This window comes from Toxorhynchites rutilus, chromosome 1, assembly GCF_029784135.1.
Source record: "Toxorhynchites rutilus septentrionalis strain SRP chromosome 1, ASM2978413v1, whole genome shotgun sequence".
Lineage (NCBI taxonomy): Eukaryota > Metazoa > Arthropoda > Insecta > Diptera > Culicidae > Toxorhynchites > Toxorhynchites rutilus.
Genome location: NC_073744.1, coordinates 103,202,397 through 103,346,575, shown reverse-complemented (window position 1 = coordinate 103,346,575; position 144,179 = coordinate 103,202,397). Strand labels below are relative to the sequence as shown.

The following is a 144,179-nucleotide window of genomic DNA, read 5'->3' as shown; positions in this document are numbered from 1 at the left end:
AAGCCACTAGCCGTAGCTGTACAAAACGTACGGATTTCAAACGCATCCGGAAGCAAGCTACTGATAAAATGCAGAATAGGAAGAAGGTTCCAGAACTCACTGACAAAGAGTTCCCTCCAATGGTTTCTCGTACGATTCCTGTTCTTCCTCCTCTTCCACTTCCTACAGGTCGCCACCAAACGGCCTCTGCTAGCGAAAAGCCAAAAAAGGAGCAACCGAGCTATAGTAAGGTTGCAGCTATTCGTTTACCACCTACGCCAACATCTTCACCTCACTCTTCTTCTAGTGAGGATCTTTATAGCATGCAAGAACTTGCAACCCTGTTTCTTGAACTAAATCGACATACTAGAAGTTGTCGCAACCAACAGGAACAAGTGCAAGTCATGGTACATTTTTATTATAACCATGGATCGGTCATCTCTCAGGCTAATTAATTGGAATGCCTGCTCTCTCAAGAGTAAGGTCATCGAATTCACTGACTTCTTAGTGACAAACAGCATCGACGTAGCTATCGTTACCGAGACGCATCTTAAACCGAATATTAACCTTCGAGTTCCGAATTATCGTCTGTTAAGAATGGATCGTACTGGTTATGGTGGAGGAGGTGTTGCCCTAACCATCAGAAATAACATCAGATATCGACTTTTGCCGTGCTTCAAACTTAACATCATCGAAGCTATAGGGGCGGAAATCACAACATCGATTGGGCCTATTATCGTGATTGCGGTCTATTATCCCAAACAGACGTCAATCAGAGACGGCTCGACGTTGCTTCTTAAAAACGATATCATCAAGCTAACACGACGGCAGTCGAAATACGTCATCGGCGGGGACATTAATGCTCGACATCAGTCCTGGGGAAACCAAAGGAGGAATCAAAATGGAGTGACTCTAAATGATGATCTACAGTGTGGGCACTACAGGATTCTTAGCCCAGCAACCCCCACTCGCATTTCTCGTTCTGGAGTACATTCCATAATTGATTTCTTCATTACCAACATGGATCGCCACATCGGTGATCCTATTGCCCTTAACGAGCTGAGTTCGGATCACTTCCCAGTGATGGTTAAATTGGGAGTGAATGTCGTAGTCAGGAGGCCACAATGTAGACGAGACTATCATCGTGCGAATTGGGTGGAATTTCAGCAGCTTATCGACAACAATATTGATCTCGATCAGCCTCTTGAATCTCCCGAAGATATCGAAACAACAGTCAGCTATATTCAATATGCAGTTATTGAGGCTCGCCAAAACCACATCCCAGAAACGATTCAGGTGAGTGACTCTGTTCAAATTGATCCAATTACTAAACATTTGATTAGACTTCGGAACCTCTATCGAAGACAGTACCAACGTACTGGTATTCGAGAGAGGAAACGACAGTATAATCAGTTAACCAAGGTTATCCAGACCAGAATGATTGATCTCCGTAACAAAAAATTCGCAAAAGATATTAGTAAATTTCCGAATAACTCCAAGCCATTTTGGAGGCTCGCTAAAATTCTCAAGACCAAGTCTAATCCTATTCCTCCTCTTCTCCAACCTGACAATTCAGAACGATTGATAACACCTGCCGAAAAGGCTAATGCAATTGGCAACCATTTCGCTAGTTCACACAATCTTGGCCAGAACATTACAAGTCCATTTGAAGCTTCGGCGAATGATACTGTAAGGGCTATTGACAATATTCATTCTGTACCTCAAGAGAATGAAATCATCTCGACTGCAGAGGTTATCTCGGTTATACGTTCGTTGAAGAATATGAAGGCCCCCGGCTTCGATAGTATATTTAACATTGAGTTGAAACATCTTAGTAACAACTTATATGAAATTATGACTTCTGTCTTCAACAGATGTCTATCACTTAGCTACTACCCCTCGAGTTGGAAGTTGGCAAAAGTGATCCCGATACTAAAACCCGGAAAAGATCCTTCTTCTTCAAAGAGCTATCGACCAATTAGCCTTCTCCCAGCATTTTCGAAAGTATTCGAAAAAAAAAAGACGGGTGGGTAATGTCGGGGACATAACCGGAGTGACGTAGGACTATACAAAGGGGACAGCTTTTGTTAAATATATATTTTAAATATATTGTTTTATTTTCTTCACCTACGTGAATACCTACCTATCTACCTGAAAAATGGATTAGTTTACTGTTTACTCTTTATGAATATGTTGATGGTTCTGAAAAGAACCTTTGGTGTTGTGTTTTTGTTATCACTCGATATTCCCATCTTGTTCGGCTAAACCTTCCTGTTTAGCGATTTGTTATCACTCGCCACAGCTTTCACAGTTGGAAAATTTCTTCCCATCCAGCTTGTGACATATTTTACAGTAAATTACATTCAATGGCACGTCGCATTACCACCACTCAGTGCCGGATTGGAGGTAATTTTAACCTGTAATTGAACATTTGCGATGACAGTGGTACAGTGTCGACTTTCAATGTGGGGTTATAATTTGGATCTCTATGTTTACAAAAATGTCCAACTAAATAAGTCGCATTACATGTCCGTCCAATTAGCTAAATGTCGAACTAATTGTAGATTACTGTACTTTAAATCTGGAAACAATTTAAGAATTGGTGAAAATTGAATAATCAGGAAAGTCCCCAACTATCAATAAGCTCAGAACAACTGCCAAATTCACATACTCATCAAATCCTGGCAAACAAATTATGAAAACATCAATTTGTGTTTTATTATTATTTTGGATAATGTTTTAGAAAGCATTGAACTTTATTTCCTAAACTCTTTTTTGGAAGGTTTAATGGCCCTGAAAAGCGCCTTGTTTTATGGAATGGTTCCAATTTAGAAAACTTTGTACTCGTGGTTTTGAAAAAAACCATTTCGAACGCCCTCGATGCCGCCTTGTTCTGGATTTGCCACCAAAGCAGTTTGTATAAAGAACAAACTTTTTTCTTCTGCTACCTGATGCCGTTTTGCGATTGCGTTTGCCACTCGCCATTCGCTGCAACTGCCCGTTGTCTTGATGTCCGCCGAACCGAATGTGTTATGTTCCGAATGCAGGTTTTCTTATCGTCGCGAGCAGCTTTGCCAGCTAACTCCATCACTCCGGCGGCCGAAACTATATAACGCCGGCTAGGTGGACTGGTACACTAGTACTAACCCGCTCGGCCTAGCTACCCTTGCGGAGAACTCCAGATCAACACGAGCGGGAACTCCAGATCAAGGTTCGAGCGGGATTTTGCCTTTCCCTTCACTTTTCCTCCTTTGCCATGTCCAACCATGGCTGCTTGTGTTGGTTTGTTGATCTGATGTGATGCGAAACGATGTGGTGTACGGTTTCGATGAGAATGATCGTTACGGCAGCGGAGCGGGGATTTTTAAGCTGACTGGCTGGCTCGAGAATTACGCATGTGTGAGACTGCGACCAATTTTTTTTTTTTTTTTTTTTTTGCATTAAAATTTGTTTTATTCAGAAATCTTAGAGCTAAGCTATAATTTACAGTAGAAGTGATACAGAAAAAAACATTCTTTTCAGCTTCGTTTCAAAATTAAGATTTTCGTTTTGTTTGATTTTTGTTTTTCTGTTATGGATAACTATTCTACATTAACCGCAGTCGCAGTTATTTTTTTTTTTTTTGAGAAGAAGAGAAATAATAAAATTTGTTACCCTAACTATTTACATAAATGAGAAACCCTACCTAAACTAATCACCTATACAGGTTGTTTATAATGGTTTGTTCCGAGTGTAAGCAGTCCTCTCGAAATTTATTTGATTTGGTGGCGAATCTGGTTTCCAGTGTTTCAATCTCAGCCAGATCATGGACCTCTGTTATTCTTGTCCAGCGGGGAAGATTGAGGATCATTCTGAGGATTTTATTTTGTATTCGCTGGAGTTTGAGCCGATGCGTCTGGGCACAGTTACTCCAAATAGGCAAGCCATACTCAATCACCGGAAAGATGATTTGTTTGTAGACAGCAAGTTTGTTACTCAGACACAGAGAAGACTTTCTATTTATGAGTGGGTACAATGATCTGATCATTATACCACACTTAGTCACTATTTTATCAATGTGTTGTCTAAATAACAGCTTGCTGTCTAAGGTGAGCCCAAGGTATGTTACCTCATTGGACCAGTTTAAGGTATTATTTCCCAAGCTGATCCTGAGGTTTTCAGGCGGAACAAGTCGCGGGGATTTCGAATATGGAAAAAGGATGGTCTGGGTTTTCGTCGCATTCACGCGAATCTTCCAGTTGTTATAATATTCAGACAGGACATCAAGACCCCGCTGAAGCTTCTCCGTCAGAGCACGTGTTATTCGTCCCTTATAGATAATGGCCGTATCATCTGCGAACAGAGATAACTTACCATCATCTGGTAAGGGAGGAATATCCGACGTGTATATATTGAATAACAAGGGTCCCAGGATGCTGCCTTGGGGCACCCCTGCAATGATGTTCAGTTCCTCTGAGCAGATATTATTCAGTGAGACCCTGAATGTTCTGTCTGAAAGATAATTTCTGATTATTTTAATCAGAAACACTGGAAAATGACGCTGATGCAACTTATACACCAGACCATCATGCCAGACATTATCGAATGCCTTTTCGACATCCAATAATGCCATTGCAGTTGATTTGGCGACAGTTTTATTCCGCCTGATGGTGTTCGTTACCCTGACGAGCTGATGGATTGTTGATCGACCTCTCCTGAATCCAAACTGCTCGTCAGGGAGAACATTATTATCTATGGCGAAAACTGTGAGCCTGGAGCTGATCAGTTTCTCAAAAACCTTGGAGAGAGCAGACAATAAGCTGATTGGGCGATAGTTTCCGGCTAAGGATGCTTCTTTCCCCGGCTTTAGGACGGGTACAACTTTAGCTAACTTCCACCTCGAGGGGAAGTAACCAAGTTGTAAGCATCGATTGAAGATCGATGCTAAATGTCCGTATAACCTGGAGCTTAGGTGTTTCAGCTCCAGGTTGAAGATATTATCAAAGCCGGGGGCCTTCATATTTTTCGAGGCATTAATTTTAGCCTCAACCTCTTCAGCGGTTATTCTCTGCTCATCATCCAAAGTTGGCTGGGTCCGATCAACCTCAGCCACAGCTTCCGCAACATCAGCCTCCCGGGGACTGAGCATGGCTTGCCCAATACTGTGTGAATTACAAAAGTGATGGCCCAACGCATCAGCTTTCTCAGCAGGAGTTATTAAAAGATCAGGACCAGGAGCATCGGGAATTAAAGGAGGGATAGGTTTGGGTTTGGTTTTTAGAATTTTTGACAGTTTCCAGAAGGGACGGGAATGGGATGGGAGCTGGTTCAATTTTTGAGAAAAAAATTTGTTTTTGAGATCCAAGATTCTGGCTTGGACCACTCTGGAAAGCTGATTCGCCGCCAACTTCTTTTCTAGAAGGCAAGTTCGTTGAAACTGCCTTCGATAGATGTTTCGCAATCTGATAAGTTGTTTGGTTAGATCATCAATTTCGAGAAAGCTACTTACACACGGAACTTGTTGGACATGCTGCTCGCGAGCTACACACAGTGCCTCTTCTACGCCACTCAGCACACTATCGATGTCTTCCTTGGTATGCAGCGAATGGTCAAAAATCACGCCAGCGTCGACCAGTTGCTGGAAAGCTGGCCAGTTGACTCGATGGTAATTCCTACGCTGCAACCTCCTGGTCTCCACCTGTTCACCAAGAACTATCATTACCGGGTAGTGGTCACTACTTAGCTCGTGCACCACCGTTGGCTGCTGGATGTTGGTCATATTTGTGACAAAAATGTCAAGAGTTGATGGAACTCCAGCCGGAGAAAAGTATGTTGCCTCCTCGGAGCACAGGATGTTGTAGTGCCCGCAAGGAAGATCACTAAAGAGAACTCTGCCATTCATGTTTCGTCGAAGATTCCCCCAGGCTTCATGTTTGGCATTCAAATCTTCAGCTAGGATAAATTTGCCACGATTCCGGGTAAGTGCGATGAGGTCTCTGCGTAGCAGCAGACTGGAGCCGTCTCCTTCCTTCACTTGGTAGGGGCAGTACGCTGCAATGATGTTGATTGACCCTGTTGTTGTTATAAGTTCGATGCCGATAGCCTCAATAATTTTGAGGTTGAAGCTTCTTAATGAAAGGAACTTCAGACCTCGCCTTACTGCTACAGCGACACCACCCCCTCGTGTTGTGGAGCGATCCAGTCGAACAATAGTATGGTCAGGTAGGTGGAAGTTGATGTTGGGTTTAAGGTGAGACTCGGTGATAGTTGCGATGTCGATCTTATAGTTTCTAAGGAACTCTGCGAGCTCCATCTGTTTTGCTGCAAGCGAGCAGGCATTCCACGTGATGATTTTAAGATTGGTTGGATGGTTGGCCATACTGGTACAGGAAATTCATCATCGTGGTGATTTGGTCCTGTTTGGTTTTACAGGCACGAAACTGACGCGAAAATTCGAGAAAAAGGGCGCTCATTTGCTCGCCGGTATACAGATCCTCTGAATCTGCTGCTGTTGATTGAGTAGCGCCAGCTACTACCTGAGCAAAGCTCATTATTCCAGGAGGAGGGGCGCGCGATGTCGACAGATCCGGCGTATTTGGAATTCGATTTGATAGAGTGACCTTTTTGTTTTTCTCCGCGGCGGAGAGCGGAAGAGGCTCAAGAACAGGAATGGGTCTCCGTGTATTAGTTTGCTGTGGAACCGTATGGTGGATGTGTGAACTTCTCCGAATAGAGTTATTATTCATCGATATATTTTTCCGTTTCTCTATGAACTCTGCCCGCTTAGGGCAAACACGGCTAGTAGATGAGTGTTCTTCGCCACAGTGTATGCATTTCGTGGTTGCATCCTCCTTCATACATGCACTCGTGTGATGATTACCGCTGCATAAGTTGCATCTACTTTTAATGAAGCAGTTCTTGGCACCATGCCCGAAGTTCAGACAGTTCGTACACTGAGTAACATCGCGATGAACGGGATTGTATCGATCCCATTTAATGGTCATATGTTCTACGTATTTGATTTCTTTCAACCCAGCCATGTTGATGGATCCTCGTTCGAGATGGATAAGATACAGCTGATCGCGATATGTGATGTTTTTATTCCGTCTATTTATTTTATGTACTGCAATCACTTTCAGGTTATGTTCGGTCAAACCATCTTGCACTTCTTTGGTTTCCCAATCCGGCAGTCCACGAAGAACAACCTTGAATGGTTTGTTTGCCACTATATCATGAGTGAAATATTCCACCCCTTTTCTTTTCAGATATTCCTGAACTGCCCTGTAAGGCGGCTCGCACACCGGAGCAATAAGCAACTAGCAACTGTTAACATGCAATACGCAATATTATCGCCAATGGATTATTCCATTTAATTTTTGTTGATCTCGCACACCGACGCAATACGATATTGCTGTCGCCTTTACAGAGCAACACATGTCGCTAGCAACAAAGCGTGTCGGTTGAAGAGCAACTTATCGCCCATATTTTGACAAGTTTCGTACATTAGCCGATTGTTTGCATAATGTCAGGGGTTTTTATTGCTCTGGTATGCGAAGAACAACAAAATATGTTGCCTGTTGTATATAGCGTATTGCAGTTTGCTAGTTGCTTATTGCTGCGGTGTGCGAGCCGCCTAATGGTTCAATCCCGGAACCATTATTTTATAACCATCAGTACACAGGCTATATTTAAGTTGAAGGCCCTTAGAGATGAGCAATTTAATTTCCTCGCGGAATTTGTCCGGAAAACCTTTTGTATAAAACGGTGGCATCTTTTCTTTTTTGGTTATAATTCCGCCATCTTCCACTGGAAGCGCCGCAAATTTATTATTTGCAAGCAGCTGTTGTGCTTCTTCAGACTGTTCATCACTTAGTTCTGCCTGAGAGCGAGTCCTCTTCGCAGTGTTTGGTTGCTCTTTATTAGAGCGTTGTTTTCCCATATCGAGGGTAAATGCACTTTCCGAATGCAACGCGCCACGCACACAACAACAAAACTAACTGTATTAAAAATCACGAGCTCACTAGAAAAGCGACCGATTAACACGGGAGCGGAGCAACGAATGAATGACTGCGACCAATCTTTCGTTTTTTCTTTTTCCTTTCCAATCGTGCTTCATTCTATTTCGCTGCTACTCTGGTTGCCCGTTTTGGTCGGTACGATTTGAGGAGCACAAAATGGACCAATCAAAAATGGGCACATAGTGCATTTTGACAATGCTTGATATTTCACAATTTTTCAATCATTTATCTCAAGAAAAATGAAATGTTATTCGTTATGATAGATGCGTAGATATATTTCCTATCAATTGATGCAAAAACCTTTGCGATCTATTGAGAAATGCTCGAGTTATAAGCGTTCCAAATCTTGCATTTTTTCCTACTTGTTCAGTGCCTAGATTTCCATTTCACCCCCTATATCTTCCGGTTAGACGTAGTCCTACGTCAAAATTATATTAACGCGCATTCTTGCTTTTGCAGATGAGCACAATATATTTTTGGATGAGCAGTTTGGATTCCGAAAAGGCCACTCTACCATTCACCAGCTTCGTAGAGTATACAACATAATCAGACGAAACAAGTCAGTTTCAAAATCATCTGCCATGGCACTTCTTGATGTTGAAAAAGCATTTGATAATGTTTGGCATAATGGTCTCATTTACAAGCTTCAGAACTTTGGTTTTCCTACATACTTGATAAAAATTATCAAAAATTATCTTTCTGATAGAGCGTTCAATGTTTCTATAAACAATATTTCATCAGAGAAATTCATTGTGAATGCAGGTGTTCCTCAAGGATCCATCTTGGGACCAATTCTTTTCAATATCTACACTTCAGATATTCCCGCACTCCCATCTGATGGGAAACTGTCACTATTTGCAGATGACACTTCCATCATTTACAAGGGCAGAAGTATCACAGAACTAAGATCTAAACTTCAAAGAGGGTTAGACGCTTTGTCTGGATATTTTAATAATTGGAAAATATGCATAAATGCCGCAAAGACACAAGTTATATTGTTTCCCCACAAGAACACTCCAAAGCTTGTTCCTCCTCAAAATATGACAGTCAGTCTTAATGGCAATAGTATTGAATGGTCTTCAGAAGTAGTGTATCTGGGTCTAACTTTCGATCGAAAGCTTACCTTCAGAGCACACATTGACAAAACAGACACAAGATGCAACATTTTAATCAGGTCATTGTATCCCCTGATCAATAGATACTCTCGATTATCTCTAACGAATAAACTTACAGTATACAAACAAATAATATTTCCAGTTATCGCATATGCGATGCCCATTTGGGAGTGCTGTGCTCCAACTCACAAATTAAAACTTCAACCCATACAAAACAAAATTCTTTGTATGATTCTAAACTCTCCACCCAGAACGCGAAATTCGGAGATACATCAGCTGGCCGGGATTAAAACCTTGGATGAAATTATCAATAACAATTGTATGAAATTTGAACAGAGCTGCGCTCTCTCAACACACGGAATAATACAAAATCTGTATGATTATGCTACCTGACTTCATAGTCGTTACCTTTCAAGGTAACGGCTTTGGGTTTGGGTAGATATATTTATTTCCAGTTAGATAAGTAGTGTAAGCTGGGGTAATGTAAATAATTTGGGGAGGGTATCTTATAAGTTAGATTTAGGTAAAAAAAAATGGGTGGGTTATATCTATGATATTACCGCAAGGTTGACGTGGGACTACCTTAGCTTAGTAATCATTTGTTTGTATTGATTGAATAAAACAATTTCCGAATTCAATTGAATTCAATATATTTGAGTTGTGAGAAAAAATTTGAACAAATGCAATGTCTCTAGTGTCTGCACGATCTTACCAGGTACCTAAGTTTAAAAGACCGTGTTAGGGAAACGCATTCTAGTCTGTACAAAGGTAAGCGAGTACAAAAGTACTCGCAGTTTGCATGTGATTTCAATGCCGATTTCCCCAGACACCTTGGTTTAGAAGTCTTTATAGGTAATCAGATTTCAGTCGGAACAAAAATACTCCCGACCTGCATGAATTTGCAATCCCAATTTTCCTAGACACCTTGGTTTTGAAGCCTGTGTTCAGGAAACATATTTTAGTCGGAACAAAAATGCTCTCGACTTGCATGTATTTGCAATGCCAATTTCCCCTCGCTCCATGGAATTGAAGTCTGTGTTAAGGAAACACATTTCAATTGGAACAAAAATACCCCAGACTTGCATGTATTTGCAATGCCAACTTCCCCACGCTCCTTGGATTTGAAGTCTGTGTTAGGGAAACACATTTCGGTGGGAACAAAAGCTCCCCCTACTTTCATGTATTTGCAATGTCGGTTTCTCCAATGTTGCTTGGTTTTAAAGTCTGTGTTAGGGAACACATTTCGGAGAGAACAAAAGTCCCCCTACTTTCATGTATTTGCAATTCCGATTTCCCCAAGGCTGCTTGGTTTTAAAGTCTGTGTTGGGGAAACCGTAAAGCGGGCCAATCAAAACGAGGCAGTAAGGGCGTATAGATAACGCTTAACATTTTACAGTTATTCAATTATTTACCTAATGGAAAATAACATTTTACTAATTGCGATAGATGCGTAGAAATATTTCCTATCAATTGATGCAAACATCTTTCCGATTCAGTAGAAAATGTTCGAGTTATAAGCATTCGAAATCTTGCATTTTTTCCTGCATGTTTAGTGTTTATGTTTTCATTTTACCCCCCATATATTCCGGTTAGACGTAGTCCCACGTAACAAAAAACTAGAAAAGTTTAGGCATGATTTTACAATAGGAATATGAAACAATCGAATAATGTGTATGATACAAATCATTACAAAACTTGACATTGCAACTTAAAGATGTAGAACCCTAGGTTGATCACTTGATATGTAGTACTTTATTATAATGTAAACCAAATTAAGAAATAAAAAGAATTTAAGTGAAAAAAAAAGACGGGTGGGTAATGTCGGGGACATAACCGGAGTGACGTAGGACTATACAAAGGGGACAGCTTTTGCTAAATATATATTTTAAATATATTGTTTCATTTTCTTCTCCTACGTGAATACCTACCTATCTACCTGAAAAATGGATTAGTTTACTGTTTACTCTGTTTGTTTTTTTGCGTTTTTTACAAACTTTCTCAATTTTTTCTCACTGTCTTATAGTTGATTCTTGATTTTTTTCCGAAGGCTTTGTAAGGCATCTTTCGACGTATGCACATATCGTACAATCAAAATGATGGCTGTGACAGGGGATGCATAGGTGGTCATCAGCTCATTCACTATCATATATTTCACTATTGAGCACATTACCGTACCTTAAACTGTGGTTTCGGAGACGAATGAATTGTAAGATTTGTAGTCTCCGCAAACAAAGTAAATAAAAATGAAAAAGAACTGAGGTTTTGGAGACGAACTCTACGATCTGTCGAGAAATAAACGAACTATAAGCGTTCTGAAAAACCAACAGTAAATACAGGGACGGATGTCCTTCGGATTAGAGCCCTTTAAAATAAGAACAGAGCAGCAGGAAATACATAGCTCATCGTGTTGCTCCTTAGTTATTTCTCTATGCAATGCATATGTAACGTCAGTCAATTTTCAACATCAGTTATCAACCAAAGAAAGCAGTTCTTGCTACCGAGAAAATTTGTTAATGCCATCCTGCATACAATGTGTTGTAATCTGAAGCCACTTTTAATTTGGAAACCATGCATGGGTTTGTAAAAAGACGGGTGGGTAATGTCGGGGACATAACCGGAGTGACGTAGGACTATACAAAGGGGACAGCATTTGTTAAATATATATTTTAAAAATATTGTTTTATTTTCTTCTCCTACGTGAATACCTACCTATCTACCTGAAAAATGGATTAGTTTACCATCTTGTTCGGTTAAACCTTCCTGTTTAGCTATTGCGTTTGCCACTCGCTACAGCTTTCACAGTTGGAAAATTTCTACCCCTCCAGCTTGTGACATGTTGTTCAGTAAATTACATTTAATGCGACGTGCCGGAGAAACACTTTGCCACTCACTGAAACTAATTGTTGCCTTGATGCTCTGTTCTTGATGCGGGTTTTCTGATTGTCGTGAGCAGCTTTGCAAGCCAACTCGAGCACTCCGACGGCCGAAGCTCTATAATCGCTGTTAGGTATACTGGTGCTCCGGGACCAATCCGTTCGGCCTAGTTACCCTTGCGGAGCAATCAGTGAATGCGACCAACAGGGAACTGGAGACCTGCACGGTTCGAGTGAGACTTTGCCTTTCCCTTAACTTGTCCTCCTTTGTTACGTCCACGATGCCGATGCCGTACAACCACACGGGTTTACGATTTGAAAGAAAATAAGATATTTTTTTGGGGTCCGCGTGTTTTATACTCTAGCGGTACACACTCACAGGATAGAGACAAATCGGCAGACTCAGCCTGAGGGGCGAGTCCAACGAGACGAACGAATGAGCGTTAAAAGGGAGCGATGGCAAAAAATACATTCATTACGATTTGTTCGCTCTTTGGATTCACATGCAGGCTAAAAAGGGTCCTTTTCAGGATCACAAAATTATCTTCAATCTAAAGAGTTTATTGTTTTGTTATCACTCGATATCCCCATCTTGTTCGGCTAAACCTTTCTGTTTAGCGATTGCATTTGCCACTCGCCACAGCTTTCACAGTTGGAAAATTTCTTCCCATCCAGCTTGTGACATATTTTACAGTAAATTACATTCAATGGCACGTCGCATTACCACCACTCAGTATCGGATTGGAGGTAATTTTAACCTGTAATTGAACATTTGCGATGACAGTGGTACAGTGTCGACTTTCAATGTGGGGTCATAATTTGGACCCCGAACTCTATGTTTACAAAAATTTCCAACTAAATATGTCGCATTACAGGTCCGTCCAATTAGCTAAATGTCGAGATAAGTGTAAATTACTGTACTTTCAATCTAGAAGCAATTTAAGAATTGGGAGAAAATCAATAAGCTCAGAACAACTGCCAAATTCACATACTCAATATATCCTGGCAAACAAATTATGAAAAAATCAATTTGTGTTTTATTATTATTGTGGATATTGATTTAGAAAGCATTGAACTGTATTTCGTAAACTCTTTTTTGAAAGGTTTAATGGCCCTGATAAGCGCCGTGTTTTATGGAATGGTTCCAATTTAGAAAACTTAGTACTCGTGGTTTTGAAAAAAGCCATTTTGAACACCCTCGATGCCGCCTTGTTCTGGATTTGCCACCAAAGCAGTTTGTATAAACAACAAACTTTTTTTCTTCTGCGTCTGCCTGTTGAGGTCTTGATGTCCACCGAACCAAAGCGCGAGCAGTTTTGCCAGCTAACTCGATCACTTCGGCGGCCGAAACTATATAACGCCGGCTAGGTGGACTGGTGCACTGGTACTAACGCGCTCGGCCTAGCTACCCTTGCGGAGCAATTGGCGGATACACCTACGGGGAATTGCACACCTGCACGGTTCGAGTGGGACTTTGCCTTTCCCTTAACTTGTCCTCCTTTGTTACGTCCACGTTGCTGCTTGTTTTCTTTTTATGATGTGATGCGATGCGATGTTAAACGATGCCGTATAACCACAAGTGTTTACGGTTTGAAAGAAAATAAGATATTTTTTTGGGGTCCGCGTGTTTTATACTCTAGCTGTACACACTCACAGGATAGAGACAAATCGGCAGACTTAGCCAAAGTGGCGAATCCAACGAGACGAACGAATGAGCGTTAAAAGGCAGCGATGGCAATAAAATACATTCATTCATTCATACTGATTTTAACCTCCGACCGAGAAGGTCGTTTTTTTCAGCAGCTCGGCGTTTTGGCGTTTTGGACAGCAGACTGGGACGTCTCCCGTTGGCGATTTGAGAAGGAGAATTATTGAAATTTTTACAGCGTGGAAGCAGAAGGCGAATAGGAGAAGGCATCAGCTCGTTTCGACCGTGGAAAGCGGGCGCTCACCGGCTAGCCGGAAAAAGCGCGCGCTTTCGTGGCGTCACTGACGCTACCCTCATAGTGCCTCTTTTAGTGTTTAGAATCAAATAATACATAGCGTGAATATACGCAAACGAATTTCAACGGTGAAGTGATTGAACTGAAAGTGTATACGACTGAAAAAATTTTCGCGTTACAGTGAATCAGTTTTGGGCTATTTCGTTTTTCTCCATTGAGTGTGTTAAACGTTTTCTCGCACATATCCGAATAGTGTTTTGTTAGGTTTGTGTAAACCGAAATCATTCTGCCGGCTATACCCAGGGTGTAGCTAGGCAATATCATGGCATCCAGTAGCTCCGGGCCTCCGGGAGGCCGGGCTACAAACTTTTACCAAGGAAAGCCGACTCAACGTACCGCTCCAGAGTGGGCTGACCCTCTGAACGGTAATCTACAAATTTTACTCTTGCGTGCTACAGGAGATCATGTGTTACCATCCAATCCATTTGTTGTGAGTAAAACCATCACCAAATTCGTGAAAGATTTCAATAAAAACAACGCCCGACCATCAAAGGACGATAAGAAGAGAACGCAGTACATCTTAACGGCCAGAGACGAGGACACCATCGGTAAGCTCCTCTTAATAAATGAACTCATCGATAAAACACCTGTTGAGGTAATATATCACCCAACATTAAATCAACGCAAATGCGTTGTCACATGCCGTGAAGTGATTGAAATACCTGAATCAGTAATTCTCACTGAACTTGCCGACCAACAAGTGATCGAAGTTAAGCGGATCACTAGGAAGGAAAACGATATAGTTATCCCCACAGCTACCCTAATTCTGACCATCCGTGGGACAGTGATCCCAGAAATAATTTTATTTGGATTCCTTCGCATCGGGACTCGGAATTTTTACCCGAACCCGATGCAATGCTTCAAGTGCTTCCGCTTTGGACATACGTCGAAACGATGCCAACGCGAGAATCCACTCTGTCGAAATTGCGGCAAAGAACATGGCACAGAAATCAAAACGTGTAACGATGTCGCCCACTGCATTAATTGCCAAGGGGACCACTCCTCTTCAAGCAGGAAGTGCCCAATATGGCTAAAAGAAAATAACATAACCAAGATTAGAATAGATCAAGGCATTTCATATAAACAAGCCAAGGATCTGTACAACATTAAAAATAATGGACCTTCATATTCAAGTGTTCTACAAGACAGAATAAATAATATTCAAAAACCGACTGCTAGCTGCAACAAGTGCAAATGTAGTTGCGTTTCAGCTGAAAACAGTCCGGCAACAAGACGCGAAAGCACTCCATCCACAGTTGACACTACTATGTCCGAATCTGATACCTCGACCAGCGAATCAGAATATGATTCCGATGTTTCAATGACAATATCTGAGGCCCCAAGAAAAACCAAGAGGAAGATATCTTCCAAAAACACATCTTCAGAAGAGCTAAAAACCTCAGAAGATGAACTTCGACAAAATAAAGAGAAACAAAGGAAGAAGACACGAAACAATCAGGAATCAAAGGAAACCACACCACAAAAAAACAACACACAAAACAACGCACCACACCACAACACACAAAACAGCAACACACATAACAACACACAAAACAACAACACACAAAACAACAACACACAAAACAACAACACACAGAACAACAACACACAAAATAACAAACAAAACAACAACAAACAAAACAAAAATGACAAGAGATCCGGAAAGAACAGCACCCCTTCCAAGGGTAAATAAGATCCACCAAACCCGCCAATACATTCACTCCAACGAACAAACTAGCCATTCAATGGAACATTCGAAGTCTCCAAAGAAATTTTCCGGAATTACAAACATTAATTTATAAATATAATCCCACAATCATAGCTCTTCAAGAGACTATGACGCAGAAAAATTTTCACAAAGATTCTATCAAAGGTTACACCACTTATTTCAAAGAAGGACCCAACCCTTCATTCAACGGGGTTGCAACTTCAATAAAAATCGGCACCCCCCACAATTTTCTCCCCGTTAACACCACTCTACAAGCAGTGGCAATACGCATAAACCTTCCGTTTCCAATCACAGTAGCCAGCATATACATTTCTCCTACGTCCGATGTGGCTCCTCTACGGGGTCAACTGGAACATCTTCTCAACCAACTTCCCTCCCCAGTTCTCCTTATGGGTGATTTCAATGCTCACTCGTATGCCTGGGGATGCTCATACCTCAATCGAAGAGGGTCCATTTTAGAGGATTTTCTCTCCGATAATACTCTCACTTTTCTGAACAACGGCCAACACACCAGAATCAATTCTGCTTCTGGCTCTTCTTCGGCCATAGATCTCACCATCGTATCCCCTCAACTTTGTTCAAAGCTTTCATGGAACACTCACGATGATTGCTGCAACAGCGATCATCTCCCAATATGTATTTCCCTTGGCCAACCTTCTCCAGAAGTTTCAACAAGGCCTAGATGGAAATTTGAATATGCAAACTGGGCTGGCTATCAATGTGACATTGAAAGCTGCCTCTCAGCCAAACAAGATTGGACACCCGAGGACTTTTCCCAAGCCGTCCTTGAGGTTGCAATACGACACATTCCTAGAACCAGCGGAAATCCTGGTAGAAAATGCGTCCCATGGTGGACACCTGAAGTAAATACAGCCATCAAAGACAGAAGAAAAGCCTTACGCAAGCTAAGAAAGGCCCACCCGGATAACCCATCTAAGCACACTCTGCTAGAGAAATTCCAAAGGGCTCGCAACAATGCTAGAGCTATTATTAAAACAGCCAAGCATAACAGCTGGATTAAATTCGTCAACGGTATTAATCCTAACACGTCGTCAAAGGAATTATGGAGCAAAATTGGCAGGCTTCATGGCAAAAAAAGGAACAATGAATACAACCTTCTAATTGCCGGTCATTATACAAATGATCGGAAAACTATAGCAGAGGCTTTCGGAGATTTCTTTGCCTCCACCTCATCCAACCAAAGCTTCGATACCACCTTCCAAACCCGCAAGGCAGAATGCGAAAAAATCCCCATTGATTTTAACACCGACGCAAATTTTGACTTCAACAAAACTATTTCCCTCAAAGAACTAGAATGGGCCTTAAACAAAACAACACGCGGCTCCACTGGACCAGATGACATCAGCTACCCAATGCTGAAAAACCTACCCTATCTTGGGAAAAAAGTTCTTTTAAAACTTTACAACAACGTATGGAACAGTGGAATTTTCCCAAATTGCTGGAAAGAGGGCCTAATGGTCTCTCTGCCTAAACCAGACAAAAATAATCACCTGCTGGACAACTTCCGTCCCATTACTCTTCTGAGTTGCGTCGGTAAAATCATGGAAAAAATTATCAACCGGCGCTTAACGACCTTTTTAGAGTCAAACAAGCTGCTCGACCCTAGACAATTTGCCTTCCGCGCGGGTAAAAGTACAGAAGACTGCCTCGTAGCTCTCGAAAAAGTCCTAGACGACGCCGCTGAAAGTAATCTGCACGCAGATGTTGTATCACTCGATCTTAGCAAGGCCTTCGATCGAGCATGGAGGTACCCAGTTCTGAAAAATCTTTTCAACTGGGGGGTTCGTGGTAGATTAGGCTTCTTCATCAAAGGGTTTCTGGAAAACAGAACCTTCAAAACAATCATCAACAATCACAAGTCTTCATTGAAAATTCTTAAAAACGGGTTTCCCCAAGGTTCAGTCCTTTCTCCAACACTCTTCAATGTTGCCATGCAACCTATTTTTGAATTAATTCCCGACAGTATAAACATTTTTGTTTATGCTGATGATATCACTCTTGTTTCTGTCAGTGGCTTTGGTTTAGCACAGAGAAAGAGACTTCAGAGTACAATTGATTCCATATAAAACTGGGCCCAACACATAGGATTCCAATTTTCGCCAGAAAAATCCCGATTCATTCACATTGGCAAAACACTCAAAAAGAAATCCGTCCTAAAGCTTAATCAATCCGAAATCCCTCAGAAGAGAACACTCAGAATACTGGGTGTTACCTTCGATACCAGGCTTAACTTTTACATCATGCTCAATTGGTCAAAAAAGCCGCCAGCAGGAAAATGAATATCCTCAAATCCATTACAGGAAGTTTATCCTCTGGACACAGAGAAACACTGCTTAAAATCATCAATATCTGGTTGATCCCCCAAATCCTTTACGGAGTAGGCATCTTCAGCCGTGGTGGGGACAGAGTACTCAACGCCATTGAACCCATCTACAACAAAGCAATAAAGCTAGCAACAGGAGCCTTCACCACAAGCCCCACTCTTGCTGTTATGGCGGAAAGTGGTCATCTGCCTTTCAAACACCTTGTAACAAGAATCATCACAGGCAAAGCCATCCGACAACTTTCACTTCCTGACAATGACCCCAATGCACCATCAGTAATTCGAGCTATAAATTGGTTCAAAGACCTCACGAACCAAGACCTTCCCGATATATGTGCACTTTCAACTGCCACGGGAAGAAAATGGAACGTCATACCGCCGAACGTGAATCTTGATCTTCTCAAGACTGTCCGTGCAGGCGACCCTCCACCAAAAATTAAAGCCTGCTTCAACCATCTCACGGCTACTCACTTTCAAAACAAACACCAGGTCTACACAGACGGTTCTGTTAACTCCGATGGAGTTGGGTGTGGAATTTTCGAGAACAGATACACCGGTAGCTTTTCTCTTCCACCGCAATGCTCCATCTTCAGTGCGGAAGCTTTTGCTCTATTAATAGCTACACAAGAGTGTACCCATGATCACCTTCCTACGGTAATTTTCTCCGATTCAGCCAGCTGTCTTCAAGACCTGCTCAGTGGAAACAGTAAACACCCATGGATAATACAGACAGAAGAGGCTGCTTCAGAAAAAAACATCTCCTACTGTTGGGTTCCTGGTCATTCCGGAATCCTCGGAAACACAGCCGCAGACAAACTGGCCGGTAAGGGTAGCACAATGGAACCACCAGTTATACCCTGTCCTCGAACTGATATAGTTCGCTGGGTCAAACAGCAAATTCGCGAAAGCTGGAACATAGGCTGGCTAAATAGCCCTCCCACCCATCTCCATCAAATCAAAAATACCACACTTCCTTGGTTTGATCAAAACAACAGCAAAGAAAGACGGGTGCTAACCCGTCTTCGAATTGGACACACTTTTTTCACACACTCACACCTAATGAAGAAAACCGAAAGACCACTTTGCGCATGTAACTCAGCCCAAGTTTCAGTTAGGCATCTTCTACTAGAATGCCAACACACCAAAGATGCTCGTGTCCGACACAATATAGGTCAGAGTCTCCGAGACATTCTCAGTAGAGACGAGACACAGGAAACCAATTTGATTGCGTTTCTGAAAGAAACCGGCTTCTTTGGTAAAATCTAAAATACACTCTTATTTCAGTTAGTCACTTCACCGCCGCGTATGCATATACATGTAGATATAAGTAAATAAAATGTATATATATGTATGCATGTACATGCGCATGCATGCACAGGTTTATGTACAAAATTACAAATCTAACAAAAATGGCGTATGTATGTGTATGCATCTATAAACATATAACATACAAAAATATTAAAACAAATAAAAATATATAAACATAAACATCTTCCATATATAACTCACAAATTAACTTTTTCCAGCATATGCAGCAGTACTATATAATCAAACAGCATACCTTTTAAACATATTATTATTTTATTTACTCAATTCTAACCACACTAATTCATACTTATCCAGCATTTTACTAACACCATTAAACTAACTACATTTATAAATCACCCAACATCACATCATTCCTTCCCACTCCATCCCACCCCTTCTCCTTACCTTTCCTTTCCTTTTCACCCACCACCCCCCACTCCCTCCCTTTCCCTTTGTTCTAGAGCTTGGTTCTACGATGCTTCGTCGCCGCTTTGGTACTAATTAATAACAATACAATTACGTTACAGCTTATATTAAACATCTTATATGGCATAGGATCCTTTCCTGCCTTCGCCCGGTTTTACATCTCAGCAGACAGGTCCGCTGAATATGGTTTTTTCTTCTTTTTCCACCAGCCTCCTCAAGACTGGTGCTCAATGGCTCTTCTCAGAGCTAGAGGCGAATGAACTGAAAAGTTTAAACCCTCTTAAAGCCAAAAAGAAGAAGAAGAAATACATTCATTACGATTTGTTCGCTCGTTGGATTCACATGCAGACTAAAAAGGGTCCTTTTCAGGATCACAAAACTATGTTCAATCTAAAGAGTTTATTGTTTTGTTAACACTCGATATCCCCATCTTCTTCGGCTGAACCTTCCTGTTTAGCGATTTGATGCCACTCGCCACAGCTTTTACAGTTGGAAAATTTCTTCCCATCCAGCTTTGTGAACAGTGGTACAGTGTCGACTTTCAATGTGGGGTCATAATTTGGATCTCTATGTTTACAAAAATGTCCAACTAAATATGTCGCATTACATGTCCGTCCAATTAGCTAAATGTCGAACTAATTGTAAATTACTGTACACAATTTAAGAATTGGTGAAAATTGAATAATCAGGAAAGTCCCCAACTATCAATAAGCTCAGAACAACTGCCAAATTCACATACTCATCAGATCCTGGTCAACAAATTATGAAAAAATCAATTTGTGTTTTATTATTATTTGGGATATTATTTGAGAAAGCATTGAACTGTATTTCGTAAACTCTTTTTTGAAAGGTTTAATGGCCCTGATAAGCGCCGTGTTTTATGGAATGGTTCCAATTTAGAAAACTTAGTACTCTTGGTTTTGAAAAAAAGCCATTTCGAACACCCTCGATGCCGCCTTGTTCTGGATTTGCCACCAAAGCAGTTTGTATAATCAACAAACTTTTTTTCTTCTGCGTCTGCCTGTTGAGGTCTTGATGTCCACCGAAACAAAACGCGAGCAGTTTTGCTAGCCAACTCGATCACTTCGGCAGCCGAAACTCTATAACGGCTGCTAGGTGGACTGGTGCACTGATACTAACGCGCTCGGCCTAGCTACCCTTGCGGAGCAATTGGCGAATACACCTACGGGAAACTGCAGTCCAACACGGTTCGAGCGGGATTTTGCCTTTCCTTTCACTTTTCCTCCTTTGCCATGTCCAGACATGGCTGCTTGTGTTAGTTTGATGATGTGATGTGATGCGAAACGATGTGGTGTACGGTTTGAATGAGAATTATCGTTACGGAAGGAAGGAAGGAAGGTATTGTATTATAGAGACTTTAAACTTTTGCAGTTCATTCGTCTCTAGCCTTGAGAAAGGCCCTTTGAAAACTCTACTCTACTCCAGCGCTACCACCTCCGCCCTCTTGCCTTGAGAAAGGCACTCGATCCCTCGCCGTCCAGCTCGTCCAGCAACGATGTTGTCCAGTCGGTGTCCACACAAAGAATGATCGTTACGGCAGCGGAGCGGGGATTTTTAAGCTGACTGGCTGGCTCGAGAATTACGCATGTGTGAGACTGCGACCAATGTTTCGTTCATTTTTTTCTTTTTCCTTTCCAATCGTGCTTCATTGTATTTCGCTGCTGCTGTGGTTGCCCGTTTTGGTCGGTACGATTTGAGGAGCACAAAATGGACCAATCAAAAATGGGCACATAGTGCATTTGGACAATGCTTGATATTTCACAATAATTCAATTATTTATCTCAAGAAAAATGAAATGTTATTCGTTATGATAGATGCGTAGATATATTTCCTATCAATTGATGAAAAAACCTTTGCGATCTATTGAGAAATGCTCGAGTTATAAGCGTTACAAATCTTGCATTTTTTCCTACTTGTTCAGTGCCTAGATTTCCATTTCACCCCCTATATCTTCCGGTTAGACGTAGTCCTACGTCAATATTTTTAATTTATTGTCTTTTTATAGTAAATATTCCCTTTTAATATGATTGTCGTGTTATACCGTCATGTTCATGAAATTTTATGAATTTGCTTATAATTTCCAACAACTTTTCCAAATACATCATTATGGTAAAAATATATGTTTAGGAGTTACGTTGAAAAACATTTGAAGTTAACACAAAACGTAGCGATATTAAAAAATCTTTTTTTATCTTAATACAAACTTTTAACATATTATTCGTGTTTCACAATCAAAACACGAACAGTAGAATTGAAATCCCAACAACAAATACACCTTGTTGATTCAACCGGACGTTATGGGTACAAATATAATTAACTTGTTTACGTTATGGCTAGATTATACCTGAAGTCAGGTATCTCTTAGCTACCTCTGTATAGGTATATAAAGTCAGGTATCTTTAAGCTAGCTCTGTACAGGTATATAAAGTCAGGTACTTACTCATATTCAAACATCGTTCATCAGTCGAACAATCTTCCTTATAGAGTGAATAACAGTATACCACAATGGACTACAAAAAATTGTTTTCGTGTTGTAGATCGTTTCCGAAAAACGGTAAGAAATGTGCATCTGAAAAACGTTTCTTAAACGTGTCAATGATTGAGAAACTTAAGTCAATGGGATGCAATATCCTTTTAGATACATCTTTAAAAACTTGCGGATCATGCCGTTTATCTGTATACTCTTCCAAACCAAAGCAGTGTAATACTGAGGAGCAGATCAGTACAGCAGTAGGAAATACTTCAGAAGAAGTACCATCAATAGTTTCAGTCGTTTCAGCATCTTCGCAAGATTCCCAAAACAGCAATATACCAGAGTATTCCCGAGCGTACAACATTGAGCTATTCATCAAGGGAATCGCCGGTATTAACGTTTCACCAATAACGACGAAAAGACTTGGACAGGCTAGTTACCCCGAACAAAAATTCAAAGAAATTTCTAAAGGTATTAAAAGAAATCTATTTTCCTTTTCACATGAAGATGACGAAGAGTCGAACTTTAAACAAAAGGCAAAAGTGTTTGATGAGATTATCAATCAGCTCAAAGAGAAATTTGACCACACAGAGACAACAAAATCAGAAAAAGTTAGAATTTTAACAGTTTTGCCTATGAAGAATTTGGTGTTAATAAATATATGGCAAGTCAAGCCAAAAAACTGGCAAATGAAAAAGTTGTATTGTCGACACCACATGGGCCACTGACCCCAATACGATCATTATGATTGATTATGTATAATATTGATTTGTTGATATTTTGGATATAAAATAATAACTGTAAAGTTTTTCCAACGTTGCAGAGCTAGTTTTTTGTAATTCAAACATTCATAATTGGCGTACCAGACCAGAAACAGGACGTAGGACTACGTCTAACCTTTCAATATAGGGGCCCATTTCAATATTTTGGAGATTATGAATAAATATAGGCGGTCGCTACAACGTTAACTATATGGCTATATAAAGTGAGCGATGGTGGGGCTTGGCCACATTCTATCATCGGACGCCAAGCAGGAAAAACGCTATTATTGAGGCCTGCTACTAAGGGCTTGTTTTTCGGAGTGAGTATCGACACGCTATCCTTCGTAAAGTTAAGACAAGAATGAATCTTTATTTCTAGTTTTCTTTACACAAAAGTTCCTTACGGCTAGATTTGTACATAATCAACATAAGGTCGAGCGAGAGAGAGACAAATGTACTCTCGCTGTGCGCTGTGCCTTTGGGTTCAGTTGCTGGCACTTGGTGCGCAGATGTGTGTTACTAGTTTGCATGGAAAGCAGAAATCGAACCATCTTCTTCTTCTTCTTCAATGGCACTAACGTTCCTAGAGGAACTTCACCGTCTCAACGTAGTATTACTTGCGTCATTTTTATTAGTACTTAGTTGAGATTTCTATGCCAAATAACACGCCTTGAATGCATTCTGAGTGGCAAGCTCTAGAATACGCGTGATCACAGTGCAAGTCGGAGGAAATTACTTTGACGAAAAATTCCCCCGACCAGAACGGGAATCGAACCCGAACACCCGGCATGTTAGTTATGACGCTAACCACTCGGCCAAGGGAGCACAAAATCGAACCATAGCAAGGTCGTTAATGGTTAACATATGGAGCTTAGTGAGTCATGTCGCTTTGTGCTAGAGGCGCTCGGGACTTCTCACGTTACAAATAATGTGTATGGATTCGGGGAAGGAAAGTATGTCACATTGGGTGGTTTATGACATGGAAATGGGAGAATGGATGAATCGGTGTTTTATAGGAAACATATGGTCTAATGTGGGAATGAGGATATTACAGCAAACCCACCTCCTCTTGGAAAGAATGGTGTACGCGATTCGTTATTTATAATAATTCTGTCTGGTTTCTTTTTATTTTATTATTCTATTTTCATGCACTTTTTGCTTTTGTTTGGATATCAAATTTTCTATAATAACATTTGGGTGTTCTAAACCTACGATTTGGAATGGTCCTGAATATACAGGATCCAGTTTTCTTCTATTCTCCATTTTTAACCATATTTTATCACCTATCTTTACTTCTAACGGGTTTGATTTATCTAATTGGTTTTCTATTCTTTGCGTCTTTGATTTGTCAAGTAGATTTTTAGCTTTCAGGCATGCAGTTTGGATTTTGTATTTTAATTCTGTGATATATGAGTCTGTATTATATACCGGATCTATTTTACTTGTAATAATTGTTGGAAATTGAAATTGCCTTCCATATACTAGTTCAAATGGTGAATATTTATGTTCCGAATGTAGGGTTGTATTGTAGAAAAATGTGTAATAAGCTAGCCATGAATCCCAATCATCATGTTGCTCATTTATGAAATGTCTCAAGTATTCGTTTAGACATCTGTGATTGCGTTCTAAACTTACTATTGTTTCGGGATGATATGCCGTTGAAAAATTTTGGTTTATTTGAAGTAAACTGCACATATGCTGAAAAACTTCATTTTTGTATTCGGTTCCCAAATCTGATTTAACAATAGACGGGCAACCACTAAACATTCTACAAATGCTTTAGCAAGAGTGTTTGCTTGTTTATCGACTATTGGTGCTACTATCTGTGCGACTTACCTCGTGCTGTGTCGGTGGGAGAGTGCCGAATCATATATGGAGGAGTAGATATTCGGCTCGTGTGTATGTGTGTGTGTATGCGGTGAAGCGTTACCCGATTAACGGCTGTATACTGTTGCGCTTGCGGTGGTGTATAATGGTACTAACACGTTATAGGTCAAGCCCCAAGTTAAGTTATATTGACATTGTGTTTTATAAGCCACACACTATCCTAAGCTATGCTATGTCCTAAGCTATGTCCTAAGTAGGTTACATCTGCACAAAAAAAATACATTTTCCAGGGTTCAATTTCAAATTAAATTTTTGTAACTTTTCAAAAACTTTTTCAAGATTAGACAAATGATGATTATTCGAGCATCCAATGACAATTATATCATCTATGTATAAAAATGCGCTTTCTGTAGGCAATCCACTTAAGGCAATGGTCATCATTCTTTGAAAACTGTTCGGTGATATGTTCAAACCGAACGGTAATCTGTTAAATTCGAAATGAGAAAGAGAAAGCGGTGAATTGTTTAGAATGTTCATCAAGTTCAACTTGGTGGAAACCTGACATCAAATCTAAGGTCGTAAAATATTTAGCTCTACCTAGCTGATCTAAAATATCATCGATTCTAGGCAGAGGGAATTTGTCGGCAACAATTTTTTCATTCAGTTGCCTGAAATATACGACTAAACGCCATTTTTTGGAGTCTGTTGTTGACTTCTTTGGCACCAAAAGTATGGGAGAGTTAAGCCGGGTTCAGACGGTGCGAGTAAGCATACGAGTCGGTCTAGTCAGTTACTGCAGTGCAGCTACTCACACCGTGTGAACACATCATGCCAGTTAGTGTCATGAGTAATCCGGCGTGCGAGCTACTTCAAAGTTTTTTGATTTTACTCGCACTCGCATCCCTAAAAACGTCAAAAACAGCATTTAGCGCTCGAATCGGGGATGCCAAACGTAAAGAAATGTCTCCATTTTGAAGATATTTCAAAATATTAACAAACTCGAAAATTCTTGGAAAACAAATAAAACCCACATAGTTTCTAAATAAAATCGTTGTTATTTTGTTTTATACTCTTTCTTTTTGAGATAGTTTTCTTGAAAACAAAAACATAAGCCATCCATGAGTGAAGACATCAGATGATAATTCCATATGCCGTGCAAGGATATTTGAGAAAGATACCTGGCATCCCTAATCAAAGATAGAATATCTATATTAAATGGCGGCATCCGTGTTTGTGAGGCAAATTTCTCTATCAGATTAGTATACTTGAAGGCAGTTTTAAACCGTTAAAATTTGAATGAAAATTTCATACATACATTATTTGACCATTTAAAGCACGTGACCCTGATCCTCAATAAACTATTTTCCTATATATTTTTTTTATATTTCCACCAAAACTTATCATTATAGTATAAAGTTATCATCAGACACAATTTTCGTTCAAGATTCACTCACTACTTGCAGAAAAAGTATTGTTCTATTAAACAGAATACATATTCGATTTGAAAAAGTTCATTTTCATTCATAATTTCAATTTTTGACGCGTATTTATTCCACCTGTAAATCAACTATCATTTTCACTTCACAAATCGGCACAAGAAGCTGCTGTCAAGGCGAAATACGAAGAGATAGTAGTCCGTGTGCATTCTGTTTGTTTGCATGTTTTTTCGTGTTAGCAGCAGCAGTTAAAAGCAAAAAAATGACGCAAAGATGGAATTCGGAACAAAATGAACACTTTGTGGAATTATATAAAGAACAAACCATTTTGTGGAACTGTATGGATCCCAATTATAAAAACAGAGATTTGCGTAAAGCCTCGCTTGAATACATTCGTTCAGAAGTGGGGTTATCGGATACGAAAGAAGTTACAAAAAAAATAAAAAATTTACGTTCTACATACAACCAGGAGAAATTAAAAATTGAGAAAAGCAAACGAAGCGGATGTGGTACTGATGAGATATATAAACCTTCCGTCCAATGGTTCGATGCCATGGATTACATCATGAATATTATTCATCTGAAGGAAAAACAAACAATAAGTAATCTAGTAAGTTATTTTCTTCTATTATATAATGCACTATAACACTAAATATATATATACATTACTAAATGATTCGATATTATACTATACTGCAACTATACTACACTATATTATACTGTATTCTCTAATTAATAAATCATATTATTTTGCCAAGTAACCGCTCCCTCGCTATTAAAGTAATGTTTATATTTATCTCTCATTTTCTCTGCAATAGCCTTTGATCTATTATTCATCCGTGAGCGTTGAATGCTTCGTAAACCCTCAATCTCTGACCTCCACTGCCCTAAATTAATTTCAAAATTTATTATGTCTTCATAGTCAATTGTTCCTGGTGGAGTATACGTTTTCGATGCAGACATACGCAACCAGTTGTGTAAAGTACATGCACATAAAACTATCTTCATTGCGGTATCCTCTCTAACCTGGATTGGTTTTCCCAAAATACGAAAACGAGATGCTAAAATGCCAAATCCATTTTCAACTATTCTCCTTGCTCTGCTCAATCTGTAGTTAAAAATCTTTTCTTCTTTAGTCGGTGTATTTTTATAGGGCTTCAATAAATACGGCTTTAATGGAAACGCATCATCACCTACTAAAACGCCATTTTCAGGCAATAGAATATTGTTTTCTAGATGAGAATATAAAGAGCATTTTTGAAATATCCCACCATCTGCGTTACGACCGTATGAGCCTATATCAACATATCTAAAACAATAATCGTGATCCACGATTGCCATTAACACTATGCTATTCGTTCCCTTATAGTTGTAATATTCACTACCACAATTAGGTGGTGCTTGAATTGTGATGTGCTTCCCATCAATAGCTCCATAGCAACCTGGGAAGTTCCACCTTGAATGGAATCCTACTCCTATATCTTGCCATTCTTCCTTATTCGGCATCTGAAAAATTAAAATATAATTGTTAGTTATGATTTCAATTAGAATAGTGTCATAAAATAAAATATTTTCAATTTCAGGAACCATTTCATGCATCAACATCTGGGAGCGATTTTGCTGAAGAAATTACAATAATCGATGAGGAGTACCTCGATGCTACTGATGAAAACAACGCTGATGAAATCCTACCAAAGAAGCCATCGAACAGAAGATCGAAGAAGAAATTGTCAACTGAGCAGTCTACAATACAAGCGGCCGTGAATGAACTGAAGGAACTGAATAATAATTTAACAGTGTCTGCCTCGAGTATGGGAGAACCAGAAGATGAATGTGAGGCAATTGGAAGACATGTTATAATGCAGCTCAGACAGTTATCCCCAATTGATAGAATTGATGCGACAGATGAAATACATGCAATTCTTTCTAGATACCGTAAGAATGCCCTCTGCGTCAGTAGAATGCAATACACATATTCTGATCACGAATATACTGAAACATCACAGGCGACTGTAGGTTTTCCACCAAGATCACCCTAACGTCCTACATCTTCACAATCAAATCAACAGTCGCAAATACTATAACCAAGTCATGCAATATTGTACTATTTTTAAGGATCACTTTCCATACAATAGAACTTAGATAATAAAAAAAGCTACTTACTTTAATAAAATCTTTTAGACTGAAATTTATAGCGTCACATACTTCCGGAATTATCTTAGCTATGGATGCCTTCGAGATTCTAAAAAATATCGACAATAATCTGAACGATATTCCAGAGGAGAGGTACACCAAAGTAATTTCTAATTTCACTCTTGCAGGTATAGCACCCCTCATAAGTGTATCTTGGCGTTGTATTTTTGGAGCAATTAAATCCAATAGTGTTTCCACTTGTTCTGGTGTTACTCTCAACACTGCTCTGTACTCTCGGGGATCATTATCGTAGAGTTCGTTCAGTATTGTATTTGTTGCTCCTTTTTTTTGCATCCAATTCCTGGCCCAAATCCTTTTGCCTTTCTGCTTTTTCCGAATAGTACCTTCAGCTCGAAGTAATTCAGCACAAAGTATTTTTGTAACCGCTTTTGTCACGGTACGAACTACAGTCAGCCGTGTTTTGCTGGACAACATTGTATACGGTATAAACTACGGTTAGCGTGTATTTCGGGATCAAATTGTGTGATAATAAATGCAACTGAAAACCTGAGATAAAAACTGCCAATAGAGATGTCGATTTCGGATCAATTATCTGTCAAATTCTGATCTGATTCCTGTTTCTCATTATTTGATGTACATTTGAAAAATCACCTGGCATCCCTGGTAAACCCGTGCTGTTGTATCTAGTTACATGCCAACAACTCACACTGTGTGAACAGACAAGGCGAGTCAACCGATTGTCAAGCGAGTCCACCGGGTCAGTAGCTGCTCACTGTCAAGTCAGCTACTAGCAACGTATAAATGGGCCTTTAAGCCGGGTTCAGACGGTGCGAGTAAGCATACGAGTCGGTCTAGTCAGTTACTGCAGTGCAGCTACTCACACCGTGTGAACACATCATGCCAGTTATTGTCATGTGTGATCCGGCGTGCGAGCTACTTCAAAGTTTTTTGAATTTACTCGCACTTGCATGCTTCACAACGTCAAAAACAGAATTTAGCGTTCGAATCAGTGATGCCAAATGTAATGAAATGTCTCTATTTTTAAGATATTTGAAAATATGTGAAGATATTTATAGACTTGAAAATTATTGGAAAAACAAATAAAACCCTCATAGTTTCTAAACGAAATAATTGTTATTTCGTTTTGCACGCTGGCGGGGCACGCTTTCTTTTTGAGATAGTTTTCTTGAGAATCTCTAATATAGAATCATTATCAGATCACAACTTACAAAAAAAAGTATTGTTCTAAGAAACAGAATACATATTCGATTTAAAAAAGTACATTTTCATTCATTATTAAAATTTTTGAAGCGTATCTATTGCACCTGCAAATCGACTATCATTTTCATTTCACAAAATAAATAAAATTAAAAAAAAAATCTTTTAGACTACCATTTATAACATCACATCCTTTCGGAATTATCTGAGCTATGGATGTTTTCGAGATTCTAAAAAATATCGACAACAATCCCAACGATATTCCAAAACAAAGGCACATCAATGTCATTTCTAATTTAACTCTTGCAGGTACAGCATCCCTCATGACTGTATCTTGGCGTTGTATTCGTGGAGCAATTAAATCCAACAGTTTTTTCACTTGTTCAGGTGTTATTACCAACACTGCTCTGTAATCTCGGGGATCCTCATCGTAGAGTTCCTTCAATATTGTATTTGTTGCTCCTTTTCTTTGCATCTAATTCCTGGCCCGAATCCTTTTCTCTTTCTGCTTTTTCGGATAGTACCTTCAGTTCAAAGAAATTCAGCACAAAGTATGTATTTTTAAACACGATCAGCGTTTGTTTTGAAATAAAATTGTGTGATGATACATTCAACTGAAAACCTAAGATGAAAACTGCCAATAAAGAAGTCGATTTTGGACCAATCATTTGACAAATTCGGACCTGATTGCTGTTTCTGACTATTTGATGGACATTTGAAAAGTCGCCTGGCATCCCTGGTAAACCCGTGCCGTAGTATCTAGTTTCTCGCCAGCAGCTCACACTGTGTGAACGGACAAGGCGAGTCAACCAATTGTCAAGCGAGTCCACCGGGTCAGTAGCTGCTCATTGTCAAGTCAGCTACTAGCAACGTATAAATGGGCCTTTAGATGGTGATACGGACGGTTGAATTATATTGTCAGTCAACAGTTTGTTTACTTGTGAATTGATTTCTTGTCGGTGAACTTCGGGTGAACGGTAATTTTTAATGTATACTGGTGTGTTTTCAGACAAATTTATTTTCTGCTTATAAAAATTGTTGCTTGATAATGTGTCTCCTTCTAAAGCAAATATATCATTGAACTTCGAACATAGGTCCAATAGTTTCTGTTTGCATGTGCCGTTGCGGTCGAGTTGGTTGCTCCTGTAAAACATCCTGATATTGACCTTGACTTTGTCTTGAGTCTTGTCCAGTACTCCCAACGGTTATTTGCTGGGGGTTGGGCGCGTTTCCCGATTGTGCTACGAAAATACGTGAACCGTTGTATGGTGCTCTGTTTTGCGGGTGTCTATTGAAATTTTGATGATGCTGTTGTCTCTGATAGCCATTATTGTTGTTTGTGCTCCTGTACGTTGAAAATGGTCTAGGTTGGAATCTATCGTTCCGTCTAAAATTGTTATGGTGGTTCGAATTACCACGATTTCTGTTATTGAATGAGGGTCGATTACCTTGGTATGAGTTATTTCTGGCATTTTGCGTCCGGTAATGCAGTACATTAGCATTATCGTTGCTAATTTTTTCGATCGCTGCGGAAAGGGTATTAAATTGGCCTGCTTTGAGTAGCAGTTTGGTTTCGTTGTTCCTTACCCCAGATGCCAAAGCTTTAATTCCTGCTTTTATGGACATCCTTGATGCTGTTTCGACTGGAACGTTTTCGTCAATGTATGCGCGTTCTAGCTTTAAAGTTAATTTTTCAATTTGATCGGTAAATTTTCCGATATTGCCATTCTGTTTGATAGCGTTCAATTTTGCAACCACTGATTCGGGTGCGATTTTAACCGTACATTTATTCTTTAATTTTTCGATTATTTCATCAACATTCTGAGGATTATCCTCCTCTGCTGACCACGCTTTACTGTACGATTCCTGCATGTGAGAACTACCTTGGGAAGCCCGAAAGTAAAATATACGTGATTTGTTTTTGAGTTTTAGGTTACATTAGCATCATTTTCTTAGTTCAAAAGACGGGTGGGTAATGTCGGGGACATAACCGGAGTGACGTAGGACTATACAAAGGGGACAGCTTTTGTTAAATATATATTTTAAATATATTGTTTTATTTTCTTCTCCTACGTGAATACCTACCTATCTACCTGAAAAATGGATTAGTTTACTGTTTACTCTTTATGAATATGTTGATGGTTCTGAAAAGAACCTTTGGTGTTGTGTTTTTGTTATCACTCGATATTCCCATCATGTTCGGTTAAACCTTCCTGTTTAGCTATTGCGTTTGCCACTCGCCACAGCTTTCACAGTTGGAAAATTTCTTGCTATCCAGCTTGTGACATGTTGTTCAGTAAATTACATTTAATGCGACGTGCCGGAGAAACACTTTGCCACTCACTGAAACTAATTGTTGCCTTGATGAGCGCCGAACCGAAGCTACTCTGTTCTTTATGCGGGTTTTCTGATTGTCGTGAGCAGCTTTGCAAGCCAACTCGAGCACTCCGACGGCCGAAACTCTATAATCGCTGTTAGGTATACTGGTGCTCCGGCACCAATCCGTTCAGCCTAGTTACCCTTGCGGAGCAATCAGTGAATGCGACCAACAGGGAACTGGAGACCTGCACGGTTCGAGTGAGACTTTGCCTTTCCCTTAACTTGTCCTCCTTTGTTACGTCCACGATGCCGATGCCGTACAACCACACGGGTTTACGATTTGAAAGAAAATAAGATATTTTTTTGGGGTCCGCGTGTTTTATACTCTAGCGGTACACACTCACAGGATAGAGACAAATCGGCAGACTCAGCCAGAGGGGCGAGTCCAACGAGACGAACGAATGAGCGTTCAAAGGGAGCGATGGCAAAAAATACATTCATTACGATTTGTTCGCTCTTTGGATTCACATGCAGGCTAAAAAGGGTCCTTTTCAGGATCACAAAATTATCTTCAATCTAAAGCGTTTATTGTTTTGTTATCACTCGATATCCTCATCTTGTTCGGCTAAACCTTCCTGTTTAGAGATTTGTTGCCACTCGCCACAGCTTTCACAGTTGGAAAATTTCTTCCCATCCAGCTTTGTCACATGTTGTACAGTAAATTACATTCAATGCGACGTGCCGAAGCGCCACTCAGTATCGCATTGGAGGCGATTTTAACCTGTAATTGAACATTTGCGATGACAGTGGTACAGTGTCGACTTTCAATGTGGGGTCATAATTTGGATCTCTATGTTTACAAAAATTTCCAACTAAATAAGTCGCATTACATGTCCGTCCAATTAGCTTAATGTCGAACTAATTGTAAATTACTGTACTTTCAATCTGGAAACAATTTAAGAATTGGTGAAAATTGAATAATCAGGAAAGTCCCCAACTATCAATAAGCTCAGAACAACTGTCAAATTCACATACTCATCAGATCCTGGCAAACAAATTATGACAAAATCAATTTGTGTTTTATTATTATTTTGGATAATGTTTTAGAAAGCATTGAACTGTATTTCCTAAACTCTTTTTTGGAAGGTTTAATGGCCCTGAAAAGCGCCTTGTTTTATGGAATGGTTCCAATTTAGAAAACTTAGTACTCGTGGTATTGAAGAAAACCATTTCGAACGCCCTCGATGCCGCCTTGTTCTGGATTTGCCACCAAAGCAGTTTGTATAAAGAACAAACTTTTTTCTTCTGCTACCTGATGCCGTTTTGCGATTGCGTTTGCCATTCGCCACTCGCTGCAACTGCCTGTTGTCTTGATGTCCACAGAACCGAATGTGTTCTGTTCCGAATGCGGGTTTTCTTATCGTCGCGAGCAGCTTTGCCAGCTAACTCGATCACTTCGGCGGCCGAAACTATATAACGCCGGCTAGGTGGACTGGTGCACTGGTACTAACGCGCTCGGCCTAGCTACCCTCCAGATCAACACGGTTCGAGCGGGATTTTGCCTTTCCCTTCACTTTTCCTCCTTTACCATGTCCAGACATGGCTGTTTGGGTTGGTTTGTTGATGTGTTGTGATGCGAACCGATGTGGTGTACGGTTTGAATGAGAATGATCGTTACGGCAGCGGAGCGGGGATTTTTAAGCTGACTGGCTGGCTCGAGAGTTACCCATGTGTGAGACTGCGACCAATGTTTCGTTCATTTTTTTCTTTTTCCTTCCCAATCGTGCTTCATTCTATTTCGCTGCTGCTCTGGTTGCCCGTTTTGGTCGGTACGATTTGAGGAGCACAAAATGGACCAATCAAAAATGGGCACATAGTGCATTTTGACAATGCTTGATATTTCACAATTATTCAATTATTTATCGCAAGAAAAATGAAATGTTATTCGTTATGATAGATGCGTAGATATATTTCCTATCAATTGATGCAAAAACCTTTGCGATCTATTGAGAAATACTCGAGTTATAAGCGTTCCAAATCTTGCATTTTTTCCTACTTGTTCAGTGCCTAGATTTCCATTTCACCCCCTATATCTTCCGGTTAGACGTAGTCCTACGTCAAAAAAAACAAAACATTCTCATTTTACTCGCTGCTCCATCTGGTTGTAAATCCAACGTAAATTCGTCAATTATGTCTTCAAAACAATACCGTTGAAAATATCTATAGCGGACCTTACACGGTCAACTTTATTGACAATATGATGACATTTGAGAGCATAATGACAGCTGAACATGGCCGACGACGCAGAAATCCGGATTTTCTGATTTTCGAGCATCAATATCGTGACATTTCATATGGATGCATGATGTTGACGTTTTACCTCACGGACTTCCAGACTGAGTTGCCAGATATGCAAGCGCACATTTAATTTTTGTTAGTCTTTTTTGCGATTGCAATTAAAATTTATAAACTACTGAAATTGTAGGAATCATAAATGGAAGCTTTTGGTTTGGAAAACCGATACTTTGAATAGCAAAATACGGTACTTTTCACGATACAAATCAAAACTTCAAAGTAAACTGACAAAGTGATGGTGAGAGAGTGAATGAAACTTAACGTTTTAGGATTTTTTTAACGTTGAGCTCGGTCATTCTTTGCGCTAGTGAGCGGGTTGTGTGTTTCTTCACACTCCGCTATAAAATTTGGAGAATGAGAAGATCTGGGAAAATCACAGATGAAAAAACATTATGTGTTAATTCAAGCTACAGTAGAATCCCGATTATCCGCGGAATAGTCGGGCAAACTCACCGCGATTAACGAATATAGCGATGACCCATTAAAGGACAAAAAACAGGAAGTGGGTTATATCTATGGTATAACCGCAAGGGTGACGTAGGACTATCGTTGATATAGAGATCATTTGTTTGAAGTAGAATCTAAATCCATTCTGAATGAATGAATAAATGAATATTTGGGGGACTTCGAAAACGAGAGCGTTACGTTGGAGGCACAAGGATTTATGCATCCAATATAGGATACGAAAAACCTTGTTCTGAAGAATTATCTTCAGAAGCTTTCCTGCTAACTGTACTTGAGTGACAAATCACAAACCCAAATGTATTATATGGATATTTTATGGATAGAAAACAATAAAATAAACTCTTTCGCTTGAATGTAATTTTCAATTCCAAGGGGAACTGGCAGATTATTTTCCAGCAACGATTAGATATTTCCACATTTTTCTCGATACTGGAAGCCCACCAGTGGTTAATGCTAATTCGATAACCACCTGTTAATAGCACTTGATTGAAACATATTTGGTCACAGTGTTACATGGATAGAAAACATTCAAATAAACTCTTTCGCATGAATGTATTTTTCAATTCCCAGAGGAACTGGTCGATTATTTTCCGGATCTTTCTCGATGCCATTCATCCAAATGAAAAGAATTCCGTTCGTGTATGTGTGTGTGTAGCGGCTGCTTCGATGGTCACCTTCTCTTCTCCTGAAGGATCGGCTTCTCTGTGCTCCCTCACAGTTTCAAACAAACTGCTTGCGTTTCAGGGGAGATCTCGATCCTTCGCTGTCCAGCACTCTCAGCAACAATGTTGTCTTGTCGATGCGCTCACGAAAAATGAATGCGTCTCACCATCAGAATATCGCTTAAGTATGCTTTTTGTGCGTGATTGAATCGAGAGAAGGCGTGGTTTACGATGGCAATTTGGAAGGCAAACTAGAGGGGAATGAACTCTCTGAGCTCGGAACTTTCGACGACTGAGCAATAATCGATTGCGGGCGCATACAATATTGGATACGGAAATATCCTACTGATGGGGAAGAATAATTTTCAGAAGCTATCCTGTTAATTGCGATTGATTGGAAAATCACAAAACCAAATGTATTTGGTCACAGTGTTACATGGATAGAAAACATTCAAATAAACTCTTTCACATGAATGTATTTTAAAATTCCCAGAGGAACTGGCAGATTATTTTCAGTAACGATTAGATATTTCCACATTTTCCTCGATACTGGAAACCCACCAGTAGGCTTGATTGAAAAATATTTGGTCGCAGTGTTACATGGATAGAAAACATTCAAATAAACTCTTTCACATGAATGTATTTTTAAATTCCCAGAGGAACTGGCAGATTATTTCCCAGCAATGATTAGATCTTTCCGGAACTTTCTCGATGCTGAATGGCATCCTAACGGAAAGAGTTCTGCGCGTGTATGTGTCGATCCTTCGCCGTCCACCTCCTCCAGCACGTTAGGCAACGATGTTGTCTTCTTCTTCTTCTTCTTTGTTTTTAAGAGGCTTTAAACTTTGCAGTTCATTCGCCTCTAGCCCAGTGAAGAGCCACAATAAGACCAGCCCAGAGGGGACTGGCGAAAAGGGAAACCAAAAACAAAATAACATCCATCAGATCTGTCCGCTCGATTTTCGAGTCAAGAAGAAGGAATGAAATGAAATACAGTTTGAATAGATAATAAAATATAGTGGTTTTGAATTTAATGGTATATAGTAGAGCTGAAAAATGGAGAGGTTTATTTAGTGAATTTATCCTCCTTGGTGGGTGTGGCTGTAGGAATAGGAAGTTGATTAAAGTATAATGTAATGGATAGAAGATAGATATGGGCATGAAAGTATATATTAAATTGTTTGTTATTTATTATTATTGAATGCGTGTATATACATGTATGAATTCCTTCCTTCCGACCCGTACATACATGTGTATACACACATGAACACGCATACATGACCGTGAAGTGGCGAACTGTAATAAATAAACAATTTCAAAAGTACTTAGTATTTCGAATTAGATTTTACCAAAGAAGTCGGTTTCTTTCAGAAACTCAATTAGATTGGTTTCTTGGGTCTCGTCTCTACTGAGGATATCTCGGAGACTCTGACCTATATTGTGTCGGGCTCGAGCATCTTTTGTATGTTGGCATTCTAATGGAAGATGGCTAACGGAAACGGGTGCTTCATTGCAAGCACATTGGGGTTTTTCGGCTCTGTAGAACAAGTGTGAGTGGGTGAAGTTAGTGTGCCCGATTCGAAGACGGGTAAGGACTTGCCTTTCCCTACTATTGAGACGGTCCTCCCAAGGGAGAGTGGAATTTTTGATTTTATGAAGATGAGTGGGACGGCTGTTTATCCAGCATATGTCCCAACTTTCACGGACTTGCTGTTTTACCCAGCGGACAATGTCAGATGGAGGACAGGGCATGTCTGGGGGTTCTATTTTGCTGCCCTTGCCGGCCAGTATGTCGGCGGCTGTGTTTCCGCAGATTCCTGAGTGACCAGGAACCCAGCAGAAGGAGATGTTTTTATCTGAAGCAGCCTCTTCTGTTTGTGTTATCCATGGGTGTTTGCTGTTTCCACTTAGAAGATCATGGAGATAGCTAGCTGAGTCGGAAAATATTGTGGTAGGAAGGAAATCATGGGTGCATTCTTGGGTAGCTATTAAAAGAGCGAAAGCTTCCGCACTGAAGATGGAGCATTGCGGTGGAAGAGAAAAGCTACCTATGTATCTACTCTCAAAAATTCCACATCCAACTCCATCGGCATTGACTGAACCATCTGTGTATACCTGGTGATTAATTTGAAAATTGAATGCAACGAGGTTATTGAAGCAGGCTTTGACTTTTGGAGAAGGGTCTCCCGCCCGAACTGCCTTGAGAAGTTCAAGGTTAATGCTCGGCGGTTTGACGTTCCAATTTCTTCCCGTCGCAGATGAACGTTCACATATATCGGGAAGATCTTTGTTCGTGAGATTTTTGAACCATGTTTTAGCTCTATGTATTAATGGGACATTGTGGTCGCTTTCGGGGAGTGACAAGTGACGGATGGCTTTATTGGTGATGGCTTTTGTTACCAGGTGGGTGAAGGGAAGTTGCCCACTTTCTGCCATTACAGCAAGAGTAGGACTGGTGGGAAAAGCGCCAATTGCGAGCCTAATTGCTTTATTGTAAATTGGTTGAATGGCGTTTAACACCTTGTCCCCTCCACGGCTGAAGGTGCCTATTCCGTAAAGGATTTGTGGGACCAACCAAACATTTACAACATTTAGCAGCGTCTTTCTATGACCAGAGGCTAGGTTGCCTGCGATAGCCTTGATGATGTTCAGTTTCTTTCTGGTGGCTATTTTGGTCTTTTGAGAATGTGGTAGGAAGTTGAGTTTCTTGTCGAAAGTGACCCCTAGTATTTTCAATGTCCTCATTGTAGGGATCGAGATTTTGTTGAGCTGAAGATAGGTTCTCCTTCTGAGAGCTTTTCCGATATGTATGTGTTTGGATTTCTCCGGGGAAATTTCGAAACCTGTTTTTAGAGCCCAGTTTTGGATGGAGTCTAAGGTTTTTTGAAACCTCTTTCTCTGAATTAAGCCGAAGCAGCTCGTAGAGATAAGAGTGATGTCATCTGCATAGACTATGACCTTTATATGGTCCGGGATAATCTCGAATAGAGATTGCATGGCAATGTTGAAGAGGATTGGTGAAAGTGCTGAGCCTTGTGGGAAGCCGTTTTCTGGGATTTTTAGAGAAGATTGGTGGTTGTTAATAACGGTTTTGAAAGACCGGTTTTCTAGAAAACTTTTAATGAAGAGACCTAATCTCCCACGAATCCCCCAGTCGAAAAGGCTTTTCAGCACTGGGTACCTCCATGCCCGATCGAAGGCCTTGGATAAATCCAGGGAAACAATATCAATGTGGTGTAATTTTTCAGTTGCGTCGTCTAGGATTTTTTCGATTGCTACAAGGCAATCTTCTGTACCTTTTCCCGCACGGAATGCGAATTGTCTGGGATCAATCAGCTTATTTGACTCTAGAAAAGTCGTTAAGCGTCGATTGATCATTTTTTCCAAGACTTTCCCAACACAACTTAGGAGAGTGATGGGGCGGAAATTGTCAAGAAGATGGTTGTTCATGTCTGGTTTCGGGATACAGATCATTAAACCCTCTTTCCAGCAACTGGGGAGGGTTCCACTGTCCCAGACTTTGTTAAGGAGCTTCAGAAGTGCTTTTTTCCCGAGATGGGGTAGATTCTTAAGCATAGGGTAGCTGATGTCATCAGGTCCTGTGGATCCTTGTTTGACTTTGTTCAGTACCCAATCGAGCTCTTTGAGGGAGAGGTTTTTGTTGAAGTCAAATTCCACATCGGTATGAAAATCGATGGGAATTCTTTCGCATTCCGTTTTGTGGGTTAGAAAGGTTTGGTCGTAGTTTTGATTGGAGGAGGCGGATGCAAAGAAATCTCCAAACGCCTCGGCGATGGTTTTCCGGTCATTGGTGTATTGACCGTTAATTAGAAGATTATATTCTTTGCTCCTTTTCTTGCCATGAAGCCTGCCAATCTTACTCCATAACTCCTTTGTTGACGCGTTGGGATTAATTTCGCTGACGAATTTAACCCAACTGTTGTGCTTGGCTGTGTTGATAGCAGTCTTAGCTTCTTTGCGAGCCCTTTGGAACTCTGTAAGCAGAGTGGGTCTCAGTGGGCTGTCCGGATGGGCCTTTCTTAATTTGCGTAGGACCTTACGTCGACCTTTGATCGCTGCCTTCAGCTCAGGCGACCACCATGGGACACATATCCTGCCAGGGATGCCACTGGTTCTGGGGATATGTACCATTGCAACTTCTAGGACAACTTTGGAGAATTCCTCGGCTGTCCAATCTCGTTTAGCGGAGAGGCGGTTTTCAATGTCAAACTGATAGCCAGCCCAGTCAGCGTATTCAAATTTCCATCTTGGCCTTGTTGAAAACTCTGGAGAAGTTTGGCCGAAGAAAGTGAAGATTGGAAAATGATCGCTTCCGCAAGTATCATCGTGGGTGTTCCAAGAAAGTTTTGAAGAGAGTTTGTCTGATACTATAGTGAGATCGATGGCTGAAGTAGTACCAGAATGATGGATTCTGGTGTGTTGGCCGTTGTTAAGAAGGAGAAGAGAATGGACGGATATGAAATCCTCAATGATGGATCCTTTTCGATCGAGGTATGCACCTCCCCAGGCGTATGAGTGGGCGTTGAAATCACCCATAAGCATGATTGGGGCGGGAAGTTGGGCGAACAGATGGTCCAGTTGGCCGCGTAGAGTGTTCGGATCGGAATCATTAGTGATGTAGATGCTAACGACGGTGATTGGAAAGGGGTGTTTAATGCGCACTACCACTGCCTGAAGGTCAGTGGTAATGGGAAGAAGATCATGTGTGCCATCCTTGATTGCGATTGCAACTCCCTGTTTTGAGGGGTTGGGATCCTCTTTGAAATATGTGATGTATTTTGAGATGAAGTGTTTATTGAAGTTGTTTGGTGTCATAGTTTCTTGAAGGGCTATGACTGTGGGATTAGAGTTCGAAATAAGCATTTTCAATTCTAGAATATTTTGTCGGATACTTCTGATGTTCCATTGTATCCCGAATTTCTGTGTTGGAGTGAATGTGTTGGTGTTTTTAACTCTAATTCCTAAGTCTTAAATGTGTGTGTGTATGTCAAGGAGAATTAGTTCGATGGTCCTTTACCCTTGGAAAGGGAAGCTTTCTTTGAGGTGTTGGTGTCGTTTTTGTTTGGTGTAGAAGTCTTTGGAGTGTTTGTTGTGTGTGTGTTGTTTTTTGTTGAGTGTGCGTTGCTGTTGTTGTTATTGTTGTTTTTTGTTTGATGTGTGTTGTTGTTGTTGTTTTTTGTTTGTGTAGTTCTTTGTTCGTTTTTTGTTATTTTCTTGTCCTTGTTATTTTGGATTTCATCTTCGGATTTTTCATCTGAATCAGAAGATGATCCTTTCGCCATTTTCCGTTTATTTTTATTTTTGTTTGGAACATCAGAAGTGTCCATTGAAATGACTGATTCGGTTTCGGATTCCGTTGTTGAGCTGTCGGTTGTCGACTCTGTCATAGAAGTATCGATTGTAGTGTCAATTGGGGGAGTGCTTTCGCGGCTAGAAAAGACCGAAGCGGCCGAGGCGCAGTTGCATTTGCAGTTGCAGCTGGGTGTTGGTTTTTGCAAGTTGGAGAGTCTGTCTTGCAGAACACTTGCAAAAGTTGGTCCATTATTTTGACCGTTGTATTTTTCTTTCGCCTCTTTGTAGGAGATACCATAGTCGATTCTTATTTTTGTGATGTTGTTCTCGGTTTGCCATACGGGGCATTTCCTATTCGAAGAGGAATGGTCCCCTTGGCAATTCAAGCAAAATGCTGAAGCGTTGCAGGTTTTAATTCCATCCTTTTGTTCTGGATGTTCCTGTCCACAATTTCGGCAAAGCGGGTTCTCGCGTTTGCATCGTTTGCTAGTATGCCCAAATTTGTAGCACTTAAAGCATTGCATTGGGTTGGGATAGAAATTTCTAGTCCCAGCCCGAATAAATCCAAAATTAATGAAATCGGGAACAACAGTTCCACGAATCGAGTGGCAAAATAAGAGTGGCAGTTGGCACAACAATATTGTTCTCCTTCCTGGTGATGCGCTTGACATCGATCACACCTTGATCGGAAAGCTCTGTCACCAGTTCGGATTCTTTAATGTCAATTACATCACGGCAAGTAACAACGCATTTACGTTGATTTAGGATTGGATGATAGATCACTTCAATAGGGGTTTCGTCGATTAATTTGTTAATTAAGCTTACCAATTATATCCTCGTCCTTGGCAGTAAGGATATACTGCGCCCTTTTTTTGTCGTCCCGTTGCGGTCGCGCTGTGTAGTATTTCTTTCCTACAGCGTTGGCGATCGTCTTACTCACGACGAACGGGTTAGTCGGGATCGCGTTCTCTCCTGTGGCACGAAGTAACAGGATCTGTAGGTTGCCGTTCAGTGGGTCGGCCCACCTTGGAGCAGTACGTTGGGTAGGTTTACCCTCGTACAAATTTGTAGCCCGGCTTCCCGGAGGCCCGGAGCTACTGGAAGCCATGCTGTTGTCGGCTACCCCCTAGGTATAGCCGACAGATCGTTTTATTATTTAAAAGAGAGAACACTTATGAAGGCTTTTCACTTTGGGATATGATCTAGAAAAACACTCTGTCACTTTTTTCTTTATAGAGCTCTTACAAAAACCACCAATAATCGCGCACAATTTAGGGGAATAAACTTTTGATATTGTTTTCTTCAGTCACTTCACCGTCCGTAATGCGTGCTTTTTTTTTTAATTTTGTATATGTTAAAAATCACTACAGTACTAAAAGAAAAACTGGCACCACTGCCCAAAGGAAAAAGGGGGCGTGGCGTCGGTGACACCGCAAAAGCGCGCGCTTTTCCGGTTTGCCGGCAAGCGCCCGCTCCTAACGGTCGCAACTAGCCGTTTCTATCTGCTTCTTCTTCTGCTGCCGCGCTGAAATAATCAAAACGATGCTCCTTCAAAACTCGCCAACGAGAGACGTCCGAGTCCAATGTCCAGGAATTCCAAATGCCGAGCTGAAAAAAGAACGACCTTCTCGGTCGGAGGTTAAAATCAGTATGTTTTTTGATGTTGTCTTGTCGATGTCCTCACGAAAAATGAATGTGTCTCACATTTTTTTTTTTTTTGCATAAATTCATTTATATTTCTTATACGTTTTTGGTTAACACAAAGTTCTATACATTTTAATTGGCCAGCTAACGCTTCACATCTTTGTTCATCTTAATTTGCATAATAGAATGCTAGGTACTGTTTGTTTTTACTATATCTAATTTTTTTTTTAATGATAAACATTTGTATTTTTTTAATTGTTATAATAAAACTACCTACTTAACCTAAGACCTTAAACTACTATATACAAATTCCGTACAATTTCATGCACGGAAGAGGAGCACCTCTCTCCAAATTTTTGTATGACGTTGTCAAACTTTACTTCTAGGGTATCCAGACAGGCTCTTTCATGAACCTCCGTTGTTCTCGTCCAGGGTGACAAATTCAGTATGATTTTAAGAATCTTGTTTTGAACGCGTTGGAGTTTCAGTCTGTGTGTCCGGGCACAGCCCTTCCAAACAGGAACCGCATATTCAATGGCAGGATAGAATATCTGTTTATAGACAGCCATCTGATTCTTTAAACAAAGTTTCGAGTTCCTGCAAATTAAAGGATACAAGAACCGAAGTAAAATGTTACATTTGTTGACGGTTTTATCAACGTGAGATTTGAAAATTAGATGACTGTCTAATGTGAGTCCTAAATAGGTGACTTCTTTGGACCATTCAATAAGGGAGTCTCCGAACCGAATTCTCACGTTGTCAGTGGGAACAAGTTTAGGAGACCTTGAATGCGGGAAAGGATAGTCTGGGTCTTCCCCGCATTGATTACAATTTTCCAACTTGCGTAATATTCTGTTAAAGCATCCAGACCGCACTGTAGTTTGCGAGTCAGAGCGCTGATTATACGACCCTTAAACATAATCGCGGTGTCATCAGCAAATTGAGACAGTGTTCCATCACCGGGAAGCGGTGGAATGTCTGCAGTGTATATGTTATATAAAATGGGCCCAAGGATACTTCCTTGGGGCACACCTGCATTTATGTTGAATTGCTCTGAACACACATTATACAGGGACACCCGGAATGATCTATCAGAGAGATAATTTTTAATTATCTTTATCAAATACATCGGAAAATTGTATTGATGTAGCTTGAACACCAGACCATCATGCCATACGTTGTCGAAGGCCTTTTCAATGTCCAAGAGCGCCATTGCTGTCGTCTTGGATACCGACTTGTTCCGCTGAATGATGTTAACAACTCTAGTGAGTTGATGTATGGTGGATCTTCCCTTACGGAACCCAAACTGTTCCTCAGGAAAGATACCATGTTCATCTGCGAAAGAAAGAATTCGGGATTGAATACACTTCTCGAAAAGCTTGGAGAGGGCAGAGAGTAAACTGATGGGTCGGTAACTCTTGGGGACAGAAGGATCTTTTCCCGGTTTCAGGACTGGGATGACTTTTGCTAACTTCCACACAGAAGGGAAGTAGTTAAGCTCCCAGCATCTATTTAAAATTTTTGCTACAAAAGCAAATGAGCCGTGGCTCAAATGCTTGAGCTCGATGTTAAAAGTGTTGTCAAAACCGGGGGCCTTCATGTTCTTTGATCCTCTGATAAGACCAATCAGCTCATCAGCAGTGACTTCTGACCCCTCCGGAATAAAACTTTCTGATCGTTCGACCACAGAGACTCCCTCAATGACGTCATGCTCGTGAGGACTGATGATGTTATGCCCGAGGTTGTGAGACGACACAAACTGTTGCCCCAACGCATTCGTTTTTTCTATGGGTGTTAATAAAATGTTACCTTCATGTGGACCTCCAGATGAGAAAAGCGGAGGCACAGGCTTTGGTTTCTTTTTTAGAACTTTAGTCAAAGACCAGAAGGGTTTCGAATGAGGAGGAATTTGACGGAGTTTATCACGAAATTCTCTATTTCGAAACTCTCGAATCCTATCCTGGATTACCCTAGTCAGATTGGTATACGTTATCTTTTTGTTCCGATCGCCAGTACGCTGGTACTGACGTCGATACATATTTCGTAAACGAATGATGTGTTTGGTTGTGCTATCTATTTGGAGAGAGGTACTCACCTGATGTTGTTGAAGCGGAACCGCCCTGTCACGAGCTGTGGTAATCGCTCGTTGAAAGGATTCCAGCGCCAGGTCAATATTCTCCGGAGAATCTAAAGGCTGATTGGGAGTGATGTTGTTATCAACAACATGTTGGAACTCGCCCCAATTTGCTCGGTGATAGTTTCGTCGGGAATGATTGGCCACCGTATCAGCAGAGGCACCCAACTTAAGCACCACCGGGAAGTGGTCGGATGACAGTTCCTCGAAGACGAGTGGATCCTCGGAAATGGCCATGTTGGTCAGGAAAATGTCCAGAATAGAGTGAACTCCCGATCTAGAGATTCTTGTTGGACTGTTCGGCGCCAAGATATTGTAATAACCACTCTCCAAGTCCTCCGCAAGGATGATCCCGTTCCGGTTTTGCCTTCGGTTACCCCAAATCGCATGCCGAGCATTCAGGTCTCCTGCGATGATGTATTTCGCCCGCCGCCGTGTAAGCTTGGCCAAGTCGTTCCGTAGCAGTGCGGCTGAACCGTCCCTGATGTTGACTTGCTTAGGACAGTATGCCGCAATGATGATGATTGGCCCAATCGATGTACGAGCCTCGATACCGATGGCTTCGATGGTTTTGAGCTGAATGTTCGGCAGCAGGCGGCAGTCGATGTTTCGTCTCACAGCAACGGCCACTCCCCCTTTATCTGCGCTGGTTCTGTCGAGTCTTAGGAGCCGAAACTCCGGAAGAAAGATGTTGATTTCCGGTTTAAGGTGCGTCTCGGTGATGACAGCAACATCGATCTCCTTGTTATTGAGGAAATCTAGTAGCTCGATATGCTTGCTTCTCAGCGAGCAAGCGTTCCAATTTGCAATGCTGACAGCTTCACGGGACATATTTGCTAATCAGTGAATAAGCCGCTTGCAGCTGCTCAGGTTTAGTTTTGCAGGTACGCATTATTGTGATGACTTCTGACACGAGAGTTAGCATCTCCTGTGTGGTGAATAGCGTACTGTCCGTGGTTGCACCAGCGGCCACATCAGCGTATGACATACGAGGGGTGGAGGAGTGCCCTTGATTCGGTTGAGTGGCAGCAGCTGCGAGGCGGGGCTGTGCTGAACGACGATTGCGGACTGCTTCATCGATTTGATTAGTAGCAGGAGATGTATTGGTGTTACGCTGACTGTTGAGGGGAAGCGGGTGTAAATTTGGGACCTGATGGCGTTGCTGGAAAGCTGGATACTCCGCATCCGAGGTAATCGGTGGTGGACGAACGTTACGCTTGCGTCTACCAGGCTGGTTGGATGTTGTCGCCTTTTGTCGGATGGTGATGAATTCAGCTCGCTTAGGGCAGGATCGGTTGGATGCTTGGTGTTCACCGTCACAATTAGCACACTTCGACTTTTGGTCATCAGCCAGACCACAGGACGCCGTGGAATGATTCCCAGCACATTTACCACAGCGAGCCTGCATGTAGCAATTTTTGGTACCGTGTCCGAACCTTTGGCAGTTCGTGCACAGTGTGACATCTCGGTGCTGGGGACGATACAGCTCCCATGATACAATGACGCGGAATAAATCACTGATGTTTTTGAGCGAGCTGATGTTGGTGGTGCCCTTGGCGAAGTGTACTAGGAACAGCTGGTTCCACGTGTTGTTGTTTGGGCGACGAGTCATCGCGAAGACGTTCTCCGGTTTCAAACCAAGATTGGACAGCTCAGTTTTAATTTCCTCCGGGCCGACAGGCAGTAGTCCACGTAAAACCACCTTCAGAGGTTTCGCCGCTTGCATATCGTGTGTGTAAAACTGCACGCCTTCGGTTTTCAGGTAGGCCCCGACTTGTTGATACTCCTTTAGGCTGGAGCATACGATTTTGATGCCCACGCTACACAGCTTGAATCGCGGCTTGAGATGTTGTTGGGAAAGCTCAGACTCGAGTTTCACTAAGTCCATCCTAGATGTGAACAGCGGGGGAACGCGCTCCTTTTTGATGACGGCATCGTTGCTTCCAGTGTCCTCTGGGAGCACCGAATATTGGTTGGTCTGTAGCAGCTGATTTGTTTCTGCATCCGCTGGGGCAGCGGACTGAGTCCGGACCTTTTTCGAAGGGCCGTCTGTGGCTGAAGTACTGGAACGCTGACGCCCCATATTCCTTTTCTTGGCGATATCCACCAAGCACGCCAAAGCGTGTGACGACGATTCCACCTCCAATGCGGGTAAAAAAAAAGAATGGAAAAAAACCAAAAATTAAAAACTACCTGTCTTTAGCTATAAGCGAGAGTGGAAAAAATCACGTGTTGTCGAAACGAATGACATACACAGAACGAATGTGTCTCACCACCAGAATATCGCTTAAGTATGCTTTTTGTGTGTGATTGAATCGAGAGAAGGTGTGGTTTACGATGGCAATTTGGAAGGCAAACTAGAGGGGAATGAACTCTCTGAGCTCGGAACTTTCGGCGACTGAGCAATAATCGATTGCGGGCGCATACAATATTGGATACGGAAATATCCTACTGATGGGGAAGAATAATCTTCTGAAGCTATCCTGTTAATTGCGATTGATTGAAAAACCACAAAACCAAATGTATTTGATCACAGTGTTACATGGAAAGAATACATTCAAATAAACTCTTTAACATGAATATATTTTGAAAATTCCCAAAGGAACTGGCAGATTATTTTCAGTAACGATTAGATATCTCCACATTTTCCTCGATACTGGAAGCCCACCAGTGGTTAATGCCAACTCGATAACCACCTGTTAATAGCACTTGATTGAAACATATTTGGTCACAGTGTAACATGGATAGAAAACATTCAATTAAACTCTTTCACATGAATATATTTTGAAAATTCCCAAAGGAACTGGCAGATTATTTTCCAGCAATGATTAAATATTTCCACATTTTCCTCGATACTGGAAGCCCACCAGTGGTGAATGCCAACTCGATAACCACCTGTTAATAGCACTTGATTGAAACATATTTGGTCACAGTGTTACATGGATAGAAAACATTCAATTAAACTCTTTCACATGAATATATTTTGAAAATTCCCAAAGGAACTGGCAGATTATTTTCCAGCAATGATTAGATATTTCCACATTTTCCTCGATACTGGAAGCCCACCAGTGGTTAATGCCAACTCGATAACCACCTGTTAATAGCACTTGATTGAAATATATTTGGTCACAGTGTTTCATGGATAGAAAACATTAAAATAAACTCTTTCACATGAATGTAATTTTAAATTCCCAGAGGAACTGGCAGATTATTTTCAGTAACGATTAGATATTTCCACATTTTCCTCGATACTGGAAGCCCACCAGTGGTTAATGCTAACTCGATAACCATCTGTTAATAGCACTTGATTGAAACATATTTGGTCACAGTGTAACATGGATAGAAAACATTCAATTAAACTCTTTCACATGAATATATTTTGAAAATTCCCAAAGGAACTGGCAGATTATTTTCCAGCAATGATTAGATCTTTCCGGAACTTTCTCGATGCTGAATGGCATCCTAACGGAAAGAGTTCTGCGCGTGTATGTGTCGATCCTTCGCCGTCCACCTCCTCCAGCACGTTAGGCAACGATGTTGTCTTGACGATGTCCTCGTGAAAAATGAATGTGTCTCACCACCAGAATATCGCTTAAGTATGCTTTTTGTGTGTGATTGATTCGAGAGAAGGTGTGGTTTACGATGGCAATTTGGAAGGCAAACTAGAGGGGAATGAACTCTCTGAGCTCGGAACTTTCGGCGACTGAGCAATAATCGATTGCGGGCGCATACAATATTGGATACGGAAATATCCTACTGATGGGGAAGAATAATCTTCTGAAGCTATCCTGTCAATTGCGATTGATTGAAAAACCACAAAACCAAATGTATTTGGTCACAGTGTTACATGGATAGATAACATTCAATTAAACTCTTTCACATGAATATATTTTGAAAATTCCCAAAGGAACTGGCAGATTATTTTCCAGCAATGATTAGATCTTTCCGGAACTTTCTCGATGCTGAATGGCATCCTAACGGAAAGAGTTCTGCGCGTGTATGTGTCGATCCTTCGCCGTCCACCTCCTCCAGCACGTTAGGCAACGATGTTGTCTTGTCGATGTCCTCACGAAAAATGAATGTGTCTCACCACCAGAATATCGCTTAAGTATGCTTTTTGTGTGTGATTGAATCGAGAGAAGGTGTGGTTTACGATGGCAATTTGGAAGGCAAACTAGAGGGGAATGAACTCTCTGAGCTCGGAACTTTCGGCGACTGAGCAATAATCGATTGCGGGCGCATACAATATTGGATACGGAAATATCCTACTGATGGGGAAGAATAATCTTCTGAAGCTATCCTGTTAATTGCGATTGATTGAAAAACCACAAAACCAAATGTATTTGATCACAGTGTTACATGGAAAGAATACATTCAAATAAACTCTTTAACATGAATATATTTTGAAAATTCCCAAAGGAACTGGCAGATTATTTTCCAGCAATGATTAGATATTTCCACATTTTCCTCGATACTGGAAGCCCACCAGTGGTGAATGCCAACTCGATAACCACCTGTTAATAGCGCTTGATTGAAACATATTTGGTCACAGTGTTACATGGATAGAAAACATTCAAATAAACTCTTTCACATGAATATATTTTGAAAATTCCCAAAGGAACTGGCAGATTATTTTCAGTAACGATTAGATATTTCCACATTTTCCTCGATACTGGAAGCCCACCAGTGGTTAATACCAACTCGATAACCACCTGTTAATAGCACTTGATTGAAACATATTTGGTCACAGTGTAACATGGATAGAAAACATTCAATTAAACTCTTTCACATGAATATATTTTGAAAATTCCCAAAGGAACTGGCAGATTATTTTCCAGCAATGATTAGATATTTCCACATTTTCCTCGATACTGGAAGCCCACCAGTGGTTAATGCCAACTCGATAACCACCTGTTAATAGCACTTGATTGAAATATATTTGGTCACAGTGTTTCATGGATAGAAAACATTAAAATAAACTCTTTCACATGAATGTAATTTTAAATTCCCAGAGGAACTGGCAGATTATTTTCAGTAACGATTAGATATTTCCACATTTTCCTCGATACTGGAAGCCCACCAGTGGTTAATGCTAACTCGATAACCATCTGTTAATAGCACTTGATTGAAACATATTTGGTCACAGTGTAACATGGATAGAAAACATTCAATTAAACTCTTTCACATGAATATATTTTGAAAATTCCCAAAGGAACTGGCAGATTATTTTCCAGCAATGATTAGATCTTTCCGGAACTTTCTCGATGCTGAATGGCATCCTAACGGAAAGAGTTCTGCGCGTGTATGTGTCGATCCTTCGCCGTCCACCTCCTCCAGCACGTTAGGCAACGATGTTGTCTTGTCGATGTCCTCGTGAAAAATGAATGTGTCTCACCACCAGAATATCGCTTAAGTATGCTTTTTGTGTGTGATTGAATCGAGAGAAGGTGTGGTTTACGATGGCAATTTGGAAGGCAAACTAGAGGGGAATGAACTCTCTGAGCTCGGAACTTTCGGCGACTGAGCAATAATCGATTGCGGGCGCATACAATATTGGATACGGAAATATCCTACTGATGGGGAAGAATAATCTTCTGAAGCTATCCTGTCAATTGCGATTGATTGAAAAACCACAAAACCAAATGTATTTGGTCACAGTGTTACATGGATAGATAACATTCAATTAAACTCTTTCACATGAATATATTTTGAAAATTCCCAAAGGAACTGGCAGATTATTTTCCAGCAATGATTAGATCTTTCCGGAACTTTCTCGATGCTGAATGGCATCCTAACGGAAAGAGTTCTGCGCGTGTATGTGTCGATCCTTCGCCGTCCACCTCCTCCAGCACGTTAGGCAACGATGTTGTCTTATCGATGTCCTCACGAAAAATGAATGTGTCTCACCACCAGAATATCGCTTAAGTATGCTTTTTGTGTGTGATTGAATCGAGAGAAGGTGTGGTTTACGATGGCAATTTGGAAGGCAAACTAGAGGGGAATGAACTCTCTGAGCTCGGAACTTTCGGCGACTGAGCAATAATCGATTGCGGGCGCATACAATATTGGATACGGAAATATCCTACTGATGGGGAAGAATAATCTTCTGAAGCTATCCTGTTAATTGCGATTGATTGAAAAACCACAAAACCAAATGTATTTGGTCACAGTGTTACATGGATAGAAAACATTCAATTAAACTCTTTCACATGAATATATTTTGAAAATTCCCAAAGGAACTGGCAGATTATTTTCAGTAACGATTAGATATTTCCACATTTTCCTCGATACTGGAAGCCCACCAGTGGTGAATGCCAACTCGATAACCACCTGTTAATAGCACTTGATTGAAACATATTTGGTCACAGTGTTACATGGATAGAAAACATTCAAATAAACTCTTTCACATGAATATATTTTGAAAATTCCCAAAGGAACTGGCAGATTATTTTCAGTAACGATTAGATATTTCCACATTTTCCTCGATACTGGAAGCCAACCAGTGGTTAATGCCAACTCGATAATCACCTGTTAATAGCACTTGATTGAAACATATTTGGTCACAGTGTAACATGGATAGAAAACATTCAATTAAACTCTTTCACATGAATATATTTTGAAAATTCCCAAAGGAACTGGCAGATTATTTTCAGTAACGATTAGATATTTCCACATTTTCCTCGATACTGGAAGCCCACCAGTGGTTAATGCCAACTCGATAACCACCTGTTAATAGCACTTGATTGAAACATATTTGGTCACAGTGTAACATGGATAGAAAACATTCAATTAAACTCTTTCACATGAATATATTTTGAAAATTCCCAAAGGAACTGGCAGATTATTTTCAGTAACGATTAGATATTTCCACATTTTCCTCGATACTGGAAGCCCACCAGTGGTTAATGCCAACTCGATAACCACCTGTTAATAGCACTTGATTGAAACATATTTGGTCACAGTGTAACATGGATAGAAAACATTCAATTAAACTCTTTCACATGAATATATTTTGAAAATTCCCAAAGGAACTGGCAGATTATTTTCAGTAACGATTAGATATTTCCACATTTTCCTCGATACTGGAAGCCAACCAGTGGTTAATGCCAACTCGATAATCACCTGTTAATAGCACTTGATTGAAAAATATTTGGTCACAGTGTAACATGGATAGAAAACATTCAATTAAACTCTTTCACATGAATATATTTTGAAAATTCCCAAAGGAACTGGCAGATTATTTTCAGTAACGATTAGATATTTCCACATTTTCCTCGATACTGGAAGCCCACCAGTGGTTAATGCCAACTCGATAACCACCTGTTAATAGCACTTGATTGAAACATATTTGGTCACAGTGTAACATGGATAGAAAACATTCAATTAAACTCTTTCACATGAATATATTTTGAAAATTCCCAAAGGAACTGGCAGATTATTTTCAGTAACGATTAGATATTTCCACATTTTCCTCGATACTGGAAGCCCACCAGTGGTTAATACCAACTCGATAACCACCTGTTAATAGCACTTGATTGAAACATATTTGGTCACAGTGTAACATGGATAGAAAACATTCAATTAAACTCTTTCACATGAATATATTTTGAAAATTCCCAAAGGAACTGGCAGATTATTTTCCAGCAATGATTAGATCTTTCCGGAACTTTCTCGATGCTGAATGGCATCCTAACGGAAAGAGTTCTGCGCGTGTATGTGTCGATCCTTCGCCGTCCACCTCTTCCAGCACGTTAGGCAACGATGTTGTCTTGTCGATGTCCTCACGAAAAATGAATGTGTCTCACCACCAGAATATCGATTAAGTATGCTTTTTGTGTGTGATTGAATCGAGAGAAGGTGTGGTTTACGATGGCAATTTGGAAGGCAAACTAGAGGGGAATGAACTCTCTGAGCTCGGAACTTTCGGCGACTGAGCAATAATCGATTGCGGGCGCATACAATATTGGATACGGAAATATCCTACTGATGGGGAAGAATAATCTTCTGAAGCTATCCTGTCAATTGCGATTGATTGAAAAACCACAAAACCAAATGTATTTGGTCACAGTGTTACATGGATAGAAAACATTCAATTAAACTCTTTCACATGAATATATTTTGAAAATTCCCAAAGGAACTGGCAGATTATTTTCAGTAACGATTGAATATTTCCACATTTTCCTCGATAATGGAAGCCCACCAGTGGTTAATGCCAACTCGATAACCACCTGTTAATAGCACTTGATTGAAACATATTTGGTCACAGTGTAACATGGATAGAAAACATTCAATTAAACTCTTTCACATGAATATATTTTGAAAATTCCCAGAGGAACTGGCAGATTATTTTCAATAACGATTAGATATTTCCACATTTTCCTCGATACTGGAAGCCCACCAGTGGTTAATGCCAACTCGATAACCACCTGTTAATAGCCGCGCGTGTATGTGTGTGTAGCGATGTCTTCCCAGGGAACCGTTTGTGGTATCACTCTCCTCCTGATAGATTCTCTTCTGGCCTAGGGTGCACAAACAGGCTCTTGGTAACACCGTTCATCCGCGCTTTCATGATAAATAAAGAGCTTCACCGCAACAGCGACAACATGCTCCAATCGCTGTTCAATTAGAACTGAGTGGATTTCCGAGCGCCGCTCGCTTATATACCGATTGGTGATTTCAATAGCCTGTTTTGAAAGCAATTTTAAGACTATTGAAACAAGTTTTTGGATCAAAAAGTAACAAGTATATAACGCGTAGACATTTTATCTTTCGAATGAAGTGTTTATCATACCATTTCGTTCAGTTGTTTAGGAGCTATTAATCTCAAAATCTCGGTCTCCGGCGTAACGCTTTCGTTTTCGAAACTTTGATTTTACACCCCGGTATAGAAATGAAAGACGTAGTCCTTCGTCAAAATGAAATGTTATTCGTTATGATAGATGCGTAGATATATTTCCTATCAATTGATGAAAAAACCTTTGCGATCTATTGAGAAATGCTCGAGTTATAAGCGTTCCAAATCTTGCATTTTTTCCTACTTGTTCAGTGCCTAGATTTCCACTTCACCCCCTATATCTTCCGATTTGACGTAGTCCTACGTCAAAAAATGAACGAAACATTGGTCGCAGTCTCACACATGCGTAACTCTCGAGCCAGCCAGTCAGCTTAAAAATCCCCGCTCCGCTGCCGTAACGATCATTCTCATTCAAACCGTACACAACATCGGTTCGCATCACAACACATCAACAAACCAACCCAAGCAGCCATGTCCGGACATGGTAAAGGAGGAAAAGTGAAGGGAAAGGCAAAATCCCGCTCGAACCGTGTTGATCTGGAGGGTAGCTAGGCCGAGCGCGTTAGTACCAGTGCACCAGTCCACCTAGCCGGCGTTATATAGTTTCGGCCGCCGAAGTGATCGAGTTAGCTGGCAAAGCTGCTCGCGACGATAAGAAAACCCGCATTCGGAACAGAACACATTCGGTTCGGTGGACATCAAGACAACAGGCAGTTGCAGCGAGTGGCGAGTGGCAAACGCAATCGCAAAACGGCAGCAGGCAGAAGCAGAAGAAGAAGCAGAAGAAAAAAGTTTGTTCTTTATACAAACTGCTTTGGTGGCAAATCCAGAACAAGGCGGCATCGAGGGCGTTCGAATAGGTTTTTTTTCAAAACCACGAAATGAAATGAAATACAGTTTGAATAGATGATAAAATATAGTGGTTTTGAATTTAATGGTATATAGTAGAGCTGAAAAATGGAGAGGTTTATTTAATGAATTTGTCCTCCTTGGTGAGTTTGGCTGTAGGAATAGGAAGTTGATTAAATTATAATGTAATGGATAGAAGATAGATGTGAGTATAGAAGTATATATTATATTATTTGTTATTTATTATTATTGAATGCGTGTATATACATGTATGAATTCCTTCCTTCCGACCCGTACATACATGTGTATACACACATAAACACGCATACATGACTGTGAAGTGGCGAACTTTACTAAGCAATTTCCAAGGTATTTAGTATTTCTATTTAGATTTTACCAAAGAAGTCGGTTTCTTTCAGAAACGCAATTAAATTGGTTTCTTGGGTCTCGTCTCTACTGAGGATATCTCGGAGACTCTGACCTATGTTGTGTCGGACTCGAGCATCTTTGGTATGTTGACATTCAAGTAAAAGATGGCTAACGGAAACCGGAGCTTCGTTGCAAGCACATTGGGGTTTTTCGGCTCTGCAGAACAAGTGTGAGTGGGTGAAGTTAGTGTGCCCAATTCGAAGACGGGTAAGGACTTGCCTTTCCTTACTATTGAGACGGTCTTCCCAAGGAAGAGTGGAATTTTTAATTTGAAGAAGATGGGTGGGACGGCTGTTTATCCAACCTATGTCCCAGCTTTCACGGACTTGCTGTTTTACCCAGCGGACAATGTCAGATGGAGGACAGGGCATGTCTGGGGGTTCTATTTTGCTGCCCTTGCCGGCCAGTATGTCGGCGGCTGTGTTTCCGCGGATTCCTGAGTGACCAGGAACCCAGCAGAGAGATGTTTTTATTTGAAGCAGCCTCTTCTGTTTGCTTAATCCATGGGTGTTTGCTGTTTCCACTCAGAAGATCATGGAGACAGCTAGCTGAGTCGGAGAATATTGTGGTAGGAAGGAAATCATGGGTGCATTCTTGGGTAGCTATTAAAAGAGCGAAAGCTTCCGCACTGAAGATGGAGCATTGCGGTGGAAGAGAAAAGCTACCAGTGTATCTACTCTCAAAGATTCCACATCCAACTCCATCGGCACTGACTGAACCATCTGTGTATACCTGGTGGTTGATTTGAAAATTGGATGCAACGAGGTTATTGAAGCAGGCTTTGACTTTTGGAGAAGGGTCTCCCGCCCGAACTGCCTTGAGAAGTTCAAGGTTAATGTTCGGCGGTTTGACGTTCCAATTTCTTCCCGTCGCAGATGAACGTTCACATATATCGGGAAGATCTTTGTTCGTGAGATTTTTGAACCATGTTTTAGCCCTATGTATTAATGGGACATTGTGGTCGCTTTCGGGGAGTGACAAGTGACGGATGGCTTTATTGGTGATGGCTTTTGTTACCAGGTGGGTGAAGGGAAGTTTCCCACTTTCTGCCATTACAGCAAGAGTAGGACTGGTGGGAAAAGCGCCAATTGCGAGCCTAATTGCTTTATTGTAAATTGGTTGAATGGTGTTTAACACCTTGTCCCCTCCACGGCTGAAGGTGCCTATTCCGTAAAGGATTTGTGGGACCAACCAAACATTTACAACATTTAGCAGCGTCTTTCTATGACCAGAGGCTAGGTTGCCTGCGATAGCCTTGATGATGTTCAGTTTCTTTCTGGTGGCTATTTTGGTCTTTTGAGAATGTGATAGGAAGTTGAGTTTCTTGTCGAAAGTGACCCCTAGTATTTTCAATGTCCTCGAGATTTTGTTGAGCTGAAGATAGGTTCTCCTTCTGAGAGCTTTTCCGATATGTATGTGTTTGGATTTCTCCGGGGAAATTTTGAAACCTGTTTTTAGAGCCCAGTTTTGGATGGAGTCTAAGGTTTTTTGAAGCCTCTTTCTCTGAATTAAGCCGAAGCAGCTCGTAGAGATAAGAGTGATGTCATCTGCATAGACTATGATCTTTATATGGTCCGGGATAATCTCGAATAGAGATTGCATGGCAATGTTGAAGAGGGTTGGTGAAAGTGCTGAGCCTTGTGGGAAGCCGTTTTCTGGGATTTTTAGAGAAGATTGGTGGTTGTTAATAACGGTTTTGAAAGACCGGTTTTCTAGAAAACTTTTAATGAAGAGACCTAATCTCCCACGAATCCCCCAGTCGAAAAGGCTTTTCAGCACTGGGTACCTCCATGCCCGATCGAAGGCCTTGGATAAATCCAGGGAAACAATATCAATGTGGTGTAATTTTTCAGTTGCGTCGTCTAGGATTTTTTCGATTGCTATAAGGCAATCTTCTGTACCTTTTCCCGCACGGAAGGCGAATTGTCTGGGATCAATCAGCTTATTTGACTCTAGAAAAGTCGTTAAGCGTCGATTGATCATTTTTTCCAAGTCTTTCCCAACACAACTTAGGAGAGTGATGGGGCGGAAATTGTCAAGAAGATGGTTGTTCATGTCTGGTTTCGGGATACAGATCATTAAACCCACTTTCCAGCAACTGGGGAGGGTTCCACTGTCCCAGACTTTGTTGAGGAGCTTCAGAAGTGCTTTTTTCCCGAGATGGGGTAGATTCTTAAGCATAGGGTAGCTGATGTCATCAGGTCCTGTGGATCCTTGTTTGACTTTGTTCAGTACCCAATCGAGCTCTTTGAGGGAGAGGTTTTTGTTGAAGTCAAATTCCACATCGGTATGAAAATCGATGGGAATTCTTTCGCATTCCGTTTTGTGGGTTAGAAAGGTTTGGTCGTAGTTTTGATTGGAGGAGGCGGATGCAAAGAAATCTCCAAACGCCTCGGCGATGATTTTCCGGTCATTGGTGTATTGACCGTTAATTAGAAGATTATATTCTTTGCTCCTTTTCTTGCCATGAAGCCTGCCAATCTTACTCCATAACTCCTTTGTTGACGCGTTGGGATTAATTTCGATGACGAATTTAACCCAACTGTTGTGCTTGGCTGTGTTGATAGCAGTCTTAGCTTCTTTGCGAGCCCTTTGGAACTCTGTAAGCAGAGTGGGTCTCAGTGGGCTGTCCGGATGGGCCTTTCTTAATTTGCGTAGGGCCTTACGTCGACCTTTGATCGCTGCCTTCAGCTCAGGCGACCACCATGGGATACATTTCCTGCCAGGGATGCCACTGGTTCTGGGGATGTGCACCATTGCAACTTCTAGGACAACTTTGGAGAATTCCTCGGCTGTCCAATCTCGTTTAGCGGAGAGGCGGTTTTCAATGTCAAACTGATAGCCAACCCAGTCAGCGTATTCAAATTTCCATCTTGGCCTTGTTGAAAACTCTGGAGAAGTTTGGCCGAAGGAGGTGAAGATTGGAAAATGATCGCTTCCGCAAGTATCATCGTGGATGTTCCAAGAAAGCTTTGAAGAGAGTTTGCCTGATACTATAGTGAGATCGATGGCTGACGTAATACCAGAATAATGGATTCTGGTATGTTGGCCGTTGTTAAGAAGGAGAAGAGAATGGTCGGATATGAAATCCTCAATGATGGATCCTTTTCGATCGAGGTATGCACCTCCCCAGGCGTATGAGTGGGCGTTGAAATCACCCATAAGCATGATTGGGGCGGGAAGTTGGGCGAACAGGTGGTCCAGTTGGCCGCGTAGAGTGTTCGGATTGGAATCATTAGTGATGTAGATGCTAACGACGGTGATTGGAAAGGGGTGTTTAATGCGCACTACCACTGCCTGAAGATCAGTGGTAATGGGAAGAAGATCATGTGGAGTGCTATCTTTGATTGCGATTGCAACTCCGTTTTTTGAGGGGTTGGGACCCTCTTTGAAATATGTGATATATTTTGAGATGAAGCGTATGCCCAAATTTGTAGCATTTGTAGCATTGCATGGGATTAGGATAGAAGTTTCTAGTCCCGACTCGAATGAACCCGAAATAAATGAAATCGGGAACAACCGTTCCACGAATGGTCAAAATTAAAGTTGCCGTTGGGACAACAATGTTGTTATCCTTCCTGGTAATACGCTTGACATCGATCACACCTTGATCGGAAAGCTCAGTAACCAGTTCGGATTCTTTTATGTCGATGACATCACGGCAAGTGACAACGCATTTGCGTTGATTTAGTGTTGGGTGAAAGATAACTTCAACAGGGGTTTCATCTATTAATTTTGTTATAGAAAGGAGCTTACCAATAATATCCTTGTCCTTGGTTGTAAGAACATACTGTGTCCTCTTTTTTTCGTCTCGTTGTGGTCGCGCGCTGTTGAATTTATCCCCCGCAACGTTGGAGATAGTTTTGCTAACTATGAACGGATTGGAAGGGATCACGTTCTCTCCTGTTGCACGAAGGAGCAGAATCTGCAAATTGCCGTTGAGTGGGTCGGCCCACTTTGGAGAGGTACGTTGGGTAGGTTTCCCTTCGTACAGGTTTGTAGCCCGGCCTTGAGGAGGCCCGGAGCTACTGGAAGCCATTTTGTTGTCTGGCTACACCCTAGGTATAGCCGACAAGTAGGTTTCACTTTGCACTAAAGCACTGATTTATTCTGGTGAGGGCTTGACACTTGGGGATATGTTCCCAGAAAATACAACTTTTTATACGAAAGCACTTGAAAAACCACCAATATCGCGAAAACGCTATTGAACTTGTTTTTCACCAGTCACTTCACTGTCCGTATGCGCACGTCTTCTTTTTAAATTATATTTTAATTTAGTATCACTACTCGCTACAATTAAACTGCCAACACTGCCCAAAAGAAAAAAGGGGGCGTGGCGTTGGTGACGCCGAAAAGCGCGCGCTTTTCCGGTTTGCCGGCAAGCGCCCGCTCCTAACGGTCAACACTAGCCGTTGCTATCTGCTTCTTCTTCTGCTGCCGCGCTGCAATAATGAAAACGATGCTCCTTCAAAACTCGCCAACGAGAGACGTCCTAGTCCGATGTCCAGGAATTCCAAATGCCGAGCTGAAAAAAGAACGACCTTCTCGGTCGGAGGTTAAAATCAGTGATGTATTTTTTTTTCCATCGCTCCCTTTTAACGCTCATTCGTTCGTCTCGTTGGACTCGCCTCTTTGGCTGAGTCTGCCGATTTGTCTCTATCCTGTGAGTGTGTACCGCTAGAGTATAAAACACGCGGACCCCAAAAAAATATCTTATTTTCTTTCAAACCGTAAACCCGTGTGGTTGTACGGCATCGGCATCGTGGACGTAACAAAGGAGGACAAGTTAAGGGAAAGGCAAAGTCTCACTCGAACCGTGCAGGTCTCCAGTTCCCTGTTGGTCGCATTCACTGATTGCTCCGCAAGGGCAACTAGGCCGAACGGATTGGTGCCGGAGCACCAGTATATCTAACAGCGATTATAGAGTTTCGGCCGTCGGAGTGCTCGAGTTGGCTTGCAAAGCTGCTCACGACAATCAGAAAACCCGCATCAAGAACAGAGCAGCTTCGGTTCGGCGCTCATCAAGGCAACAATTAGTTTCAGTGAGTGGCAAAGTGTTTCTCCGGCACGTCGCATTAAATGTAATTTACTGAACAACATGTCACAAGCTGGATGGGAAGAAATTTTCCAACTGTGAAAGCTGTGGCGAGTGGCAAACGCAATAGCTAAACAGGAAGGTTTAACCGAACAAGATGGGAATATCGAGTGATAACAAAAACACAACACCAAAGGTTCTTTTCAGAACCATCAACATATTCATAAAGAGTAAACAGTAAACTAATCCATTTTTCAGGTAGATAGGTAGGTATTCACGTAGGAGAAGAAAATAAAACAATATATTTAAAATATATATTTAACAAAAGCTGTCCCCTTTGTATAGTCCTACGTCACTCCGGTTATGTCCCCGACATTACCCACCCGTCTTTTTATTCATGATAATAGTTTAGTATTTTTAATTCACCCATTCGGATTGGTTGAAAATATCGACCGATTGTGAATGCCGTCAAAGTCACTTTGCTGCTGCTGATGGCCACCGTTGTGATTGATGAACTGGTGTTTGCATGGGCAATGGGAAGTGCATACTGCTGTCTTTGCTGCGCATAAACGTTGTTTTCGTTTACGCTGTTGGCACCATTATTGTGATTCGGTGACTGCTGCAAATTATTGCTGATGGTTATATGAAAGAGCAACTACCGGCGGGCTTGTGCCATACTGCTCTTTGTCCCATTCGCTTTGATCACATTAGTCGTTGCCGAGCTGTCTATCTGTCTGTCTGTTGCTGATTCTTGTTGCCCGGAATTCGGTTGAGACCGACTTAGCGGTGCGGAGGAAACACTCTGTAGCATAAAGTCAAAGCCGTCTGTTTGTGCGGAGAAAACGCTCTGTAGCATAAAAATTAGACCTGGTTGATCGGTGTTATCTAATTGGTTTGGAATTCATATTGCTGCATCTAAATTGAGAGAAAAGAATGTGCGTTCATTTCATTAATGATATTTTCGGATGTAGGCAATGAGTGTTAGTTTAAAATGGCTTACTATTGTTTCCATACTTTATTTTACACAAAAGGGTTTCCAACGCGGAAATATCCCGATATCAATGTTCATAAACAAAAATAGTCGCTGTCATTTTTCATCCCCTCGCGCATCTTCCATGCCTTATCCTCATACTGTCGAAAACAAACCACCTGTCAATTCCAGCTCCTTGCGTAGGACTACACCAAGGGGTATCCATTATTCAAATATCATGGAGCACAGATCCCAGAATGACCAACTTTTCATGTACAAAATTACAGAAAAAAATCATAGGATAAAAAAAAACCTCAGCACTCAACAAACACATTTACGTTGGATTTACAACCAGATGGCGCAGCGAGTAAAATGAGGATGTTTTGTTTTTCTGGTATGAAATTCGTTCAAATTTTCTAGAAATCAAAATTTATCTTCAAATTTCCCGGGTTCATGTATTCTTTCCACGCTGAAAAGGTTAGAAAATCATCATTCTACAATGTGCTATGTGTATTACGAGGAATGGCTTGTTATAAGTATTGTAACTTTAATTTTTTTCAACAAAGTAAACGATGAATAGGGTGTTTTGCGCTAAAAATACTGCAAATCCTTCTCTTATCGGCCCCTACAAAACCAATGATATCAGCCAATTTGATATGATATCGATTTCATCGCAATTATCCATAGTATCAATAACCGGTATGCATTATCAAACTTAATTTTTCATTTTCGAAGATTATCTATGACTTTGGTCAAATCGCGTGTTGAAACCATCGTAAATATTCGGTGGCGAATATTCATTTTATTTCAATTTAGATTAATTTCAGCCATTGAATGTCGTCAGTATATGGTAAGAAAGTTGGAGTTTTGTATATTTACGATGGTTTCAACACGCGATTTGACCAAAGTCATAGATAATCTTCGAAAATTTTAAGTTTGATAATGCATACCGGTTATTGATACTATGGATAATTGCGATGAAATCGATATCATATCAAATTGGCTGATATCATTGATTATGTAGGGGTCGATACGAGAAGGATTTCTCGCGTAACTTTTGAAAAGGTCCAATGTAACATTTTCGTCAACTCGAGAAAAACGTAGTTGAAGACCCGAACATTATTCCGCGAATTGTCTTAAAAGTTATCGATCTTTATCGCTCCTCTCACCCCTAGCGATCAAGAATAGCTCTCCAAAACCAATCGTAGCTGTTGTTCCGTGATTTGAGTTTAAAGTTGAAGCCAAGGAGCGAAAATGTTACATTGGACTATTGACTGCCCGCGTTTGCACATTGGACATATTACGTTGCACGATGAGAACTTGAAACTAACTACTAAACAACAATTCAAAAATCAGCATTTCGTTCTAAAGACAGATTATTATTGTTATCACCCGTTGAATTGAACTGAAATCGATAACAACTACTGTAAGAAACAAAAACTCAAAACGACCGAAGTACGACTTCGTGTTGTTTTGACTGCTTTGTTACTTCGGACGTTTCGGGCATCGGAGGAAAGTGGCGTCCGAAGTAACAGCCGGGTGCTTAAAATCCGAATCCGAAGTACGTACACTTGAGAGATGCAAACTTCAGAAGCAAATGTAAAATAAAATAATCGTTTGAAAATTCTTCCGTTCACAAATTTTGTTCTAAGCACCATACCAACCGTAAAAGGACTGTCATTAAATTTACTATCACAATGCATGAATTGACCTTACATGACATTTCACAATCCTTTTATATACAAATCAAATATATTGAATTCAATTGAATTCGGGAATTGTTTCAATCCATCAAAAATTTAATCAATTGTATCAAATGATTGATAAGCTAAGGTAGTCCCACGTCAACCTTGCGGTTATATCATAGATATAACCCACCCATTTTTTTGGTATGAAATTCGTTCAAATTTTCTAGAAAAATCAGAATTTATCTTCAAATTTCCCGCTTTCATGTATTCTTTCCACGCTGGAAAGGTTAGAAAATCATCATTTTACAATGTGCTATGTATATTACGAGGAATGGCTTGTTATAAGTATTGTAACTTTATTTTTTTTTCAACTAAGTAAACGATGAATAGGGTGTTTTGCGCTAAAAATACTGAAAATTCTTCTCGTATCGGCCCCTACATAATCAATTATATCAGCCAATTTGATATGATATCGATTTCATCGCAATTATCCATAGTATCAATAACCGGTATGCATTATCAAACTTAATTTTTCATTTTTGAAGATTATCAATGACTTTGGTCCAATCGCGTGTTGAAACCATCGTAAATATACAAAGCCCTAACTTTCTTACCATATACTGACGACATCTAATGGTTGAAATGAATCTGAACAGAAATAAAATGAATAATCACCACCGAATTTTGCTTTTCAGTGCGTAAAATAAACAAACACCCTCACTTTTGTGGTTCTGAGCTCTAATGTAGATGTCGCATGAGCTGATTCAGCTTTGCGTAAATTCGTCAATTTTAGGTTACCTTGTCATCATTTTCTTAGTTCAAAAACAGAATCCAGATGTCTCACCGATCGTTTACGTTTTGCGTTAGATCGCCAATTAAAAAAGTGATAGTAAGTTTCAAACAAGGAAAATATTATTGCAAAGCATTCACAAGATACTGTTTTTAAATTCATCTCTAGTTCTTTTTCCATCTAAAGAAAATCTGAATCACTTTCCGCTTTTGTCGAATTCCTTGAAATCCATCACATGTTTTCTATGAGGATTATGCTTCTGACCGACGCTGCTGAACAGTTTCTGTTTAAATAATTAAATCAAACCTCATGTCACGTTTATCAAATTACACGAGAATGGGAAAGATAAGAGGATTAAACTTCAGAATCCCATATGGGAGTAGCTCAGATTATACTGATCGTGAGGTGGATAAATTCGGGTTTGTTCTGAGATATAGAAGATATTCATCAAAATTGTAGAAACGGTTCATAAAAAATAAAAATATTTCTCACTATTCAAACGAGTAAGACAGAGCTAAGTACAAGGATATGCGAGATTTCGTTTATTAAACATAATAGTCATGTTTTATCTCTAGTTCAACAACTACATTATTCCCGAGCAACCAAGTACTCCTTCTCATCTTTGAGCCAGCATTTGATTCAGCAAACTAATCATCGAGATATAATCGCAAACTTGTCATTTCAAAATATACGTTTAATTAAATGGAACACTATCTCATACGCTGTATTAATTTTACCTACATAACGTTCAAACGTCCAACCAACATGTCTCTTATAAACGGGAAATGAACACTTTCACTTCACGGAGTTCAATTTTACACGCAACTGTCCGTGACAATGATGATAGACACAAAAAGATTATGTGTAAGGTACGTGAAAGCATACGTGGCAGTGATGTTCGTGATCAGGCCCTATATTTCTGTAGCCAAAGATGGGAAGCGTCAACACATTCAAGAAAGGTTATTAACTACATCATTACGGGAAACTTTCAACAGATTTAAGGAACTTAATCCAAATTGCAAAATTGGGTTTAGCTCTTTTGCATCCATGCGTCCGAAGCATTGCATATTGCTGAGTAGTTCAGGAAACCATAACGTTTGTGTTTGTACATTCCATGAAAATGTAAATCTTATGCTTCATAGTCTCAAAAAAATATTCCTTTAACATTGTATGCAAAAAATATATGGAAAAAATACTATGTAACATATCTAATAGATCAAAATACTGTTACCTTGGTGAATGTAAGAAATACTTAACAATGGACGAGTTTGGAAACTTCCGGCACGCAATTTCATTGAAATCACTTATGCACAATGGATTTCTACTGATCGATGCGACATAGAAACTCTTGTAAAACCGGCGGAAGAATTTGTATCGTATTTATGCGAAAAAATAGAAAAATTACTTACTCATGATTACATCAAAACACAACAGTCCACATTTCTTAACAATATAAAAGCTAATTTGCAAGAAAATGAGGTTGTTGTGATTTGCGATTTTTCCGAAAATTATTCATTTGTGCTTCAAGATGAAGTTCAAAGTCATCACTGGAACAATGATCAAGCAACAATCCATCCATTCGTTGTTTATTATAGAGATGAAAAAGGTTCTCTGGCAAATTTAGGCTTTGTAGTTATAACTGAAGTTTTAAGTCATGACACAATAGCTGTGCAAGTATCTAAATCTAAATTGGTATCATTTTTTGAACAACAAATGCAGGTAAAAAGAATAAAATTCATGTTGGATGGTGCTGCATCCCAGTATATAAATAGGAAAAATTTTGCGAGTTTATGTCAGTTTAAATCGAAATACGGCATTTTTGCAACATCACACGGCAAAGGACCTTGTGATGCAATTGGTGGTACATTAAAACGGATGGCAACAAGAGCTAGTTTGACTAGGCAGCATGAACATCCGATTACGAGTGCAAAGACGTTATTCAACTGGGCTAGCGAGCGAACGCAAAATTGTCATTTTCACATATGTCACAAGAAGAATATGATCAGGGTGTGGAAGAGTTGAGTAGCATGTATGATAACACCAAACAAATTCCAGGTACCCAATAGTATCATTCATTTGTACCTGTATCCGAGAATGAAGTAGCAGCAAAGTTGTACTCTAACGACAATGCAGCAAGTTAACATAATGTGTATAGAAATATAAGAAAATAATGAAAAAAGACGGGTGGGTAATGTCGGGGACATAACCGGAGTGACGTAGGACTATACAAAGGGGACAGCTTTTGTTAAATATATATTTTAAATATATTGTTTTATTTTCTTCTCCTACGTGAATACCTACCTATCTACCTGAAAAATGGATTAGTTTACTGTTTACTCTTTATGGATATGTTGATGGTTCTGAAAAGAACCTTTGGTGTTGTGTTTTTGTTATCACTCGATATTCCCATCTTGTTCGGTTAAACCTTCCTGTTTAGCTATTGCATTTGCCACTCGCCACAGCTTTCACAGTTGGAAAATTTCTTCCCATCCATCCCATTGTGACATGTTGTTCAGTAAATTACATTTAATGCGACGTGCCGGAGAAACACTTTGCCACTCACTGAAACTAATTGTTGCCTTGATGAGCGCCGAACCGAAGCTGCTCTGTTCTTGATGCGGATTTTCTGATTGTCGTGAGCAGCTTTGCAAGCCAACTCGAGCACTCCGACGGCCGAAACTCTATAATCGCTGTTAGGTATACTGGTGCTCCGGCACCAATCCGTTCGGCCTAGTTGCCCTTGCGGAGCAATCAGTGAATGCGACCAACAGGGAACTGGAGACCTGCACGTTTGTATTTGTATTAAGATAAAAAACATTTTTTAATATAGCTACGTTTTATATTAACTCATACACCGCTAAGCATTCGTGTTGAGCAGACGTAAATCAAAGTGATCGGAAATTTAAAATCAAAAATTTTATATCAGTACCGTATACATTAGGGGTTTAAAGCTTGCTCATAAGACTAAGCCCCCAACCTCGAAAATGGATTCGTTGAGGAAACATAACTTCTTCATCGATATTCAAGGATTACGCAAGTTGAGAGACGAAAGTATTTTCAACTTCATCGCTAAAAACTTGAAGCTGACACCAGTAGAAGTAGCTACCAAGGCGCGTAGAAGTATATCCTAAGGTGGGCCAACTTGCTAAAACCACTCTTCAGCCATCTTGGAAATCTACTGTGTTTTGTTTGTAAACAAAACACAATACGCTAGTGCCGAAGCTCGCTCCTGATCAGTCTGTCTCTTTCACGCTTCAAGGAAATAATTCCCCTTCTGCTTTCTTCCGTACTGTTTTCATATACCGCTCCCCTAACCAACTTAGTGACGAAACGGCCTCACCTAGTACCATAGACCCGTCTTGGTAGCTACCATACAAATCGATCGGATCGAAGGAAAAGTATTCGTGGAACTTAGAACACAAGAGGCGGTTCGAGAGGTAGTGGAGGAGTACGACGATAAGTTCGTTCTCAACAACAATGGCAATCCTCACCGTATGAGACTTTACGTGGAGGATGGTGGAACCGACGTGAAATTACATCATCTGCCACCGAAGATGCCAGAAGAGTGGATTGTGGAATATCTCTCAAATTATGGAGAGACTATTAGCACAGCAGTGGAACTCCTTACAATTCACTAACTAAAAAGTGTCCACATTTTCATCGCTTGTTTACGTGAAGAATATAATTTTTTCAGGCACACTTGATTTGAGAGTGTATGGATTTCTAGCTGTCTTGACGCAAGGTCTTTAATGAAGAATGCTAAGATGGGAAGGTTTATATAAACATGTGTATAATTAAATAAGTTTATTCAAATATTAATGTTGCCGTTCTTTAACTATTCAGTGCAATTTTATCGAAATTTGAAAGAGAAATTAAAAATGAAATGTTTTTTTTTTCAATATTTTTCTGAGATGGTTATTAAAAATCCATGATTATCTTTGCATTATTATTTACCCCCCATTATTTGTTAATTTTTCCTGCTTTTTGTGCTTTGACCTATCATTTTGACAATTCAAGTGACGTTTGAAAGAACGAATTGTGGAAAATTAAGTGGCAAATTTTCTAAGCTTTATAATTAAAGTTTTTCTGTAGTATTTAATTTCTGAGTTTGTTTGAAAGACCGACTGAAGTTGATTCATAGAAGAATAAGATTTCATTTCATATGTCGATTTTTGAAATCGACTCAATGGTTAAAAAGTTATGACGTTTTGGAATGAATCTTACTTACTTAATCAGCAATAGGCCCCAGTGGTATGTGCTGTACACAAAAGTCGTCTCCATTCACATGAATTTTATATTTTTTTTCCAATTCTCAACATTCAAACTTATTTCAAGGATCAACATATCGTATCTTTCTATTAATCCGCAAACATGTCTAGTAGTAACTTAAAAAAACCAAACTCATAAACGACAAAAAGAGTCTTCGATTGTGTATTTTTCATATTTTTTTACAGTTTTACAGTACACATTCGCTTATTGGCGCTTATTGGGTTCGCTAGTTGGTCTTTGCTAGTCTTTGAATGTTAAACTCAAAAAATGAAGGCACAATATAAAAGTTTTTAGTTTTGCAGTTTGTTTGACAAACGTGTTCGTTTGAAAATATATAGAAATATATATACAAATATAAAGTGAATTACATCACATCCACTATTAAAGGAAGTTGATGATACTTATATTTTCTAGCATCAATCCAAATGCAGCAATCCTAATTATTATTATGGCCGCACTAAAAGACATGAAAAACAACAAGAAAAACGCTTACTTTGAAATTTGTGAACTATTGCAGTATTATTTCAGCCATTCCATGCCAAACTGATACAGTGGTTTTCAGATTTTCGTGAAAATTGGTAGCGTGTTTTCGATATGGTAAAACATTGAACCTGTATTTTTTTTGGGTGATTCGATTTTTTCACACTTTTCCCAAAAATGACTTTTATCAAAAACTCATAACTTCTGAACCACTAAGCCGATTCAGATGATCGACACATCAAATTGAAATTATTTAGCTAGTCTTTTTTGGGAAAATATCAAACTTGAAATTTGAATTTTGTTTTCGTAATTATTAATTGTATCTATTTTTCATAGTTTACATGGTCTCGGGACCAACGGCGCTATAATTTTCTATAATTTTTTGAAAACTGAGGATTTTTCACACATTTCCATTTTTTACTCAAAATGAGATGTGTTCTTTTTTTTTCTTTTTTGAGTTATAATTTTAACCGAGATGATCGATATATCAAATTAAAGCCAATGAGCTACAATTTTTTTTGGCAATATTTTTCCATTGCGAAAAAAATGAATTTTGTTTTCATGATTAACAATAGTAACCGTTTTTTTATAGTTTATATGGTTTCGGAACACATAAAAAAATCAGAGGTGTGTTCTTTATATAAATATATGTGTTAATTTCCCCGGCTAAAAAGCTGATTATTAGAAACTAATTGATGTTAACGTTTCATTACCTTGTGAATTCTAGATACAATACCAACAGAGGGTATTTAAAAAAATTAAAATGGCTTTTTACGGGGTTTGAAAAAAATGTAATTTATTCAGAAATCTATTTTTATGTTGTTTTTTAAGCGTACTTACATTACCTAGTCGTATAATTATTGTATCATTCAATTTATTTCGATGAGAATGCTCTAAAACATTTCAACTGATGATCTTTCCACATTTTAATTTTTTTTATTCAATGTTCAGTTTCTATGGCGAAGCTTCATTCGTAAATTACACATTTGTCATCATTGGTGGAATAAGACCATAAATGTTGTTATGAATAGCACAGCAAGTTATGATTACAATACATATGGGTTTATTTTGATAATGCAAATATTAACGACATTATACATAAACCGATAAAAATGCATATTGTTGCATATGCATGCAAATATTTGTCCACAGCACTTTCGGCGTGCTTTTTTTTATTCGATTCAATTTTTTTTATTCAATTTTCAGTTCGTAATTCTATCCCATTCGCCGTGTTTATCATGATGATGCCAACATTAATAACATTATATACGAACCTCCCACCTTATATATGACGTCTCCCACCGTTTTAGAGACATCTTAACATTATGTTCAATTTTTAGAGCGTAAACCATCTGTCAATTTTTTCACTGTTTACATTTTCTTGCCACAAATCGTTGCCACTTTTTTCTCTAATGTTCCACTTCTCTTCTCTGCTATTAGCATCAAACATGAAATGTGTCGTTCACAGTTCTTCTCTCAAACCCCGAGCGGCGTACAAATTGTACGCATACGCATGAATTCTTCAATTCCATCTTTCGTAAACTTCAAAGGTTACAGCAGCCACTGCACCTACACAAATCAAATACAAACTTGTAGACACTGTAATCAGGAGGTCCATTTCGGGACCAGCTGCGCTGAAAACCGAGTGAAACTATCGACTCAAAGCAAAAGTTCAACGCTCTACTCCAAAGTGCTTGTCGGTCCGACAAGAGAGCATGCCGATTCCGTACAAGAAAAAGCACCACACCACCACAAAAAACACATTTGTCGACCCAACAAAACATAACACAGCAATCCCAAAGTCATTACAAACGCCCCGCTCAACCCCTGGAAATCTAGGGAAAAAGCAGTTAAAACCACAGCACCACACACCGATCCAACGAATGAGCGGACTATCTACCAAACACACAAACCAATGACGAGCAGCATGGTGAGTGATCGGCCACGTATCCCTCCAACGAATCAAACTCTCTTACCCGAGCAGAGCGGAGAGACTCTCCTCCTATGGAAATTTCTGACGATGAAATTGGCGATCTAACGCAAAACGTAAACGATCGGTGAGACATCTGGATTTTGTTTTTGAACTAAGAAAATGATGCTAATGTAACCTAAAACTCAAAAACAAATCACGTATATTTTACTTCCGGGCTTTCCAAGGTAGTTCTCACATGCAGGAATCGTGTATTTTTCTACTTGTGTTTGATTGTGCTCTCGAATTTCCTTCTTTAATTCAACCATTGTCAACATTTTTATAGTTTTCACTACTGAAAGAGGTAAATAAATAACATGTTATATATAAAATTGCGCAGAATTAAATTTCTTATAAACTCATCGCAATCAAATAATCTTTTATGATTATAACATTGTAATTTATGGAAAGAACTACAAACCTTCCATAAGCTCACATGGCAAAATTTAAAACCATCATCACTTTCACCGCAGCGCCGCCTAGGTGTAGATTTGTACGTTAGATCGCCAATAGTAGACAACACGAGAGCACGACGATCAACGAGGTCGAAAAGCGACGGCAAGTAATCAATAATAATGGCTAGAGTAAATATACAAATTTTTTCATACACTTTCGCAACCATTAATCTAAACGGCATATGCAATAATAACAAAATCAACGCGCTGAGGGCATTCGTACGTTCACTAGATTTAGATATCATTGCATTCCAAGAGGTAGTTGGTGATTGCATATGTTATTATATATGGCTACAATATGATATTGACGAATTTACGCAAAGCTGAATCAGCTCATGCGACATCTACATTAGAGCTCAGAACCACAAAAGTGAGGGTGTTTATTTATTTTACGCACTGAAAAGCGCGATTCGGTCGTAATTATTAATTTTATTTTTATTTAGATTCATTTCAGCCACTAAATGTCGTCAGTATATGGTTAAAAAATTATTGTTTTGTATATTGCCGATGGTTTCGACAAGCGATTTTACCAAAGTCATAGATAATCTTCGGAAATTTTAGGTTTGATGATGCATACCGGTTATTGATACTATGGATAATTGCGATGAAATCGATATCATATCAAATTGGCTGATATCATTGATTATGTAGGGGCCGATACGAGAAGGATTTGCAGTATTTTTAGCGCAAAACACCCTATTCATCGTTTACTTAGTTGAAAAAAATTAAAGTTACAATACTTATAACAAGCCATTCCTCGTAATATACGTAGCACATTGTAAAATGATGATTTTCTAACCTTTTCAGCGTGGAAAGTATACGTGAAACCGGAAAATTTGAAGATAAATTCTGATTTTTCTAAAAAATTTGAACGAATTTCATACCAAAAAAAAGAAAACATCCTCATTTTACTTGCTGCGCCATCTGGTTGTAAATCCAAAGTAAATTCGTCAATTGAACGTAAATGAAACGCAGCGGGGTACAGCGATGGCAGTTCGAAATGGGATAAATGTTATGGGCACCTTACACGATCAACCGGATTGACAATAAGTGTCTTCAATATCGTGACAGATAGGCTTTCAATATCTGATCTAACCTCAATCAATATTTTTCCACCTTACACGGTCAATATCGCCCTCAAACCGAGACAAGAAAATATCCGCGATGGCTAGTGGCGACATTCGAGTTTGGGATCCAAACTATTCTCTATCAGATTAGAAGGCTAAAAGGCAATTTTCAATTGGTAAAATTTGAATGAAAATATCTACTTGGTATTATTTAATTAGTTGAAGCGCGTAGTCTTAACCTTAACTTAACCTACTTCCTCTGAATTTTCAGATATTCCTACTAAAATGTATTATTATAATATAACGTCAATTTCAGACATAATTTTTGTATGGGATTTTCTCACCACTTGCAGAAAAAAAGTGATTTGCATTCACATAGAATACTAATTTGATTCGTAAAAGTTAATTTTCATTCATAATTTACACTTTAGAATTCGGTTTTTCTTCTCAAAAATACATCATAATACTCGTTTCACAAATACAGACTGTTCCTTTCAGTTTCAGAGATGCCAGATTATTTTAGTTTGCGAAAATATATGCAAGTTATTTTATCTGCAAGCAAATGTTTTTATTCCATAAATGAGACTATCACAGTAGAACCCCGATTATCCGCGAGCGGGTTTCGTGGGATTATTCGTGACTGCGAGTCACGCCTTTCCAGAATTTGTTAGTGAGTGGTAGGCCCATGCTCTTTTGTTGTGGTCATGGCTTTTACATTATTTAGCCACTGGTGTACACGACCTTATAGATGGATAATTGATTGATTTCTGTATTGATAGAACATAGTTTTTATGTTGAAACATCTCTTTTCGTGTTTGCATTTTTTTGTCCTTTAATGGGTCATCCGCGATTTTCGTTAATCGCGGTGAGTTTGCCCGACTATTCCGCGGATAATCGGGATTCTACTGTAGCTTGAATTAACACATGATGTTTTTTCATCTGTGATTTTCCCAGATCTTCTCATTCTCCAAATTTTATAGCGGAGTGTGAAGAAACACACAACCCGCTCACTAGCGCAAAGAATGACCGAGTTCTACGTTAAAAAATTCCTAAAACGTTGTTAAGTTTCATCCACTCTCTCACCATCACATTGTCAGTTTACTTTGAAGTTTTGTTTTGTATCGTGAAAAGTACTGTATTTTCTATTCAAAGTATCGGTTTTCCAAACCAAAAGCTTCCATTTATGAGTCCTACAATTTCAGTAGTTTATAAATTTTAATTGCAATCGCAAAAAAGACTAACAAAAATTAAATGTGTGCTTGCATATCTGGCAACTCAGTCTGGAAGTCCGTGAGGTAAAACGTCAACATCATGCATCTATATGAAATGTCACGATATTGATGCTCGAAAATCAGAAAATCCGGATTTCTGCGTGGTCGGCCATGTTCAGCTGTCATTATGCTCTCAAATGTCATCATATTGTCAATAAAGTTGACCGTGTAAGATCCGCTTTAGGCGAGTGCAACGAAGCATGGACTCGAGGTTGGTATGTATCGAATTGGGGAACGATGACAATTTAATAAATATTGTAAATGTGTATGCGCCGTCAGGATCGAATAACAGAGCTGCTCGAGAACTATTTTTCAACCAAACAATTCCTCAATATTTATTAAATTTTTCTACACACACCATAATGTTGGGTGATTTCAATTCAGTTCAATTCAATACATTTGTAGACTGAATTGAAATCACCCAACATTATGGTGTGATCAGATAGACTACACATTTGTCCGTGGACGATCTATGTCCAGAATTGATCGAATACATGTCACGCAGGCATGTCTTCTCAATACACGATATTGCAGGCTTCATGCCAATTGCTTCAGTGATCACAAAGTAGTGATATCTCGCAGTGTTCTCCCCAAGGCGCCTAGAAGTATATCCTAAGGTGGGCCAACTTGCTTAAATTACTCTTCAGCCATCTTGGAAGTCTACTGTGTTTTGTTTGTAAACAAAACACAATACGCTAGTGCCGAAGCTGATCAGTGATCAGTCTGTCTCTTTCACGCTACAGGCAAATAATTCCCCTTCTGCTTTCTTCCGTATTGTTTTTATATACCGCTCCCCTTACCAACTTAGTGACGAAACGGCCTCACCTTAGGATATACTTCTAGCCGCCTTGGCTAAAACGACTCTTCAGCCATCTTGGAAGTCTACTGTGTTTTGTTTGTAAACAATACACAATACGCTAGTGGCGAAACTCGCTCGTGATCAGTCTGTCTCTTTCACGCTACAAGCAAATAATTCCCCTTCTGCTTTCCTCCGTACTGTTTTCATATACCGCTCCCCTAACCAACTTAGTGACGAAACGGCCTCACCTAGTACCATAGACCCGTCTTGGTTCTCCCTTTGCGACCACACACAGTTGAGCGTCCTCATTGGAAATTGAATAATCAACTGCTTACAGACGAAAATTTGAATGAATTGAGATTTAAATGGAATTACTGGATACGCCAAAAAAAAATTATGAATCATGGGTCGACTATGTGAAAGGGAAAATAAGATAATTTTTTCGTTGGAAAAAATTGATTGCAATACAAACGTTCAATAGCACAATGGGTTTTTATTATACCTGTCTGAATCGCACTTTTGAGGAACATCGGGAACATGATCGCACAATCGAAATAAATAGAATAAATGCGATAATGCTGCAAAAACAAGAACAATTTAGTTATTCGAGAAGGAGACCCAATATTTCATTACTGGGAGGCGAAGACGTGTCGATTTTTCAAATTGCGGATCAAGAGAACAGACGACGAGAAACCAACATTGTAAAATTAGAAGTGAATCAACGACAAATTACGGATAAAACAGAGATCAACCGTGTTATTTTCGAGCATTACCAAAAACGAAGAAGAAGACACCGAGAATGATGAATTATTCTATCCAAGAAGAACACTGGACGTAAACCACGGCGAAAATGAACGCCTTATGGAAGATCTGTCGGAAAATGAGATTTTCACCATTATCAAACGTTCTGCAGCTAACTAATCACCCGGGAAAGATGGTATCACTAGGGAGTTTTACATAAAAGCCTGGAGCAAAATAAAAATAGAGTTAGTGTTGGTGATGAACGAGATTAAAAATGGGAATATTAGACAAGATCTGCAAGATGGAATAATCGTGCTGGTACGTACAAAAGGAGGAGACAATAGACTGGATGGACTGAGACCCATCACACTGGTGAACGTAGACTATAAAATATTCAGCAGAGTGATGAAATATCGTCTTGAACAGATCACCTCAGATGTTTTTTATTCGCAGGGGTACAGGAGGAATTGCTATCGCATGTGATCTTAGCAGTGCCTTTGATAGAGTCAGCATTTCATATCTGTTGGAAACTATTCGTAGGATGGGATTCAGTACTCTTTTTGTAAACTTATTGATCATTTTAACGGGTCTAGCGAAATTACAAGTAGTGATAAATGGCTGCACGAGTGAAAGTTTTCCAGTTAAAAGATCTGTCAGACAAGGTGACCCACTAAGCATGCTCCTATTTGTTATATATCTTCAACCACTCCTGGACGCTTTGACGGAAATATGTTGCGGCCCAGAAGAATGTTTTATAGCATACGCAGACGATATAACAATCATTGTTCGTGCTTCAACAAAAATTCCTCGAATACTGGAGTGTTTTGAATGTTTTGCGATAGCAGCAGGAGCTAAATTAAATATGGCAAAAACGACAGCAAAGGATATTGGTCCTCCGCTTCCAAATTGGACGGGACTCGTCAAGAAAGATGTTATAAAAGTACTAGGCGTAACGTTCAGTTAACAAGAGCTAGCACCAGTTCCAGCCGCAACATCTAATTCTAGAAAATCCACCGATGCACCCAGCGATGCCAGCCAAAACATGCAGCACCAGTCCCAGAAACACCTGCCAATACCGGAGAAATTAAACACAAAACACTACCGACGAGCGACAACGCGCGCCACTTGCGTTTCGGGGAAACCAACTGGCGCATTCCAAATTGACAATATAAAACCAGGGAGCAGCGGTTCATCAGTTAGTTATAATTCTAAGTTCAAACTGTGTAGTAGGGAAAAGTGAATAATAAAAACAGGAAGTGGGTTATATCTATGGTATAACCGCAAGAGTGACGTAGGACTATCGTTGATTTAGAGATCATTTGTTTGAAGTTGAATCTGAATTCATTCTGAATGAATGAATATTTGGAGAACTTCGAAAACGAGAGCGTTACGTTGGAGCCACAAGGTTTTATGCATCCAATATTGGATACGGAAATATCCTACTGATGGGAAAGAATAATCTTCAGAAGCTATCCTGTTAATTGCGATTGATTGAAAAATCACAAAACCAAATGTATTTGGTCACAGTGTTTCTTTGATAGAAAACATTAAAATAAACTCTTTCACATGAATGTAATTTTAAATTCCCAGAGGAACTGGCAGATTATTTTCAGTAACGATTAGATATTTCCACATTTTCCTCGATACTGGAAGCCCACCAGTGGTTAATGCTAACTCGATAACCATCTGTTAATAGCACTTGATTGAAACATATTTGGTCACAGTGTTACATGGATAGAAAACATTCAATTAAACTCTTTCACATGAATATATTTTGAAAATTCCCAGAGGAACTGGCAGATTATTTTCAGTAACGATTAGTTATTTCCACATTTTCCTCGATACTGGAAGCCCACCAGTGGTTAATGCCAACTCGATAACCACCTGTTAATAGCACTTGATTGAAACATATTTGGTCACAGTGTAACATGGATAGAAAACATTCAACTAAACTCTTTCACATGAATATATTTTGAAAATTCCCAGAGGAACTGGCAGATTATTTTCCAGCAATGATTAGATCTTTCCGGAACTTTCCCGATGCTGAATGGCATCCTAACGGAAAGAGTTCTTCGCGTGTATGTGTCGATCCTTTGCCGTCCACCTCCTCCAGCACGTTAGGCAACGATGTTGTCTTGTCGATGTCCTCACGAAAAATGAATGTGTCTCACCACCAGAATATCGCTTAAGTATGCTTTTTGTGTGTGATTGAATCGAGAGAAGGTGTGGTTTACGATGGCAATTTGGAAGGCAAACTAGAGGGGAATGAACTCTCTGAGCTCGGAACTTTCGGCGACTGAGCAATAATCGCTTGCGGGCGCATACAATATTGGATACGGAAATATCCTACTGATGGGGAAGAATAATCTTCTGAAGCTATCCTGTTAATTGCGATTGATTGAAAAACCACAAAACCAAATGTATTTGGTCACAGTGTTACATGGATAGAAAACATTCAATTAAACTCTTTCACATGAATATATTTTGAAAATTCCCAAAGGAACTGGCAGATTATTTTCAGTAACGATTAGTTATTTCCACATTTTCCTCGATACTGGAAGCCCACCAGTGGTTAATGCTAACTCGATAACCACCTGTTAATAGCACTTGATTGAAACATATTTGGTCACAGTGTAACATGGATAGAAAACATTCAATTAAACTCTTTCACATGAATATATTTTGAAAATTCCCAAAGGAACTGGCAGATTATATTCAGTAACGATTAGATATTTCCACATTTTCCTCGATACTGGAAGCCCACCAGTGGTTAATGCCAACTCGATAACCACCTGTTAATAGCACTTGATTGAAACATATTTGGTCACAGTGTAACATGGATAGAAAACTTCAATTAAACTCTTTCACATGAATATATTTTGAAAATTCCCAAAGGAACTGCCAGATTATTTTCCAGCAATGATTAGATCTTTCCGGAACTTTCTCGATGCTGAATGGCATCCTAACGGAAAGAGTTCTGCGCGTGTATGTGTCGATCCTTCGCCGTCCACCTCCTCCAGCACGTTATGCAACGATGTTGTCTTGTCGATGTCCTCACGAAAAATGAATGTGTCTCACCACCAGAATATCGCTTAAGTATGCTTTTTGTGTGTGATTGAATCGAGAGAAGGTGTGGTTTACGATGGCAATTTGGAAGGCAAACTAGAGGGGAATGAACTCTCTGAGCTTGGAACTTTCGGCGACTGAGCAATAATCGATTGCGGGCGCATACAATATTGGATACGGAAATATCCTACTGATGGGGAAGAATAATCTTCTGAAGCTATCCTGTTAATTGCGATTGATTGAAAAACCACAAAACCAAATGTATTTGGTCACAGTGTTACATGGATAGAAAACATTCAATTAAACTCTTTCACATGAATATATTTTGAAAATTCCCAAAGGAACTGGCAGATTATTTTCAGTAACGATTAGATATTTCCATATTTTCCTCGATACTGGAAGCCCACCAGTGGTTAATGCCAACTCGATAACCACCTGTTAATAGCACTTGATTGAAACATATTTGGTCACAGTGTTACATGGATAGAAAACATTCAATTAAACTCTTTCACATGAATATATTTTGAAAATTCCCAAAGGAACTGGCAAATTATTTTCAGTAACGATTAGATATTTCCACATTTTCCTCGATACTGGAAGCCCACCAGTGGTTAATGCCAACTCGATAACCACCTGTTAATAGCCGCGCGTGTATGTGTGTGTAGCGATGTCTTCCCAGGGAACCGTTTGTGGCATCACTCTCCTCCTGATAGATTCCCTTCTGGCCTAGGGTGCACAAACAGGCTCTTGGTGACACCGTTCATCCGCGCTTTCATGATAAATAAAGAGCTTCACCGCAACAGCGACAACATGCTCCAATCGCTGTTCAATTAGAACTGAGTGGATTTCCGAGCGCCGCTCGCTTATATACCGATTGGTGATTTCAATAGCCTGTTTTGAAAGCAATTTTAAGACTATTGAAACAAGTTTTTGGATCAAAAAGTAACAAGTATATAACGCGTAGACATTTTATCTTTCGAATGAAGTGTTTATCATACCATTTCGTTCAGTTGTTTAGGAGCTATTAACGCTCAAAATCTCGGTCTCCGGCGTAACGCTTTCGTTTTCGAAACTTTGATTTTACACCCCGGTATAGAAATGAAAGACGTAGTCCTACGTCAAAAATACTTTTTTTTAAATAAATGTGAAGTAATTTAATTAACTGGCGCCCGAATAGGGACCGCCGTGTGTAAGTAGTGTTGAAAATAGCAAAGTGAAATCGCCACGAAAAAGTTCGCGAGTGCTAAGTTATTTGAACACGAAAAAGGGACACTTGACCGCAGTAGCAGCCGCACGATTTGTACACCAGTAACCACGACAGCCAATAACTCGCTCGTGGAGGAACGTGAAGAATACATCCGTGTCGGGAAAGTGTAACACCACGACGGATCTCCATGTATATAAGGATAATATTGTAAGTTAATATTTATTATTATTTTTTTATATAAAAGTGTATAAATAAAGTGAAGAAAAAAATAAATGAGTTAAAAAAAAGAAATAAACATTTATTATAAAGTGATAAAAAAGGTGAACTATTTTTTGAAATATATATATTTTGTATCGATTTAATTTATTCTTTGGAAATTAAATTATTTAAAAATTGAGGACCTAATATCTAATTTTCGAAATTTAAATATCGGAACAAATTCGAGAAATATTAGAAAGGATTGAAACTTTGGAAAACAGACAGACCACGGACTTGGAAATTATCGATTATAGAGATCCTATTTTAATATATCAAAATAGTGATGGATCTCCAGCAGATCCATCTGTAATTGAAAAAATTCCGGACTTAATTAAAGAAATTCCGATTTTTTCGGGAAACAATGACGAACTCACAAATTGGATAAGAGACGTTGACGCGCTAGTTAAGGCGTATCAGCCGAATTTATCAAGTACTGTAACTCAAAAAAATAAATTTAACGCAATATGCACCACAATCAGGCGAAAAATTAGGGGAGAAGCCAATAATGCTTTGGTTAACTCTAACGTCAATTTAAATTGGAATGCGATCAAAAGAACACTTATCACATACTACGGAGAAAAAAGAGATCTAACAACGCTAGATGATATTCTATCTCATACAACTCAAAAAGGAAGAAGTTTGGAAATTTTCTACGACGAAATTAATAATTTATTGTCACTCATTGCTGGACAAATAAAAAACGATTCGCAATATAAACATCCAGAGGCATCAAACGCAATGATCAATATGTTTAATAAGAAAGCGATAGATTCCTTTATAAAGGGACTTGACGGAGAAGTTGGTAAATTCCTAAAGAATCATAATCCTGATTCTTTAGCCTCAGCGTATGCATATTGTATAACTTTTCAGAATATCGAATTTAGAAAATCTTTAATTAAACCAAGACACTATGAATCAACTGGACCAAAGAATTCAATTCCTTTGCCTGCTAAACCATCAAATCAGCAAAAATTTATGCCACATTCTAATTTCACACCACGACCTTATTTTAATCCTAATTTTGCACCTCGACCAAATTTTACTCATCAACCACGATATGTTCAACCGAACTATGTACCAGGCAACAATCAGCCACATTTTATACCTCGCCAAAATTTTATACCTAAACCTAATTGGAATACACCCAGACATCCAATAATGCCACCTCCAATCCCAAGAAATCCATTTATACCAAAACAAGTTAATAATTTCGATAAACCTGTACCAATGGAAGTAGATCAATCTCTTAGATCTAAACACATAAATTATGTGAATAGACCTAATAAAAATTTCAATATACAAACAAATGACCAACCCGACATTGATACTGAACAATATTTTGAACAAGTGCCATATTTGGCCAATGAAGAATTTAATGGTACAAGTTTCGATAGATATTTAGACAATATAAATTACGAAGCCCCAGAATGTGCTACTGAAAATGCCGAACTTAATTTTTTAGTGTAAAATCTACATTGCCATATTTTTTATATTATGGCAAATGTGTTAATCCTTTGAAAATTTTAATCGATACAGGATCGAATAAAAATTATATTCATCCTAAGTATACCACAATTTCACACAATTTAGAGAAACCATTTGAAGTGTCATCTGTTGGAGGAAATATTAAAATTGAAAAATATTCTCAAGCTCGATTATTTCAACCTTATTCCGATAAAATGGTAGAATTGTTACAGCACAGGATTCAGGAAGTAAATCAGCTTATTAAAAATGAACACTTGTCGGAGATGGAAAAACGTCAAATTAATAATCTAATACTTAAATTTCAGGATCTTTTTCAACAACCGGATGGTAAGTTGTCTTTCACTACAGGAATAAAAGCAGAAATAAGAATGAATGATGACAATCCTATTTATTCAAAATCATATCCATATCCACAAGCACTTAGAGGTGAAGTGGAAAAACAAATTGAAAAATTATTAAGTGATGGAATTATAAGGCCTTCAAAATCTCCCTATAATTCACCAATATGGATTGTTCCAAAAAAATCCGATGCTTCTAATACAAAAAAATACCGTTTAGTAGTTGATTATAGAAACATTAATTCAAAAACAATTAGTGATCGGTATCCTATACCTGATACATCAACAGTTCTTGCAAATTTAGGAAGAAATAAATACTTCACCACTTTAGACCTTGCTTCAGGTTTTCATCAAATTCCCATGAGTGAAAAAGATATAGAAAAAACCGCTTTTTCAATTAATAATGGTAAATACGAGTTCGTTCGTATGCCATTTGGCTTAAAAAATGCACCTAGCATTTTTCAAAGAGTTATGGATGATGTTCTTAGGGAACATATTGGTAAAATATGTCATGTCTATATTGATGACATAATTATTTTCAGCAAAACTTTTGAGGAACATTTAAAAAATTTAGAAACCATATTTGAAACATTGAAAAAAGCAAATTTTAGCATACAACCTGATAAATCAGAATTTCTTAAAACTAAAGTAGAATTTTTAGGATTTATCGTTTCAGAAAATGGTTTAATGCCAAATCCCAAAAAAGTTGAAGCAATAAAAAAATATCCCCAACCAACAAATTTGAAAGAGTTAAGAATGTTTTTAGGATTATCTGGCTATTATAGACGTTTTGTTAAAGATTATGCAAAATTGGCAAAACCATTAACAATTCTTCTAAGAGGCGAAGATGGTCATCGAAAAATTTCGAAACATGAATCTAGAAATTTTCCTATTTCATTTAATGAAGAAGCAGTTAAAGCTTTTGAAACATTGAAAAATATCTTATCTTCAAATGATGTATTAATTTTCCCAAATTTCAAAGAACCATTTATATTAACAACTGATGCTTCAAATAAAGCAATTGGAGCAGTTTTATCCCAAAAAACAGATAATGGAGATAGACCCATTTCATTCATTTCACGAACACTATCTAAAACCGAAGAAAATTATGCAACCAATGAAAAAGAGATGTTAGCTATAGTATGGGCTTTGAACTCACTTCGAAATTTTGTATATGGCGCAAAAATTCTTATCTACACAGATCACATGCCTTTAACTTTTGCTATTTCTCTATTCAGTTAATGCCAAATTAAAAAGATGGAAAGCTTATATTGAAGAGCACGACCATGAAATTTTCTATAAAAAAGGTAAAGCAAATGTGGTTGCTGATGCTTTATCAAGGGTCAAAATTGATAACAAAATTACAGAAAACAATGTATTAATTCATTCTACACAAATAAACTCACTCACTCCAACACTACACTCATCCGATAACGATGATAATTGCTATATTCCATCTACAGAATCTCCAATTAATGTATTTAAAAATCAACTTGTATTCAAAATTGGATCCCAATCAAACTATAATTTCACAACATATTTTGGAAACCATAAAAGACATACTTTTACTGAACCACACTTTTCAAGGCAATATTTAGAAATAAAATTAAAAGAATTTCTTTTACCAAGTATAAAGGGTGTGTCACATCAAATTGCATCACGGAAAAAACGCTGTAGAAATTCGCCCAGTAGACCGATCCTTTTGAAAATTTTAGACAGTAAAATAAAAACTATTAAACAACTTTTGGCATTTTCCATTTTTCATACTTCGAGCCCAAACCCGTATGCTCGTACCTTCCTCTTTACCCCGTCCATAAGGTTCTGTACAACGTCAGGTTGTAGTTTTTTTTAACAGAAATCCATTTTCTCTTGAAGTCCGCCTCCGATTTGACAACTTTTGGGTTCTTCCGGAAGGCCTGCTTCATAATCGCCCAATATTTCTCTATTGGGCGAAGCTCCGGCGCGTTGGGCGGGTTCATTTCTTTTGGCACGAAGGTGACCCCGTTGGCTTCGTACCACTCCAACACGTCCTTTGAATAGTGGCACGAAGCGAGATCCGGCCAGAAGATGGTCGGGCCCTCATGCTGCTTCAATAGTGGTAGTAAGCGCTTCTGTAGGCACTCCTTAAGGTAAACCTGCCCGTTTACCGTGCCGGTCATCACGAAGGGGGCGCTCCGCTTTCCGCAAGAGCAGATCGCTTGCCACACCATGTACTTTTTGGCAAACTTGGATAGTTTCTGCTCGCGAATCTCCTCCGGAACGCTGAATTTGTCCTCTGCGGAGAAGAACAACAGGCCCGGCAGCTGACGAAAGTCCGCTTTTACGTAGGTTTCGTCGTCCATTACCAGGCAATGCGGCTTCGTCAGCATTTCGGTGTACAGCTTCCGGGCTCGCGTCTTGCCCACCATGTTTTGCCTTTCGTCGCGGTTGTATGTACGCAGGCCCTCCCGCTGCTTGGTCCGCTGGACGAATGAACTTGACAAATTCAGCTTATTGGCGACATCTCGGACCGAACTTCTCGGATCACGTCTAAATTGCTTAACTACGCTCTTGTGATCTTTTTCACTGACGGAGCATCCATTTTTGCCGTTCTTCACCTTCCGGTCGATGGTTAGGTTCTCGAAGTTAAGTTTTAGTACTCTGCTGACCGTGGATTGGACGATTCCCAGCATCTTACCGATGGCTCGATGTGACTACTCCGGATTCTCGAAATGAGTGCACAGGATTAATTCACGACGCTCTTTTTCGTTCGACGACATTTTTCCAAATTTACGAAAAATTGACAGTGAAGCATGGCCAACGTGATCTATACACTCTTATCTGATTTTAAATCAAAAGCTGAAGATATAATTCCTAAAATTTAAATTTCTACAGCGTTTTTTCCGTGATGCAATTTTATGTGACACACCCTTTATTAAATGGAATAATGACTACAGAACCAATAATGGGTTTAATTCAAGAAATTTATAAAGATACATATAATCCACAAAGAATGAAAATTAGATTTTCACAAAAACAGGTAGAAAATATTACTGATGAAAATGAACAAATTGTAAAAATCAAAAATATACATGAATTCGCTCATCGAAATGCTAAAGAAAATGTTGCACAATTAATTAAAATATGTTATTTCCCTAAAATGAACAAAAAAACAAAACAATTTGTCAATACATGTGAAATATGTAAGATAGAAAAATACGATAGGAAACCTCAAAGAAATTTACCAGTGAAAACACCAATTCCTTCCTATCCAGCCGAGATAGTACACATAGATATTTTTGTTTTTAATCAAAATAATATATTTTTAACATCAATAGACAAACTGTCCAAATTTGTTAAAGTTAAACCAATAAAATCACGATCAATATTAGATGTCCAAGAACCTTTAATGGATTTAATATATGACTGGGATGTTCCAGCAACTATTGTAATAGATAATGAAAAAACATTTACATCTGAAATTATAGAACAACAAATACGAAATCTAGGAATACAAATATTCAAAACTCCAGTAAATCATACAGAAACGAATGGTCAGGTCGAACGAGTTCATTCTACAATTAGAGAAATAATAAGATGTATCAGAAATACAAGTACAATTAATGAATTACCAATTAATGATTTAGTTCAAATAGCCGTTCATAAATATAATAATACAGTTCATTCATTCATTAATGATACTCCTAAAAATGTATATACAGGAGTTAATATAGAGAATTTATCAATGCAAGACTTCGCAAAACAAAAACAAAAGAATATAGATCGAATAATAAAATTATATAAAAATTAATAACAATGAATAACAATATATATATATTTTTTTTTGTTTTTTTTACAGATATGTTAGTTTATCCTTCGTATATGGAAATATTCAAATTCATGATTTAAATAATAATCCAATCGCAATTATTAGTTTAGGAAAAGTAAAATTGAAATTAGGATATGTAAGAGTAATACAACCCATTGAATTATTTCAATTCCAAGATATAATAGATAACTTTGATAAACTAGTAAACCAAAAAGTTTATAACAATCAATTGTATGCACTCCTTAGAAATAAAAACCTATTGTTACAACAAACATTTTCGAAGATCAATCCAGAAAAACAACGCACTAAACGATGGGACAAAATAGGAACGTTTTGGAAATGGATAGCAGGGAACCCTGATGCGAGCGACCTCCGAATGATTAACAAAACTATGAATGATTTGATTACAAATAATAATGATCAAATACTCATCAATCATGCTATTAATGGAAGAATACAACACATCAGTAAAATAAATAATGATCTTCTGCAATTGGACTACAAATCTCAACAACAACATGTAATAGAATTGAATCTTTTGACAATAATACTGAATATTGATATCATCCAACATCAAATTGAAATACTAGAAGATGCCATTTTGCTAGCCAAACATGGAATTCCGAGCAGTCGAATTTTATCCATCAAAGACTATTTAAAAACAAAGACATTTTTGGAACAAGCAAATATCTATGTTGATTCATATGAAGACTTATTATCAAAATCAATCGTACATATCATTATGAACAAAACACACATAATGTATATGTTGAAAATACCGCAATTATCAAATGAACAATATGATTATGAATACATAGAGCCCCTTATTCAGAACAAAAAGAGAGTATCAGTGAAAAATAACTATATTATTAAAAATGATTCTCATATATACGAGACTTCAAAGAAATGTTCTGCAGAATCCAATATGTTCATATGTGATACTGATGTATTACAATTACCTAACCAATGTATCAACAATTTGGTTCATATTCAACACGCAGACTGCAACTATGAAATAGTTCATACAACCGGAATAATCAAACGAATTAATGATGCTACTATTCTACTTAATAACGTCGATACAAAACTACAATCTAATTGCAGCAATCACACACAAAACCTTAATGGATCTTTCCTAATACAATTCAAGCACTGTGAAATACATCTGGACCATAATATCTACGCAAACTTCATCATCGAAATTGATAAGAATTCTTATCGACCAACGACTGGATTATCAGTTCAAGAAAAGAATATCATCGAAGTACCGTCACCAGAATATCTAACGAATTTAACATTAAAACACAGAAATATGTTACAACATGTATACTTACAAAATGAATCCTTCAAATGGAGATTGAATCTGTTTGGTTCCCTAAGCATTGGCATGATATGTATCATAATAATCATAGGAGCGATGTATTTAGTTACATCAACGATATTCAGATTAAAAATGCAGATCATCATACCAAATCAACAAAAACCTTCAGCACCAGAAGAAAATCCTACGAATGCAGAAAAAAAATCATATCCAGATATTCCCGACAAAAGATTGGAAGAATTAAATAACTACTTCAGTATGGTAACTTCAGAGAGAAAAATCAATCTTTGAGGACAAAGAATTTAGAAGGGGGAAGAGTTAACAAGAGCTAGCACCAGTTCCAGCCGCAACATCTAATTCTAGAAAATCCACCGATGCACACAGCGATGCCAGCCAAAACATGCAGCACCAGTTCCAGAAACACCTGCCAATACCGGAGAAATTAAACACAAAACACTACCGACGAGCTTGCGACTTGCGTTTCGGGGAAACCAACTGGCGCATTCCAAATTGACAATATAAAACCAGGGAGCAGCGGTTCATCAGTTAGTTATAATTCTAAGTTCAAACTGTATAGTAGGGAAAAGTGAATAATAAAAAATACCTTTTTTGAAGTAATTTAATTAACTGTTCAAAAATAACATAAAGGATACTATCTCCCGGAACTGGGAAACTGTCTACCGTAACGTAAACGGTTTACTATGGATGAATCGTCCACGTTTGGTTAATATTAGGCAAAAAATTATCCTTCTCAATACTTATATATGTTCTAAATTGTGGTATTTGTCTTCAATCTTACCAATGCCGAACAAGTACATCGCGCAGTTTACAAAACAATTTGGATACTTTCTGTGGAATGGAGTTCCAGGGCAACGGATCAAGATGACAGACACTTTTCGTCCACGATCGCAAGGAGGTTTGGGTTTACATTCTCCGAATCTTAAGACTAAGAGTCTGTTAGTTAACCGGTATTTGGAATGTCTGAACGGGCCTTCTTTAGCCCGATAATTCCAAATGTCACAAATTCCAACTATCAAACACAACAAACAAGTTTCCAATCTGAGTTATTAACTTAAGAGAAAGTCAATGAAAAGAACGTTTATCAAGTGATTTGATTCTGCTTGTTCATGCTACCCACCACTAACCGTCTATGGCGCTGTGCACAGTACAACTGTAGCCATGTACAGCGGTAAAACAGGTCGGTACAGGTACAGCGATTGTACCGAGTTGCTTGCATGGTTCTAGCGCTGTCATGGTGACAGACATACAATTTTCGAAGTACAACGCAAGTACAGCTGTATGTCTGTCATAAGTATGATAAACGTTCTTTTCATTGACTTTCTCTTAAGTTAATAACTCAGATTGGAAACTTGTTTGTTGTGTTTGATAGTTTAAACACTAAAAAAAAACCTTTTTCATTGAAATATGTGGTGGAAATTGGAAAAATATCTGATTGTCAGTTTGACATACGGTACAATGTACAACCAAAGTATGTCTGTCATGGTACGATGGTCCTGTACAACGCTGTACACGTACAACGCAAGTACAGCTGTATGTCTGTCCCTGGTATTACACAGAATTGGAAAACGGTGTGGAAAAAATTAATAACAGAAACCTTACGTCTGATGAGAAGTCAATATATTTTCTGCTGGTTTATGGGAAGCTGCATCATAATGAGTTACTTTATCGACAAGAGAGAAGAGATAATCCGGATTGTCAACATTGTGGGCAAATAGAAACCGCATAGTTCACAATCTTTGGCAGAACATAAACACAACAGCTCAACAAAACAATATAAATTTTGATATTTTGCACTACGCTAAAATTCATTGTAATAGAAGCATAAAAAGCAAAATTTTGAAAACATTCATTCGATATATAATGTATAATTTAGAAGTTGTAGATAATGACAAAAATAGTGAATCTCTTAGAAATTATATGACAATGTATACATAAAAATGTGAACAAAGCAATAAAGCATTTTAACAAGTAAAAAAAAACCCACATGTGTTCAAATGATTTTCAACGTAACTCCTAAACATATATTTTTACCATGATGATGTATTTGGAAAAGTTGTTGGAAATTATAAGCAAATTCATAAAATTCCATGAACATGACGGTATAACACGACAAACATATTAAAAGGGAATATTTACTATAAAAAAGACAATAAATTAGAAATATGTTTCAAAAAACAGGAAGTGGGTTATATCTATGGTATAATCGCAAGGGTGACGTAGGACTATCGTTGATTTAGAGATCATTTGTTTGAAGTTGAATCTAAATCCATTCTGAATGAATGAATGAATGAATATTTGGGAGACTTCGAAAACGAGAGCGTTACGTTGGAGGCACAAGGTTTTATGCATCCAATATAGGATACGAAAAACCTTGTTCTGAAGAATAATCTTCAGAAGCTAACATGCTAACTGTACTTGATTGACAAATCACAAACCCAAATGTATTTGAACATATTTGGTCACAGTGTTACATGGATAGAAAACATTCAATTAAACTCTTTCACATGAATATATTTTCAAAATTCCCAAAGGAACTGGCAGATTATTTTCAGTAACGATTAGTTATTTCCACATTTTCCTCGATACTGGATGCCCACCAGTGGTTAATACCAACTCGATAACCACCTGTTAATAGCACTTGATTGAAACATATTTGGTCACAGTGTTACATGGATAGAAAACATTCAATTAAACCCTTTCACATGAATATATTTTGAAAATTCCCAAAGGAACTGGCAGATTATTTTCCAGCAATGATTAGATCTTTCCGGAACTTTCTCGATGCTGAATGGCATCCTAACGGAAAGAGTTCTGCGCGTGTATGTGTCGATCCTTCGCCGTCCACCTCCTCCAGCACGTTAGGCAACGATGTTGTCTTGTCGATGTTCTCACGAAAAATGAATGTGTCTCACCACCAGAATATCGCTTAAGTATGCTTTTTGTGTGTGATTGAATCGAGAGAAGGTGTGGTTTACGATGGCAATTTGGAAGGCAAACTAGAGGGGAATGAACTCTCTGAGCTCGGAACTTTCGGCGACTGAGCAATAATCGATTGCGGGCGCATACAATATTGGATACGGAAATATCCTACTGATGGGGAAGAATAATCTTCTGAAGCTATCCTGTTAATTGCGATTGATTGAAAAACCACAAAACCAAATGTATTTGATCACAGTGTTACATGGAAAGAAAACATTCAAATAAACTCTTTCACATGAATATATTTTGAAAATGCTCAAAGGAACTGGCAGATTATTTTCAGTAACGATTAGATATTTCCACATTTTCCTCGATACTGGAAGCCCACCAGTGGTTAATGCCAACTCGATAACCACCTGTTAATAGCACTTGGTTGAAACATATTTGGTCACAGTGTTACATCGATAGAAAACATTCAATTAAACTCTTTCACTTGAATATATTTTGAAAATTCCCAGAGGAACTGGCAGATTATTTTCAGTAACGATTAGTTATTTCCACATTTTCCTCGATACTGGAAGCCCACCAGTGGTTAATGCCAACTCGATAACCACCTGTTAATAGCACTTGATTGAAACATATTTGGTCACAGTGTTACATGGATAGAAAACATTCAATTAAACTCTTTCACATGAATATATTTTGAAAATTCCCAGAGTGTGGAGTCATGCCTCTTGGCGAAATAAATGAAGTAGCACAGCTCTATTATAGTGACAGCACTGGACGGAATGGCAGCACGGCGAGAGAGAGAGAGACAGAATAGAAATACGCGACGTTGAGCGTGGAGGTGGAAAATAGGGAGAGTGAATGAACCAGTGAAAATTGATTGAGCAGTTATTATTGAATCTCGTGCAGACCCTACAAATTGGCGACGAGGACTGTGGAATCACGGTAAGGATTGGATACAATACAATTTTATCGTGAATATGAGGAAAGTATTGAAAAATATTTCGAACGATGAATTGGAAAATGGCGTTTTTTTCTTCTTCATAAAACGTCCACGGCTGCATGTCACATGCAACCCATGTAGTGCTGCGGATGGTAGTATTGGTGCAATGGTCTCAGTTGCAGTGCTCACAGATGCAGGTGACTTAAATTGTGCTGACTGTTGACATTGTTTATGTTGGAGTTGGGCGATTGGTGGCAACCGATATGGGAACGAATGTTCTGTAAAAAGAATGCTTGACTTGAGTATTATATGCTGGTAGTACGAACCGAGCATAAGATTCAGTAATTGGGATTGTTTCAAAGAGTGATGAAGGATAATATGTTGGAGTATGTACCTGTTAGAAGAACAGGAGGGGAACAAAAGAATTTGTTCCCGGGCTCAAGCATATTTATGGTTGTATCTGCCTTTCTGGCAAGAGGACAATATGTTGGAGTATGTACCTGTTAGAAGAACAGGAGGGGAACAAGAGAATTTGTTCCCGGGCTCAAGCGTATTCATGGTTGTATCTGTCTTTCTGACAAACGAATAATAAGTTGACGTATGTACCTGTTAGAAGATCAGGAGGGGAACAAGTGAATTTGTTCCCGGGATCAAGCGTATTCATGGTTGTATCTGTCTTTGACAAACGAATAATATGTTGACGTATGTACCTGTTAGAAGATCAGGAGGGGAACAAGTAAATTTGTTTCCGGGCTCAAGCGATTTATGGTTGTACCTGCCTTCCTGGCAGGAGGTGATTAATTCACGGGTGCTTCAAAAAAACTCGAAGAGCGTGCCTGTTATATGAACAGGAGGAGAACACAATCGAATTCTCGGGACGATCTATTGAACGTATAGAACGGATGTACCTGTTGTCTAACAGGAGGTGAACTTGTTTTAGTTCACGGGGCGCATATTATTGTTATACGTATATTTGTATATTGAAGATAAATCAGGGTTACAGAGCAAGTCACGCGGGAGGCTAATTCAGATTTGTAAAAGGAAGGACGGATAATTTTGTTGTTGCACTGGAAATCTAACAGATGTCGCCCACCTACCACTGGCTCTGGATTTATTTCAAACATGGGAAAAACAAAACCCTAAAATTATTTGGAACAGATAGTCTCTCGGGTAACAATAAAATATTGGTACGAAAGTTTCGTTCAAGTTATTGTTTCGTAAGTTCACCGTTTCGAAGGATTTATTTGAATTCTCAAAATCCCATGCATTTGAAAATTGTTTACTACCATCTCTGAACAGAAACTGTTCGAGGGTGGTGTGTTGGGACAAGCTAAACAAATCGGTTCATTTGCGATAATGCTGTTTAAAATTTACGTAATAAATATGTTTTGAAAGTGTTGAGAGTTTTATTGCTAGTTAAGAACTCATATAATTTGTAATAATTTATTTCTAAAGAATGTGATAGCATATGAAATACCTTACATTTATTATTACTGATTATTTCATCTTTTGCTTTCGCTGTGATGAGATCGAATAGTAAAGGCTGTACAAAGATTCGATATCTTGCAAGGGTGCAACTACAACGTGTGTTTGCCAATTTACCGGACAGAGAAAGTTCTCCTTTAATGTCGCTTGAGATAGTACGATGTCGCAATCAATGCTCTGAACGCATTTTAACTGTATAGCCAAGACTGTTTATCGAGATACAAGCTAAGATAAGTGAAACAAAAGGAAGGGGAGAGACTCGCTGATTTCGTTTTGCGGTTACGACAGCAGATATCCGATAGATGTTTCGCCAAGTATTCAGAAGACGTGAAGGCCACCTTGGTGGAGATATTCCCAGCCGATGCTATTATCGAATCACAGGAAATGTTGCGTAGAATACTGCAACAGGATTGTTCTTTCGCGTCATTAGGTGCATTGATAGGGATAGAAAATCAAGTAAAAAGTTAGACGAAAAAACAGACAATGCGGAAGTTAACCAACAGGTTCTTATAGTGAGACGAACCTGTCCCGAGTTTCAAGAGAAGTTTTCAACATGCAAATGAGGTTAAGTGTAAGTTCGAGGACAAGAGTGGATACAACTGCTACAACTGTGGACGTCGGGATCAAGTTTCAACATCTGAAATGACCAGCAAAAGTCAAGGTGTGCCATGCCTACGAACGGGTTAGATACTTCGAGTCATCGAGTCGTTCCCGAAAATTGAATTAGACAATGAAAGTACATGTAGTTATGGAATCAGAAGCTGATTCTGAAGATAGCCGGAAAGTCGCTCCTGTTGAATCAACATCGGAAACTTATACGTTTCAACCAACGTTGTTTCATGTGATATTGGAGGCGTTAAACTAAATATGCTCGTTGACTCCGTCTCTCATGTGAATTGGGAGCAGCTTGAAACAGTGAAACATAGCTGTTATCAATGCGCCAAGGGCAGCGAAAGGGTGCTTAGAATAAGGTAACGCGAATCCTATAACAATCCTCGGTATTTTTGTGACGGATGTTAAAGTTGAATTAGCTCCGGAATCCAAAGATACAACAACGTTTATTACTTGCAATGGACTTTTCCGTTTCAAACGGGTTGCTTTTGGATTAGTTATAGCTTCTGAACTGTTCCAAAAGATCATGAATAAAATATTAGTTGGGTGTGCAGGTACGTGCAGGTTTAGGAAACTACTTAAACAAATGTTTGTCTAATTTGGTCATACTAGACGAACCTTTACGGAACCTCACAAGAGAAGATTCAATCTTTCCTTGGACCAATGAACAACGAGAGTCTTTCGAGCGTATTTTAATCTGCAATGGCCAATAGCCAAAATGTGGGTTTCTTCAATGGAAAAGACCGTATCGAAGTAATGATTGACGCAAATCCAACAGATCTCAGGGCATTCCTGCTACAAATTGTTGTGCCAGGGTGCGGTTGAATTGTACACTGTGCATCCAAATCGCTAACGGACAAGGATGTTTTGTCACGACTGGGCACACTCATATTAGTTCCTTTTGACACTTCTGAGAAACTATTCAACAAGTAACGCTAGATGTTGTTACTGCTGCTGCATTCAATTGAAAAGAGATTGTCAAAGCATCCCGGGATGATTCAGAAATGCGTTATGTTGTAGAATGCCTCGATCTGAATGAAGTCTAAGCGTTGGCTCTTATTTTCCGTATAGAAACCAACAAGTTTTGTTATTGCTATGACGTTCTCCTTAAAACCGACAGAATTGTAATACCCACAGTATTACAAAAACGGGTATTGCGTGTTGTTCACCCTTCGGAATGCACATGATGAAATCACATCTGCGGAGCGCTGTATGGTGGCCAAAATTGGAAGGTGAATGGTGGAAGAATTTGTTAATAATGTCGTTCATGTACTTTGGTTGCTGCTCCTGAATCGTGTCGATGGTCCGAAAGAAAATGCCCTATGGACTCTGGGAAGAAATAGCGGAGGACTTATGGGGACCTCTACCGGACGGTCAAACGCTTCTTAACGTCGTTGACTATTACATTCGCTTCATTGAAGTATGTGAAATAACGCAAACTACTGCAAGGGAAACCATCCTGCTACTTTCGAGAATTTTGACCAGCTACGGTGTACTACTGGCATGGCAATACCTCACTGGTCACAACAAAACGATGAGGTTGTGCAACAAAACCGTTCCATACTGAACAGATTAAAGATTGCTCAGGAATTGGGACAAAAATGGACAAGGTCTTGGACTAAAACATATTGTCGTACCCCTCAACTCCTCATTCGATCACTGGTCGGTCTCCATTTGACTTGATGTGTGGAAGGAAAGTGCGCAACAGATTTCCTCAAGTTCCTCGCGAAGTTCACTGGGACGAAGAAGGTAGTGATTTCGACCAGCTTGAGAACATAAACGCCAAGGATTATCTTCCACACCAAAAATAAAAGAAAAAGGGGGATTGTGGAGTCATGCCTCTTGGCGAAATAAATGAAGTAGCACAGCTCTATCATAGTGACAGCACTGGACGGAATGGCAGCACGGCGAGAGAGAGAGAGAGAGACAGAATAGAAATACGCGACGTTGAGCGTGGAGGTGGAAAATAGGGAGAGTGAATGAACCAGTGAAAATTGATTGAGTAGTTATTATTGAATCTCGTGCAGACCCTACACAGAGGAACTGGCAGATTATTTTCAGTAACGATTAGTTATTTCCACATTTTCCTCGATACTGGAAGCCCACCAGTGGTTAATACCAACTCGATAACCACCTGTTAATAGCACTTGATTGAAACATATTTGGTCACAGTGTTACATGGATAGAAAACATTCAATTAAACTCTTTCACATGAATATATTTTGAAAATTCCCAAAGGAACTGGCAGATTATTTTCCAGCAATGATTAGATCTTTCCGGAACTTTCTCGATGCTGAATGGCATCCAAACGGAAAGAGTTCTGCGCGTGTATGTGTCGATCCTTCGCCGTCCACCTCCTCCAGCACGTTAGGCAACGATGTTGTCTTGTCGATGTCCTCACGAAAAATGAATGTGTCTCACCACCAGAATATCGCTTAAGTATGCTTTTTGTGTGTGATTGAATCGAGAGAAGGTGTGGTTTACGATGGCAATTTGGAAGGCAAACTAGAGGGGAATGAACTCTCTGAGCTCGGAACTTTTGGCGACTGAGCAATAATCGATTGCGGGCGCATACAATATTGGATACGGAAATATCCTACTGATGGGGAAGAATAATCTTCTGAAGCTATCCTGTTAATTGCGATTGATTGAAAAACCACAAAACCAAATGTATTTGATCACAGTGTTACATGGAAAGAAAACATTCAAATAAACTATTTAACATGAATATTTTTTGAAAATTCCCAAAGGAACTGGCAGATTATTTTCAGTAACGATTAGATATTTCCACATTTTCCTCGATACTGGAAGCCCATCAGTGGTTAATGCCAACTCGATAACCACCTGTTAATAGCACTTGATAGAAACATATTTGGTCACAGTGTTACATGGATAGAAAACATTCAATTAAACTCTTTCACATGAATATATTTTGAAAATTCCCAGAGGAACTGGCAGATTATTTTCAGTAACGATTAGTTATTTCCACATTTTCCTCGATACTGGAAGCCCACCAGTGGTTAATACCAACTCGATAACCACCTGTTAATAGCACTTGATTGAAACATATTTGGTCACAGTGTTACATGGATAGAAAACATTCAATTAAACTCTTTCGCATGAATATATTTTGAAAATTCCCAGAGGAACTGGCAGATTATTTTCAGTAACGATTAGTTATTTCCACATTTTCCTCGATACTGGAAGCCCACCAGTGGTTAGTACCAACTCGATAACCACCTGTTAATAGCACTTGATTGAAACATATTTGGTCACAGTGTTACATGGATAGAAAACATTCAATTAAACTCTTTCACATGAATATATTTTGAAAATTCCCAAAGGAACTGGCAGATTATTTTCCAGCAATGATTAGATCTTTCCGGAACTTTCTCGATGCTGAATGGCATCCTAACGGAAAGAGTTCTGCGCGTGTTGTCTTGTCGATGTCCTCACGAAAAATGAATGTGTCTCACCACCAGAATATCGCTTAAGTATGCTTTTTGTGTGTGATTGAATCGAGAGAAGGTGTGGTTTACGATGGCAATTTGGAAGGCAAACTAGAGGGGAATGAACTCTCTGAGCTCGGAACTTTTGGCGACTGAGCAATAATCGATTGCGGGCGCATACAATATTGGATACGGAAATATCCTACTGATGGGGAAGAATAATCTTCTGAAGCTATCCTGTTAATTGCGATTGATTGAAAAACCACAAAACCAAATGTATTTGATCACAGTGTTACATGGAAAGAAAACATTCAAATAAACTCTTTAACATGAATATATTTTGAAATTTCCCAAAGGAACTGGCAGATTATTTTCAGTAACGATTAGATATTTCCACATTTTCCTCGATACTGGAAGCCCACCAGTGGTTAATGCCAACTCGATAACCACCTGTTAATAGCACTTGATAGAAACATATTTGGTCACAGTGTTACATGGATAGAAAACATTCAATTAAACTCTATCACATGAATATATTTTGAAAATTCCCAGAGGAACTGGCAGATTATTTTCAGTAACGATTAGTTATTTCCACATTTTCCTCGATACTGGAAACCCACCAGTGGTTAATGCCAACTCGATAACCACCTGTTAATAGCACTTGATTGAAACATATTTGGTCACAGTGTAACATGGATAGAAAACATTCAATTAAACTCTTTCACATGAATATATTTTGAAAATTCCCAAAGGAACTGGCAGATTATTTTCAGTAACGATTAGATATTTCCACATTTTCCTCGATACTGGAAGCCCACCAGTGGTTAATGCCAACTCGATAACCACCTGTTAATAGCCGCGCGTGTATGTGTGTGTAGCGATGTCTTCCCAGGGAACCGTTTGTGGCATCACTCTCCTCCTGATAGATTCCCTTCTGGCCTAGGGTGCACAAACAGGCTCTTGGTGACACCGTTCATCCGCGCTTTCATGATAAATAAAGAGCTTCACCGCAACAGCGACAACATGCTCCAATCGCTGTTCAATTAGAACTGAGTGGATTTCCGAGCGCCGCTCGCTTATATACCGATTGGTGATTTCAATAGCCTGTTTTGAAAGCAATTTTAAGACTATTGAAACAAGTTTTTGGATCAAAAAGTAAGAAGTATATAACGCGTAGACATTTTATCCTTCGAATGAAGTGTTTATCATACCATTTCGTTCAGTTGTTTAGGAGCTATTAACGCTCAAAATCTCGGTCTCCGGCGTAACGCTTTCGTTTTCGAAACTTTGATTTTACACCCCGGTATAGAAATGAAAGACGTAGTCCTACGTCAATATCTCGAGAATGGCTGCATTTAGAAGGAGATTTATAATGAACTTTTTTGTTTCAAATCACACCCAAATTCATTATTTGTGGCTGAAAATGATTGTTAACATACAAAAATTCGAAGTTTCAAAAATTCATAAAAATTCGACGACCACAAAGTTTGTCAAAAATAGTTTTACCATCTTGGACCCATTTTTTAAATTTTCTACATGACTTCTATTCTATATGAAAAAATTTTAAAAAAATTAAAAAATATGTATTTTGGATATTGCAAATTAAAGTTTTTTTTGACGTAGAACTACGTCTTTCATTAAGGGTGCCAAATCAGAAAACAGGTGACGTTTTTATGAAATAAGTTAACGTTAATAACTATTTTTGTCGCGAACGGATTATGGCGATTTACATACTAAACGAATCGGAAATTCCGTAAGATTTGTTTAATATGTTATACATTAGATTCCCCTGGTTTGTAGATGGTTAAAATTCATGAAAACTTTGAGCGTTTCCATTTTCCCATACATTTGTTCTGTCCATTTGTGTGCTTTCCCGAACAGAGCTGTCAATAACGAGCAACCAACGGAGGGGAAATCGTAGGATTCAAAGTCTCCGTGAACAAAGGAAAAGTAGAAGAATAGAGGGGAATACTTGCCTAGAGAATATACAGTGGATCTCGCTGAAGCAAACTTTCATTCGGCATCGGACTTTTGATCAAACCAGTTCACTTTGCTTTCGCTGCGCTTCGATCTAAGATTGGACCCCACCAGTGGTAATCCAACTTGGATATCGTCGTTTGGTTTTTCTGTTCGTTTTTTGCGTTATTCGTATCGTGTGTTTTTCTTTCCGCGTCATAAATTGGATGCTTCGCGTAGTGTGTGATGAGCAAGAAGAAGAGGAAGGCAGGTTCGAGCCCTGCAAAAAACAGGAAGTGGGTTATATCTATGGTATAACCGCAAGGGTGACGTAGGACTATCGTTGATTTAGAGATCATTTGTTTGAAGTTGAATCTAAATCCATCCTGAATGAATGAATAAATAAATATTTGGGTGACTTCAAAAACGAGAGGGCTACGTTGGAGACTCAAGGTTTTATGCATCCAATATTGGATACAAAAAACCTTGTTCTGAAGAATAATCTTCAGACACTTTCCTGCTAACTGCACTTGATAAACAAATCACAAAACCAAATGTATGTGGTCGCAGTATTATATGGATAGAAAACATTAAAATAAACTCGCTTGAATGTAATTTTCAATTCTAAGGGGAACTGGCAGATTATTTTTCAGCAACGATCATTTCTTTCTAGGTTTCTTCTCGATAACCAGCAAACGAAAAGAGTTGCGGGCGTGTATGTGTGTGTGTGTGTGTGTGTGTGTGTGGCGGCTGCTTCGATGTCTTCCCGAGGAACCGTATTTCGATGCTGATACTCTCTTGGTCACCTTCTCTTCTCCTTCTGATCGATCGGCTTTTCTGCGCTCCCTCACAGTTAAAACAAACTGATTGCATTTCAGGTCAGGTCAGGCCAGGTAATGAATCTCTCGATCCCTCGCCGTTCAGCTCGTTCAGTAACGATGTTGTCTTGTCAATGTCCTCAGGCGTACGTAATTTGTGCACGACGCCTCACGAAAAATTAATGGGTTTCACCACCAGAATATCATTTAAGTATGCTTTTCGTGCGTGATTGAATCGAGAGAAGGTGTGGTTTACGATGGCAATTTGGAAGACAAACTAGAGGAAAATGAACTCTCTGAGTATGAAAATTTCGGCGACTGAGCAATAATCGATTGAAAATTATATAGTTTTCGCGATACGAAACATTTTCCGTTTTTCATCTTATGCATCCAATATTGGATACGAAAATATCCTACTGATGGGAAAGAATAATCTTCAGAAGCTTTCCAGCTAATTACACATGATTTAAAAATTACGAAATCAAATGTATTTGGTCGCTGTGTTATATGGTTAGAAAACATTAAAATAAACTCTTTCGCATGGATGTATTTTTCAATCCCCAGGGAACTGGCAGATTATTTTTCAGCAACGATTAGATCTTTCCGGAATTTTCTCTAAGCTGTATGGCATCCAAACGAAAATTCTCGTTTCAGTTTGGCCTGCAAAAAACTTTTCTGCGGCTGGTGCGCTCATCCGAGCTGACTTCGTGTGCCTTACCACCGAAAAACTAACGAGCTGCCCATCATGCCCAAGGACATCCAGCTGGCCCATCGTATCCGAGGAGAGCGTGCTATATTAGCTTAGCATATAATCAACGGCCCTTTTCAGGGCTCCAAATTTGATGGATTAGAGTTCAGAAAAGTTTTTTACAGGCCGAACTGAAAGAAGCATTTAGCGAAAATCGTGGTTTCAATAATAATTCGTTACCGATAGGTGCCATGGATATGGATTTAATAATGAAGAATATGAAATACATGACATGATGTAGTGAATATATCCGAAGAAATCACTTTGGTGAAACTGCATTATAAAATTATTTGTGTACGAATGCCGCAATCGATAGTCGACTCTAATTTGCACTGGGTAATTTCCTCGGAGGACTCGACTCCTCCTTTGAGCATTAAGAAACTCTTTCTGGTAAAACGAAGTGGTATGAATCACATTATTTGAATGATAGAATGAAGATGTTTTCTGCCAATTTCCTTCAACCTCCAAACATATCTTTCTCCCGTTTGTCGTTTTCGCGTTCGCTAATCCTTTCTCACAACACCCATTTCTCGTTTGAGAAATTGTTGAGTAAACATTGTTTGCCAGTGCGCGTAGAGCGGGAATTCCTAAAGATTCATTGCACCTCTAATAAATTGCCGAAAGACGTGGTCTTACGTCTTACGCACTTGATTGAAAAAATCCAAAACGAAATGTATTTGGTCGCAGCATTATATGAGTAGAAGGCAAATAATCGCTCGAAAATGACTTGATTTTCGCGATGTGAAACATTTTCCGCTTTTCATGTTATGCATCCAATATTGGATACGAAAATTTTCCACTGATGGTGGAAAAAATATTCAGAACCGAGGACGATGGGAGAGCAAAAGCTTTGGACCGAGGTGCTTCGGGTGTGATGTCAATCACATGTTTTCGACCGAGGACGATGAGAGAGCAAAATTTTGTCTCGAGGTGCTTCGGTTGTGTTGCCAATCAGATGTTTTCGACCGAGGACGATAGGAGAGCAACATTTTGTTTCGAGGTGCTTCGGATGTGTTGCCAATAAGGTGTTTTCGACCGAGGACGATGGGAGAGCAAAAGATTTGGACCGGGTGTGATGTCAATCACATGTTTTCGACCGAGGACGATGGGAGAGCAACATTTTGTTTCGCGGTGCTTCGGTTGTGTTGCCAATCAGTTGTTTACGACCGAGGACGATGGGAGAGCAAAAGCTTTGGACCGAGGTGCTCCGGGTGTGATGTCAATCACATGTTTTCGACCGAGGACGATGGAAGAGCAAAAGCTTTGGATCGAGGTGCTTCGGGTTTTTTGGCAATCAGATGTTTTCGACCGAAGACGACAGGAGAGCAAAAGTTTTGGAAAGAGGTGCTTCGAGTGTGATGTCAATCACATGTTTTCGGCCGAGGACGATGGGAGAGCAAAAGCTTTGGACTGAGGTGCTCCGGGTGTGATGTCAATCACATGTTTTCGACCGAGGACGATGGGAGAGCAAAATTTTGTCTCGAGGTGCTTCGGTTGTGTTGCCAATCAGATGTTTTCGACCAAAGACGACAGGAGAGCAAAAGTTTTGGTCCGAGGAGCTTCGGGTGTGATGTTAATCACATGTTTTCGACCGAGGACGATGGGAGAGCAAAAGCTTTGGACCGAGGTGCTTCGGTTATGTTACCAATCAGTTGTTTACGACCGAGGACGATGGGAGAGCAAAAGCTTTGGACCGAGGTGCTTCGAGTGTGATGTCAATCACATGTTTTCGACCGAGGACGATGGGAGAGCAAAAGCTTTGGACCGAGGTGCTCCGGGTGTGATGTCAATCACATGTTTTCGGCCGAGGACGATGGGAGAGCAAAAGCTTTGGACCGAGGTGCTCCGGGTGTGATGTCAATCACATGTTTTCGACCGAGGACGATGGGAGAGCAAAATTTTGTCTCGAGGTGCTTCGGTTGTGTTGCCAATCAGATGTTGTCGACCGAAGACGACAGGAGAGCAAAAGTTTTGGTCCGAGGAGCTTCGGGTGTGATGTTCATCACATCACATATTTTCGACCGAGGACGATGGAAGAGCAAAAGCTTTGGACCGAGGTGCTTCGGTTGTGTTGCCAATCAGATGTTTTCGACCGAGGACGATGGGAGAGCAAAATATTGTCTCGAGGTGCTTCGGTTGTGTTGCCAATCAGATGTTTTCGACCGAAGACGACAGGAGAGCAAAAGTTTTGGTCCGAGATGCTCCGGGTGTGTTGCCAATCAGTTGTTTACGACCGAGGACGATGGGAGAGCAAAAGCTTTGGATCGAGGTGCTTCGGGTGTGATGTCAATCACATGTTTTCGACCGAGGACGATGGGAGAGCAAAATTTTGTCTCGAGGTGCTTCGGTTGTGTTGCCAATCAGATGTTTTCGACCGAGGACGATGGGAGAGCAACATTTTGTTTCGAGGTGCTTCGGTTGCACCTCGAGACAATATTTTGCTCTCCCATCGTCCTCGGTCGAAAACATCTTATTGGCAAGATGTTTTCGACCGAGGACGATGGGAGAGCAAAATATTGTCTCGAGGTGCTTCGGTTGTGTTGCCAATCAGATGTTTTCGACCGAAGACGACAGGAGAGCAAAAGTTTTGGTCCGAGATGCTTCGGGTGTGTTGCCAATCAGTTGTTTACGACCGAGGACGATGGGAGAGCAAAAGCTTTGGATCGAGGTGCTTCGGGTGTGATGTCAATCACATGTTTTCGACCGAGGACGATGGGAGAGCAAAATTTTGTCTCGAGGTGCTTCGGTTGTGTTGCCAATCAGATGTTTTCGACCGAGGACGATGGGAGAGCAACATTTTGTTTCGAGGTGCTTCGGTTGTGTTGCCAAAAAGATGTTTTCGACCGAGGACGATGGGAGAGCAAAATTTTGTCTCGAGGTGCTTCGGTTGTGTTGCCAATCAGATGTTTTCGACCGAAGACGACAGGAGAGCAAAAGCTTTGGACCGAGGTGCTCCGGGTGTGATGTCAATCACATGTTTTCGGCCGAGGACGATGGGAGAGCAAAAGCTTTGGACCGAGGTGCTTCTGTTGTGTTGCCAATCAGATGTTTTCGACCAAAGACGACAGGAGAGCAAAAGTTTTGGACCGAGGTGCTTCGGGTGTGTTGCCAATCGTATGTTTTCGACCGAGGACGATGGGAGAGCAAAAGCTTTGGACCGAATTGCTTCGGGTGTGATGTCAATCACATGTTTTCTATCGAGGTTGATGACAGAGCAAAAGTTTTGGTCCGAGGAGCTTCGGTTGTGATGTTAATCACATGTTTTCGACCGAGGTACTTCGGGTGTGATGTCAATCACATGTTTTCGACCGAGGACGATGGGAGAGCAAAAGCTTTGGACCGAGGTGCTCCGGGTGTGATGTCAATCACATGTTTCCGACCGAGGACGATGGGAGAGCAACATTTTGTTTCGAGGTGCTTCGGTTGTGTTGCCAATCAGATGTTTTCGACCGAGGACGATGGGAGAGCAAAAGATTTGGACCGAGGTGCTTCGGGTGTGTTGCCAATCAGATGTTTTCGACCGAGGACGATGGGAGAGCAAAAGATTTGGACCGAGGTGCTCCGGGTGTGATGTCAATCACATGTTTTCGACCAAGGACGATGGAAGAGCAAAAGCTTTGGATCGAGGTGCTTCGGGTTTTTTGGCAATCAGATGTTTTCGACCGAGGACGATGGGAGAGCAAAATTTTGTCTCGAGGTGCTTCGGTTGTGTTGATTATCAGGTGTTTTTGACCGAGGACGATAGGAGAGCAAAACTTTGTTTCGAGTTGCTTCAGATTGGCAATAGCCAATCAGATGTTTTTGACCGAGGACGATGGGAGAGCAATAGCTTTGGACCGAGGTGCTTCGGGTGTGATGTCAATCACATTTTTTCGACCGAGGACGATGGGAGAGCAAAAGTTATCTTGGTCGAAATGCGCCAGATCTGTCGCCGGTCACGTGTTTTCGACAGAAGACGATCGGAAAGCAAAAGTTTTGGATCGATGTGCTTCGGGTGTGATGTCAATCACATGTTTCAACCGAGGACGATGGGAGAGCAAAAGTTTTGGAAAAAGGTGCTTCGAGTGTGATGTCAATCACATGTTTTCGACCGAGGACGATGGGAGAGCAACATTATGTTTCGAGGTGCTTCGGTTGTGTTGCCAATCAGGTGTTTTCGACCAAGGACGATGGGAGAGCAAAAGCTTTGGACCGAGGTGCTCCGGGTGTGATGTCAATCACATGTTTTCGACCGAGGACGATGGGAGAGCAAAATTTTGTCTCGAGGTGCTTCGGTTGTGTTGCCAATCAGATGTTTTCGACCGAAGACGACAGGAGAGCAAAAGTTTTGGTCCGAGGAGCTTCGGGTGTGATGTTAATCACATGTTTTCGACCGAGGACGATGGGAGAGCAAAAGCTTTGGACCGAGGTACTTCGGTTGTGTTGCCAATCAGATGTTTTCGACCGAGGACGATGGGAGAGCAAACTTTTGTCTCGAGGTGCTTCGGTTGTGTTGCCAATCAGATGTTTTCGACCAAAGACGACAGGAGAGCAAAAGTTTTGGACCGAGGTGCTTCGGGTGTGTTGCCAATCGTATGTTTTCGACCGAGGACGATGGGAGAGCAAAAGCTTTGGACCGAATTGCTTCGGGTGTGATGTCAATCACATGTTTTCTATCGAGGTTGATGACAGAGCAAAAGTTTTGGTCCGAGGAGCTTCGGTTGTGATGTTAATCACATGTTTTCGACCGAGGTGCTCCGGGTGTGATGTCAATCACATGTTTTCGACCGAGGACGATGGGAGAGCAAAAGATTTGGACCGAGGTGCTCCGGGTGTGATGTCAATCACATGTCTCCGACCGAGGACGATGGGAGAGCAACATTTTGTTTCGAGGTGCTTTGGTTGTGTTGCCAATCAGGTGTTTTCGACCGAGGACGATGGGAGAGCAAAAGATTTGGACCGAGGTGCTTCGGGTGTGTTGCCAATCAGATGTTTTCGACCGAGGACGATGGGAGAGCAACATTTTGTTTCGAGGTGTTTCGGTTGTGTTGCCAATAAGGTGTTTTCGACCGAGGACGATGGGAGAGCAAAACTTTGTTTCGAGTTGCTTCAGATTGGCAATAGCCAATCAGGTGTTTTTGACCGAGGACGATGGGAGAGCAATAGCTTTGGACCGAGGTGCTTCGGGTGTGATGTCAATCACATTTTTTCGACCGCTTTCCTATTAATTACGATTGATTGAAAAATCACAAAACCAAATGTATTTGGTTGCAGTGTTATATGGATAGAAAACATTAAAATGAACTCTTTCGCATGAATGTATTTTTCAATTCCCAGGGGAACTGGCAGATTATTTTTCGGCAACGATGATAGCAACGAGAGTTCCGCGCGTGTATGTGTGTGTGTGGCGGCTGCTCCGATGTTTCAAGCGGGACCGTGGCATCACTCTCCTCCTGATGGATTCCCTTCTGGCCTTAGGTGCACAAACAGGCTCTTGGTGACACCGTTCCCCAGCGCTTTCATGATAAACGAAATTAGCTTCACAACAACAGCGACAACATGCTCCAATCGCTGTTCAATCATAACTGAGTGGGTTTACGAGCGGCGCTCGCTTATATACCGATTGGTGATTTCAATAGCCTGTTTTGAAAGCAATTTTAAGACTATTGAAACAAGTTTTTGGATGAAAAAGTAACAAGTATATGACGCGTAGACATTTTATCTTTCGAATGAAGTGTTTATCATACCATTTCGTTCAGTTGTTTAAGAGCTATTAACGCTCAAAATCTCGGTCTCCGGCGTAACGCTTTCGTTTTCGAAACTTTGGTTTTACACCCCGGTATAGAAATGAAAGACGTAGTCCTACGTTAAAACGAACGCATTTCCAGGGGCAATAAAATTTCGAGGCATTTCGGCGATTTCGGCGCGTCGGTCGAAAATGTAAACGCCGTTACCCAGGCAGCAACCGCTGGTGGTGAAGGCGGCCGCTCTTGACAAACTCATCAGCGAATTCGCATCAATGGGTGTTACAGCAGAGAACAAGCTGTGTAGCATAATTCAGTCTTTTTCCAAGCTGTTAATATTGCTTGTTTTCCGTCATCATTAGGGCTTCGTTGATGCCTTTGAGTATGCATAAATGCATTAAACTGACGTTATGGCGAAGCAGGTGGTTGAGCGCCAAAAATTATTTGGGAATACCAAGCATCTTGAATGTCTTACTGAAATGTTATTTGGGTTAGCGTGCTAATCGCAACACTGACTTCGGCTAGGATTGCATTTGCGCTAATTATGATCATAATGAAGCATTGCTACTGTTTTCGAGGTTGTTGATATTTACAAAAAGAGTTTATTTCGCTTGTTTAGTCACCAAGAAAGTAAATGTCGTTCTGGAATTTTGTATGTGATTAGGTTTCGCTTGCTAGTAGCAAAACCTCCTCCACTAAGGGTGACAGCTGCGCTTCTCTCGAGCATGAGAAAGTAATGCAACTTTTTTCGAGGCCAGTAATATTAACATAAGCGTTTCTTTTGAGAATAGCGCAAAACGATGAGAAGTGTTTATATTTTTAGTAGCTTTCAGCGTTCGAGATAAATTTTCAATGCAATGACATGAAACAAATTGTGACATACGATAAGATTAGGGTATCGTTCTGCGAGGGCGATAATGAATCATCAATGAATTATCAACAACCGATTCTACAATTTAAAATGTCATTTCAGGGCGATCAAACCATTCTACTAAACAGTTATTTCTAAAATTCACAGCATTATAAAATAATATCCGAAGTTATAAACAAGCGACTTGAATAAAATAACAGCGTAGTTCTACGTCAACAATGCGGTCGTGTCTTGGACACAATCTCTTATATTTTTTTGTAAATAAATAAAGAGTACTAATTTTTTTCTCAGTGTTTAATTTTTTCATGTTTAGACATCAATACTCTATAACTCTTTCTAAGACACTATTTCGGTACGACTCATAGTTTTTGAGATATAAATTATCAAAGATTTCTCCTACTAAAATCGATACGCCCTTTTCAAAAGTTACGCTTGGCTGTGGAAAACTCATATTTCCTTCAACCCAAACGGAATGCAAACTTTCATTCGAATCAAAAATACTCATGTTTTGTCATTTGTCGATTTCATTTGGAATTGCTCACACGGTTCGTTCTGAACTGGGTAAGCAGTTCATGTGAATTGTTGCCCAGTAAAAAAGAACGATCGTTCGTTCACTCTTTTTGGTGAACTAGTTCATGAACGGTTTGCCCATCTCTACTACAAACTGCTACGACGCTCATTCGAACGATGCCTACTTTGTTCGGCTTTCGCGAATTTATGTGAAAAGGTGGGATGATTTTGTAGAGTTTCATTCTCATCCAGTTCATCCACTACTCTCGCATGTGAAAATGCAAAAATTACGTATCCTAGCAATAACAAAACAAGCAACCCACGCTCCACAAACCGTTATCCCCTTCTTTTTGAAGTGATGATGCTGCTTCACCTGTTATACATTTATACAAGTGCCTTGGTTGTACCACAGTTGATAGCTACCCATCGAATTATAGCAATTGACGGTGCTCATGTTTTATCAACAGATGTCGTGCGTTATAGAAAAAATATTTTTATGCGTCAAAACTAGTGTAGAATTGGGCTATTAGAGAAATGAAAAATTTCCATCCACAAACTTGATAGCTCGTGTTTGACACGCAGAGTTACCAAAGCCCGCAGGAATTGTATATTTATTTTTTATCGTTTGGTATTATTCACGGCAAAACACTCGAATTCAATACATTCTGAAATATGAATACTTGTGAAGTGCAAACTAATGGTGAGTAGGAAAAAAAATCATTAAAAATGAACACTCATGCAACTTTTTTTTCAGCCTGGAATACAAGGAAACGTCACGGCCGTGAAGTAGCAGAACACACAGCACGGCCGAATGTGGAGAATTTTATTTACATAACACTGGCAAAAGAAAGCCCAATTCGCATGCTAGATTCTGATGAGGATTATTATAATAGTTTCAATGAACAAGAAACAGGTATTCAACGCATTCTAATGATTATTATCTCTACGTTTCGATTTGCCCTCATTACATACAATTTTTGAAATGACTAACCAGAATGACAGGCTGGCAAACAAGACGCGACGTGTTGGTAAACTGTCGAATAGAAATTTGTTTTGTAATGCGAGTAATTATTTAAATGTTTTTATCCCAAAAAAAGCTGTGCTGACACTAGAGTGACTCAATTCGACTAGCTTTCGTTTAAAAAAAAATCTCAAGGTCAAATTTGTACTTAAAGTAGAGTTGGACTGAGGCTACTTTACCATCTGTGCATTCCCGCGGTATAAGAATATGTGATAGCAATTCGAGGGCATTTTCCACAATATTGTTCACTCTTCTGTTTATCTGATGAACTCATCAAAACCAATCAGTGCCGATTATTAGTCGTTATCCTCACCAAAAATCACCGACTGTGTTGACTGGAATCTTCTACAGCAGGGATTCTCAAACTATTTTGGGCAAAATACCGCTTTTCCAGAATGAAGTGATACCTCAGACCCCTATAGCAAAACTTCTTTAATCAAACGAAATACGTAACAATTAAAAAACTTTGATGTTGATAAACCCTTTAGCCGTGGAAACTGTGCTTTTTTATAATTTTTCTAATTTTAATTTTTCATGAAATACACCATTTATTTTATTTAAAAAACTGCATGAGCTTACACAGTAGATACTAAATAAAACGATCATAGTGAAAAACTTATCAACTTGTTGCATTTTCAACAAACTTAACAGAATTTGCTGTCGGTGCTCTAACATTTTCAAGTCTCTACATGACTTGAAAATTTACATCTTAAATTTTAGCAGCCCTAAAAAAATTTAAGTATTGCCAGACCTTTGAAGTCTTTGGTTAAGCAAAATATTGAAATAATAACTTTGTGGGTGGCCACGGCCTTATAAAGGGTTAAGTGACATAATTTTCTCAACGAAATTCAACAAAATAGACGTAAAATTTGGTGAATTGTATTTAACGGTTATTATACAAGTTACTCACAAATACAAATTGCTTGCAAATATTTAAGTAGGTTATTAATTTTTAACACATCGCAAAGTAAAGATAAGAAACATAAAAATTCAGTGTGATGGATGAAATTTTAGATTTTCTACTAATCTATCTAAATCCGGTTCAATAATGGTGAGATGAACCCCTAAATCTCCACGATAGCTGATTTTCAATCGGGTTTTTTTTGTTGTGTCAAAATGGTTATATGCACACTGAAGCCTTTTTCGACATGGTACTTTTTTTCTCAGATTCAACACTTGTTGACCGTTAAACAGAGTCCCATTACTCAAAATGGTACTTTTTCGCGGTTTCGAGTGGTTAGCGACAGTATCATGCCAGGTGTTCGACTCCCGTTCTGGCCGGGGGATTTTTCGTCAGAGAAATTTCCTTCGACTTGCACTGTGGTCACGCGTCCTTCGGAATACATCCAAGGCGTGTTATTTGGCTTAAAAAAATTCAACTAAGTATTAATAAATGACGCTAGCTAATGCCATAGCTCGAAATCCTCGCTCGGATGCACGATAAATATTCAGTCAATCAATCTAGTTTTCGATGAACCGTGTATTGTTGATATTTTCGTCTCTTCCTTTTCACCGAAAATTCTTTATCAGAGATAAAGAGATGTGGAAAATCTCTATCTTGGAAGTTAAACGAGAATGCTTTTTCGTCTCTCATTTGGTACTGAAAATATGGAGCGAAAAATCATAGCTAACTTCATCAACGTTAGTCTGTTAGGACAGCGTCCAAATGATCTGCATTTGGACAGCGTCTGAATTGTACAAATATTAATCCATCTCATGTTCACTTCACGATGAAACCAAATATTGCCGCATATTTTCATGCAACGTTTTCAGCTGTACTGAAGAAGAGAAAAACCATTATCGGCATCAAGGAGTCACTGAAAACGAAACCATTTTTCGGCAATCATAACTCGATGAAAAATAAAAATCGGCATTGAATTTCTCGCGAGAATCGAAGTGAGCGTATAACATTCTCTCGCCTCCTATTTTTTTTTTTTTAATAAATCGTTTATTTTTACAGGCTCAGTTACATAAGTTTAAAGGAGCCAAACTCCTGACTGTATTGTTACAAGTATATATAAACATTTTTCCTTAATTCTAATGTTAATGGTGTAGAAAACCGATTACTCGCGGTCTACTCGAGTTTAGAAGGGTGACATATTTTCTTCAGGAAAAGGAAGGGATAAAAGGATATGTTGACAATGTTCACTCTCACATTCACACTCACATTCATTACACTCAATTCTTAAGCCTATCTTATATCTAAAATGTTTTTACAGTTCACCTTATTCTATTGTTAATAAGAAGGGATTTGATTTCTCGCGAAGAAAAAGGAAAAGGAGAATATAAGGATATAAGGATAATCAGACACGAAGATCGATAACTTTTAGGAAGACATATATTTGGGACATGTAATCAAGGTCTAAACCAGCCAACACATCTCTCACCGGCACATTGGGCTGCCTTCCTCTAGCCCGAAGAGAGTTTTCTAAATTCGATCTGGCAACAAGATACTCCTCGCACGACCAAACAACGTGTTCGACGTCGTGGTAACCTTGGCCGCAGGCACAGATATTGCTGTCGGCAAGATCAAAACGAAAGAGTAGCGCGTTTAACGAACAGTGATTGGACATGAGTCGGGAGAAGGTGCGAATAAAGTCCCGACTCAAGTCCAGACTTTTGAACCATGGTTTGAGGCTAACCTTAGGGATAATTGAGTGGAGCCACCGGCCCAATTCATCTTCGTTCCATTTGCGTTGCCAGTTAACGATGGTATTTTTACGAACTAAAGAATAAAATTCATTGAAGGCGATTTGACGCTGATAAATTTCGCCTTCAATTGCACCTACCTTTGCTAATGAGTCAGCCCTCTCATTACCCGGAATTGAGCAATGCGAAGGGACCCAGACAAAGGTAATGACATAACAGCGTCTGGTTAAAGCACTCAAAATTTCTCGTATTCTCTCAAGGAAGTACGGCGAGTGCTTTTCCGGCCTCACTGAACGGATAGCTTCGACAGAGCTCAGACTATCCGTTACAATGTAATAGTGTTCAACAGGTCGTGAGGCGACGCTGTCCAGCGCCCAGTGTATTGCTGCCAATTCAGCAATATACACTGAGCAAGGATACTGAAGACTGTGTGAGGTGCTAAAAAAATTGTTGAACACTCCGAATCCTGTGGACTCATTCATAGAGGACCCATCAGTAAAGTACATATTATCACAATTGACACGCCCATACTTTGCTTCGAAAATCGTAGGAACGATCCCCGATCGATGATAATCTGGAATTCCATGGATATCCTGCTTCATGGACAGATCAAAATGTACAGAGGAATTGATGTAGTGAGGAAAACAAACACGGTTGGGAATATACGAAGAAGGATCAACCTGCATGGAGACGAATTCATGATATGAGCTCATGAATCCAGAATGAAAATTTAGCTCGATCAGCTGCTCAAAATTTCCGATCACCAATGGGTTCATGACCTTACACCGGATGAGGAACCGAAGAGATAATAAATTGAAGCGATCTTTTAGTGGGAGTAGGCCTGCCAAAACCTCGAGACTCATGGTATGCGTTGAGGGCATACATCCCAACGCAATACGGAGACAAAGATACTGAATTCGCTCGAGTTTAATGAGGTGTGTTTTGGCAGCTGATTGAAAACAGAAACTGCCATACTCTATCACTGAGAGAATAGTTGTTCGATACAACATTATAAGATCTTCGGGATGGGCTCCCCACCAGGTGCCGGTAATTGTACTGAGAAAGTTTATTCTTTGTTGACATTTTTTACTCAGATACCTAATATGGGCCCCCCAAGTACATTTGGAGTCGAACCATACCCCAAGATACTTGAATGACATAGCATGAGTGATCGGTTTACCCAAAAGTTGAAGCTTTGGTTTTGCTGGTCTATGCTTCCTAGAAAAAACCACCATCTCTGTTTTCTCCGTGGAGAATTCGATCCCTAGCCCAATGGCCCAGGTTGAAAAATTGTTCAAGGTATCTTGTAAGGGTTCTTGCAGGTCGGATTCGTTTGATCCTACGACAGACACCACTCCATCATCTGCAAGTTGTCTTAGGCTGCAATTTTGTGTAAGGCAATTGTCGATGTCGCTTACATAGAAGTTCGCCTCCTATATTCTCAGCTATTTTTTCCATGTGGGTGAAAACGGATGTTTCTCGTCTCAAATCGGCGAGCATTTCGATCTCTGGTTAAAGCCGGCATCACACGATGCTACGAACACCCCCGAATATTGGACGCTCGATGGTTCGACGCATCGTGTAGTCGATGGACGAGCTACGAGCTTCCAATGTCGAGCGTCGAATATTCGTGTTGGAAGGTAATCCGTTCGTTGTGGATTACCTTCCAACGCGAGTGGCACGAGTCAAAAGATTTTTGTCATTCGTTGATTCGACACTCGATGATATTCGATACACCGCTACACAATTCGTCCGAATATATCTTTGACAGATTGTTTTGTTTACAAGTTGTAGATGAAGGAACTATGAAATTGATCCATAAAAATCAAAATATTCGGCAAAATATTGCAGTTTAATAATGTTGATTGCAATCATTTTTAATTTACAGCCCGATATCAGTACAATTGCTACGGTAGCAATTTCAACGCTCGCATCGTCATCCAGTTGGTAAATAAAAACAATAAACATTCGATCCAAATACTCGCCGATTGTTTGGACCGATTGCATTGAATCGAACATTCACTTCACCGTGTAGCAGCACATTCGTGTTGTTGTCGATTCATCGAGTCAAATGTTTGAGTCCAACATTCGACTGGAACGTTGGACGAATCGTGTAGCGCCCGCATAATGCATACGTTGAGACGGCCAAAGTTCCTCAGGGAACGTTAACGCCATTCAAGAAGAAGAACAAGATGTGGTTTTTGAATACAATAGAATCTTTTATTTCATTTGATTTGATTTTTTTTCAAATTCCGAATAGCAAAAAAGCAATTTAAAAAATCATAACTTTTGAGCTAGACCGATTCAGATGATCGATATTCTTTCTTTCTTTTTTGTAAAAATACTATACTTCCCATGTTTTTGGGCTTTGTGCTTCGAAACTTGATTCGAATTCCGAAACTGCTAACGCAAACATTTTATCGCTGGAATTGACAGTCACTTTTTTACAAATGCTTACAACTTTACAACTTATAATAGTTGTAAATAGTATGTTAAACCTGTAAACGATGTTAAAATGAAGCCTATACCACAAAGAGTGGCAGGGTTTTCATTATTCAATTACTTGTAACGTGAAAGTTCAGTAATTTTCATTCAAAAATGAAGTGTTCGGAATTGGAGACAAAACGGTATGAAGATGGAAAATCGATAATATATTTTTCAACAATGTTCCACAATACTGTACAGCAATGTTGCGTTGCAACCAAAACTTCTGATAGCATGGGTTGGGCTTCTGCTTAAGCTCTTCATCTGTGCAGAAGGTAATGAACTCTTCTTGCATCGTCCCTATGGCTTTTTCCATGGTTGTGATATTGTAGGGATTTATTATTCATTGTTAATTTAGAATATCCTCAATCCTCCTAGTAAAATCCTTGTGTAATACGTCGCGAAAAAAACAAAAAAATCGAACATTTATAACTTTTCGGTAACAAGTTATTTAAAAAATATTAAAACATATTTTGGTATCTACACTGTTACTTTTTCATAAACAGCAGAAAAATATGGTTATGCTACGTAGGTAGGTAAGCTCTGATGTGAAGCTTACCGCGTTCTAACAATATTCGCAAAGAAAACTGTAGATTATAAGGCTTGTTTTCGCATGGATTTAGACTTAGGATTACGTCTTTTATTTCTGTATCGCTGTGTCATGTTTGTCATGTTTGGTTTTGGTTTAAATATGTGTAATATTTTTATGGGACCCTCTCCCATTCCAGAGGAGGGAGAGGTGTCATACCATCATAGAATCATTTCTCATACCCTAAAGCCCTTACATCCCAAATTGTGCTTGATAAGTTCTCGAGTTATGCAGAAGTTTGTGTTCCGTTTGTATGGCAGCCCCTCTTAGAGAACGAGATGTGTGTCTAATCACCATAGAAACATTAAACCTCCTCCTAAAACCTCCACATGCCAAATTTGGTTTCGTTTGCTTGATTAATTCTCGAGTAATGTAGAAATTTGTGTTTCATTTGTATGGCAGTTTCCCCTACGTTTTCATGTTTATCGGTTCAGTAGTTTCCGAGTCCATAAGAATCAGACAGACAGACAGACAGACAAACAGAAATCCATTTTTATATATAAAGACTAGAGAGCTCGCTTTCGCGGATAATCCGCACCGTGGTGGAAAAACATTGAAGATGCATTGTCTTTTGTGTGACGTGTGTTCATCAAGCCGTGCGCCGGGGCCTAGAGATAGTTCTTGTAGGCCTCAAATAATGTGTGACTAGCCCTTCAATTTAAGCTTATTAATAAGGGGAGGAAAAGAAACTAACAAGGATTCCTTGAGTAGCTGTGAGCGAAAAGGGATGAGTTCAGCACGTAGAGGTGATGCGCGTTTGCGTGTCCACCTGGTTCCGTGTACTGTAGGATGTGACCCGAAAGATGGTGAACTATGCCTGACCAGGTTGAAGTCAGGGGAAACCCTGATGGATGACCGAAGCAGTTCTGACGTGCAAATCGATTGTCAGAGATGGGCATAGGGGCGAGAGACCAATCGAACCATCTAATATCTGGTTCCCTCCGAAGTTTCTCTCAGGATAGCTGGAGCACATAACATATTCTTATCCGGTAAATCGAAATGATCTTAACCTATTCTCAAACTATAAATGGGTACGTACAATAGCATTCTTACACGATGTTATTGCTATGTTATCGCCAGTTCGGTATCGATCGGCGTGAAAGATATCTGTGTGCCTAGTGGGCCAAGTTTTGGTAAGCAGAACTGGTGCTGTGGGATGAACTAAACGTGATGTTACAGCGCCTAAATAAACGACGCATCATAGATACCATGATGCGTTGATTGTTATGCAGGACGGTGGACGTGGAAGTTGTCATCCGCTAAAGAGTGTGTAACAAGCGGTTAACCCTTATAATGGATGGCGCTTAAGTCGTTTGCCTATACATTACCGCTGGCGTACAAGTGGTACACTGCACTTGTTGCTCTGTACTTTGAGACACCAGTGAGTAGGAGGGTCCGGTGGTGTGCGTTGAAGTGCCTAGCGTAAACCGACATGGTGCGAAATTTCAGTTCAATCGGACATGATTTAGGGCTGCCTCAAAGCACAAAGCAGTTTCGATTTTTTGGCGACTTAGGACAAGTCCCAAAAAGTCGATTTTCGGCAAAAAAAATTTTTTGTGATAACCTAGATCTCCACGTTTTATGCATGTTTAAGAGGAAAAAAATTATAGGAGGTTGTGTCTAAGATACGACCGCATTGTTGACGTAGAACTACGCTGTTATTCTATATAAGTCGCTTATTTATACCTTCGGATATTATTCTATAATGCTGTGAATTTTTATAAACAACTGCTTAGTAGAATAATCTCTGAAATGGTTTTTTCATTGTAGAATTTGTTGACGATAATTGATTGATGATTCATTCTTGCCCTCGCAAAACAATATACTAGCTGATCGTAAGTCGCAATTTATTTCATGTCAATGCAATGAAAATTTACCTCGAACGCTTTTCATTTTTTTTTTTGCCTTTTTTCGCATTGACATAGACTCGGCTAGAGTCGATTATATACATGTTGCACCAGCACCATTATTCCACATCTCATAACTACATCAATATATCTTTGGCACCGCATGGAAACAACAACAATGACAACACTTGCAAGTATCAAATATCATGCTACATGTTGTTTAGTATTTCCTTAAAGGAATCGCACCTCTAGGCATCGTTCGTACCACGTAAACCAAGCGCCAAACAAACGTTCGCCATAGCATGCATACAGAGCCATACATTGGTGGCTTGAAACTACTAGGAATATAAAACACTTCTCATCATTTTGCGCTATTCTCAAAAGAAACGCTTCTGTTAATATTACTGGCCTCGAAAAAAGTTGTATTTCTTTCTCATGCTCGAGAGAAGCGCAGCTATCACCCTTAGTGGAGGAAGTTTTGCTACTGGCAAGCGAAACCACATACAAAATTCCAGAACGACATTTACTTTCTCGGTGACTAAACAAGCGAAATAAACTCTTTTTGTTAATAACAACCTCGAAAACAGTAGCAATGCTTCATAGCGCTAATGCAATCCTAGCTGAAGGCAGTTTTGCAACTGGCACGCGAACCCAAATAACTTATAACATTCCAGTAAGACATTCAAGATGCTTGGTATTCCCCAAATATTTTTTGACGCACAACCTTAACGCCTGCTTCGCCATAACGTCAGTTTAATGCATTGATGCATTCCAAAGGCACCAACGAAGCCCTTATGATGACGGAAAACAAACAATGTTATCTGCTTGGAAAAAGACTGAATTATGCCACGCAGCTTGTACTCTGCTGTAACACCCATCCATGCGAATTCGCTGATGAGCTTGTCAAGAGCGACCGCCTTCACCACCAGCGGGGGGAGTTTGATTTTGTTTGCTGCCTGGGTAACGGCGTTTACATTTTCGACCGACGCGCCGAAATCGCCTACTTCGCTGTTGTGCGATGCGGTGTCACACTCGCGAAGGCTCGGTTCAGTGCGAGCGCTTTTCACTGCACCAACATCGCGTGCATCATTGGATGACGCTTGCCTCGAAATATTATTGCCCCTGGCAATGTGTTCGTTTTTTGCAGGGCTCGAGCCTGCCTTCCTCTTCTTCTTGCTTATCATACACTACGCGGAGCGTCCAATTTATGACGCGGAAAGAAAAACACACGATACGGATAACAGAAAAACCAAACGACGATACCCAAGTTGGATTACCACTGGTGAGGTCCAATCTTTGATCGAAGCGCAGCGAAAGCAAAGTGAATTGGATTGCTCAACAGTCCGATGCCGAATGAAAGTTTGCCTCAGCGAGATCCACTGTTTATACTCTAGGCAAGTATTCCCCTTCATTCTTCTACTTTTCCTTTGTTCATGAGGACTTTGAATCCTACGATTTCCCCTCCGTTGGTCGTCGATTCGTTTAGTATGCGAATCGCCAAAATCCGTTCGCGGCAAAAATAGTTATTAACGTAAACTTTATTTCATAAAAACGTGACCTGTTTTCTGATTCGGCACCCTTAATGAAAGATGTAGTTCTACGTCAAAAAATTCGATTCTCTAAATTTCCTTTAATCCCTCCTTAGAAGATTTTCGAGGATCAAAAACAGGAAGTGGGTTATATCTATGGTATAACCGCATGGGTGACGTAGGACTATCGTTGATTTAGAGATCATTTGTATGAAGTTGAATCTGAATTCATTCTGAATGAATGAATATTTGGAGAACTTCGAAAACGAGAGCGTTACGTTGGAGGCACAAGGTTTTATGCATCCAATATTGGATACGGAAATATCCTACTGATGGGGAAGAATAATCTTCAGAAGCTATCCTGTTGATTGCGATTGATTGAAAAACCACAAAACCAAATGTATTTGGTCACAGTGTTACATGGATAGAAAACATTCAATTAAACTCTTTCACATGAATATATTTTGAAAATTCCCAAAGGAACTGGCAGATTATTTTCAGTAACGATTAGATATTTCCACATTTTCCTCGATACTGGAAGCCCACCAGTGGTTAATGCCAACTCGATAACCACCTGTTAATAGCACTTGATTGAAACATATTTGGTCACAGTGTTACATGGATAGAAAACATTCAATGAAACTCTTTCACATGAATAAATTTTGAAAATTCCCAGAGGAACTGGCAGATTATTTTCAGTAACGATTAGTTATTTCCACATTTTCCTCGATACTGGAAGCCCACCAGTGGTTAATGCCAACTCGATAACCACCTGTTAATAGCACTTGATTAAAACATATTTGGTCACAGTGTTACATGGATAGAAAACATTCAATTAAATTCATTCACATGAATATATTTTGAAAATTCCCAAAGGAACTGGCAGATTATTTTCAGTAACGATTAGATATTTCCACATTTTCCTCGATACTGGAAGCCCACCAGTGGTTAATGCCAACTCGATAACCACCTGTTAATAGCACTTGATTGAAACATATTTGGTCACAGTGTTACATGGATAGAAAACATTCAATTAAACTCTTTCACATGAATATATTTTGAAAATTCCCAGAGGAACTGGCAGATTATTTTCAGTAACGATTAGTTATTTCCACATTTTCCTCGATACTGGAAGCCCACCAGTGGTTAATACCAACTCGATAACCACCTGTTAATAGCACTTGATTAAAACATATTTGGTCACAGTGTTACATGGATAGAAAACATTCAATTAAACTCTTTCACATGAATATATTTTGAAAATTCCCAAAGGAACTGGCAGATTATTTTCCAGCAATGATTAGATCTTTCCGGAACTTTCTCGATGCTGAATGGCATCCTAACGGAAAGAGTTCTGCGCGTGTATGTGTCGATCCTTCGCCGTCCACCTCCTCCTGCACGTTAGGCAACGATGTTGTCTTGTCGATGTCCTCACGAAAAATGAATGTGTCTCACCACCAGAATATCGCTTAAGTATGCTTTTTGTGTGTGATTGAATCGAGAGAAGGTGTGGTTTACAATGGCAATTTGGAAGGCAAACTAGAGGGGAATGAACTCTCTGAGCTCGGAACTTTCGGCGACTGAGCAATAATCGATTGCGGGCGCATACAATATTGGATACGGAAATATCCTACTGATGGGGAAGAATAATCTTCTGAAGCTATCCTGTTAATTGCGATTGATTGAAAAACCACAAAACCAAATGTATTTGGTCACAGTGTTACATGGATAGAAAACATTAAATTAAACTCTTTCACATGAATATATTTTGAAAATTCCCAGAGGAACTGGCAGATTATTTTCAGTAACGATTAGATATTTCCACATTTTCCTCGATACTGGAAGCCCACCAGTGGTTAATGCCAACTCGATAACCACCTGTTAATAGCCGCGCGTGTATGTGTGTGTAGCGATGTCTTCCCAGGGAACCGTTTGTGGCATCACTCTCCTCCTGATAGATTCCCTTCTGGCCTAGGGTGCACAAACAGGCTCTTGGTGACACCGTTCATCCGCGCTTTCATGATAAATAAAGAGCTTCACCGCAACAGCGACAACATGCTCCAATCGCTGTTCAATTAGAACTGAGTGGATTTCCGAGCGCCGCTCGCTTATATACCGATTGGTGATTTCAATAGCCTGTTTTGAAAGCAATTTTAAGACTATTGAAACAAGTTTTTGGATCAAAAAGTAACAAGTATATAACGCGTAGACATTTTATCTTTCGAATGAAGTGTTTACCATAGTGTTACCGTTTCGTTCAGTTGTTTAGGAGCTATTAACGCTCAAAATCTTGGTCTCCGGCGTAACGCTTTCGTTTTCGAAACTTATATTTTACACCCCGGTATAGAAATGAAAGACGTAGTCCTACGTCAAAAATAAAAAAAACAAGAGCTTTCAGGCACCCCTAAATCATGTCCGATTGAGCTGAAAGTCATGCACATTGCACAGATAATTTTGTTAAGCCAATAAACAAAAAATGCATATATATATATATATATATATATATATATATATATATTTTTTTTTTTTATTTAAATCGTTTATTTTTACAGGCTCAGTTACATAGGTTTAAAGGAGCCGAACTCCTTACTGTATTGTTACTAGTATATATACATTTTTCCTTAATTCTAATGTTAATAATATAGGAAACCGATTACTCGCGGTCAACTCGAGTTTAGAAGGTTGACATATTTTCTTCAGGAAAAGGAGGGGATATGAGGATATGTTGACATTGATCACACTCACACTCTCAATCACACTCTCAATCACACTCATCACACTCAATTCTTAAACCTATCTTATATCTAATATGTATTTACATTTCATCTTATTCTTAAGAAGGGATCCGATCTCTCACAAAGGAAAAGGAAAAGGAAAAACTAAGGGTATAAGGACAATCACACACGAAGATCGATAGCTTTAAGGAATACATATATTTGGGACATGTAATCAAGGTCTAACCGAGCCAACACGTCTCTCACCGGCACATTGGGCTGCCTTCCTCGGGCCCGAAGGGTGACTACTAAATTCGATCTGGCGACAAGATACAGCTCGCACGACCAAACAACGTGCTCGATGTCGTGGTAACCTTGGCCACAAACACAAAGATTGTTGTCGGCAAGATTAATACGAAAGAGTAGCGCATCTAACGAACAGTGATTGGACATGAGTCGGGAGAAGGTGCGAATAAAGTCCCGGCTCAAGTCCAGACTTTTGAACCATGGTTTGAGGCTAACCTTAGGGATAATCGAGTGGAGCCACCGGCCCAATTCATCTTCGTTCCATTTGCGTTGCCAGTTAACTATGGTATTTTTGCGGACTAAAGAATAAAATTCATTGAAGGCGATTTGACGCTGATAAATATCGCCTTCAATTGCACCTACCTTTGCTAATGAGTCAGCCCTCTCATTACCCAGAATTGAGCAATGTGAAGGGACCCAGACAAAGGTAATGACATAACAGCGTCTGGATAAAGCACTCAAAATTTCTCGTATTCTCTCAAGGAAGTACGGCGAGTGCTTTTCCGGCCTCACTGAACGGATAGCTTCGACAGAGCTAAGACTATCCGTTACAATGTAATAGTGTTCAACAGGTCGTGAGGCGACGCTGTCCAGCGCCCAGTGTATCGCTGCCAATTCAGCAATATACACTGAGCAAGGATTCTGAAGACTGTGTGAGGTGCTAAAAAATTCGTTGAACACTCCAAATCCTGTGGACTCATTCATAGAGGACCCATCAGTAAAGTACATATTATCACAATTGATATCCCCATACTTTGCATCGAAGATCGTTGGAACGATCCTCGATCGAAGATAATCTGATGTTCCATGGATATCCTGCTTCATGGACAGATCAAAATGCACAGAGGAATTGATGTAGTCAGGAAAACAAACACGGTTGGGAATATACGAAGAAGGATCAACCTGCATGGAGACGAATTCATGATATGAGCTCATGAATCCAGAATGAAAATTTAGCTCGATCAGCTGCTCAAAATTTCCGATCACCAATGGGTTCATAACCTTACACCGGATGAGGAACCGAAGAGATAATAAATTGAAGCGATCTTTTAGTGGGAGTAGGCCTGCCAAAACCTCGAGACTCATGGTATGCGTTGAGGGCATACATCCCAACGCGATACGGAGACAAAGATACTGAATTCGCTCGAGTTTAATGAGGTGTGTTTTGGCAGCTGATTGAAAACAGAAACTGCCATACTCCATCACTGAGAGAATAGTTGTTCGATACAACATTATAAGATCTTCGGGATGGGCTCCCCACCAGGTGCCGGTAATTGTACGGAGAAAGTTTATTCTTTGTTGACATTTTTTACTCAGATACCTAATATGGGCCCCCCAAGTACATTTAGAGTCGAACCAGACCCCAAGATACTTGAATGACATAGCATGAGTGATCGGTTTACCCAAAAGTTGAAGCTTTGGTTTTGCTGGTTTATGCTTCCTAGAAAAAACCACCATCTCTGTTTTCTCCGTGGAGAATTCGATCCCTAGCCCAATGGCCCAGGTTGAAAAATTGTTCAAAGTATCTTGTAAGGATTCTTGCAGGTCGGATTCGTTTGATCCTACGACAGACACCACTCCATCATCTGCAAGTTGTCTTAGGCTGCAATTTTGTGTAAGGCAATTGTCAATGTCGCTTACGTAGAAGTTGTACAAAAGGGGGCTTAAACATGAGCCCTGGGGGAGTCCCATGTAAGAGACCCGACTTACTGCCGAATCTCCGTGAGAAAAGTTCAAATGTTTCTCACAAAGCAAGTTATATAACATATTATTCAATAGAGGCGGCAGACCCCGAGATTGTAATTTGTCTGACAAAACCTCTATTGAAACAGAATCAAAGGCCCCCTTTATGTCCAAGAATACTGAAGCCATTTGTTTTTTTTCGGCGTAAGCCAGTTGAATTTCTGAAGAAAGCAACGCAAGACAATCATTCGTCCCCTTGCCCCTGCGGAACCCGTATTGTGTATCTGAGAGTAGGCCATTCGTTTCAACCCATCGATCAAGGCGAAACAAGATAATTTTCTCCAACAATTTCCGTATACAAGACAGCATTGCTATTGGGCGGTACGAATTGAAGTCGGACGCGGGTTTTCCGGGTTTTTGAATAGCTATAACTCGTACTTGTCTCCAATCATCTGGAACAATATTATGCTCCAGAAACCGATTGAATAAATTCAACAAGCGATGTTTCGCCACATCAGGGAGATTTTTCAGCAAGTTGAACTTAATTCTATCCGATCCCGGAGCAGAATTGTTACATGAAAGGAGAGCAAGAGAGAATTCTACCATCGAAAACTCGGAATCAAGATCGCACCTATCTTGTGGTATATCTCGAATAATTCTTTGCACTGGAGCGGAATCGGGACAAACCTTTCGTGCAAAATTAAAAATCCATCGATGTGAATATTCCTCGCTTGCATTGGATGAAGAGCGATTTCTCATGTTTCGAGACACATTCCATAATTTTTTCATTGACGTTTCTCGTGACAAACCTCCCACGAAATTTCGCCAATAAGCACGTTTTTTCCCTTTGATCAAGTTTTTAAATTGATTTTCAAGGTCCAAATACTTCTGAAAATTTTCAGGGGTTCCACGTTTCCGAAAAGCTTTAAATGCATTCGATTTATCTCCATAAAGCTTGGAACACTGGCCATCCCACCATGGATTGGGAGGCCTTCGACGAATAGTGGAACCTGGGATGGGTTTCGTTTGAGCGCGAACCGCGCTGTCATAGATCAAACGAGAAATGAAGTTATACTCCTCCAATGGAGGCAAACCATCTCTGGAATTGATGGCTAGAGCAATCGCGTCCGCATATTTTTTCCAGTCAATGTGTCTTGTGAGGTCGTATGCCATGTTTATTGATTCAGAAGAATTCAACCCATTGGTGATAGAAATTTTGATTGGCAAGTGGTCACTACCGTTGGGATCCTGGATTACATTCCACTTGCAATCTAACGATAGTGAATTCGAGCAAAGCGAGAGGTCAAGAGCACTTGGTTTAGCAGGAGGTTTAGGTACACGTGTTGTTTCCCCAGTGTTCAAAACGGTCATATTGAAGCTGTTACAAAGGTCATATATCAACGATGAACGATTGTCGTCGTACTGTTCCCCCCAGGCAGTTCCGTGAGAGTTGAAGTCTCCCAAGATTAATCGTGGCTCAGGAAGGAGTGAGCACATGTCAACAAGTTGCTTGCGGCTAACCGCAGCTCTCGGAGGCCAATACAAGCTGACTATACAGAGGTCTTTGCCTCTGATGTTTGCATGACAAGCAACAGCTTCGATCCCTCCAGTAGGTGGAAGGTCAATTCTAAAAAATGAGTGACACTTATTGATCCCCAATAGTACCCCTCCGTATCTGTCATCACGGTCCGAGCGTATTATATTAAAATCGTGGAAAGAGAGATCATTTTGAGAAGAGAGCCAGGTTTCGGATAGAGCAAAAACATCACAATTGAGTTTATGAATTAGAAATTTGAATGTATCCAATTTAGGGATAAGACTACGACAATTCCACTGTAAAACAGTGATATCTCCGACCTCTCTATTTAAATTAGACATCAAGAGAGATAATCATTGCAAGGAGGGGCCATGTTTGCATCAATTGCTGCAAAATTGTCTTTAGTACTGGAAGCATTGCGGTGACAATGGTTCTGATGGAGTCGGAAACATTAAAACACGTGAAGATTTGATCCACAAGGTCAGACAACTTTATAAATCCCGATTGGGAAGTTGAACTTGACGGAAAAACAGGGACAGTTGGGGTTTTTGATGTCCCCTCGAGTGCTGGGTCGTTCGAAGGTGAACTATTACCACGGAGGCCAGGAGGGACCTGATTTTGCTTATCCGCTGCACTCGATTTTTTGGGCAAGCTAACAGGGGGTATCACCGGAGGGACTTGTCCTTGAACTTTGGGAGTGGTCACATTTTTGCGCCGGGGATTCCCTTGAGAAATAAACGGCGTGCCCCCGTTAGCTGTATCCGCTTCCATTTCGTCAACTGGCAAAGTAGCGAAGACATTGTGTGTATTGATTGGTTGTTGTTCTTGAGCCAGTGGAGAAGCGCCCTTCAAAATTTCTGCGAAAGTGCGTTTAGAGCGTTCCCTCAAAGAGCGCTTCTGTTTCTCCCAGCGAGCCTTGTATGTTTCACAAGCTGAGAGCACGTGTGGGGATCCCCCGCAATATGGACACTTATGCTCAGTCGCACTGCAGGATTTCCCCTCATGTTGTTCTCCGCAAGTGGCACATCGTTCTTTATTGGCACAATAAGCAGCCGTGTGACCAACTGACTTGCACTTTAGACAAGTCATTGGCTTTGGAATAAAAAGTCGCACGGCTAACCTCAATTTATCTACCATCACGTAGTCAGGGAGAGCTGAACCAGCGAAGGTGACTCGAAACGAGTTGGACGGCGTAAATTTCTTTTCTTCTCCTTCATGGGAGACTGTTCCGAGCTGGCGGCAACCCAAGATCTTAACAGTCGTCGAGGGCAGTTTTTTAAAACGGCCGGTACCTTCACTCGTAATGTATTCGCACGTCAAGCCCGTTTCGGTTATCACACCCTCAATTTCGACTATGTGAGAGGGTATGTAGACCCGATACTCAATTGTAAAATGCTGATCGACAACAATCTTGTTTGCGTCTTTTCGATCATTCACGACAACTCGCAATTTGTTTGGTCTAACCTTCGAAATTTCCGAAACGGAGGTATACCTTGCCAGATCTTTCGCGATCTGCATGACTCTCAACGCCTTTCCATTTGGCTTAGGCCTGAAGAAAACAACCCAGGGACCAGTTCCGGGCGCATCTTCTGGATAGACCTTTACACGGGGAGTGGGAATAACAGGGGGGGAAGGCGAGGACGGGGATTGAGAGTGGGAAGGCGAAGGTTGAGAAGGAGCGGGAAGAACAGAGGGAGAAGACGAGGTTGAAGGTAGAGTGGGATCGTTAAGGGCAGATGGGAGATTTGCTAGTTTTTTGGAGGGAGGCTTGGTAGGGTTAGCTGACTCATCCCCAGAAGAAGTATCTTCCGTATTTGGAACACGTTTGAGTGACTTTTTTTTATCCGTTAGGAGGGAACTAGAGTCAGAGACCTCCATATCCGAAGGTCCCCCACTCTCTGCCATTTTAAATTTTCACTTATATTCTAAGTATTTTTTTAAACAATATTTCACAATAAAATAATTCACAAAAACAAAAAAAAACTTATAATTATTAAATATTTTCTCTCAGTATATTCAATCTTATTCACCTATGAACGCACTCCAGTGCAGATGAACGGGAGCGTGCTGAAAGCTCGTTGGTGGTGGGAATGTGCCTACGACACCACTACACACAGTCGTCGGTGAAAGCTTACCCGCACTGTCACTGTTGGCACGATGACTCGGCGAAATCTCCAATGTCGGCGAAGCAGCGACAAAACAAAAACCAATGCTTGGCTTTCCGAGGATGAAAGCCTTTATCCACTTGCAGGCAGGGCACTTCACTCACTATCCAGATAGTGAAATTAACTCTTCAGCGGCAAAAAAACAACAATCACGCGGTAACCGATAACGGAACTTGGACGCGACTTTCCTTCGTCTGGTTACTTCGGGCAATCGGCGAAGAATGATATATATATATATATATATATATATATATATATATATATATATATATATATATATATATATACCCACGTAAATCAGATTATGATAGCTTGAGTAGTCACGATCTTACAGGGCTATAAAGTTATTACAAACAATGTTCCGGACAACGTATGGTACCGAATGAGATAATGCTATTTTTATCTATAATATATTTTTGTAGGTCTTAACTATTTAGACTTGTGTTTAAAAATGATACATGATCATTATTTGTCTTCTTCTGCATGACTGAATAAACAGAAGAAAAAGGTAGTAATGGCTTTAATGGTATTTTTGTGTACATTTTTGAACAGAATGCGGTACCGAATTCTACCACGTTATGTCAACTAACCCGTTTAATGGAGACAAGTACATACAGGAAACGGGTTAGACTGTAATGGAGTCCACTCGGCCGGATATAGCTCCGTTCCGCTCAGCGTTCATACAGTACGCCACGTTGGCACTCCGACATGTGAACACTCTAAGTCATGGACAGTGTCAGGTGGGGAGTTTGACTGGGGCAGTACATCTCCAAAACAATAACGGTGTTAAAGGTTTTAGGGTTTCCCCTCTATGACTCAATGCTCACACACACACGCACACGCATTCACCCAGCGCTCACCTGCGTCATCTGCCGACCAAATCGCGTTTGCTGTCCTGGGAGAGCCCGTCGCTCGATCCCGACGTGCTGGGGAGAGCTCGACGCTCAATCCCACTGCCCTGGGGGAGAGCTCGTCGCTCAATCCCGGTGTCCTGGGAGTGTTTGCTAGCGGTCCACGGACCTTTCGGGACCACCAAGTAAATGTCGGCCACCACGCTCGTGGCCTCGACGCCGGGAGTGCAAAATGCCAACCTTGCCACACAAATCACACCTACTGATTGCGGAAATTGTGCCCCAATTTCCCTTTGGGCCACACAAATCAGTTCTAATGCCCTGCGGGTCACGTACAAATGCCCTCGGGCTCACAAAATGGCCATTTTTCTTGGCCGGCCTCGTGCTACGAGGCAAAAGTAAACGGTTTTACTGCACACGCGAATGGCCGTCTGTCCGGCACAACATTTACTCTTCCAATGACTCTTTTCCGCGCTTGACAGTTGATTTTTCTCTTTCTCGCCGAGCGGTTGGCAGTTTCGCCGTTGAGATGGACGTGAAGCGCCGCGTTGCGTGTGCTGTCAGTTGGGCCTTCTCATAGAGACCCTTATTTTAGCGACGCCCAAACGTTACAACGGAGGTGTCCAAAGGTCAGCTCAGTGTGGGCAGATACCACACGCTGAGTATAAGGACAAAAGCTGGCTTGATCTCAACGTTCAGTACATGTCGAGACAGCGAAGGCTAGGCCTCACGATTCTTTCGGCCATAACGAGTTTTTAGCAAGAGGTGTCAGAAAAGTTACCACAGAGATAACTGGCTTGTGGCCACCAAGCGTTCAAAGCGTTCATAGCGTTCATAGCGACGTGGCTTCTTGATCCTTCTTGATCCGGCTCTTCCTATCATTGTGAAGCAAAACTCACAAAGCGTAGGATTGTGATAGGGAACGTTAGCTGGGTTCAGACCGTCGTGAGACAGCTTAATTTTACCCTCCTAGTGTGCGAACGTTCTATCTTAACGGAATTCCTGTACAGTACGGGAGGAACCATAGGAACGAACCATAGTGTCCTCCCATAGGTGGTCGTTGGTCGTATGGTAGCAAACCCGCAAGACTTGATAACGTGATTCCACGTTGACATCTTATCTTACACACACGAAACCTTTGCGCGGCATCATTAAACCAGTATACTGATATAGTGGAACGCTGGTGTGGTTGCAAAGCAGCAAGATATGATTTCGATACCTGAGACCTCCTATAAACGATAGGTTTACAGGCTGGGAGATACGAGTTGTAGAGAGGTGTACATTTCGATCCTCTCGGACTACCCTTGCTTAGAGGTTGTCCTGGCGGCGGTGTGTGTGTTTGTTCGATGGGTGGCGATGCCCCCGTTGGGTGAACATGCTGCGCTTCGGAGTGTGTTGTGTATTGTGTGTCGTAAGAGAGAAATCCTACGGCGGCTTAGTGCCGCACGTGATGGTTTTACTCTTTTTCATTCAATCGTTTTGCGCCTGCATGTATGCAATCACATAGCAGTCTGCGCGAACTAAAACCCGCAGTACGCCTTATGTATAACAATTCCTCATCAGCATCGCCGCGGCACAGTAGCGTATGCAGTCTTGCCCTCGCGATGCGCTATGTGATGGGTGGGTGTCATCCGCTCGCGGATAATCGAGATTCTACTGTATTTGCATTGTTTGAAGAAATTTATAGAATTTGTAGTTAAAACAATACTCATTCATTGAAAAATGCGTTTAAGGAATACTTAACAACAAAAATTAAGCCCTGTTTTAGAATTCATGATAAAAAAATTAAAACCAGAAAATTCATACCGTGAAAAGCTTAACCTGTGTTACGCATCACTTCACGTGCACGGCATGGATTCCACCAGCATCAGGCACGTGGTGACCGAGAAGGCGAACCAACAAGCTTGGATCCTATCTCACAGTTGCTGGTTATTCATCGAGTTCGAGTCTCGACATTTTGCATTTTTAAGTCATTTGGCACCGATAAAAATATCGTTTTTCCAAATCTCCTTTACTCCTCCCTACTTGGAAGATTATCGAGAATCAAAAAATCAAAATTTTGAGCGCTTTGCATCCCTAAATCATGTCCGATTGAGCTGAAACTCTGCACAGGTCATTTTTTTGGCCAATAAACACATTGTACATTGCCGGTTTTTGAAATTCGATGATGAAATTTTTTCCATACATCCATTGCCACCCTAACGTATATATTTTCAGTTTCGCAAATTATTCTTCTATTAAATATTTCATACATTTTCAAAAAACTAAATTTTGCAGTACCGCCATATCATAACAGTATCCATTACTAATAATTTACTAATGAAGAAATAAATAATGTATATCCACTCAGATGTATGTCATGATTCAAGTGATATCTCGGACACGGATACTGAGTCTCAATACTCGAGTGTGTCACAACATTCATTAAATGAACCAGGTGACACTATTACTACGATGCAAGTTGTTGAATTTGAAGTAGCAAGCGTAACGGAATCAGAAAGTTGTCTATCGGAGGAAACATCTAGTGGAACTGACGTAAGGATAAATCGAATTAACACAGCAGAAAACACGCAATGAATATTCTATCTTTAGGATTACGTACTGGCAGCCTTTGCGCAAGCGGTTGCGGATAATTCGTCTGTTAGCGAATTTGCTCTTCTAGCTGATACCGAAGAGTCTGACGACCAAACATGGGATAGCGATTTTACTCCTGCAGATTACTGGAAGTGTGTGAAATGTAACAATAAACAAAACAATCCTATGTACCGTTACTGCGAGAGGTGTTATCAGGTATGTGGAACAAGTCAAGTCGAGTCATGTTGTTGAATATTTGTAAATCATATTAAGTTTTTATAAGACGTTTAGCACAAAACCATTTAAATGAAGGCAGGCTGACTGAGCGATAATAGTTGGAAACATATACACGCGTTTCGTACTAGGATCGCACACCAATCGTAAATTGAGGAATCTTTTACAATCAGTTAAAAGTGTATTTTTATTTGTTAATTCCGATGTATGGAAGATGTACCTATTGCTTATCTTATCCATGAAATTTGAACCACTCCTGCCTTCTATGGTTCGAAGTAGAATCAGCAATTTTAAAAAGTAATCACTGAATGTAGCTCTAACTTTGACTAACCTTTCCAATTTAGTACCTACTTGAAATAAAAGAAATACACATGTGTAAATTAATAATTTTATAGTATGCAATTTTGAGATATCTCAATTACATAGTGATAGAATGTTTGCAATATCTCTATCTTTCGTCGAGGAAGAAAGAGAAAAACCATTGAGAGAGTATATATGTCAGTGTTTTTTATAATGTAAACGATATAGCCGTAAGTAATTCATACGAAAAATATTTTTAAAAAAGAAGATCATTGATCATGAAACAAAAATAAGCTTCAAAAAATCAAAAAAACAAGTTTCGATAAAAAAAATAAACCACAAGCTTCGATAGAAAAAAGGTTCGACAAAAAACAATTTTAAAAACAATTAAAAAAAATAATCAAACACAATTTAATTCAAATTGCACAATATTCGGAAACAATTTAAGATAGATGAGTACTCAGAAGGAGGGCAAAAATAAAAAAAAAACCTTTTCTGATTTGTTCTGAACAATCGATTCACGGATTAGTTGTCGAGATGGAGAATAAAATTAAGCGTATTCAACGTTTAAGGAGCCTACTCTCATTGACAATGGAAAAAACTGGATACTGGACAAAATGGCATACTACATATAGCCCCTACATCACGTCTCCTGGATTTCTTCACACGTGCTGTGATCGAAAAGGTGATTGTTAAAGGTGCCCGAAAGATGATGGCAAATGTGGTTGGAAACCATTAGGAACAAAATGTGAAACAGAACACACAGTAGGAGTATACTCACTTTGGATCTCAACTACAACAATCGGGAACGGTAATAGATCCATCATGGTTGTCATACTCACCAAGGATTATTGATCCGCCAAAAGAACGCGTAGGGTTCGAGCACTAAAGGCTCGTTCTGTATAAGTCGCATGAAAGCATGAAATGATGATAAAAGTGGCAAAACTAAATCATCTGATCCGAAAGTTTTTACACCAGAACAAGATAACAATAATTAGTCCGACATTTGGAAAATTCCTTGTGTACATTGACAATTCGCTAACATTTGTCTGAATAATAAGTGGATCATTCAACATAAACATTCAATTCATGGATAAAAAGATATGGACGATAATGATTTAAGCCATGTGTATGGACCAATCAACCCTAATCAATCACGATGACGAAGATCTACAAATATCACAATATATGATGATAATTTCAACACTGCAAAGGTATAAACAGTTGATTTACTTCACATGAATTTTAAACTTGTTGAATCAATACTACTATTCGAATGTTTATTGAAAGTCAAAGTAATATAAGTAAAAAATAAATATATTGTAATAAAAAAAAAATTTCAAATTCAGCTATCATAACTACCAAAAAATATATATATAACCTAACAGACTTTTTTATTTTAGGTACGTAAAAGTTTGTTTCCTCCACGTCCAAAACAGAAAAAAAAATTACGATTTGATGTGGCGAAAAAGGATGGTGATTTATCAGATAGCAGTTCGTCATCAACATCAAGTATAATAACAAAAAGTACAGTAAGTAGAATAAGTCCGGTAAACCTAAAACCAAATTTAGAAAGTCGTGCTATCCCTAATGAATGTTGTAGAACATCTGGAAGTGCCTCTGAATCAGACTTTATGTTTGATGAAACGGGTAGGGATCGTAATCAATTCGTAAAATCCAAAAACCAAGTATTTCAGCGACACACATTCTCAAAGTGCAGTGCAAAACTTGAGAGAGGAGTCTCGAGGTCATGTAAGAAAAATGTTTTTCTGAAAAATAATAAAAGAAAATTTCAAGATAACACGCAATCGTTCTGCGGAAAAAAGAGACGTGATGAAGTTGGTGCGAATGATGCATCCAATTGTACCTCCGTTCAAATGACAGTTTTCAAAGATTCGGGATTCAGTTCATCATCAAGCCAAGAAATAGTTCCCCTTGAGGAAAAACAAACTCTTTTCGAGGAAAATTCTAGCCACGATGTATGTAGAATATCTAAAATCATACAAACGCCCTCTAGACAGAATCATACGCTTTTGAAGCAAAGTCTTTCATATACAACTTTGTCACAAGTATCCAGCGTCTCCACGAATTCGGTTTCGAGTAGCTACAAAGAAGATGACACTAATAATGAAGATAAATCGGATGTTTTTTGTGAATCACAATCGCCCAACTTCAACCTGGTTGACTCCAATTCAGGGGGCAGTTTAGGTGATTGTATGTTTTGTTTATCCGAACCTAAGAATAGTGTATTTGTTCACAGTAATTTTGTACATTTGTGTTGTTGTTACAAATGTGCTGTTAAAATATGGAAACAAAGGAAAGCTTGTCCCATTTGTAACTGTAAGGTCAAAAATGTAATGAAATTATTTGTTCACTGAACTTTTAAAGCTTTCAGTTCTCCTATAATTTCTATATCTTCACCTTCTTTACTATTCAAATTGTTATAAGTAAAAAAACTAGAGGGAATTTCGTATAGTTGTTTCAGTATGAATCATTTAACTTGGTCCGCCTCAAAAAAAAATAGCAACTGGAGGTTTGTGTGAATATAACGAGTAACGCTGACGGGTTGGCAATATGCTTGTGTGCCAACCCCTATACCATCACAAGAGATGGTTGTTAACTGTTAAAGTAAATATAATAAAAAAGGCTGAAGAATTTTGTCATTTTCCGTTGGTACCAAAAGTAATGAAAATTATTAATTATAGCAAAGCCCAATAATTGCATTGAGAATTTCATATGCAAAAATAACGTGGCATTATTTCTTTGCAAGTGCATTTCAAGACGCATTTGAAAATTATCGATTCCTATGGAAATATATGAGAGACATAATATATATGTGTATATATAATTATGAGAATTACATTTGTGCAATATGCATGCGTTGAATTTTTATAACGTTTTCAAAAGTATGGAGCTACGAACGAAGTTTGCCGAATAAAAAGTGAAAGTTTTCAGTAAAAAAAATATGAGTTTGATGTATAATCCGAAATCTGGTTCCATTGATTAGTGCTCAAATTATTGCCATTCCTAAATCTTGCTTTTGATATATTTTACACCATGTCTCATAGTTTTATATCATAACCATTATACAGCAATTCCAAATTATATCGACAAATGACAAAACATGAGTATTTTTGATTCGAATGTAAGTTTGTATTCCGTTGAGCAATTGGGATTTTTTTGACTCAAGTGTAACTTTTGAAGAGGGCGTGTGGATTTTAGTAAGATAAATTTGTGATAATTTATATCTCAAGAACTATGAGTTGTATCGATATACTGTCTTAGAAGGAGTTATAGAGTACTAGCTGTACCCTGCCACGCTTTGCTGTGGCACATTGTGCTTGCATGGTTGAGTTCATTTCATTTTCATTTTTTCATTCAAAGGCTGAAGAATTTTGTCATTTTCGGTTGGTACCAAAAGTAATGAAAATTATTAATTATAGCAAAGCCCAATAATTGCATTGAGAATTTCATATGCAAAAATAACGTGACATTATTTCTTTGCAAGTGCATTTCAAGACGCATTTGAAAATTATCGATTCCTATGGAAATATATGAGAGACATAATATATATGTGTATATATAATTATGAGAATTACATTTGTGCAATATGCATGCGTTGAATTTTTATAACGTTTTCAAAAGTATGGAGCTACGAACGAAGTTTGCCGAATAAAAAGTGAAAGTTTTCAGTAAAAAAAATATGAGTTTGATGTATAATCCGAAATCTGGTTCCATTGATTAGTGCTCAAATTATTGCCATTCCTAAATCTTGCTTTTGATATATTTTACACCATGTCTCATAGTTTTATATCATAACCATTATACAGCAATTCCAAATTATATCGACAAATGACAAAACATGAGTATTTTTGATTCGAATGTAAGTTTGTATTCCGTTGAGCAATTGGGATTTTTTTGACTCAAGTGTAACTTTTGAAGAGGGCGTGTGGATTTTAGTAAGATAAATTTGTGATAATTTATATCTCAAGAACTATGAGTTGTATCGATATACTGTCTTAGAAGGAGTTATAGAGTACTAGCTGTACCCTGCCACGCTTTGCTGTGGCACATTGTGCTTGCATGGTTGAGTTGAATTTTCATTTTTTGTATTATTTTTCGAGTTTTTGACGCGTACACAAACGAACAGAACATTTTTGTATATATAGAAATATATGAGGGAAGTCGATAAATTTTAAATTATTCCGAAACACAATTTCAGTTCACGATTCTGTCAAATACTTGGAAAAAGATGTTTTTATCACATTAAATTCATATTTAATACGAAATGGTCGATTTTCATAATAAGCTTTATTTCAGAAACGTACTATGGCCATATAAAAGATCATTTTTCTCCAATTTTTCAATTGTTTATGCCGTAACAACATTCCTCGGAGTGAAATGTATGTTGTGTCCAACTTTGAGCTCAATCGGTTTCGTATTTTTCGAGTTTTTGACGCGTACACAAACGAACACAACATTTTTATATATATAGAGATAGAGATGAATGAGCGAAATCGATAAATTTTAAATCGTTCCGAAACACAATTTCAGTTCATGATTTTGTCGAACACTTGGAAAAAGACGTTTCCATCACATAGAATTAATATTTAATACGGAATGGTTGTTTTTCATAAGAAGCTTAATTTCAGAAACGTGCTATGGCCATATAGAAGATCATTTTTCTCCATTTTTTTTTTAATTTTTTACGCCGTAACAACATTCCTCGGAGTGAATTGTATATTGTGTCCAACTTTGAGCTCAATCGGTTTCGTATTTTTCGAGTTTTTAACGCGTACACAAACGAACACAACATTTTTATGTATATAGAGATTGACGTTAAAATGTGAAAAAATTATACACTGAGAAAAAATAGTACTCTTTTTTTTATTTACAAAGAAAAACTCTCATTATTATCAATATCTAAAATATATATTTTTTAATTTAGAAAAAATAGAAAAAATGAGTCCAAGGTTGTAAAACTATTTTTGACGAACTTTGTGAAACATCGATTTTTTTTATTTTCGAAACTTGGAATTTTTGTATAGTAACAATCATTTTTAGCCACAAATTATCTTGAAAAAGATTGCATTTAGAAGAAGATTGATAAAGAGCTTTTTTATTTTAAATCACATCAGAATTCATAATTTGTGGCTAGCAATGATTGTTAACACACAAAACGTCGAAGTTTCGAAAATTCATAAAAACTCGATGTACGCAGTTCTTCAGCTCACATCGGAGCTGAGGAGCTGCTGAGCTGCTGAGCTGTTGAGCTATGGAGCGGCAGAGCTGCAGAGATTATGAATTGTGAGATGCGAAAGGATTATGTGTCTGGGCTAGAGGCGAATGCACTGAAAAGTCTAAACCCTCTTAAAGCTAAAAAGAAGAAGAATTATGTGTCTCCCGCTCTTCGTGATATGACGTCAGATTGTTTTCGTTTGTCCCTTTCCGTTCTGAAGCTGTAGCATTAATATTTTATATTTTATTCAAACTTGACTGTTGAAAAACATAACATTATTTTCACGTCAAAACAATTTAAAAATTACCCGACATTTATGCTGATGATTGATTGGTAATGGATGGATAATGATAATGGACTTCCAAGCGGAAATTACAGAGCTTTAGAATAAAAACAAATACTTCTCTTCACATTTGCTAATCTGATAGAGATGGAAGGTGGCTATCTGTTTGTGACCTTTTACATAGCAAATAATTACTTCGCGTCGCGCCTATTAGTGGAAACATTTTTATATTATCCTTGCGAGTGTGGATTGAAAAAAAGGGTTTCTCTCGGTAGTTTTATCCAAAAACGTTTTTTCGGACTATATTTCTGAAGGAAAATAGAAAAAGAGGGAAATATGAAAAAGACCAATATGAGGAAAACCACAAGTCTTGAAAATTCATATTTTTAAACGGTTTCATTTTGGTTACTCCTGGTTCTTTCGATGTTTAAATTCATCATCTCCAAAGTTGGATTTTGCATTCAGTATTTGAAGCATTTTATATTATTAGGATTCCTATCAGTCTTAAGCCGGGTTCAGACGGTGCGAGTAAGCATACGAGTCGGTCTAGTCAGTTACTGTAGTGCAGCTACTCACACCATGTGAACACATCATGCCAGCTAGTGTCATGTGTGATCCGTCGTGCGAGCTACTTCAAAGTTTTTTGAATTTACTCGCACTCGCGTCCCTCAAAACGTCAAAAACAGAATTTACCGCTCGAATCAGGGTTACCAAATGTAAAGAAATGTCTCTACTTTTAAGATATTTAAAAATATGCGAAGATAGTCTTAAAATTTATTGGAAAAACAAATAAAACTCTCATAGTTTCTAAACAAAATTGTTGTTATTTTGTTTTGCACGCTGGCGGGGCACGTTTTTTTTAGATAGTTTTCTTGAGAATCTCTAGTATAGAATTGTTATCAGGCACAATTTTCATTCACTCACAACTTGCAAGAAATGTATTGTTCTAAGAAATAGAATACATATTCGATTTAAAAAAGCACATTTTCATTCATTATTTTAGGTTTTGACGTGTATTTACTCCTCCTGCAAATCTACTATCATTTTCATTTCACAAATTTGTACACGAAGCTGCTGGCAAGGCGAAATTAATAAAAAAATATTTTAGATTGTCATTTATAGCATCACATACTTCCGAAATTATCTTAGCTATGGATGCTTTCGAGATTCTAAAAAATATCGACAACAATATGAACGATATTCCAAAAAAAAGGCACATCAATGTCGTTTTTTAATTTTATTCTTCCAGGTATAGCATCCCTCATGAGTGTATTTTGGCGTTGTATTTTAGGACCAATGAAATTCAAAAGTGTTTCCACTTATTCAGGGGGTTTTCTCAACACTGCTCTGTACTCAATTTTTTTTTTCATCCAAAATATAAATTTTATTAAGGCTCATATGGCGTCAGCCTAACGGGGCCGGGAGTTCAATATTTTGACAATGTTTGCTTAGACTATGTTAGTAATATGTAACCGATTACTCGCGGTTGACTCGAGGTTAGTATTACAAGTGTTCTCATAATTGGTATGTCGCAGTCTTCGATGCTCTGTACGTGTGCCCGACACGGGATACTTCCTATTGGGATGCAGCTGACCATTAATCAGCAACGCCCCCCTAGTCTGTACCCCATATCTAGCGTGGTGCGTCTTTCTCGACTCGAGGAATCCAGGATAGAATGGTCACTAGCCGGCGCAATCATCAGCTCGTGTAGAGTTGTCATGAGCGGTACAACCTTTGGCTCTTGTTGAATAATCAGTGGACTGCACAACCTTCGGTCCGTGCATCTGTAAAGAGTGGGTGTATGTATTGCCGCGACTAAGTAAAAGTTTATCGATCGGATAGGAGGGATATGAAACGGGGACACAACGACGGAAACATCATTAAACGTTGACATCGGCGTTTCTGAGGAACAGGTATAGATGAAGCAGAAGATTAGATATCCCGGACGGGGATATCCGATTGTCTGCCTTGTGCTCTCAGTGCTCTAGAGAGCTGAGAGCAAGCAGCATGGAACCGGATACACGACCAGACAACATGCTCGATGTCGTGGTAGCCATCGCCACAATCACAAAGATTGTTTGCTGCGAGCCCAATGCGATAGAGATGCGCGTTTAGGTTGTAGTGATTGGACATAAGCCGAGATATCACACGAATGAAATCACGACCTACATTCAATCCCTTGAACCATGTACTCGTCGAGACCTTAGGGATAATCGTGTGTAACCAACGACCGAACTCATCACCACTCCACATGCGCTGCCAACTTACGAGCGTATACTGACGAGGAATGTGGAAAAATTCATTATAAGCAATTTGACTTTCAAAAAGTGTGCCTTCTAAAGCGCCCACCTTAGCTAGCGAGTCCGCTTTCTCATTCCCCGAAATCGAGCAATGAGAGGGAACCCATGCTAAGGTAATCTTGAATAATTTTTCGACCAAAACACTCAATAGTTGTCTTATTCTTGTTAGGAAATAAGATGAGCGTTTATCAACTTTCATTGAGCGGATTGCCTCTATTGAGCTGAGACTGTCTGAAAAAATAAAATAATGGTCGATGGGCAATGTTTCAATGATCCCTAATGAGTAATATATCGCACCCAGTTCGGCGACATACACGGAAGAAGGATCTTTGAGTTTGAAAGAGGCACTGGAATTTTCATTGAAGATGCCGAAGCCAGTGGACCCGTTTACGAATGAACCGTCAGTAAAGAACATTTTATCAGATCTAACTTTCCCATATTCTGCCGAAAATATCGGCGGAATAGAATCGGAGCGTAGGTGATCTGGGATTCCATTGATTTTTTGTCGCATGGACAGATCAAAAATGACAGAGGAATTGCAGAAGTATGGGAAGCAAACTTGGTTGGAGATGCCTGGTGAAGGGTGCACGTCGTGTGTAAGGTACTCATGGTATAAAGACATAAAACTTGACTGAGGAGTCAGTTGGAGTAGATTTTCGAAGTTATCAATCACCAATGGATTCATGATCTTGCAACGGATGAGAAATCTGTAGGATAATTATGTGAACCGAAGAGTAAGCGGGGGTACTCCTGCCAAAACCCCCGCTTACTCTTCGGTTTATGTGTGCTCTGTACTCTAGAGCAGGGGTTTTCTAATGATGCTCCGCGGGAAATTTGTGCTCCGCAAAGTTATAGCAATTGCTCCCACTTGAGAACCCACCCTGAAAAAAAATTCTTTAATTTAATTTCACTGGGCATCTGGTGATCTATCTTGTTCATTCCAGGTCAGATATCGTGTAACTGTGATGTGCAACCGAAACAGAATTGTTTTCAGCTGAGTAATGTCAATGCAAATAAGATTTGTTTTATCGATTAAAAAATGCAGGCACTCCATCAAATATTTTTTCTATAAAAAGTGATCTGCTATAAAAAAAAATGAAAACCCTTGCTATAGAGGGTCATAATCATAGAGTTTCTTCAATATTGTATTTGTTGCTCCTTTTCCTTGCATCCAATTTCTAGTCCAAATCCTTTTGCCTTTCTGCTTTTTCAGATAGTATCTTCAGTTCGAAGAAATTCAGCACAAAGTATTTTTATACACGGTTAGCGTGTACTTCGCGATAAAATTGTCTAATGATAAATGCAACTGATCATTCGTCTTCCTAAGCTCGAAGCCGCCGGACGGTTTTATATCGTTATCGTCCATCGTTGAAGTGATACCGTTATTTTCGTGGCTGGTGAAGTGAGTGTTGGACACTAACGGGATTCCCTGTGAATTCATTGAAGCAGACACACCAAGCGAGAGGAAGAAACCCTGCACGCGAGCGCTGTGTGCTGGTGTGTTATCGCCGTAGCACCGTCTTCGACATCATCACCGCGTGGTGCGATACACGGGTTCAGCTGTACCGAACGATCAACACGCAGCACCGTTATAAATAATCCGCACTGGTGTGCATAATAAGTATACTGAAATTAATAGGTTAAGGTTAATTATAAAAAAAAAATTGCAAAAATTATAAGAAAGTGTACATCTGCCATTTTAAATGGCAGAAGGGGAAGAAAGCGTTGACATGGATATCGAATCCACTGTCTCCCCCTCCCCAGCTACGGGTGCTGGGAAGTCGCTTAAACGCGTTCCCCCCTCAGAAGATGTCTCTTCACAGGAAGAGTTAACTCACCTCAACAAGCCTCCCTCAAGAAAATTTGCAAACCTTTCCTCTTCACCCCCTCATTCTCCCGCTCCCGTTTCCGCTCAACTCCCGAACTTGCCTCCCAGCCCTACTGATCCCGCTCCCGCTCAACAATCGACCTCGACCTCCCCCTCAGTTGCTTCCTCTCCTCGTGTCAAGGTCTATCCAGAAGATTCACCTGGAGCTGGCCCATGGGTTGTTTTTTTCCGACCCAAACCGAACGGAAAATCCATCAATGTCATTCAGGTTTCGAAAGATCTGGCAAGATATTATTCCTCCGTGGTCGAAATCTCTAAGGTTAGACCGAACAAACTGCGTGTTGTCGTGAGTGATCGGAAACACGCAAATGCAGTTGTGATCGACGAGAGATTCTCCCTAGAGTATCGTGTCTACGTGCCGTCCCATGACGTAGAAATCTCGGGGGTGATAACTGAAACGGGTCTGACGTGTGAAATGATAAAGGAAGGAGTTGGTAAATTTAAAAGACTCCCGTTGGTGGGCGTTAAAATTTTGGACAGCCGCCAACTAGGGAAAGTATCCCAAGAAAAGGGAAAAACTAAATTCACGCCGTCAGACTCGTTTCGAGTAACTTTTGCTGGTTCCGCTCTCCCTGACTACGTCAAGGTGGGCAAATTAAGACTGCCTGTGCGACTCTTCGTGCCAAAGCCCATGACTTGCCAAAAATGCAAGTCAGTTGGTCACACTTCAGATTATTGTGCCAACAAGGAGCGCTGTGCCACTTGCGGAGAGCAACATGAGGGGAAATCCTGCAGTGCGACTGAGCATAAATGTCCATATTGCGGGAGATCCCCACACGAGCTCTCAGTTTGTGAAACTTACAAGAGTCGCTGGGAGAAACAGAAGCGCTCTTTGAAGGAACGCTCGAAACGCACTTTTGCGGATATTTTAAAGGGCGCTTCTCCACTGGCCCAACAACAACAACCAATCATCACACAAAATGTCTTCGCCACGTTGCCCGTTGACGAAATGGAAGCGGACACAGCTATCGGGGGCACACCGTTAATTTTCAAAGGGAATCCCCGGCGCAAAAATGTGACCACTCCCAAAGTTCAAGGACAACCCCCTCCGGTTATACCTCCTGTTAGCATGCCTAAAAAATCGAGTGCAGCGGACAAGCAAAATCAGGTTCCTCCTGGCTTCCGTGGGAATAGTTCACCTTCGAACGACCCAGCACTCGAGGGGACATCAAAAACCCCAAATGTCCCTATTTTTCCGTCCAGCTCAACTCCCCAATCGGGATTTATAAAGTTGTCTGACCTTTTGGACCAAATCTTCAAGTGTTTTAATGTTTCCGACTCCATCAGAACCATTGTCATTTCAATGCTTCCAGTATTAAAGACAATTTTGCAACAATTGATGCAAACATGGCCCCTCCTTGCAATGATTATCTCTCTTGATGTCTAATTCAAATAGAGAGGTCGGAGATATCACTGTTTTACAGTGGAATTGTCGTAGTCTTATCCCTAAATTTGATACATTCAAATGTTTAATTCATAACTTCAATTGTGACGTTTTTGCTCTGTCCGAAACTTGGCTTTCTTCGCGAGATGATATCTCTTTCCACGATTTTAATATTATACGCTTGGACCGTGTTGACAGATACGGAGGGGTGCTATTGGGGATCAATAAGTGCCACTCATTTTTTAGAATTGACCTTCCACCTATTGGGGGGATCGAAGCTGTTGCTTGTCATGCAAACATCAGAGGCAAAGACCTCTGTATTGTCAGCTTGTATTGGCCTCCGAGAGCTGCGGTTAGCCGCAAGCAACTTGTTGACATGTGCTCACTCCTTCCTGAGCCACGATTGATCTTGGGAGACTTCAACTCTCACGGAACTGCCTGGGGGGAACAGTACGACGACAATCGTTCATCGATGATATATGACCTTTGTAACAGCTTCAATATGACCGTTTTGAATACTGGGGAAACAACACGTGTTCCTAAACCTCCTGCTAACCCAAGTGCTCTTGACCTCTCGCTTTGCTCGAATTCACTATCGTTAGATTGCAAGTGGAATGTAATCCAGGACCCCAACGGTAGTGATCACTTGCCAATCAAAATTTCCATCACCATTGGTTCGAATTCTTCTGAATCTATAAACATGGCATATGACCTCACAAGACACATTGACTGGAAAAAATATGCGGACGCAATTGCTCTAGCCATCAATTCCAGAGATGGTTTGCCTCCATTGGAGGAGTATAACTTCCTTTCTCGTTTGATATATGACAGCGCGGTTCGCGCTCAAACGAAACCCATCCCAGGCTCCACTTTTCGTCAAAGGCCTCCCAATCCATGGTGGGATAGCCAATGTTCCAAGCTTTATCAGGATAAATCGAACGCATTTAAAGCTTTTCGGAAACGTGGAACCATTGAGAATTTTCAAACGTATTTGGACCTTGAAAATAAATTTAAAAACTTGATCAAAGGGAAAAAACGTGCTTATTGGCGAAATTTCGTGGGAGGTTTGTCACGAGAAACGTCAATGAAAAAATTATGGAAAGTGGCTCGAAACATGAGAAATCGCTCTTCATCGAATGAAAGCGAAGAATATTCACATCGATGGATTTTTAATTTTGCACGGAAGGTTTGTCCCGATTCCGTTCCTGTGCAAAAAATTGTTCGAGATATACCACAAGATAGGTGCGATCCTGATTCCGAGTTTTCGATGGTAGAATTCTCTCTTGCTCTCCTTTCTTGTAACAATTCGGCTCCAGGAACGGATAGAATTAAGTTCAACTTGTTAAAAAACCTCCCTGATGTGGCGAAACATCGCTTGTTGAATTTATTCAATCGGTTTCTGGAGCATAATATTGTTCCAGATGATTGGAGACAAGTGCGAATTATAGCTATTCAAAAACCCGGAAAACCCGCGTCCGACTTCAATTCGTACCGCCCAATAGCAATGCTGTCTTGTATACGGAAATTGTTGGAGAAAATGATCTTGTTTCGCCTTGATCGATGGGTTGAAACGAATGGCCTACTCTCAGATACACAATATGGGTTCCGCAGGGGCAAGGGGACGAATGATTGTCTTGCGTTGCTTTCTTCAGAAATTCAAATGGCTTACGCCGAAAAAAAACAAATGGCTTCAGTATTCTTGGACATAAAGGGGGCCTTTGATTCTGTTTCAATAGAGGTTTTGTCAGACAAATTACACTCTCGGGGTCTGCCGCCTCTGTTGAATAATATGTTGTATAACTTGCTTTGTGAGAAACAGTTGAACTTTTCTCACGGGGATTCGACAGTAAATCGGATCTCCTACATGGGCCTCCCCCAGGGCTCATGTTTAAGCCCCCTTTTGTACAACTTCTATGTAAGCGACATCGACAATTGTCTTACACAAAATTGCAGCCTAAGACAACTTGCAGATGATGGAGTGGTGTCTGTCGTAGGATCAAACAAATCCGACCTGCAAGGACCCTTACAAGATACTTTGAACAATTTTTCAACCTGGGCCATTGGGCTAGGGATCGAATTCTCCACGGAGAAAACAGAGATGGTGGTTTTTTCTAGGAAGCATATACCAGCAAAACCAAAGCTTCAACTTTTGGGTAAACCGATCACTCATGCTATGTCATTCAAGTATCTTGGGGTCTGGTTCGACTCCAAATGTACTTGGGGGGCCCATATTAGGTATCTGAGTAAAAAATGCCAACAAAGAATAAACTTTCTCCGTACAATTACCGGCACCTGGTGGGGAGCCCATCCCGAAGATCTTATAATGTTGTATCGAACAACTATTCTCTCAGTGATAGAGTATGGCAGTTTCTGTTTTCAATCAGCTTCCAAAACACATCTCATTAAACTCGAGCGAATTCAGTATCTTTGTCTCCGTATTGCGTTGGGATGTATGCCCTCAACGCATACCATGAGTCTCGAGGTTTTGGCAAGCCTACTCCCACTAAAAGATCGCTTCAATTTATTATCTCTTCGGTTCCTCATCCGGTGTAAGGTTATGAACCCATTGGTGGTCGGAAATTTTGAGCAGCTGATCGAGCTAAATTTTCATTCTGGATTCATGAGCTCATATCATGAATTCGTCTCCATGCAGGTTGATCCTTCTTCGTATATTCCCAACCGTGTTTGTTTTCCTCACTACATCAATTCCTCTGTACATTTTGATCTGTCCATGAAGCAGGATATCCATGGAATTCCAGATTATCATCGATCGGGGATCGTTCCTACGATTTTCGAAGCAAAGTATGGGCGTGTCAATTGTGATAATATGTACTTTACTGATGGGTCCTCTATGAATGAGTCCACAGGATTCGGAGTGTTCAACAATTTTTTTAGCACCTCACACAGTCTTCAGTATCCTTTCTCAGTGTATATTGCTGAATTGGCAGCAATACACTGGGCGCTGGACAGCGTCGCCTCACGACCTGTTGAACACTATTACATTGTAACGGATAGTCTGAGCTCTGTCGAAGCTATCCGTTCAGTGAGGCCGGAAAAGCACTCGCCGTACTTCCTTGAGAGAATACGAGAAATTTTGAGTGCTTTAACCAGACGCTGTTATGTCATTACCTTTGTCTGGGTCCCTTCACATTGCTCAATTCCGGGTAATGAGAGGGCTGACTCATTAGCAAAGGTAGGTGCAATTGAAGGCGATATTTATCAGCGTCAAATCGCTTTCAATGAATTTTATTCTTTAGTCCGTAAAAATACCATCGCTAACTGGCAACGTAAGTGGAACGAAGATGAATTGGGTCGGTGGCTTCACTCGATTATCCCTAAGGTTAGCCTCAAACCATGGTTCAAAAGTCTGGACTTAAGTCGGGACTTTATTCGCACCTTCTCTCGACTCATGTCCAATCACTGTTCGTTAGACGCGCTACTCTTTCGTTTTAATCTTGCCGATGGCAATATCTGTGCTTGTGGCCAAGGTTACCACGACATCGAACACGTTGTTTGGTCGTGCGAGGAGTATCTTGTTGCCAGATCGAATTTAGAAAACTCTCTTCGGGCTAGAGGAAGGCAGCCCAATGTGCCGGTGAGAGATGTGTTGGCTCGGTTAGACCTTGATTACATGTCCCAAATATATGTCTTCCTAAAAGCTATCGATCTTCGTGTGTGATTGTCCTTATATCCTTATATTCTCCTTTTCCTTTTCCTTCGCGAGAAATCAAATCCCTTCTTACTAACAATAGAATAAGGTGAAATGTAAATACATGTTAGATATAAGATAGGCTTAAGAATTGAGTATGATGAATGTGAGTGTGAACATTGTCAACATATCCTTATATCCCATCTTTTTCCTGAAACAAAATGTCACCCTTCTAAACTCTAGCAAGCCGCGAGTAATCGGTTCTCTACCTCATTAACATTAGAATTAATAAAAAATGTTTATGTATACTTGTAACTATACAGATAGGAGTTTGGCTCCTTTAAACTTATGTAACTGAGCCTGTAAAAATAAACGATTTAATAAAAAAAAAATGCAACTGAGAACCTGAAACGAAAACTGCCAATAGAGAAGTCGATTTCGGAACAATCATCTGTTAAATTCGGACCTGATTGCTGTTTCTGACTATTGTATGGACATTTGAAAAATCATCTGGCATCCCTGGTAAGCCAATGCTGTAGTATCTAGTTTCTCGTCAGCAGCTCACACTGTGTAAACGGACTAGGCGAGTCAACCAATTGTCTGGTGAGTTCACCGGTCCAGTAGCTGCTCACTGTGAAGTCAGCTACTAGCAACGTATAAATGGGCCTTTAGGGTGCTTATACACTGTTTGACCGAAGCCAAACATTTGACTTTTTTTAACAGATAAAATTTGATCAACGTGTACTGCCGTTCTACACATAGTTGTCTCATGTTCCAATATCAGCAACTGAGAAAAACGCAATCAAAGTTTTCTCGCATATTTGTCTACCAGAAGCTTTAAGTATTTCAATTTAGCAATACACCGGGTTTTTTTATAAGCACTATATTATTGTTGAATGAAATGTGATGAGATCCCCTCACTGAATCAAGCTTGATTACGGGTTTAAAAATTCATGGTGGGACTGTTATACCTAGAATATCAACATGAGACTATTGAAATTGATGTTGTTAATTGATATGCTGGGAACAAACAATCTATTTTATGTGTTTTTCCGAAAGATTATGCATAAGAACATCATTTTATGAAGAAAGGAAGTGATCTGCAACACCTTCGCAGAATATAAATCTGATTGTTATTAGGCATTCGCTAACAAGGTGTACACGTGTTCTGTTAAACTTTTTCTTATTTGTTTGAGAATAAGTTCGTTCTTCCAAACCAGAAAAGAGTGCATTAGACCTGCGGAAAG

General features: G+C 39.7%; 2 protein-coding genes across 10 annotated transcripts; one reads left to right on the top strand and one right to left on the bottom strand.

Annotated features, from left to right (window-relative positions):
• Window positions 1–26,599: 26,599 nt before the first annotated feature.
• LOC129763489 (uncharacterized) lies at window positions 26,600–86,772 on the bottom strand. Of its 4 annotated transcripts, XM_055762612.1 has the most exons (6): window positions 86,445–86,772; window positions 60,090–60,578; window positions 31,113–31,547; window positions 29,098–31,051; window positions 28,456–28,992; window positions 26,600–27,798 (listed from the first exon to the last, which is right to left on the bottom strand). In XM_055762612.1, the coding sequence occupies exons 5-6, from the start codon at window positions 28,918–28,920 to the stop codon at window positions 27,025–27,027; spliced, it is 1,239 nt and encodes a 412-aa protein (XP_055618587.1). In that variant the 5' UTR covers window positions 28,921–28,992; window positions 29,098–31,051; window positions 31,113–31,547; window positions 60,090–60,578; window positions 86,445–86,772; the 3' UTR covers window positions 26,600–27,024. The 4 variants fall into 4 exon arrangements, with proteins under 4 accessions (XP_055618587.1, XP_055618585.1, XP_055618586.1 ...); XM_055762610.1 differs by having other exon boundaries at window positions 29,098–31,547; XM_055762611.1 differs by having other exon boundaries at window positions 29,098–31,543.
• Window positions 86,773–106,213: 19,441 nt separating this feature from the next.
• LOC129774989 (E3 ubiquitin-protein ligase Mdm2-like) lies at window positions 106,214–132,154 on the top strand. Of its 6 annotated transcripts, none has more exons than XM_055779146.1 (6): window positions 106,215–106,406; window positions 106,461–106,619; window positions 127,432–127,616; window positions 127,674–127,871; window positions 129,593–129,721; window positions 129,793–129,965. In XM_055779146.1, the coding sequence occupies exons 1-6, from the start codon at window positions 106,379–106,381 to the stop codon at window positions 129,811–129,813; spliced, it is 720 nt and encodes a 239-aa protein (XP_055635121.1). In that variant the 5' UTR covers window positions 106,215–106,378; the 3' UTR covers window positions 129,814–129,965. The 6 variants fall into 6 exon arrangements, 4 of the variants coding, with proteins under 4 accessions (XP_055635099.1, XP_055635121.1, XP_055635105.1 ...); XR_008742834.1 differs by lacking the exon at window positions 129,793–129,965 and adding an exon at window positions 128,762–129,403 and having other exon boundaries at window positions 106,216–106,406; window positions 129,593–129,732; XM_055779124.1 differs by having other exon boundaries at window positions 106,214–106,406; window positions 129,593–132,144.
• The last annotated feature ends 12,025 nt before the right edge of the window (window positions 132,155–144,179 follow it).

Coding starts and splice junctions, on each gene's coding strand:
- LOC129774989 (XM_055779124.1), top strand. CDS start 106,379: ATGAATACTTGTGAAGTGCAAACTAATG. Junction 106,620..127,431: donor TTTCAATGAACAAGAAACAG/GTATTCAACGCA, acceptor ATATCCACTCAG/ATGTATGTCATGATTCAAGT. Junction 127,617..127,673: donor AAACATCTAGTGGAACTGAC/GTAAGGATAAAT, acceptor TTCTATCTTTAG/GATTACGTACTGGCAGCCTT.
- LOC129763489 (XM_055762610.1), bottom strand. CDS start 28,920: ATGTTGTCCAGCAAAACACGGCTGACTGTAGTTCGTACCGTGACAAAA. Junction 27,799..28,455: donor GTCTAAAAGATTTTATTAAA/GTAAGTAGCTTT, acceptor TTAATTTTTCAG/ATGCCGAATAAGGAAGAATG.